At 46.2% G+C, this 144,179-nt stretch overlaps 2 protein-coding genes and 2 pseudogenes across 6 annotated transcripts; 3 read left to right on the forward strand and 1 right to left on the reverse strand.

Moving 5' to 3' along the window:
* The first annotated feature begins 43,006 nt into the window (after window positions 1-43,006).
* LOC310824038 (guanylate cyclase soluble subunit alpha-2-like) lies at window positions 43,007-61,381 on the forward strand (annotated as a pseudogene). Its single transcript has 4 exons — window positions 43,007-43,378; window positions 58,166-58,616; window positions 60,989-60,999; window positions 61,261-61,381. The product of its transcript is annotated as a guanylate cyclase soluble subunit alpha-2-like (transcript).
* Window positions 61,382-67,980: 6,599 nt separating this feature from the next.
* On the forward strand, window positions 67,981-95,520 carry LOC310824039 (cullin-5-like; the record flags this gene model as incomplete). The annotated part of the gene is given in 22 exon segments (XM_083696932.1): window positions 67,981-68,028; window positions 70,614-70,673; window positions 71,167-71,364; window positions 73,384-73,463; window positions 73,691-73,790; window positions 74,683-74,859; window positions 75,084-75,225; window positions 75,570-75,715; window positions 77,215-77,295; window positions 77,405-77,498; window positions 77,622-77,752; window positions 77,856-77,963; window positions 78,171-78,235; window positions 78,307-78,439; window positions 88,925-89,056; window positions 89,136-89,155; window positions 89,157-89,257; window positions 90,948-91,123; window positions 93,263-93,424; window positions 93,617-93,735; window positions 94,957-95,080; window positions 95,326-95,520. Coding segments are annotated over 22 exon segments (2,592 nt in total).
* LOC310823658 (phosphatidylinositol 3,4,5-trisphosphate 3-phosphatase and dual-specificity protein phosphatase PTEN-like) lies at window positions 83,385-84,306 on the reverse strand (annotated as a pseudogene). Its single transcript has one exon. The product of its transcript is annotated as a phosphatidylinositol 3,4,5-trisphosphate 3-phosphatase and dual-specificity protein phosphatase PTEN-like (transcript).
* A 4,214-nt stretch (window positions 95,521-99,734) lies between the features above and the next one.
* On the forward strand, window positions 99,735-108,822 carry LOC310824307 (DCN1-like protein 5). 3 transcript variants are annotated; one of them, XM_083697190.1, is made up of 9 exons: window positions 99,735-99,823; window positions 101,237-101,345; window positions 105,863-105,954; window positions 106,897-106,967; window positions 107,158-107,249; window positions 107,466-107,574; window positions 107,905-108,009; window positions 108,277-108,379; window positions 108,464-108,822. In XM_083697190.1, the coding sequence occupies exons 2-9, from the start codon at window positions 101,275-101,277 to the stop codon at window positions 108,517-108,519; spliced, it is 699 nt and encodes a 232-aa protein (XP_083553316.1). In that variant the 5' UTR covers window positions 99,735-99,823; window positions 101,237-101,274; the 3' UTR covers window positions 108,520-108,822. The 3 variants fall into 3 exon arrangements, with proteins under 3 accessions (XP_083553316.1, XP_083553315.1, XP_083553317.1); XM_083697189.1 differs by lacking the exon at window positions 99,735-99,823 and adding an exon at window positions 100,669-100,888; XM_083697191.1 differs by lacking the exons at window positions 99,735-99,823; window positions 101,237-101,345 and adding an exon at window positions 101,469-101,486.
* The last annotated feature ends 35,357 nt before the right edge of the window (window positions 108,823-144,179 follow it).

The following is a 144,179-nucleotide window of genomic DNA, read 5'->3' on the forward strand; positions in this document are numbered from 1 at the left end:
GCCCAATGGTAATTGCTGAGCTCACCAGTGTTTTCTTTCTTTTTAATGATATTCTAAACTGTTGATTTTGGTAAGCCTAAGGTTTTGGCTATGTTTCTGATAGCACCTAGAATCAAGACTAGACATAGCTCTCTTATGCCTGCACAAATGAAGCACCTGTCAAGCCAATTGTCCCAATACTTTTGGTGCCATGAAATAGGGGGACTATCTATAAAAAGTGTTGGCGTGTCTAAATGGTGAAACCAATATGTACACAAATACCCTGAAATAAAAGCTGACCATCGATACTAAAACCCCATAGTAGTCTTCGTAGAAGATAAAAGTTAGCCTTTTACCCAATAAAGAGTTGAAAACCCTGAGTGAAGTTTCAATTGTTTGGTTCCAAGATGCATCAGCTGACTACACACAGAATGAGAGTTGTAGCACTCCTAAATACTCCCATGAAAACACAATCCCACGCCAAGAGGTTCGAAGGAAAGATACAATGTCGTGAACAGAAACAAAGTATATTTGTCGATGAATGCAAAGTCACATGCCAGTGTCCACCAGTAAAGCTGTAGTCCCCAATGTTATCCGCAGAGTGTTCCGCAGAGCCTTGAGAAACTTGAGCTGCAATAACACATCATATTTGAAACTAGGCTTCTGGCCTTTCAGTGTTACACAGTTCACATACCGTTTCTATGCAATATATCAATATATCTATGCCATATTTCATATTTGTTTAAATTCCATTATGCTGTTGGTAACAGCATTCCAACTGGAGCTTGGGACCACCATGCCCTTCCCTTTGGTGGGGATGTCCTGGAAATTCTACTAACTACAGTATTATCTAAAGATACTGTGAGTTGCTAAGCTCACAAGAATTAACCACTAAGGGTACATGATGTGATGAAAGTTTCCCCAGTTTATTAAGAGCTCTTAGAGAAGCAAGATGTACAGCAATACAATTCTCAGTTCTGGGGTACTTCCCCATACAGCAACACTTATACTATAGAAATAGAAGGAGTTGTCACATCTTCATCTAGATAGATATAAAAACCCATTCTAATACTGGCAGGTTGACCTTTTCACACAGACAAGTTACTTCTCTGTTCTGCAAGTTAGAAGCTACAGCACTCTTGCACTCTTAGAAATGGGAATGCTCGTAATACATTGAAACATGTGCAGAACACGTGAATAGGACAAGTACATTTAACAGAATTACATGATTATTGTAAAACGTTTTCCTCACAGGAACCTGAGAGAGTGATAGACAGAAAAAATAACAACAGATAGTAGAAAGAAAAAAAGTTAGTAACACAACAATCGCCCTGAGCGTGAACAATGGTGAAAATGTACAGAGCTCCCGCTTCTCTAGCAACCTATTTATTTAACCTTTATTTTAACAGTCACATTGAGACCAGAGTCTCTTTTTCAAGGGAGCCCTGCAATACAAATGACACAATACATACGATACAAACAAGCTACACCATGATACAATTTCATACAAAACATGAACACCTCTGTAACCAGGTCCCGAGCAACCTAAAATGCCCAAGCGGTACTAAAGAGTCTAGTTTTAGTATCGCTTGGAGTTCGTTCCACTTTTTCTGACCATACTGGCTAAAAGCTGTTTTTCCAAGGTCGGTGGGAACATGCGGGACCTCGAGAACTAACCACTGCTGTGATCAGGTGAAATAACTAGTGGTTCTATAATTGTTAGCAGTGCGGATGCGGTGGACCCAAGTGCGGAGAAATACTCAGACGAAAGGCATAAATACAAGAACGTTTCTTTTTAATTAAGAATGATCGGGGCAGGATGCACAAACAAACACTGGGAGAAAAGGGTAAAATAAAAGTGGAGAAAACCAAGCTCCAATAACACAGGTACTCACTTCACAAGTGGCATAACGTAGAACTAAGAAAATGGTAACACGGACTACGGCAATGGGGTAAATAACTGGAAATAACAGGACAGACTGGCAGACAGGGTAAACACGAACAGACGGGGAGAATCTCTGACAAGGACATGGGGAACACACAGGCTATATATAACAAACAGGGGACAGAACACACAGGTGAAACGAATCTGGGTAGATTGGGAGGCCACTGGCCCCGTACCGCCAGAGTCACCAGACAGCAACCTCAGGCGTGACAATAATTAAGGAGTGATGTGATGTAGATTGAAAGTTTGGAAGGCAATGCTGTTTTCTCTTCATAGAGAGGGATGGCCAACCTACTTTCTGCTAAAGATGGCAATTATGTGTGTTAAATTTGTCTCTCCTAATGAAGCGGAGGGCATTATAGTATACTGCGTCACAAGGTTTTAATGAGGATTTAGCGGCATGCATATATACTATATCGCCATAATGTGGCCATGAAGGTTGACTGAATGTTTTTTCTCCTGTTTTCAAATGTGAAACAGGCCTTGCTTCTATAGAAGAAACCTAATTCAATTTTCAGTTTCTTTGCAAGTACATCTGTTTGTCATCAGCTTGTCCTCGATCCAGATACCGAGATATTTATGTGATGGGACTTGTTCAATTTAGACTCCACTCAGGGTGCCAATATTTAACTCTGAGGTATCTTTGCAGGATCTGGAGAATAGCATGTATTTAGTTTTTTCCACGTTCACTAGTTTAACTAGTTTAACGTCCATCAGTGTCGTATCGCATTAAAAACAGTCTGAAGATTAGAGTAAGCCTGATTTACAGAGGAAACAGAGGAATAAAGTATAGTGTCATCAGCATAAAAATGTACATTACAATCCTTTACTGTGACACCAATATTGTTTATGTATAGGGTAAATAGAAGTGGACATAAAATGGAACCCCTGTGGCACCCCTTTCCTGATCTCAAGGTATTCAGACGTAACACCATCCGCTACCATAGACTGAGTTCTACCACTGAGATAGTCCCGGAACCAATCACAGGCACCAATCACAACACTGTTTATGCATAGTCCCTCTTTTTCAGGGTACCCAAAAGCAATGGAAAATTGTCTTGCCAGGTGTTTCTGGTAATTCAGATGTGTTCCGTCACATAATTTGTGCAGGAATAAGAGAGCTGTCAATGTCTAGTATTGATTCAAGGTCTGTCAACTGCGAGGAAAAGGTTTTATAATAATAATTTGTGTTCATTGTACTTGTTCTATTCACGTGTTCTGCACATGTTTCAATGTATGATGAGCATTCTGTACTAAGGACACTCTACTACTCATCATCTCGTCTCAGGCCATAATATCCCATCAACGTCACACATTATGTTTGCTCTTGCCAGGCAGCGTGGGAAAAATGCCCTTGTGTGCCTTCGAAAACCCCGGGTAGACTCCACACACACACATCACCACACTACTTTCACTGGAATGAAAGATTGTGTACTGCAGTTACTGTAACACATTACTATACAGTCCTGTATTGATATGCTGGACCATACTCTACATACTGTAAACATTCTGTACAATATAGCAATTACCTGCACATATCAGAATCGTTGCTCCTTAACTCTGTTTGAATTCCTTTCAAAAGGCACACGGTAGAGCTGCTTTGTCCTTATGTGGTTCTTCTGAACGATCCGGTCAATGGTGGAAATGCTGATGCTGTCAATTCCTTGGAAGACTACCTGGTCTTCATCTATTTGGGTTTGAATTTCCCTCAAACGGATGCCATTATTGGCAATCACCATATTCACCAGGGCAGTCTCCTGCTCAGCTGTGAGAAGTCTCTGCCTACCTCCAATAGATGGCCGCCTCTCAGTTCTGCAAAAATTAAATTTGACCATTACTGACCTATGCAATTTTGATTGATGTGTTACTAATTTTGAAGCTTCGTGTTTGCACATGGAGAAAGGTGTGGTCTTTGAGTTTAGGCTGTGATGACTTGAGTTAATTATATTGAGAGCATGCGTTTGCTGAATGAACATATAGTGCAATGAATGAATTATTTGGCCACTTTTGTGTAAGGTTTTGCAGAAAGAGTTTTGAATATTGAAACATGTGTGGAAACAGGTGAATAATGTTTACGGTGATGGGAAATGTGTGTGTGTTTTTGGGAATGGGAATGAATGATTAAGGGTATGGGTTTTTGTGCTACAGGAACCAGTTTTTGTGTTTAAGCAATTGAGAAAAACTGTATTCTTTTTTTTTCAATTAATTTACAGGAGAGAAACTTGCACAGGGGGGTAGTGGGGATGAAGAGGTATTTAGGAGGGACAGTTAAGATGTAGCATGAAGAGATGGGTCTTCAATCTACGGCGGAAGATAGGTAGTGACTCTGCAGTCATGACAGCAGTGGGAAGCTCGTTCCACCAGCGGGGCGCCAGGACAGTGAAAAGCCATGACTGAGTAGCGCGGCTGCTGCATCCACGTAGAGGCGGCGGTGCCAGGCGACCAGCCGAGGTGGAAGAGCGGAGTGAACGGGCAGGGGTTTGGGGCTGACCATTGCTTACAAGTATGGAGGGGCTGTTCCCTTTGCTGCCCAGTAGGCGAGCACCAGGGTCTTGAATCTGATGCAAGCTGTTACCGGGAGCCAGTGAAGGGTGCGAAGGAGGGGGGTGACATCCAGCAGCATTCTGGATGAGGCCACAATGGAGGCCAATATTGGACAGAGAGTAAGAGGGGTGAGAACTAGAGGAGGACGAGGATGAAGAGGTGAAGAAGTAAGAGGAGGAGAAGGAAGAGGTGAAGTAGAACGGGGGAGAAGGAGAGGAAGGGGAGTGATGAAATCAGAGCGACTATGGTTGACCATGTTGTCAACCATGGGATGAGCATGAGAGAGGCTGGGCAACGGGTTCAACCAAATCTGAGCCGCTATACTGTTGCAGGTATCATCTGGATATTTCAAAATGAGAACCGGTAAGTAACTGTAAATGCTGTAGTCTTACTGGTACAGTAATATGTACTGTACTTTCATAATGAGAAGGATCTATCACTAAAACCATTCAAATGTTTTTACAGAACTACAAGAAAAGCAATATCTGGTGGAAGAGGTTGACTGTTCATCCCAGAGCAGGAGACCCACATTGTAAATATGGTCATTGCAAATAACTGCATCAGACTCAGAGAACTGCAGGACCACATAATGGCAGATAACACCATATTCCAAAATGTCAACAGAGTGAGTCTCTCTGCACTGTCTTGTCTGCTGAAACGCAATAGAATTAGGATGAAGCAGCTGTACAGATTCCTTTTGAAAGAAACTTGAAAGACCGTGTAAAACAACTGAGATATGAATATGTGCAGGTCAGCTATACAATCCTATCATTGGTACTGGATCTGGAAGTGTATGGTGCTACATCATATTGACTGATCCCTGTCTTTTCGTACTGTGCTACATTGTTTTTTCTTGTCTCTTTCAGAGAGTCATGGAGCTAGAAGCAGATGCAGTGCATCATGAGCTAATATATGTGGACGAGGCAGGTTTCAACCTTGCAAAATCAAGGGGCCGCGGCAATGAAGAGGAAATATCATCGGACACCGTGGCATCATCAATGTCCCGGGACAACTTGGTGACAACATAACAATGTGTGCGGCTATTTGTCAAAACGGCGTCCTTCACCATCATGCAATCCTAGGCCCATACAACACTGCACACATTATCACATTTCTGGACACCCTCCACAACAGACTAATTCCTAATGACCAGGGGCCAGAGCAGCCCAGGTATATTATAATTTGGGACAATGTTAGTTTCCACCGGGCTGCTTTGGTCCGCAATTGGTTCACAGGTCACCCACTTTTCATCGCACTCAATCTCCCCCCATACTCTCCGTTCTTGAATCCTATTGAAGAATCCTTCTCTGTATGGCGTTGGAAGGTGTATGATCACCAGCGCCACCAACGCATAGCCCTTCTACAGGCAATGGAGGAGGCTTGTGGAGACATCGATCAGGGGTCATGCCAGGCCTGGATATGGCACTCCAGGCGACACTTTCCACACTGCCTAGCTCAAGACAACATTGCATGTGATGTGGATGAAGTCTTATGGCCAGACCCACAAAGAAGGCGAGATTTATCCGAATTTTTTTCTGTTCTTCTTTTTCTAGCACAAATGTTTGTTTTCTTCTATGTTTTCTTCAACTGCGCTTTTGTTGTTTGAGGAATGTTAGAACATTTTGAGAAAAAAAACTAAAAATGTTTTCCCTTTATTTGTATTGATAGTGTGTTATGTTCGGAATACACATCCATACTTTACATATTTGGATACCTGTGTGCATGTGTGTTTACTACATGTATGACAAAACTTTATTGCAAACTGCTATGCCCTGCACACAGAAAAAGCAAAAGCCACAAGTGTTTTTCATTTATACTATTATACTTTATACTACTAATGCGTACTTGGTGCTGCGTGTGCTTATTCAAATGAAGGTTTGTGTGTACTGTATTGACGCAAAAACACAATTTCTTAAAAGAGTTTGAAGAGTTTTGCAAGAATTATGTATAATGTTTTGCTGGTTTGGTGTAAGGTTTTGTGGTTAGATTAGATTAGATTAGATTCAACTTTATTGTCATTGTGCAGAGTACAAGTACAGAGACAACGAAATGCAGTTAGCGTCTAACCAGAAGTGCAAAATAGCAGAAAGTGCAATGAACAGTATTTACAGGTAGTGCAATATATGATCAGTAGTAGTGCAGTATAATATAGCAGTGCAGTATAGCAGTATATGAGTACAGTAGCATTATAGCAGAATAAATAGTTACAGTATGAACAGTGTAGCAGCATATGAGCTGTATGGGTAATGCAGTCTAGCAGTATATATGTATTAACAGTAGCATGAGGTAGATAGCAGAATAAATATAAATATGAATATGGAATGCCGTATAAACAGTATAAACAGGTATGTACAGTATGTGCAGTAGTATTAAAGAAAATATAAGGATATGTGCATTATGTGCAGTATGAACAGTATGGACAGGTATGTACAGAAGAGCAGTGGTATGAGTAAGAGCAGGGGAGGGGAGGGGAGTAATAGTGCAATAGTGCAATTGTCCGGGGGGGGGGGGGTTGCAGGGGTAGTAGGTTGTCAGGTCGGTGCAGTGTTCGAGTTCAGTAGGGTGACAGCCGCAGGGAAGAAGCTGCCTCTGAACCTACTGGTTCGGGTGCGGAGAGACCTGTAGCGCCTCCCGGAGGGGAGTGGGGTGAAAAGTCTATGGTTGGGGTGAGAGATGTCCTTGACGATGCTGCGTGCCTTACGCAAGCATCGTTTGCCCTGGACAGCCTCGATGGAGGGGAGTGAGGAACCGGTGATGCGTTGGGCAGTTTTCACCACCCTCTGCAGTGCTTTCCGGTCCGATGCCGAGCAGTTGCCATACCATACTGTGACACAGTAGGTAAGGATACTCTCGATGGTGCAGTGGTAGAAATTCACCAGGATCTGAGGAGACAGATGGACCTTCTTTAGTCTCCTCAGGAAGAAGAGACGCTGGTGAGCCTTCTTTATCAGGGTGGAGGTGTTGAGGGTCCAGGAGAGGTCCTCAGAGATGTGGACACCCAGAAACTTGAAGCTGGTGACTCGCTCCACCTCAGTCTCGTTGATGAGGATGGGGGTGTGTGCGCCAGCTTTAGACTTCCTGAAGTCCACAATGAGTTCTTTGGTCTTCTTGGTGTTGAGAGCCAGGTTATTGTCGTTGCACCACACTGTTAGGTGCTGTACCTCCTCCCTGTAGGCCGACTCATCGTTGTTGCTGATGAGACCGATCACCGTTGTGTCGTCTGCAAACTTAACAATGGTGTTTGAGCCATGTACAGGTGTGCAGTCGTAGGTGAAGAGGGAGTAAAGGAGGGGGCTCAGCACACAGCCTTGTGGAACGCCGGTGTTCAGGATGAGGGTTGAGGAGGTGTGGTTGTGAAGCCTAACAGACTGCAGCCTGTTGGTCAGGAAGTCTAGAATCCAGTTGCAGAGGGAGGGGTTGATGCCCAGTTGCCTGAGTTTGGAGATCAGTTTGGAGGGGATGATGGTGTTGAATGCTGAGCTGAAGTCAATAAACAGCATTCTCACATAAGAGTTAGTCTTGTCGAGGTGGGACAGGGTGGAGTGAAGTGCCGTCGAAATGGCATCCTCTGTACTCCTGTTCTGCCGGTAGGCGAATTGAAAGGGGTCCAGTGTGGGTGGTAGGCAGGTCTTGAGTTGGGCTAAGACCAGCCTCTCGAAGCACTTCATGATGATGGGCGTGAGTGCCACTGGTCGGAAGTCATTTAAGCTCGTTGCAGTGGAGTGTTTTGGCACCGGCACGATGGAGGTGGTTTTGAAGCACGCGGGGACAGCTGCTTGGGCTAGGGACAGGTTGAATATGTCAGTCCAAACCTTAGTCAGCTGCACAGCGCAGGCCCTGAGGACGCGTCCGGGAATCCCATCAGGACCAGCAGCCTTGCGTGCGTTAGTCCTGCTCAGTGCCGCACACACGTCGGTGGGAGATAGAGTGAGGGGCTGGTGATCCGCAGGGAGCACAGCCTTGATGGCCACCTCCTTGTTGTCCCTGTCAAAGCGGCCGTAGAAGTGGTTCAGCTCATCAGGGAGGGAGGCGTCAACGGAGAGGGGTGAGGTGTTAGTTGTTTTGTAGTCTGTGATGGCCTGGATGCCCTGCCACATGCGTCGGGGGTCAGAGTTGTTTCTGAAGTGATCCTCTATCCTCAGCTTGTGGTTGTGCTTGGCCTTTTTGATGCCCCTCTGCAGATTAGCCCTGGATGAGCTATAGGCCCGAGCATCCCCTGATCTGAAGGCAATGTCGCGTGCCTTCAGCAGGAGTCGGACCTCACTGTTCATCCATGGCTTCTGATTAGGGAAAGTGGTGATCCGCTTGAGTGTGGTGACACTGCTGATGTTGGAATTGATGTAGTCCAAAACAGATGAGGCATATGAATCAATGTCCGTGTGGGAGTCGTGGGTGGCCTGAGTGGCAAACACACCCCAGTCAGTGTTTCCAAAACGCTGCTGGAGCGCTGAGTCAGCTCCCTCTGGCCAGACCTTGACTGTCCTCACTGTAGGTTTCACTCGTTTGATGAGTGCTGAGTACTTGGGCAGTAGGAACAATGAGAGGTGGTCTGATTGACCTAGGTGGGGGAGGGGAACGGCTTTGTACGCCTCAGCCATGCTGGTGTATACTTGGTCCAATGTCCTGTCTCCTCTGGTGGGGCATGAGACATTTCGGTGGAATTTGGGCAGTACAGTCTTTAGGTTGGAGTGATTGAAGTCACCCGCGACAATGAAGGCTGCCTCGGGATGCAGAGTCTGTTGTTTGCTAATGGCAGCATGCAGTTCTTTCATAGCAATCTTAGCATTAGCATCCGGGGGGATATAGGCTGCCGTGATAACAGTAGACGTGAACTCTCTGGGCAGATAGAAAGGTCTACACTTAACCATGAGAAACTCCAGGTTAGCTGAGCAGTGACTCTCGGTGATGGTAGTGTCCGTGCACCACGTCTTGTTAACATAAATGCACAAACCTCCACCTCTGGTCTTACCGGAGTCGCCTGCTGTTCTGTCTGCTCGGAGAACGCAGCGCCCTGCTAGCTCGATAGCGTTGTCGGGAACCTCGCCGTTGAGCCAGGTTTCAGTGAAAACCATGATGTTACAGTCCATAATCCATTTGTGGGTGGTGATCCGCAGCCGCAGTTCATCCATCTTGTTTGCCAGGGAACGAACATTAGCAAGGAAAAGGCTAGGTAGTGAGAGTCGGTGTGGGGTTAGCTTTAGCCTAGCTCTCAGCCCACCTCGGCTCCCTCGCCTGTGTTTTCTTTTCCGAGCCGGTCTGGGGCCTCTTCCGGTCGGTGTAGAGGAGTTAGCTGGACCCGCTGTTTTGCTAATCTCGGGTATATCGGGTATATCGTCGATAAAGATGACTGGAGTGCCGGAACCGATGTCCAGAAGTTCTTGTCGGCTGTACGATATGTACGCTAAACTGTTTTTAGCGAGAATACTTAAGATAAACAAGCAAATAACTACTAGTTCGCAAACTCTGGAGAGACACTGAGCGTCGCGATGCATGCGCGCCGCCATCTTGGTTAGTGTGTAGAGTGGAAATAGTTTCAAAGATAGTTTTCTAAGCAATTAGAAAAATCTGTAATTGATTTGTTAGTAGAATTTCCACGACAGAACATAAGGACCAAAGTGGTGTCAATGGAAGTCAAGGAAACCTTTATTAGGCTGAAAAATCAGAAAAAAATATCAGAAACATAGCCAAAACCTTAGGCTTGCCAAAATCAACAGTTTGGAACGTCATTAAAAACACAAAAAAGCACTGGTGACCCTAGCAATCGCAAACGGGCTGGTAGGTCAAGGCAGACTTCTACAGTGAATGACCAAAGAATGCTCACCATAATTAAGAAAAAACACAAAACAAATGTCCCACTGATCAGGAACACTCTCCAGGAGGTAGGTGTGAATGTGTCAGAGACTACCATCTGCAGAATACGTCACCAGCCGAACTACAGACGCTTCACTGCAAGGTGCAAACAACTAGTTATCCTCAAAAAGGATGATCACTTACAGTTTGCTAAAAAGTACCTGTGGTCTTCTGTGGCTCAGTTGGTAGAGCATGGCGCTAACAACGCTTAGGTTGTGGGTTTGATTCTCACTGGGACCATATATACTGAAATGTATGCACTCACTGCAATGTAAGTTGCTTTGGATAAAAGCGTCAGCTAAATGGCATATATATATATTACCTAAAAAGCCTGCAGAGGTCTGGAGGAAGGTCTTGTGGACAGGTAAGATTAATATTATCATGTACCAGAGTGATTGCAAGTGGAAAGTTTGGATTTGCCCAAGATTTACAGCATACCACCTGGTGGAGGGGGTGGTAATGTTAGGGCATGTGTATAACTGCCACGAGAACTGGCTAACTTGATGAGAATGTCTTCTGAAGTGTACCGAAACATCTTGTCTGCTCAAGTGCAAGCAAATGTCTCCAAATTCATTGGATGGCGCTTCATCATACTCAACTCTTTCTCTCTTTCCCCCCCTCTGACTCACAGGTAGCAACACGTGTCTCTGCGTGTCTTTGGATGTCTAGGATAACAGCAGCCCAGTGTAAATCCGGGGGTCTGTTCAGCACAAGTCTGAAGAGGCAATTGTCACGGTTGTCTTTATACAGATGAAACATAATGGTATGCGCCACAACGTCTATCAGCTGATGGGCCTGTGCTTACTCAGGGAGGGGGCGAGAGAGCGAGAACAATGGGGGAGACTTTCTCATTGATCAATCGGCGTTCAACATTTCACACCTATCGGCAAGATACGTCTGTCCCCCCATTTCTGCTCTCCCTCACCACTCCCTCCGAAACCACCGCTGTTCATATGGTAAATCATACAGTGCTTCTCAGAACAATGGCTATAGAACTTTAGAGGTGTGGCAAGAGAAAATGTAATCACAGTATTTACACAAGTTGTATCAGTCTTATGAAAGTGTGATCCTTATTGTCTTGTGTCTCCAACAATCGTCACTGTCCAACTGTCTCACTTATCTTGTACTATGTCACTTATTGTCTTGTCCTATTTCATTGCACTATTGCGTATTGAATTATTTGTATTATTTGTATTTTGTATGCTGCATTGTCATGGAACCGAGCCAAAGAATTGTACTCCCTGCACTCGTGTATGAGACGTAACAATAAACTTGAAACTGTCTTGGAGAGGGCAGGCTTTCCCATGGAGGAAGAGCAGCTCAGTCTGTGGGGGGACATGCAGCGTTCGGCCTGTAGAGGGAGCTACAGGACCGTGGCCAGGGTTACGGAAGCGAGGTTTTGCGCACCTGTTGCGAATGAAGCCTCGCTAACGAAAGGGTTTAAGATGTGTGTGCCTCTGCTTTCAGGGGGGTTGCCGAGTGTTTGAAAGGCTGGAAAGCCAACGGACTGAAAAGTCCATAGCAACCCTAATAAACGGACAATTCCCTTATCCCAACACTGCGTCTGCCTCTGTGTGTCACGGACATTGTTACACAGTCTTATTAAGGTTGAGCTTGAGGTGGTGGGCTGACATCCAAGCAGAAATGTCTGCAAGACTGTTATGGAAAATTCATTTAACTGTTTTCAGGTCAGACACTTTCATATGACTGATACAACTTGTGTAAATACTGTGATTACATTTTCTCTTGCCACACCTCTAAACTATAGCCATTGTTCTGAGAAGCACTGTATGATTTACCATATGAATAGAGATGGTTTCGGAGGGAGTGGTGAGGGAGAGCGGAAATGGGGGGACAGACGTATCTTGCCGATTGATCAATGAGAAAGTCTCCCCATTGTTCTCGCTGTCTCGCCCCCTCCCTGTGTAAGCAGAGGCCCATCAGCTGATAGACGTTGTGGCACATATCATTATGTTTCATCTGTATAAAGACAACCTTGAGAATTGCCTCTTCAGACTTGTGCAGAACAGACCCCCTGGATTTACACTGGGCTGCTGTTACACTCTTGTCTCTTGTTTGCAAGCAATAAATACCAGATCCGAATATTGTGGCTACTCAGGACTTATTTCTTGATTCTTACCTCCGAAGAGCTGAAGTACAGAGTAGTAAATCTTAGACATCCGCCACAATTTGGGGGCTCGTCCGGGATTGTCTGCCCTGAGTTTGTCGTCTCTTTGCCAAGAAGGTAAAAATTAGTATACGGACAGGATATATTCCTGGAGCCGAAATCCTCCCTTTGAAAGTTCAGAACGCAAAGGTTGAGAGAAAGGCGCCTGAAAGGAGAGAGGTGGAATTCTCAGGCATGGCGATTCCAAAACAGACATTGAACTCGGAAGAGGTAAGACCACAATATTTGAACTAAAAATCCCAGCCCTCGGGTAGGACTGGGTGCTAGCAAAAACCCCAACTGGGTGCTGGGTCGCTGTTATAAAATATTCAGTGTAAAGTCCTGTTTTGGTAACAGGCCTTTAGTTATAAAATCCTATTTGGTGTAGGTGTACTGTTGACAATCCTATTTTGGTAATAGGTCTGCAGTTGTAAAATCCTATTTGGCATAGGTAAGTGTCGGGGACACTTGTGTGGAGGACACACAGTTTTTGAATCTAGATATGGAAATCATGCTGCTGGTAAGATAAAGAAGTTATGGAACGGGTCGCGTAAGGTAGATTGGAAGGTTTGGGGATGGAAATCGGAGGTGACAATTAGACGGTCACAACAAGAAACAGGCGGAGCAGCTACAGATGAAAGAGGAAGGTAAGGGGGAGTCAGGGAAGGTAAAGCAAGTTGAGTCAGGGAAGGTAAAGCAAGTTGAATTAGAGAAGGTAGAGCAAGTTGAATCAGGGAAGGAACAGCAAGTTGAATTAGGTAGGCTAGGGTCTTCTAACCAGTGTCCTATAGTTTTATTGTCTGAACAGGTTGATGTCAGCCTTGACTGCTCCTCTGCCCACCCACCGCCATACAGACCCCTGACGGCACCGCAGGCTGATAAGAAGGAGAGAAACGGAGCTATAAAACATGGAATTACTGTCAACAATCCGAGGGGCACGAAGAGGGCTATGGACGGTCAGAGGAGGCGGGAGAGGTCCCATCAACGGCATTACTCGGTGAGGTAAAACCAAACAAAATATGTCGTTTATTTTTACGGATGGAACTTGCCCGTCTCCGGGCTGAGATCGATTGCACAGAAATTGTTGGCAGAAGCTGAGCTAAGAGTTAGAGATTGTACGTTCACAGACAAAGATCATTTTCATTGTACAGCTAAGGTCTCTGAAAGTCAGGATGAGAGTTTTGAAAAAGTTTGGTTCAGAGAGAAGACTGATTTATTGTCGGGACAGTGGCTTTATTGGAGTGACCAGGGATATTGTGCTATGTCTGTAAGGAGTACAAAGGAAGTACTCAAGTTTTGTGAGATACGCAGGTCACCCCCATGTATATCTCGCTAAACCGTACGGATTACGGGGGCAGGATGTAGGGCCCCGGGTATCATCTTGCAACCAAGTAAGAGACTGGGCCTCATGTGAGGGAGGGGATGAGTACAGCAAGGGTTTACCGTAGCCGTTTTGAGTGTACGTTCGTAGGAATACGAAGTGTGCGCCTTATCCCAGAGCAAAATAACATCACTCAGTTTGTGGGAACTGTAATGACTGCAGATGACAGTCGATTACAATGAAGCAGTCCAAGCGTGCGCCCCTATTGTTCCGGATCCATATACTCATTACACATATACCCAGTAATGCTACAAATTCAGTGGAATGTCATTATTATTGCACTGTGCTGTTGGTGTAAGAGGTGGTTGTTTAAGTTCAAGAACTCTACTGTGACCTCCTCCCAGACAGCCAAGAATCTTGGGTTAGGGTTAGGGTTACGATTGTTGGACACATAAGACAATAGACATGACACAATTTACAGTATAAATAGTAAGTAAAGTAAAGTGGGTCAGTGGAATGTCATTATTATTGCACTGTGCCGTTGGTGTAAGAGGTGTTTGTTTAAAGAATCCAGAATACTGCCACCCGTCTGGTGTTCAATCTCCCCAAATTCTCCCATGTCACTCCCCTCCTTCGCACCCTTCACTGGCTCCCAGTAGCAGCTTGCATCAGATTCAAGACCCTGGTGCTCACCTACCGGGTGGCAAAGGGAACAGCCCCTCCCTACTTGCAAGCAATGGTCAGCCCCCAAACCCCTGCCCGATCACTCCGCTCTTCCACCTCGGCTGGCTGTCTGGCACCACCACCTCTACGTGGATGCAATGGTCGCGCTATTCGGTCACAGCTTTTCACTGTCCTGGTGCCCCGGTGGTGGAACGAGCTTCCCACTGCTGTCAGGGCTGCAGAGTCACTACCTATCTTCCGCCGTAGACTGAAGACCCATCTCTTCAGGCTACATCTTGACTGTCCCTCCAAAAGACCTCTTCATCCCCACTACCCCCCTGTACAGTTTCTCTACTGTTATATATATATTAAAAAAAAGAAGAAAAAAATGAGTAATTCTTCCTTCTTCTAGCATTGTGACTGCCAATGGCCCCTGGTCCTAGCATAGATTTGTTTTTCTTATGATGACTGATGTATACAGTACATCATTCACTTACGTAGACAAATGTACGTGCTAAATGTCTAAAATGTAATGTAAATGTAAATGTAGTAAGACAATGACCCAAAACATACTGCCATAGCAACTAGTGAGTTTTTCAGGGCCAAAAAAGTGTAAAGTTATTGACTGGCCAAGTCAATCTTCAGATTTAAATCCAATTTAACATGCATTTAATTTCCTGGTGATAAGATTATAGCCAAAAATACCTCAAAATAAACAACTGAAGATGGCTCCAGTACAGGCCTGGCAGAGCATCACCAGAGAAGACACCCAGCATCTGGTGGGGTCAATGGGTCGCAGACTTCAGGCAGTTATTGCATGCAAAGGATTGTTGACCAAATACTAAACATGAGTGTTTAATTTGGACATTTGATAAATCTGTCCCATCACTTTTGGGTACGCTGAAACAGGGGGACTATGGTTAAAAAGTGTTGTAATTTCTGAATGGTGAAACAAATAAAATCTGAGAATTTACTACTTTACCCTCATAGTAGTTCTTTGATTTCAAATCCAAACTGAGTGTAGAGCCAAAAGAAGAAAACATGCTTCACTGTCCCATTACTTACACAGGGCACTGTATATGTAGAAGTAAATGTAATCAACTGAAACACTAGATAACATTGCTCAGGCCAACTTATAGCAAAGTGCAGATGTGTGTTAGGCTTGATGATGAGGTGAACCCAAGTGCGGATGAATACTCAGACAAGTACAGAGACAACGGAATGCAGTTAGCGTCTAACCAGAAGTGCAAAAAAAAGCAGAAAAGTGCAATGTGAACAATATATACAGGTAGTGCAGTATAAGCAGTATATGAGCAGTATAAGTAGTGCAGTATAAGCAGTATATGAGCAGTATAAGTAGTGCAGTATAAGCAGTGTATGTATTAACAGTAACATTATAAGCAGAATAAATATAGAATGCAGTATGAACAGTATAAGCAGTATATGAGCTGTATAAGTAGTGCAGTATAAGCAGTGTATGTATTAACAGTAACATTATAAGCAGAGTAAATAAGCAGAATAAATTTGGAATGCAGTATGAACAGTATAAACAGATATGTACAGTATGTACAGATATGTGCAGTGTATTAACAGTAGCATTATAAGATGAGTAAAAAATAAGGGTATGTGCATTATGAACAGTATAGACAGATATGTACAGAAGAGCAGTAGTATATAGTATAAGAGCAGTGTGTATAAGTGAAGATACAGTATGTACAGTTTATAGGAATGCTATAGGGTAAGAGTAGTACAATTGTCCGGAGGGGGGGTGTAGGGGTTAGTTGGTAGGTTGTCACCTACCAACTAACCACCTCATGGGCATATAACCGGTCTGTATGAGCCAGAATTCTTGCTGGTTTGTAGGGGATCAAATACTTATTTCCTTCGATCAAATGCAAATGAATTTATAACTTTATATAATGTGTTTTTTCTGGACTTCTTTGTTGATATTCTGTCTCTATTTGTTAAAATAAAAGTACCATAAAAATTATAGACCGCTCATTTCTTTGTAAGGGGGCAAACTAACAAAATCAGCAGGGGATCAAATAATTATTTCCCCCACTGTATGTGAAGAGTTGGAGTTCAGTAGGGTGACAGCCGCAGGGAAGAAGCTTCCTCTGAACCTGCTGGTTAGGGTACGGAGAGACCTGTAGCGCCTCCCAGAGGGGAGTGGGGTGAACAGTCTGTGGTTGGGGTGAGAACTGTCCTTGACGATGCTGCGTGCCTTACGCAAGCATCGCTTGCCCTGGACAGCCTCAATGGAGGGGAGTGAGGAACCGGTGATGCGTTGGGCAGTTTTCACCACCCTCTGCAGTGCTTTCCGGTCAGAGGCAGAGCAGTTGCCATACCATACTGTGACACAGTTGGTGAGGATGCTCTCGATGGTGCAGCGGTAGAAGTTCACCAGGATCTGAGGAGACAGATGGACCTTCTTTAGTCTCCTCAGGAAGAAGAGACGCTGGTGAGCCTTCTTGATCAGGGTAGAGGTGTTGAGGGTCCAGGAGAGATCCTCAGAGATGTGGACACCCAGAAACTTGAAGCTGGTGACTCGCTCCACCTCAGTCCCGTTGATGAGGATGGGGGTGTGTGTGCCAGCTTTTGACTTCCTGAAGTCCACAATGAGCTCTTTGGTCTTCCTGGTGTTGAGAGCCAGGTTGTTGTCAGTGCAGTCGTTGTTGCTGATGAGACCAATCACCGTTGTGTCGTCTGCAAACTTAACAATGGTGTTTGAGTCATGTACAGGTGTGCAGTCGTAGGTGAAGAGGGAGTAAAGGAGGGGGCTCAGCACACAGCCTTGTGGAACGCCGGTGTTCAGGGTGAGGGTTGAGGAGGCGTGATAGATGTGTGGTCTTCCCAAAATGTTGTGACGAGGGTGTAATTTGAAATCTGCACTGACCTGGTGGTGCACAAAGTAATGTCTTACAAGAGGTTATAAATTGGAATCCTGAGTGAGGACACGTCAAAAAATGAGTCCTGTGAATTAAAATGTAATCCTGATTGTAAAATGCGAAATTGCTATTGCACTTTCACTTGTGAGGGAGACGTGTCCAATACTCTCCCGCCACCCCAGTGAGGGAGATGTGTCCAACACTTTTCTACCACCACATTGACAGAGACATATTCCAACACTCTCCCACCACCCCAGGACAATACCCCGAAAGTCCTGACCGTGGGGGACACGCAGGGAACCACCTGCCTGCAGAGAACACGTCTGAGTGCCGGAACTCAGTCTAGGTAATGTGCGCCAAACCACCTGCCTGTGGAGAACGCGTCGGAACTGCCGCACCTGCAGAAAAACCGTTGGTCTAAAACCTAGAGATACTTTTCATTTAGCAACCTCAAAGCTCACGACTGGTAAACAAACAGAATGGGTTTGTTTGCGTTAAGGGGCACAGGAGAAATGGTAAGAACTAGCTTACTTTTTTTATAGACCGGCTTCCTCCACGACCAATTTCCTGCCTCCACAAGTTTGCTCCTCAAGTGTGAATCCTGTCTTGATAACGGCAAATGATAAAACTAAGATTATCTTTTTTTGATTTTATCCAAGAACATAAAAATGTGCCTTTTACCAAATAAAGAGTCCAAAACCCTGAATTGTTTAATCCCAAAATGCATCAGCTGACTACACACCGAACCATAATGTACTCCCATGAAACGCAGCAGCCTACCTTTTACGATGTTTGGGAGTGTGCAAGTATACATTGTGACGGCCGCCGGGGTGTGCGGGCGCGTCACGGACCCAAACACAGTGTAATCAGAGAGGTCCACACCAGAATTACAGTCAACAATATTTATTCGATTAGCGGGGAGAGGGAAATGATAGAGAGAGGGTGGGGGTGAGAAGGCGTCGTGTCGTTCAAGGGCCTCGCAGGAGATCCGTCCTTCGGGAAGATAGCAGGGGGTTCGGTACACGGTGGGTGGTCCTCTTACGTTCCGGGGCAGCAGCGGGGTAGTCAGACAGGCGAAGGTTGGCAACGTAGCGGGCTCTCGGAGTCGGGCTTCAAAGGGGGCTCTCCTATGGTCAGGGATCAAACACAGGACAACGGTCTCTCTCTCTCTCTCTCTCTCTCTCTCTCTCTCTCTCTCTCTCTCTCTCTCTCTCTCTCTCTCTCTCTCTCTCTCTCTCTCTCTCTCTCTCTCTCTCTCTCTCTCTCTCTCTCTCTCTCTCTCTCTCTCTCTCTCTCTCTCTCTCTCTCTCTCTCTCTCTCTCTCTCTCTCTCTCTCTCTCTCTCTCTCTCTCTCTCTCTCTCTCTCTCTCTCTCTCTCTCTCTCTCTCTCTCTCTCTCTCTCTCTCTCTCTCTCATCAACTGCTCCGTGGTTCGCCGTAGCAACTCCTCTCCACTGGGTGCTCCGTTGGCTCCTTTTGTACGGTCTCTGCTGCTCCTGCTGATGCCCTTCAGCTGTGCCTTGATGAGCAGGAACTCCATGTATGGGCATACGGTGATTATCTCCACGGGTTGCAGCTGTGGCCCCTTGGGGCGCAGGAACTCCATACATGGTCCTGCCAAAGACAACACGGGGCAAGAGAGGGACAGCAGAAACAGCAGAGACAAAGCGAGGCGAGATATATACTCCATTTACCACCGTCCCACACTCGCGCATGGGCTTAGGCACGGGGCGGGCGCCACAACATCTTGATATACATCTCACGGTGTCTCCTTACAATAGATTACAGACATTATGAAGTTACAGAGCTGGCTGACGAATGGATGAGTGGAGTGAGATGAAGTGGTCCTCAACCACTGATACAGGGTCAGATGTTGTTTCATGCCTCTGCTAGTAGTCTCCCAAATCAGACGTATACCACATTAACTACACAACACAACGACTATGGACGGCTAGATTACTCTCTTAGTGAAGGTGAGGATTGGTGGTAGGGTGATTTGATGCTTGATCTCTGATTGGGGCAACCTCAATCTGGGGCTGGACTGAGGGGCTAGGGTGGGCTTGATGACATGTCACTGGGTCACATGGTTCCTGCAGCTCCTGGATTTAATTTCCTCAGACGATGGCCCCATGATCCTTTGCAGCTGTCATTTAAACTGAAGTGATCCCATCAGCTACATCACTGTAGACAGAAACACTGCTTAGACACACACACACACACACAGACACAGACACACACAGACACACATCTCTCTATCTCTTTCATCCTCCTGGGCAATCAGCCACCCTGACCCTGCAAGTGACCTCATAATTCAGCCACTTGATTGCTACAGACTTCACTGAACCTCCAAATTCTTTTCTTATTACTCTTTCACTCTTTATCTGTTTGTCTGTCTGTTCGTCTGTCTGCCTCTGTTTAGGGGCAGTAATCTTTCCTGTACGTGTCATCTGGCCAGAGGCTGAATAATACCATATTGTGGTATGGGGAAAAGGGATGAAATGTGTCACGCCTGAGGTTGCTTTCTGGTGACTCTGGCGCCCCCCTCTGGCTATACGGGTCAGTGCCTCCCAATCTACCTTAAATCATACCACCTGTGTGTTCTTTCCCCTGTTTGTATAAATAGCCTGTGTGTTCCCCATGTCTTCGTCCGAGATTCTCCCCGTCTGTTGTGAGTACCCTGTCTGTCTGTCTGTCTGTCTGTCTGTCTGTCTGTCTGTCTGTCTGTCTGTCTGTCTGTCTGTCTGTCTGTCTGTCTGTCTGTCTGTCTGTCTGTCTGTCTGTCTGTCTGTCTGTCTGTCTGTCTGTCTGTCTGTCTGTCTGTCTGTCTGTCTGTCCCTCCCTCCCCAGTGATTCCAGTTTGAATTATTATTCCACTTGTTAAGTGAGTACTTTATTTACGGAGCTTGTTTTCTCCACCTTTGTTTTACCGTTTGGTCCCCGTGTTTGTTTGTTCCTGACTCCCTACTTTTGATATATTAAAACCCCCGCTTTAAGAACACTTTACGCTGTTGTCTGAGTATCTCTCCGCACTTGGGTCCACCACACTACCACCCACCTGAACAGAAATGTAATATTCTGTGTAATATCAGGTAATGTTTTGAGTGGAGACTGTGTTTTCATGAGCCTTTGTGTGTGTGTGTGTGTGTGCGATTATGTTATAAAACAATTGTTGGTTCGAAGTAGAACCTATTTTGCTAAGGGTGTAGCATTGAACAGCTGCTGAAAAGTAAACAAGTAGTCAGATGTTATCTGTCTTAAGTGGTCCTGTGTCGTCAGTAATGGCTGTTATAGTGGCACAGAATGAAGGTGGTTATGGCCACTTAGATGGACTGGTGGAAGAACATCTTGCTGATTGTCCTTCTCTCTCTCTCTCTCTCTCTCCCCCCCACACACACACACGGCCATATTATTTTACTCTGATAGCTCTGATTTACGGTTGCCAGTGTCACAGAGTATAGAAGGAAAGAGCAGCGCTTCTCCTAGCAACACAACACAGTTAGAATTCAAACTACAGTGAGTGAATGTATGACTCAGACCATTGTATCCTGGGGCTGCACCAGCTGTGTACGTTGCATACCTAATTGTGACTGACGGAATAACGTGTGTGTGTGTGCGTGCGCTTGTGCGTGAGGGGGGAGACTATCAGTTAATCATTTAACAATTCTAGAACATACTGTATTATCTAAAATGTTTTTATTAAGTTCAAGTTTAGTTTATTTGTCATTACATTGAATACAAGTACACAATGCAACGAAATGCCTTGGGCAGAGCAGCTCTCAACATCAACAAGAATAGAATGGAATAAAGATAATAAGCACTTATTTTTTTTATTTTTTTTACAACAAGTAATAAAAACAATAATATAGATTAATTTAGCAGCAATTGAGGGCAGGGGCCTAAGAGGGGGAGGGTCAATTCAACAGTCTAATGGCCTGGGGTAAAAGCTATTTTGAAACTTGTTGGTCCGGGACTGGATGCTCCGATACAGTCTGCCAGATGGAAGAGAGAACGGGGCGTGACTGGCTGTTGGTGACTGTTGTCCTTGATGATCTTCCCAGCCTTCCTCTTACATCTCTTGGAGTAGATCGCTTGGATAGCTGGGAGCTCACGGCCCGTGATGAACTGGGCCGTTCACTCTCTTCAGGGCTTTACGGCCGTGGCCGATGCAGCTGCCATACCAGGTGGTGATGCAACCGGACAGGATGCTCTCAATGGTGCATCTGTAAAAGTTTGTGAGGATCTGGTGTTACATGCCGAATTTCCTCAGGTGCCTGAGAAAAAACAGACGCTGACATGCTGACTTGATCACTGTGTGGGTTTAAAGTGACCGTGTAAGGTCCCTAGTGATGTGGACACCAAGTAACTTGAAGCTATTAACCCTCTCCACTTTCTACCTGAAGTCCACGATCAGCTCCTTGGTTTTGCTGATATTAAGAGAGAGATTATTTTCCCAGCACCTGCCAGGACATTTATCTCATCCCTATAGGCTGACACGTCGTTGCTGGAGATCAGGCCAACCACGGTGGTGTCATCAGCAAACTTGATGATTTGGAATTGGAGCTGTGCGTGGCCACGCAGTCGTGGGTGAACAGGGAGTACAACAGGGGACTGAGCACACAGCCCTGGGGAGACCCCGTGTTGAGAGTCAGAGGAGGTGGTGGAGGTGGAGAGTGGAGGAGGTGGTGCACCCAACCCTCACCACCTGGGGTCTGCCTGTCAGGAAGTCCAGGATTCTCACATAGGTATCCTGTCCAGGTGGGATAAGGCAATGTGTAGGGTGAGGGCAATAGCGTTGTCAGTGGATCTGTTGGCATGGTATGCAAATGGGAGAGGATCTCGTTTGGCAGGTAGAGAGGAATTTATGTGGGACTTCACCAACCTCAACCACAAGTATCGTGCAACTGGGCCATAGTCAGGCAGGTTACCTTGGACTTCTTGGGGGCTGGAATGATAGTGGTCACCTTGAAGCAGGTGGGGATTACAGACTGGGACAAGGAGAGATTGAATTTATCTGTGAATACACCCGCCAGTTGGACAGCGCATGCTCTGAGGACGCGGCCCGGGATGCCGCAGCTACCTTACGGATATTGACACGCTTAAAAGCTTCACGCACGTCAGCCTCGGTAATCGACAGCACACAGTCCTCGCAAGTAACAGAAGCCTTAGTGGAGCATACCATTACTACCCTCAAACCGAGCGTAGAAGGAATTGAGCTCGTCGGGGAGCGAAGCATCAGTATCCAAACTGCCAGGTCTCCTTTTATAGTCTGTAAGTGTTTGTAATCCACGCCACATACCTCTCATGTCAGAGCCTTGGTATTTGGCGATTGTATTTTGTCTCTGTAATTCCTCTTGGCATCTGATGGCTTTTCGAAGGTCGGATCTGGAATTCTTAGTCATTCGAATCCCCGGAGTTGAATGTTATGGTCCGCACTCTTAGTAAAGCACGGATGTCACCGTTAATCCATGGTTTTTGGTTGGGAAATGTAACAGTGGGAATAACGTCATCAATACATTTCTTGATGAAGCCAGTGACAGAGTCGGTGAAAGCATTGACATTGTTATCAGCGGAGGCTCTGAACATGTCCCAATCGGCGCAGTCAAAACACCCCTGGAGCGTAGAGTCTGTTTGCTCACTCCAGCGTTGGATGACTCGCGTCACTGGTGACACTTGCTTCAGCCTCTGTCTATAGGTTGGCAGGAGCAGTATAGAGGCGTGGTCAGATTTTCCAAAAGCAGGGCGGATTTGCGCTCTGTAGCTATTCCGCCGTGTTGTGTAGAAATGGACAACAATGTTATTCACACATGGGACAGGAGATGTGTTGATGGTACCTCGGTAGGAGTCGAGTCAGTTTAGCCTGATTAAAGTCACCAGCAACAATAAAAGCAGCATTAGGATGCACCGTTTCCTGCCTATTAACTATCCTGTACAGTTTTTGCAGTGCAATTGTAATGTTGGCTTGGGGAGGGATATATAATTGTGGGGGGACATGCAGCGTTCGGCCTATAGAGGGAGCTACAGGACCGTGGTCAGGGTTACGGAAGCGAGGCTTCCGTTGCGCACCGGTTGCGAATGAAGCCTCGTTAACGAAATGGTTTAAGATGTGTGTGCCTCTGCTTTTGGAGGGGAGCTGGAAAGCTGCGACTGGAAAGTCGACAAGGAACAGTGCTAATAAACGGGGTTTACCCTTACCACAACTACTGAGTCCGCCTCTGTGTCGAAGGACCTTATTACAATTGGCGCCCAACGTGGGGCACAGAGTGAAGGCGGATAGAAAAGAGAAAATGGAGACATTAAGCGCGGCCATCGCCAGGATGACCGTCATCCTGGAGCAGCAGTCCACGGTGGGAGAGATGGCGACGGCGAGGGCTGAGGACCGTGCCCTCCTCTGGGAGCTCGTCGGGGCCATCAAAGCGGGACCGGCGCCCGGGTCAGCACAAGGTCCCCCCCAAGGTCCACCTCCAGAAGATAGGGGACCTGGACGACCCGGAGGCGTTCCTGGCGGTGTTCGAGGGGACGGCGAGGATCTCGGGGTGGCCGGACGGCGAGTGGGCGTACCATCTGCTGCCCCTCCTGTCAGGTGAGGCGCAGCTCGCTGCCCACAGCCTGCCAGCGGCTGACCAGCGGGATTATCCCTCCCTAGCCCGGGCGATTCGAGACCGCCTGAGCCTCACCCTGGAGGAACACCGTTGCCGGTTCCGGGCCCTGACGATGGAGGAGGGGAGCCGGCCCTTTGCCTACGCCCAGCGGCTGCGGGACAGCGCGTGGCGGTGGCTGGACCCAGGGAACAGCTCGTCGGAGGAGGTCGGGGACCGGGTGGTGATGGAGCAGTTCCTCACGGGGCTCCCGACCCAGACCGCCGCCTGGGTCCAGTACCACCGGCCCCAGGATCTCGCGGCCGCCGTTACCTTGGCGGAGGACCATCTTTCCCTCCCGCTGCGGGAGCCCCGGCGACCAACCCCTGGAAGGAGCCGTGGCGCCGGACGAGGAGAGGCCGGCGCCCGCCCCGAGGACGAGATGGCAGGGGCAGGCACGTCGAGAACCAGCCCTGGCCCCACAGGAAGCACCCCGAGTGGCAGGGGGGGTGTGTTGGCGCTGCGGGCGGCCAGGCCACGTCCAGGCGGATTGCCCAGTGATGGAGGTGGGGCAGGTCGTCTGCATCGGCAACATCCCGGGCCCTCCCCCCGGACCAGGAGAGGTGTATTGTGTTCCGGTAAGGATACAACACGATACGCACCAGGCGTTCTTGGATTTGGGCTGCATGCAGTCCATGATCCAGGAGCGCCTGGTTCGACCGGGGGCATTGTTAAAGGCATTGAGGGTGTTGGTGAAGTGTGTGCATGGGGACATTCACGAATATTCTGTGGTCGCTATCGAAATTCATGATGAGGGAAAAAAGCATTGTGTACAGGCGGCGGTTAGCCCGCACCTCACGCATCCCCTTGTTCTGGGTGTAGATTGGGAGGGGTTTCCTCAAGCGGTAAAGAGGGCTTCCGGGGTGCGTGCACGACAGAGAGGGAGGTGTGAGGCGTGTAATGTGCTCTGTGCTGAGGCGGCGCCTCGCGACACTGCAGAGGAGCCGGAGCCGGTGGGGGGGTCTCAACCCGAGATTTCCCCGCCGAACTACCCGCTGCTAGGTGACTTCCCCCTCGAGCAGTCTCGTGACGAGACCCTACGATCGACCTATGACCAAGTGATAGCGATTGATGGTACTTTGGTACGGCCAGACACAGTGCGCGCCCACCCCTATTTTGCGATCATCAGCGATAGGTTATACCGAGTGAGTCGTGACTCGCATAGTCAGGAGGAAGTAACCCAGTTGTTGGTTCCCCGTAGCCGCCGGGAAATGGTCTTCCAGGCGGCTCATTTTAACCCCATGGCGGGCCATTTAGGTTATGATAGGACACTAAACCGTATAATGGCTCGATTTTATTGGCCGGAAATTCGGGCAAAGGTGCGTAGGTGGTGCGCTTCCTGTCGCGAATGTCAGTTGGTAAATCCCCCAGCCATTCCCCGGGCCCCGTTGCAGCCCTTACCATTGGTCGAGAACCCATTCGACCGCATTGCCATGGATATTATCGGGCCATTTGATCGGTGTACACAGGGATATCGATTTGTGTTGTTCTTGATAGATTACGCAACCCGATACCCCGAGGCAATACCGCTGCGCAATATTTCTGCCAGGAGTATAGCGCAGGCATTGTTTCAAGTGATCTCCCGGGTGGGAATCCCGAAAGAGATTCTCACCGACCAGGGCACCAATTTTATGTCACGCACCCTCAAGGAACTGTACGGGTTGTTGAACATCAAGGCGATTCGAACCAGTGTTTACCACCCGGTCACGGATGGCCTTTGTGAGCGGTTCAATCGGACCATGAAATCAATGATCCGGAAGTTTGTGAACGAGGATAGTCAGAATTGGCATAAATGGCTAGATCCCCTGCTGTTTGCGGTACGGGAAGTTCCCCAAGCTTCCACCGAGTTTTCCCCGTTTGAATTACTCTACGGGCGTAAGCCCCGGGGTGTCCTAGACCATAGGTGTCAAACTCATTCCATGGAGGGCCGAGTGTCTACAGGTTTTTGGTTTTTCCTTTCAATTTAGACCTCGTCAACCAGGTGAGGGGAGTTCCATACTAATTAGTGACCTTAATTCATCAATCAAGTAGATGGGAAGAGCAAAAACCTGTAGACACTCGGCCCTCCATGGAATGAGTTTGACACCTATGTCCTAGACCTTCTTAAAGAAAATTGGGAGGAAGGGTCTAGCGACAGTAAAAATGAGATTCAGTACGTCCTGGACTTGCTCACAAAGCTCCACGCCCAAGGGATTATCGCACGCGAGCATTTGCAGCAAGCCCAGGAGAGTCAAAAGCGCCTATACGACAGGGGAACTAACCTGCGAAAATTTTCACCGGGAGACAAGGTGCTCGTACTGTTACCCACCTCCAGCACGAAATGACTCGCAAAGTGGCAAGAGCCGTTTGTGGTCACATGTCGCATGGGGGACGTGGATTATGAGGTAGTACGCTCGGACCGGGGGGATAGCTTACAGGTGTATCACATAAATCTCCTTAAAAAATGGAACGACGTGGTCACTGTTACAATAATTCCAGAGAGAGATGAGTTCGGACCGGAAGTCCCAAAATCAAAAATTAGCACTCCGGTCGGTATTGATAACCACCTCTCTGCTAGCCAGGCCACGGACATTGCAGATTTGCAAGCTAGGTTCGCTGACGTGTTCTCTCCCCTGCCCGGTCGGACTACGCTTATCGACCACCATATAGAAACGCAGCCGGGTTTAACGGTCGCACGCGTCCCTATAGGTTGCCGGTACAGAAACGAGACATTGTGTGCAAGGAATTGGAAGCCATGCTGGAGCTGGGTGTGGTCGAGGAGTCCCGCAGTGACTGGTGTAGCCCCATCGTGCTTGTCAACAAGCCGGATGTGTCTATACGGTTCTGTGTGGATTATAGAAGGGTTAATGCCGTCTCCAAATTCGATGCCTACCCGATGCCCCGGGTTGACGAGCTCTTGGACCGGCTTGGCACGGCCAGGTTTTTTACGACATTGGATTGCACGAAGGGATACTGGCAGATTCCCCTCTCGCCGGTATCCCGGGATGGCGCCCCCAGTGGCAGACGTCTTTGTTTCGTCCTCCCGAAACCAACGTTGTTTATTTATTATATTCTTAGTTTGCACCCTAAATGCAAAGTTCTTGCACGCATTAGTGAGTTACAACAGAGTAGCACTTCTGGACATCGGCAAAGCTCAACATGAGCTCATTTATAACTTAAAGGATTTCGACTTCTTACCGCTAACTATAGACGGGAAGGCCCAACAGCACCGGACGTGGGTGAGCAGCGCAGCCGACGGAGAGAGCGGTCAAGGCGGATACGTGGCAAGAGAGGTGGGCTACATGCCAGGCTAAAGGCTAGGGCAACACGACCACCGCTACCTAGCCTGCTGCTAGCTAACGTCCGCTCTCTCGAAAACAAGATGGATGAGCTAAGAACAAGGATTACAACCCAACGTGAGATGAGAGAATGTTGTGCTCTTATTTTCACGGAAACCTGGCTCTCGGACATCATTCCAGACTCTACCATCCAGCTTGAAACACATTCTGTCTTCCGCGGGGACCGCACATTAGCCTCGGGGAAAACGAGAGGCGGTGGCGTCTGTGTCTATGTGAACAATAGATGGTGCTCGGATGTACAGGTTGTTGAAAGACACTGCTCGGCTAATATTGAACTTTTGATGGTGAAGTGCAGACCCTTTTATCTACCAAGGGAGTTCAGTGCAGTGTTTATTTTAGCTGTTTACATCCCGCCACAAGCGGACTCCACAACTGCACTGGGGCTGCTGCATGACATCATCAACAAGCACGAGACTGCACACCCAGACGCTGTGTTCACCGTAGTCGGAGATTTCAACCACCGCAACCTTAAGAGTGTACTCCCGAAATACCATCAATACGTGAACTTTCCGACGAGGGAGAAAAATACTCTTGACCACGTCTACAGCAACGTGAGAGGAGCCTACAAAGCTGTGCCCCGGCCACACTTCGGACAGTCCGACCACATCTCAACGTTCCTCTATCCAGCGTACAGACAACTCCTCAAGCAAGCCCCCCCAGTGAGTAAAAATGTTAAAGTGTGGACTGAGGAAACTGAACTGGTGTTGCAGGACTGCTTTGACAGAACAAACTGGGATGTGTTTAAAACTGCTGCTCTGAGGGATGACTCTACTGTGGATTTAGAGGAATATGCTTCCAGTGTAACTGGTTACATCAGTACATGTGTTGAAAATATTGTGCCCACAAAACGCTGCAGGACATATCCCAACCAAAAGCCCTGGATTAACTGCGAAGTTCGGTCCATGCTATGCGCTCGCTCCACTGCATTTGCTTCAGGCAACGCTGAGGACTACAAGAAGGCCAGATATGACCTGCGTAGATCCATTAAAGAGGCCAAGAGGCAATACAGACTGAAGCTGGAGGGATTCTATTCCACCGCAGATTCCCGACGCATGTGGCAAGGCCTGCAACACATCACAGGCTACCGGCAGAGGAGCAGGGGGGCCACAACCAGCCAACTCACACTGCCAGATGAGCTGAACGAGTTCTATGCACGCTTCGATACCCTCAACACCAACCAACAGAGAGGGATTTCGACCACAGAGCACACACAGGACTCATCACTCACTGTGACATCAGCAGAGGTGTGTACGGCTCTGAGGAGAATAAACCCACGGAAGGCAGCTGGCCCAGACAACATCTCCGGGCGTGCCCTCAGGGTCTGCTCATCAGAGCTGGCTGAGGTGCTGGCTGATATTTATAACATGTCACTAGCACAAGCTTTGGTGCCCACCTGCTTCAAGACAACCACCATCGTGCCCCTACCAAAGAAAAACACCGTGACCTGCCTGAATGACTATCGACCCGTCGCACTCACCCCAATAGTGATGAAGTGCTTTGAGAGGATAGTCATGACGCACATCAAGAGGACCATCCCAAACACCTTGGACCCTCTACAGTTTGCGTACCGTCAGAACCGGTCCACCGACGATGCAGTCAACGCCGTCATCCACACCACCCTCACACACTTAGAGGGAAAGGACACATATGTAAGACTACTCTTTATTGACTACAGTTCAGCATTTAACACGGTTATCCCACACAAACTCTGTGCAAAACTCCTCACTCTTGGACTGACACCTGCTCTCTGTAACTGGGTGCTGGACTTCCTATCAGACAGACCCCAGTCAGTCAGAGTAGGCAACCGCACATCAGGCACAAGAACCACAAGCACAGGGACCCCCCAGGGCTGCGTGCTGAGCCCCCTGCTGTACACCCTCTTCACATATGACTGCGTGGCCTCCCAGGATAACACCAGCATCATCAAGTTTGCGGATGATACGACAGTCATTGGACTGATCACCGGGGGGGCTGAGGCGGCATACAGAAGAGAGGTGGCGGATCTGGTGGCCTGGTGTCAGGACAATAATCTCTCCCTGAACGCAGACAAGACCAAGGAGATGATTATTGATCCACGAAAGAAGAGTGTGCAGCACACACCACTGCATATAGATGAGACAGAGGTGGATAGGGTGAAAACCTTCAAATTCCTCGGAACCTACATCAGCGAGGATCTTACCTGGTCTCACAATGCACAACAGAACATTAAGAAATCCCAGCAGCGACTGTACTTCTTAAGAAGGCTGAAGAAATTTGGCATGCCATCCAAAGTTCTCAGCAACTTCTATAGATGTACAGTTGAGAGCACCCTTACCAGTTCCATCACAGTCTGGTATGGAAACTGTACAGCCCAGGACAGGAAGGCACTCCAGCGTGTGATAAAAACTGCACAGTATATCTCAGGAGCAGCCTTCCCCTCACTTCAGGACATTTACAACACCAGGGTCACCAGGAGAACACACAACATCATCAGGGACTGTACACACCCCCAGCACAGACTCTTCACTCTCCTACCATCAGGCAGGCGCTACAGGAGTCTGAAATCTAGGACCACCAGACTGACAAACAGTTTCTATCCACAGGCCATCAGGCTTGTGAACAAGCTACCTCACAAAGCCCTCCCCCTTCCACCCCCCCACATCACTTGCATTACTTGACTTGACTGATCAACTGTGAACTCGACAGACATTCTGACTGCTGCTGTGACTTCACTACTGTTTGCACTACTACTGTTTGCACTAAATACCTCATGCAATTTGCAACAATGCATAAGCGCACTTTATAACTTTATAACTGTGATCCACCAGGTGCAATATAGAATTTGTATATGTATAAATGGAACTAGTTTTTTTTTCTTCTTTAGTTTAGTCTGTTGTGTTAGGGGGGACTAGCAAAGTAAGATTTTCATTGTGTGGTGTAACTGTCTGTTTACTGTGCATATGACTAATAAATATCTTGAATCTTGAATCTTGGGAGAAGACTGCATTCTCCACTCCGCTCGGGTTGTATCAGTTCACGGTGCTCCCTTTCAGGTTGTTCGGAGCCCCAGACACTTTTCAGCGTCTCATGGACCGCAGTCTGCGGCCGCACTCTGCCTATGCTGCTGCCTATCTGGATGACATTGTCATCAGTTACATCAGTTTACAGTGACACCTGGGCGCAGCATAGGCAGCGTGTGGCTGCTGTTCTGCGGTCCCTGAGGCAGGCGGGGCTGACGGCCAACCCGAAAAAGTGCGTGGTCGGGCGGAGGGAGATCCGGTATCTGGGGTACCACTTGGGTCGAGGGGAGGTGCGGCCGCAGGTTGAAAAGACTGCGGCCATCGCCGCCTCTCCGCGGCCCAAGACTAAGAAGGAGGTGAGGGCGTTCCTGGGGCTGGCTGGCTATTACCGGCAGTTCGTGCCGGGCTTCTCAGAGTTGGCCAGTCCCTTGACGGACCTCACCCGGAAGGGTGCCCCGGATCCGGTCCAATGGTCGGGCCAGTGCCAGGGGTCGTTCGAGGCCCTTAAGGGCGCTCTTTGTGGAGAAACGGTCCTGTATGCGCCTGATGTTAACCTCCCTTTCTCCCTACAGACGGACGCGTCGGATAGAGGCCTGGTAGCAGTGCTGACCCAGCGGGTGGAGGGGGCTGACCGGCCGGTGCTGTATCTGAGCCGCAAACTGTCGGAGAGGGAGGGCCAGTACAGCACGGTGGAGAAGGAGTGCCTCGCCATCAAGTTGGCGGTCGGCGCCCTCCGCTACTACCTGCTGGGTCGCGCTTTCACCCTCTATTCCGACCATGCTCCCCTCCAGTGGTTCCACCGCATGAAGGATGTGAACGCATCCTTTCAGTCGTGCACAGACCGGGGGCGCAGATGGTCATGGCAGACTCTCCCGTGCAGGGGGGGGGGGGGAGTAGGCTGTCGGCCGTCGTGTCCCCGGCCTGTGTCGGGCGGTGGGGGTATGTGGGGGGACATGCAGCGTTCGGCCTGTCGAGGGAGCTATAGGACCGTGGTCAGGGTTACGGAAGCGAGGCTTCCGTTGCGCACCGGTTGCGAATGAAGCCTCGTTAACGAAATGGTTTAAGATGTGTGTGCCTCTGCTTTTGGAGGAGAGCTGGAAAGCTGCGACTGGAAAGTCGACAAGGAACAGTGCTAATAAACGGGGTTTACCCTTACCACAACTACTGAGTCCGCCTCTGTGTCGAAGGACCTTGTTACAATAATATATATAATATACTGTATAATTTTAATTCACTGCCTAGAGAAGTGGGTTGGTCTCTCTGATAGTGTTTTAAACTGGTTTCAAACCTACATTACTGGGAGAGAATTTTATGTTAGTCTAGGGGATCATGTGTCTGTAAAACATGACTTACCTTTCGGTGTAGCCCCTGTATATGCTTCCATGAGGTAACATCATTAGTCAACATAATGTTAATTTCCACAGCTACGCAGATGATACCCAATTATACATTTCTGTTGAGCCAACAAACCCAGACAGCCTTTGCTCCCTGACCGCCTGTTTGACCTCCATAAATCAGTGGATGAGTGACAACTTTTTAAAGCTGAATGAGGATAAAACAGAGATACTTTTACTTGGACCAAAATCAAAGAGAGACACCCTTTTTAGTAAGCTCGGGAGCCTGGCTCACCAGACCAAATCGCAAGTTAAAAGTCTAGGTGTCATTTTAGATTCGGATTTAAGTTTTAAACCCCATATTAGTAAAGTGACCCAGACAGCTTTCTTCCACCTGAGAAACGTTGCCAAAGTACAGCCATTTTTAACACAACAGGATGCTGAGAAACTAATTAATGGGGTAGAGGGTCCCTGCACCAGTTGTTATTGATCATAAAGCATACCTTGCCTCCCTTCCTCTTACCAGAGTCCAAAATCCGATCCTCTCGGTAAATCTGTCACGGTACAGTCTGGCCACCAGAGGGGAGCAGAGATTGCCCCCAGAGACTATTGGTGTTCCTGATCTTGACCCTAATTACCTCTCCTTAAGAGAGGGCGTTTTCTGTTGTTTGGTTGTCTTTGCTTGGGAAACCACCTACCATGTGCTCTAGCCTGCTGAGCTCTTCTCTAGTTTGTTTTGTCATTTTCTCAAGTGTTACCTTTGTTAACCTAGACCTTCTCTAGCGATCCCTTGTATGTTACTGTGAATACTCTGAAGTAAAGTGGCCTATTTAGGCTTAAGCAAGCATTGTCTTGTTGCCTCATCTCTGCGCCTGAGTCCTACAATACACAATCTTACAAAATCGAGTAGCCATCTATAGTAATGGCGGAGTTGGAAACAGCAGGAGTAAGCCAAGTCTTGATGAAGATGAGGGCGCTGCATGTCTTAATATCCTGTTGGAAAGTAATCCTTCCTCTGAGCTCATCCAGTTTGTTGTCCAGAGACTGGAAATTGGCAAGAAGTATACATGAGAGGGGGGTACGGTTCACGCAACGTCTTAGTCTGACCAGTCTGTAATTGTGTTGGGAATGTTTTCTTGGCACACTTTGTGCCTGTTAATACCAATCAATCATCGCTTGAATGCCACAGCCTATTTGAGTATTGTTGCTGACCATGTGCATCCCTTCATGGCCACAATTTACCCATCTTCTAATGGCTACTTCCAGCATGATAATGCACCATGTCACAAAGCAAAAGTTGTCTCAAACTGGTTTCATGAACATGAGTTCAGTGTTCTTCAGTGGCCTTTCCAGTCACCGGATCTGAATTCAATAGAACACCTTTGGGATGTGGTAGAACGGGAGATTCACAGCTTGAAAGTGCACCTGAAAAATCTGCAGGAATTGAGTGATGCAATCATGTCATCATGGACCAGAATCTCAAAGGAATGTTTCCAACATCTTGTGAAATCAATGCCACGAAGAATTGAGGCTGTTGAGAGCAAAGGGAGGCCCTACCCAGTATTAGTATAGTGTTCCTAATTAAGTGTTCGGTGAGTGTACAGTATATGATGTATCCAGTGTTTTGCTTTTTTCTGAGAAGGCCCCTTTTGTTTCTTTGTATACACATGATAACCAGGTATGGTACAAAACAAACATCTGCAGTTGGCTACTCTTTTGACATAGTTAGACAATTGTTGGCTAAAGCAGAGTTTGGTTTGGTGTCATATGAAAGAACAAGTAGTGTGAAAGTACTCAATTTTGGGCAGAAAGAGACAAAGCATGTGTGCACTGACAGGTGCAATGAATGTCTAGTGTCGACGAACACAATTGTGATTCCTATGCCATTACCTCTCTCCTTACCACTGAAGACTTTGATGCAATTAACAAGGGAGGGTGGTTGAGTGATACAATGATTGACACATACCTTAACCTTTTGAAGTCCTACTTAAAAGACATCTGTATTGATATCCCCTGTTTCTTTTGTAAGCCAAGAGTTACAGTGCCTCTGGTGTGACCACATCAGTGTTCTACGAAGAGCTGTGCCAAGAGCTGCTTTTAACTGGTGGAACTTTGAGAACGTGATAATACCTGTCAATGTGAAGTCCCACTGGGGAAGTATGAATTCTATCATCGGTGTCCAAATTTCCAGAAACAGACAGTTGTGGAGCAGTTGTGGTATCTATGCTTGTTTGTTCTCTAAAGCAGTCGTATTTGGAGAACATTAACAAATGAACAAATTTGTTCACAATAGAATGCGAAAGAGTCTTTTGTATGAGTTGTCAGAAGGAAAATTATTTAATTAATAGAATTTAAAGAAGTCTAAGCTGTCATGAATTAAGGCTTATGGTTTCAAATGAATTGTATACTGTTATGAATTGAGAGAATGAGTATTCACAGTAAAGACCTGAACGTTTGAAAATTAACTTATTTATTAACATGAATTGTATGATTGAGACACTCTCCTTAGCATACAGATTCCTTTAGTATAGTGTAGTCTAGTGTATGAAAGAATCGGCCAAATTAACATAGTGTTGAAGGCCTGTGATACCCTAAACTTAGTTCAATGAATGTCATAAACACATGTATGCAGTGGAGGTGGTGGTGGTAAACAAACTGTGGTGGTTGATGATCTTCACCAACTGCAATTATTTTTATAATGATTTTATAATCATTTCTATTATGATGTATAATGTGTTGTTTATTCTAAATAAAATCAATTCCCTATTAAGTCATCTGTTTTGTCATCTCTTATCTGGACTTGCTAGAACAGTATCTATTGATTATATAAGGGAAATTATTTCAGGACTTTGTATAGCACCTCACAAAGAAATAGATGCTGTATGGTTGGAAATAGCAGGAAATAGCCAGCAACATTTGCAATGACATCACTCTAGATTCTGGAAGTGTTGAGGAGTAGAGTGGTACCAGAGATGTATTGAAATCTCTGTTCAGGCCATTATATGTGTCCTACACAGTCTAGATTGGGTACTCTGAGGCATATGGCCGCAGTAACTAGCCAGCATCATTGCATGACATCGCTCGAGGTTTAAACTCACCTGATATGCATTCTGGAAGTGTTGAGAAGTAAAGTGGTACCAGAAATGTATTGAAATCTTTGAAAAATAGCTCTGAAATCCTCATTTACATAAATTTACATTGATCGGAAGTAGATGGGCGGAGTTCCACTATTGGAGCTCAGAGAACACAGATGCTACTTGACTCTCTGTGAATTAACTCTTCATTCTTTCATCATCCGTTCTTCATCCCTCCTTCATTCCATCATCCCACTGTTGGATGTAGGCTACCTATCTCTTCCCCAGGAGGTGGGAAACGGTAGCTCTATGTGCGGGCGCGAGAGGGAGACGGGAGAAGCAGTGCGCAGCAGGGGAACGGTTCCATCTGACTCTGGGATTCTAAATAGGCCGACATAAATATATGATGCATTAACATTAACTATGACAAAAACAGTATGACTCACCTGGTGACTCCTAGTAGTTCGCTAGGTGCTCAGTTTGGGGAATAGTCTACATTTCCCTCGAAATGCTCGCTCGTTGGTGCCCTCGGACACCCGTTATTCTCTCTCGACCGGCGCGCGCTGTGCACCTTCCCCCAGTTCTATCCCACGCGAGCCGAATCTGATGATTCAGAACCAGGAGCATCATGTCCTCCTCGCGCAAGATCTCGTCGGAGTCATTCAGCTCGATGGGCTCGGACTGCTTCGAAAGCCCCGGGGGAGACGCCTGCCTCTTCTCGCGCGTTTTCTGGAACGGCAGGAGCCCTGTGGAGAAGCTTGCGTGCCCGTTCGAAGACCAAACGGGACCCAAACGGGCGACCAGACCAAAGCGCGTGAATCTGGACTCGCTCGGGGAGAGCCTGAGGAGGTTAACTGCACCAACGGTAGGGTTTAACGTTAGAGACCGGGGATCTGGGTTTGGTGATGCTTTTTCTCTCTATAACCTTCCTCTGTATGCCCCAGGATCACCTGAGTGGTTGCATAAGAGGCTGTTCGAATACCAATTGTGTGTGTGTGTGTGTGTGTGTGTGTGTGTGTGTGTGTGTCTGTCTCTGTGTGTCTGTCTCTGTCTCTGTGTGTGTCTCTGTGTCTCTGTGTGTGTCTGTGTCTGTGTCTGTGTATGCCTGTAAGGGAGAGAGAGGTAAAGGATCTCATCTCTGTGGCACTTCATGAAGTAATTAAAAGCATAAACAGAGAGAAACGACTGGAGAGCTCTGTTTACAGGGCAGGAGTATGCCTAGACGTTTGTCTACCATGGTACCTGGACTGGAGGTATATCTACAGTAAATAGTCTGAAGTGGTCTCCTCTCCTCTTTGTTTGTCTGCACAGATTTTGTAGAACGGACAGGTGAAAACAAAGTGCTTTGACCTTTCCTCTGTTTTCAGATCAGTGCAGTGGAGGGAGAGGAGATGAAGAGAAGAACCACCTTAGATTATTGAGTTGAATCCTAGGTGTGATGACAATACATTGATAACAATGGCAGAAAGCAATCACCTTGTTTGGGACAGTCTGGGTGTTGTGTGTGCATCACTGTGTGTGTGTATGTTGTGTATGTATCACTGTGTGTGTATGGTGTGTGTGCATGACTATGTGTGTATGTGCATCATTGTGTATGTTGTGTATGTACAGGGCATACAATTAACTTGTGTGTAATTGATTCCTATGCAAATCAGAGACCCTATAAAACAAATATATTCATTACGAAATCACATGAACTATTATCCTTGCACTCAGATGGACTCAATTCAACTCATTGACATTATGGGGTATTTTGTGTTGATCAGTGACAAAAAATCCCACTTTGTTTACAATGTGAAAAGCATGAAAAGTAACTGAGATTTGCTAAGCGACTGCCCTTAAACAATTAGTTCAGAGGTAAAATCATAGTAAGGTTTGAGGTTACAACAGCACACAGCCAATCTTCAACGTTTACACACCTCCTCTCTCGGACTGCAGAGCAGCAAGGAAGATGCATACTGCACTCAGGTAACATTACACGCTGCTGTCTCCCAACAATTTAGCTAGAAACCTAAACTGTTCATTGTCGTGATGATAGACTGTCTCCCTGGTTACTTTTATTATGCCCAATGCCATGTTTTCCACGTTTACCCAGAATGGCCAATTCCGTCTTACGGCTTTAAGGGTTCCTACGGTGATGGTTTGAGCTTTGTGGTTGTGTGTGTGAAAGAGAGAGAGAGAGGTATGGTCTGATCTGTGTCACTGAGCTTCTCCAAGAGTGAAGAAATGGCACAGAAAAGAGGATAGGGATATTTGTTTGCGTGTGCGTGTGTGTTAATGTCTGAGAGTTTGTTTACCGAGAGCCAACTGATGCTCTGTGTGTTGACTCGCTGACTGTGTGTGTGTGTGTGTGTGTGTGTGTGTGTGTGTGTGTGTGTGTGTGTGTGTGTGTGTGTGTTGACACAGTAAATGTGTTCTGTGAATGAGTGGCCAAGGCAAGGACATATAGAAACAGGACATTCCTATGAGAAAACTAAACACACACACACACACACACACACACACACACACAGGTAAAGCTGCATGGTCTGTTTGTCACAAGTGTGTGCGTACACATTTTTTTACATTTTGTATCTTTGTGTTATCTTTCAGACACTGTTCAGCAGGCTTTACAGAAAACCTTAGAGTTCTATAGACAAAAAGAGATCAGGTAAGGATTCTGCTACTATGGTTTAGTGGAGTTGTGTGGAGAGGGCTCAGATGGGGACACCAGGTGTGCGCGTGCGTGTGTGTGTGCATGTGCATGAGTATGCCTTTGTCCTTGTGTACGAACACAGGCATAATTATGCTCTCTCTTAAATGGTAAAACTACTCCACAATGTTTGTTTATGCTGTGTTACCGTATTGTCTGGTGAAAGTAACTGTGTATATGTAACCTTGAGTTGAGTATTACTGACTGTGTATCTTTGTGTTGAAGGGGGAGACATCAATTCTGCCCCCCTTCTTGAGATCCCTTCCCCCGATCTCACTTTGATGTTTAGTGGCTCTTGGAATGTTTGAGTCATTTGACTGTAAACTTATAAGATGATGTCTGATTGGTTCTTCCTCACAAACAGCTCTTGATTTGAATACGTATGGTTGGGAGATGGGTATAAAACAGAATGTTGAGGAACATATCTTTCTTTGTTTTCTGGTCTGTGGTCCCAGCTGTTGTCTGTTCATACTGTACACAGGCCACGTGGTCTGTTCCCTCTATCTCTCTCTCATTCTCTCTCTCTCTCTTTCTCTTTCCCTCTCCCTCTCTCTCTCTCCCTCTATCTGTCATATCTGTGATATGATTAAAGCCTCATTTGACTTATTCTCACTTGACCATTCTTGCTCTAATCAACCCAAACTCAACAATTCTCTGTACATAGTGTTCATTAAATTACTTGGAGTCAGATTATTAATATTAAGTTATGCTTTGCTATCAACAAAAAACATAGACACATTTCCTTGCCAATCCTTCATATTGTAACTGCCAACCTTTAAGTCTCTACACTGTCACTGACTGTGTATCAATGCCCCATTGGTTCTGAACAGACAGAGCAATGAGGCATTCTCTAGCCCTGACATGTATTATCTCTGCCTCTGGTTAATCCTCTGTGTGCGTGCGTGCGTGCGTTTGTTTTACAGAGAAGATGGCAGAGACGAGAAATGTGTGTTGGAAAAATGTCCCTTTATGGATAACTCCGGCTCAGCAGAGGAGGACATCTCAGGAATCCTTCAACATATGTCTACTCTACTGGGTCAGTATCACTCTCCCTTTGTGTGTATGTGTGTGTGTATGTACAGTATGTGCCCTCCCCAGTCCTGTTGCCTCACTTTGCCCTTATATGATGTGATTCTATATGATTGTTCTAACATATCCATACAATATAACAGCGAGCTGAGCTAGAGATAGGCAATGACCCTGGTTTAACTGGAAAACATTGCAGGAGGGTGTGTGTGTGTGTGTGTGTATGTGTATGTGTGTGTGTGTGTGTGTGTGTGTGTGTGTGTGTGTGTGTGTGTGTGTGTGTGTGTGGCTGGGTGGCTGGTGGGGCTGGTGGGGCTGGTGGTAGAGCTCTGGCCCAGGGTGGAGACGAGCTGACCTGACTGTCACGCCTGAGGTTGCTGTCTGGTGACTCTGGTGCCCTCCTCTGGCGATACGGGGCCAGTGGCCTCCCAATCTACCCTGAATTGTTTCACCTGTGTGTTCTGTCCCCTGTTCGTTATATCTAGCCTGTGTGTTCTCCCTGTCTGTCTGTAAGTACCTTGTCTGCCCGTCTGTTCCGCTATTTCCAGTTGTTATCCCGTTGTTCTAGTTATTCCACTTATTAAGTGTGTACTTTGGTTTATGGAGCTGGTTTTTTCCACCCTTGTTTTACCCTTTTGTCCCAGTGTTTGTTTGTATGCCGTTCCCCAGTTTTATGATTAAAACCCCCTTTGAAATATACTTTACGCTGTCGTCTGAGTATCTCTCCGCACTTGGGTCCACCGCACTATCACTAGTGATGGGCAAATGAAGCTTTTGTGAAGCACTGAACCACTTGAGCCAATTGTTTCGAAAATGGGTTCATTACTCGAAGCTTCAGTTACAGTGACCTCTCCTGGCAAAGTGCAAGGCTGCAGTCAAATTAGGCAGGCTAGTTGGTGGACAGGAGGCTTTTAATTACACGCACGCACGCACGAACACACACACACACACCTCAATGAGCAGTGTTGGAGAAACTACTTTACTTTTGTAGAAAAGATCTTTTGTTCTGAAGCATCTTTGCTTTGATCACCCTTGGATTTAAAGTATTGTAACAACCCTGTGAAAGGCCCGTTAGCAATTCCGCCAAGGGAGTTACCGCTCTTGGTGTTGTGGCTAGCGCGGCCGGTTTGTAAGCGAAAGATTGCGAGTTCGATACCCGCTTAAGGCAAGCTGCTCTACCCTGCCGTTCGCTACAGTATCTTTGCTTTGATGAAATTCTTTGATGCACACACACACTAAGACTGAATATCATGTTCTATTTACAAATAAAGATTGATGAATGTGTGTATTGTGTTATTGAGGAGAGAGTGCTGGGGAAAATATGGCATAGGTTGGGTGTGTTTGTGTAACTATGGCAGGGTGTGATTATGTGGGATGGGGAACACTCAAAGATTACAAGAAGAACACTCAGAGAATACAAACGCAATACCAACAACTCAACAGCAACAACGCACCTACTACGACAATCCACAAATTGTGCATTGTTTAGAGCGGTTATAAAGTGTTGAGGCACTCAAATTCAAAACTGTCGCAACCTATCACCTGTCAGAATCGAGACGAGGCAGTGCCAGTGAATCACCTGATTGGACCGCGAACCAGTCAGGTGATTCATTCAGGCAACGAAGCAGTTGCTGCTTCGGACGTCATATGTCACGTGATTTTTTTCGCACCAAAGCAAGCTTTGAAGCAGTGCTTCGATGGAATTGTTGTTCAGTGTTTGAAGCACGTATCGAAGCTTCAGTGTCAAACTGCCATCACTAACTATCACCCGTTAACACCTGACCATGTTGTCATAGTAACCTTGGATGTGAGGGATGGTGCTCAGCCTCTGCTTACTGATTACTAATGATGCCTGCTTACTCTGTGCTTACTGTCTATGAATGTACTTATAAGAGTTTGATTAATAATGTCTTATTAGTGTACAATATTCCCACAGAGAGAGAGTGCTTGTGTGTGTTCTGTCTCCCGGCAAGAGTTCGAATAAAGAAAAAAACGAACTCGAAGCCCCTTACAGGGCTCCGGTACCAACCCTCTAGTAACAGGTCTGGACCTCAGGTCCGGTGTAGGTCGGTGTCGGTTAGATTCACTCCGCTGTTAACAGTCTAAGAATCCCATAGTTCCCCCATTGGCTTCCTTCACCCACTTCAGTTGCACTGAAAACTCACCCCTATAAAACCGTACACAGAAGTGGGCAATCTCTATGGTTGAACGACTGCTCTAACCTTAAATGAGTGCAAGTTGGTGTGGTTGCGGATAAAAGATGTATCGGTATGTATAATATACCCAAAGGAGGTAATAATAATAAATGGGCTAGATATAACCATTCAGATCCTATGATAACATATGCACAGTAACCTATAACCTTTCACATTACCAGGAGGAAATATATGACTTATAATGAGTTGTACAATTAAAAGTAAAATAATAAACCATTAAATTTCGTGAAACTGTTGCTTTAAATGCAGGATATGATCTTTAATAATGGTTCAAAGCATTACAGCATAGCTAAGATATCATAAAATTGGGTTACAGACAGTGTTCTAAAATGTTAATCTGATATAATATAAAAACATGGTAAAATCATAAAAGTAATAAAAGCCATACCTCTGTCCCTACTCTGCCTGTTTTACTGCTTATCAGTGAAATTTAGAGAGGCCCCAGTTCCACTCCGTCGAGCGGACCCGATTCCTCTTTCCGCCGTAGCTGTGGTAGAGAGCTTGAGTTTCCTCTACCCAGCCAAGGGACTCTGATTCCCCGCGGAGGGTCTCAGCTTTGCCCCTGACGAGTAGGACCTGGAAAATCTACTAAAATTATCTTCTTTGATTGATTGAAGATCCTGAAATCTTGAAGATCCTGAAATCATGAAGATCCTGAAAACCTGTGTCCAAGTATCTTCCGTGAAACTGTCGAAAACCTATAATAATATGTCTAATTGTGATCCAGGAACTTGTGAAAACCTATAATAATAGACCCCAGTCTTACTCACTACCACAGCCTCAACAGCTAAGGACGATGCCTAGTGCTGAGGGAGGAACAGCAGAGTGTGGTCTAGTAACTTGCTAAATCCTACAGAAATGTTGTCCAAGTACTGTCAAGAAACTTGTCCTCAATAGCTGTTCAGCGGTTGCAATTCGTGAGTCAGAATTTGATCAGAGTATGATCTCTGGGCTTGGTCTCCAACACACTCTCTCCTGCTCCGATGCTTCAGGTATTACGCTCCGCAGCAGGGTGCGCGCCCAGCGAAATGCTCTGGGGAGCTCGTTTTATACCCTTGCCAAAAGTACCTCTCTACCTTGTGTATGTGTGTCTATGTCTGAACATTGTGTGTCTAAGTTTCCATTGTGTGTGTCTATGTTCTGCAGAGCAGGCCTGCAAAGTATTTTTTTCAGAGAATATAAAAATAAAAAAGAGGAAATGGGTATTGCAATAACACCAGATTTCGCAACACTAAGACTAGGAAATTTTCTCTGTCCCTCAATAAGTATGGCTTTCAGGCCCTATCACACCAACACATTCTCCAACTGTATAACAATATAATAATCAGGCATTTTAAAGGATCCAAAACCAGTAAATCAATCTATTCTTCATACTATTAGTTTTACACATCTTCAACATGTTCACACTTGATTTTGGACACCATGGTACTTTCCTGTTGGGGACTTTCCACCACCTGACCTGCCTCTCCCGGCAGGCCTTACACAATATCCCCTTTCTTGCAGTGATTAATCTTTGTACCCATGACTACAACTTTCAGTAATATAGTACCTTACTTCAGTGATCATCTCTAAGTAAGATTACACAATCAAACATGGGTATTCTCATATTCTTAGCACTTTCTTTGATAGCGGGCCGTCATCACGATGAGGCCTAAGCAGATATGGTGACACGGGGTCAAGCACTCTCACTCTAGTTACGTCTATGCAGTTAGGCTGTCGCATATGTTTGAATCAACTTATCATCTATAGGCCATTATGCAATTACACATTTTTGAATCAACTTATCATTTACTGATCCTGGAAGGTGGAGCTGATGAACGGCTCCGTCCCCTCTTCCAGCACCAGGTTTGACATCTCCAGCTGTAGCCGGTACAACTCGTAGAGTAGATCCGTGAAGTCAGCCTCGCCAGACATTTCTGGTGAAGGACTCCGCGGTATGGTCTCCGATAAGATCCCTGTCTCTAGAGTGAGGATTGGCATTTGGTCATCCTCTGGTATCATAATTACTATTTTAGGATCATCCTCAGTCGTATCCTCTAGTTCCAACAGGGCCTGTGAAGTTGGCGGGGGCGGTGGTGTAACCTCCTTCTTTTCTTGCGCCCCCTGGCCTCTTGTGGGTTTCCCGGGAGCTTTGCGCTTCGCCTCAGGACCCCTCTCAGCCTTCGGGCCCAACCTGTTGTAACCTGGGTAACTCTGGGAGTGGTGCTCAGGCCGGGGGAAGGCCATACTAGACTCGCCCTCGGCGACAGTTCGCACTATGTGTGTGTGTGTGTGTGTGTGTCTGCCCATCTCCCTCCCCCTGCCCCTCGCCCCTATCTCCATTACTAAACTCCTCTCCTCCAGTCTGTCTGTCCTTCCTCATCCGAGAAACCTCCCCCTCTCTTTCCTCTATCTCTGTTCCTCCATCTGGGCGCAACTCCCTCTCCCTCTCTCTCTCCCCCATTGACCTGCGTATTGGTCTGGCTACGTTGTACCGGGCGTTCCCTTTCCACCTGGTCCTGGGGCCCCACATGGAGCTCCTCCAGCTGGGGGAAGGTCTGAGGAGGCAGGCACGCATTGAGCTTCATCAGACCCTGTCCTTCAGGGACTGCTTTGAGATCGTGTCCCCCAGGATGGAGCCCTCCTACCATGGCATACTGCTCCGGCTGACCTCCCCCTTCACCATTTGCACGCGGCCAGACTCCACACAGCCCGGCACCAAGGAGAAGGTGTTTATTGATTTGTTTTCGTTCCAGGATTTAGAAGGCTGCAATACATGTAGGGATGAGAATGTAGCTAAGAACTGCTATAACCTGTGCTTGTGTTTACTGTGTGTCTGTGTGTAAAAGGGAAACATGCAGTTTGGGTGAGCATGAAGCAGCCAAAGTGCAACTTTAGACCATCACTCTCATCTCAACTCAGATTCTGTTCTCTGACATACGGTAGTCTTTGAGAGATGTGATGCTCTGAACTCATCTCTCTCAGAAAAACAGACTATACCACAGAGAAAAGTGCCTGGGTGTGGGTGGGCAAGTCCGAAAAAAAGGCTAAAATTAGCCTCTTGTATAACAGCATCTGAACTGATCTGCTGTCAGCTCTGTCAGGAACCTAAAGCACCTCTCCTCCTCTCTGCTTTCTTCTCTTCTCCTCACCCTCTTCTCTTCCTCTTATTTTAGCATTCATTTTTGCAAGTATTTTCTTCTATACGTATCCTGCTTGTTGTTGTGTTCCTCTGGGCTATCTTATTTAAGGATTATCTCTCTCTTCTTTTGTTCTTTACTCCCATTCTTCTTTTCATGTTAGATCTCAATTCCTTTTTTAACGTGTCCTCTTCCCTTTTCCTCCTTTTTTCCTGGTTGGGTTTGTTTTGTTGTTAGGGGCTTAGATATGTGTTATTTTTCTGTTCTTCTGTTGTCTGTTCTCTTCCTGATACTATGGGTATACTATGAAGCGAGCTAAGGGACCAAATTTAGCTCCAACTCGGGATAACCCAAATATATTTATCAAATATTATCATGTGCTAAAACATTGTCAAAATGATCGCTGATACATGTAGGCTGACAGAGTAAAATTTACTTGCATGAACAATTTATTCAATAATAAAATTGTTATTAAGGCATGGATTCAAGCAAGCTAAATTAGCTGACATTCGATGAGCGTGTTTGATAGCATCCGTTTTGAGCAGCCACTGATCAGCCACTTGAGAGTCACACAGTTTTTAGAGCAAGGCGCTGTGCAGCCCAGCAGTCACTTCTCACTTCATTGTGGGAGGCACTTTTAATGGCCAATCATGTATGTTTTCTTGACACATTACATGTGTACCTAAACTAGGAAAAGCCCTATATGCCACAGTGTGTAGACTGTGGTAGGATATCAATCATTAGGGTATTTGAGATGCACAGTATGTTCAGTTGATGGTTGTGTTATGTGGTGATTTTTAAAGAGAATTCATAGGACAATTCTATTGAGGATTTCAATAGCAGCCATGTCGTCATTGCCATGTTTTCAAGCCGTGCAGTCAGAATTGCACTTCATTGTCCAACTTGAGACTGCACAGATAACACTGCCCCTGACTGTTCTCGCCTAGCCCCGCCTGAATTCTAGTTGGGTTCAATATTTGAAGTCAAAACGTGGCACAGACTCACTGCTTTCTACATTGACATCAGTGTTCGATTCTCTGAATGTAACCTATTGACTGAGGTTCAGCACTACTGAAGTCTGGCTTGAATTGGCAGCAGGTATTGAATCAGGATCCATGTTCGTGACATAGAGGAAGCCTGAACCTGAACTTGATGATAACTCAAGCCAGCTAACTTTGGATGATCCTGAATATGTAAAGCTTGATTCGTAGTATAGCCTTCTGGTAGTTGTCTTCTTTTGTGGCTAGCTGACAAATTCTTGGGGCTAGCTGACCAATGTAGCGGTAAACAACATGGAAAATGTGGGCATCCGGAGAGACAGTTTAGCTACGCGACTACCCTCAAAAGTTTATTATAGGGAAATAAGGTATGCATCTTTCTTCCTGCTCAGATCAGTTGTGGCTTTTCTCTGTCTTGGCGCCCCAGTGGTGGAATGAGCCCAGTGGTGGAACCACCAGTCAGGACGACAGAGTAACTCCCTACTGTATCTTCCACCGTGGACTAAAGACCCATCTCTTCAGGGTACACCTGGGCTCCTTCTCGTCAGACCTCTCCACCCCTACAACACAGTATATTACCTGAACTTTTGCATAAAAAAAAATATATATATATAGTGCCCTCCATAAGTATTGGTGTAACATTATCCGTTGTACACAGAGGCAGACGCAGTGCTTGCGATAGGGAATATCCCGTTTATTTATTTTGATAGTTCGAGTGGTCGACTTTTCAGTCGTCGTTGTCTTCGTCTCTTAGCTTTTCAGCCGTTTGTCCTGGTCTCCGTCGTTCCCAGCCCACTTACTGAAAGCAGAGGCACACACATCTTAAACATTTCGTTAACGAGGCTTCATTCGCACCAGGTGCGCAACAAAGCCTCGCTTCCATAACCCTGGCCTCGGTCCTGTAGCTCCCTCTACAGGCCGAACGCTGCATGTCCCCCCACATACCCCCACCGCCCGACACAAGCCGGGGACACGACGGCCGACAACTGTTATGGAAAATACATTCATAGAACTATTTTCAGGTTATACACTTTCATATGACTGATACAACTTGTGTAACTACTGTGATGACATTTTCTCTTGCCACTCCTCATAAGTTCTATAGCCATTGTTCTGAGAAGCACTGTATGATTTACCATATGAACAGCGGTGATCTCTGAGGGAGTGGTAGGAGAGAGCAATAGTGGGGGGACAGGCGCATCCTGTCGATAGGTGTGAAATGTTGAACGGCGATTAATCAATAAGAAAGTCTCCCCATTGTTCATTCTCTCCCGCCCTTTCTCACGTAAGCACAGGCCCATCAGCCGATAGCCTTGGCGGCGCCTGTATTATGTTTAAACTGTATAAAAGACGAACCTGATCATTGTCTCTTTAGACTTGTGCTGAACGGACCCCCGGTTCTACGCTGGGCTGCTGTTACGCTCTTGTCTCTTGTTTGCAAGCAATAAATACCGGACTCAGATATTGTGGCTACTCAGGACTTGTTTCTTGATTCTTACCTCCGAAGAGCTAAAGTACAGAGTGGTAAATCCTAGACTTCCACCACAATTTGGGGGCTCGATCCGGGATCGCCTGCCCTGATTTCGTCGTCTCTCTGCCAAGAAGGTCAACTCGTATACGGTCAGGATATATTCCTGGAGCCGAAATCCTCCCTTTGAAAGTTCAGAACGCAAAGGTTGAGAGAAAAGGCGCCTGAAAGGAGAGAGACGGCGTTTTCAGGCACGGCGAGTCCATAAAGACATTGAACTCGGAAGAGGGAAGACCACAATATTTGTAAAAAAAAAAAAAGAGAGAGAGGTGCTAGCAAAAACCCCAGCTAGGTGCTGGGTCGCTGATATTCAGTGTAAATCCTATTTTGGTAATAGGTCTGCAGTTGTAAATCCTATTTGGTGTGGGTGTATTGTTGAAAATCCTATTTTGGTAATAGGTCTGCAGTTGTAAAATACTGTTGAAAATCCTATTTTGGTAATAGGTCTGCAGTTTGTTGTTTATGTGTGTTTCTGTTTTTGTTTTGTTGTTTGTGTATGTTTCTGTTTTTGTTTTTAATCTAGATAAACTTGTTGCTAAGAGCCGACGGGCTGATTGACACTTCGAGAAGTGGTGTCGGGGGCACTCAACGTGTGGAAGGCACACATATATGAATATATATATATTTTCTATTATAATTTTTTGGTATACCTAATAGTTAGAATTTGTATGAAACGCGTAAAGACCGGTGTGGAGACACATGAATAAAAGGTAAGGAACTCACCTATTGTCGTTGACGACACTTAACCTTTTTGAAATACCTGAAAAAGTTGCTACACTAATTGATAATGGGGGAAGCGGCCAGTAAAGCAAACCCGCTGCCTTCGAGCACGGAGGGATGCGCTAAGATAATGATTGAAAAATATGGTCGATGGACATGTGAACAATTGCCAATGTGGGAGATTTTCGGTTTTCCATTGAATGGGAGTTTTAGCCAGAGACAGATTAGCATACTGGGAGATAGGCTTGGAAATCATGCTGCTGGTAAGGTAAAGCAAGTTGAATTCGAGAAGGTAAAGCCAGTTGAATCAGGAAAGGAACCACAAGTTGAGTCAGATAGGCCAGGGCTTTCTAACCAGTGTCCTATAGTATTCTTGTCCGAACAGGTTGATGCGGATCTCGACTGCTCCTCTGTCCGTCCTCCACCCTACAGACCCCTGACAGCACCACGGGCAGATATGGCTTGCCCGAACCCAGCGCCGACCTCGCCGATATCTTCGAGAACGAGACAACACAGCCACGACCCCGGCAGCCAGGGCATGTTCCCCATGGTGGAGGTGACTAATCCGCAAGCTGGGATGGACGGTCAGCCAAATACCGCCCGCCGATCTGAGAGAGGTGGCGGGAGCACTCCCGAACCCCGACAAGGAAGGGGGAGAGAGGCTTGTCACAGCCCTCGAACTGCTAATTAGCCAATACAAACCCAACTCCGCCGAAATCGAGATGGTAATGATGAAAGCCCTTATGCTCAGGTGGACATTAGTAAAGGGGACCTGGCCCCAGCATTCTGTCGCATGGAGTAACGAAGAGGGGACCTACTACCGAACGGCCGTGCGCGCATTGTATGATCGGATCAGAGAGACTTTCCCTTTGCGAATGAACTGGGAGAAAATCAAAGACTGCCATCAGAAAGCGGGCGAGAAAGTAAGCGAATTCCGACTGCGCTTTGAGAAAGTGTTTGGGGACCATAGTGGCCAGGCCAGACCCAATGGGGCGGATGACACTCCCTGGGAACAACAGTGCAAACATAACTTTATAGCGGGACTTTTGCCAGATATTCAGGATTACGTGAAGAACAATTGCATCATCTATGACACCGGGAGGATGAGAGAGGTCTGGCCGTACATTAAACACGCCGAGAGGGTGGTAGAAAACCAGAAAGCCGAGAAAGGGAAAACTAAAGAGAAAAGGGAAACGAGGTTGCAGTTGGCCCAACTTAACCACTACGACCAAGCCAGAGGAGTACGTGATCGGGAGCGAGGAAAGTTCGGAGGCAGGCGCAACAAGAACGATCATTACAGGTACAAGAAACGGCATGGGTGTTTCCGCTGCCAAGCGGAAGACCACTGGATAAAAGACTGTCCCGAGTCAGCGGAAGGAGAGAAACGGAGCTATGAACAAGGGATTACTGTCAACAATCCGAGGGGAACGGAGCGAGAGGGCGGTTGACGGTCAGAGGAGGCGGGAGAGGTCCCATCGACAGCATAACCCGGTGAGATAAAACCAATACGCAAGCACACACGTACACCACAACTAGACATACAGGCTATTAGGAAAGAAAGTACATATGAGGTACTACCTAGAATAACATTGAAGGTGGCTGGCAGATCGGTTACATTTGTTAATAGATTCAGGAGCAGGGTACTCTGTCTTAAGAACAGAAGATTGGCAACCCCCACCGAAACTCAGTGGAAGGGTAATCACCATAGTCGGAGCAGAGGGAAGAGGGGTAAAAGAGAGATTCACAGTGTATGATAAAGATAATTTTCATTGTATAGCTAAGGTCTCGGAAATTCAGGATGAGTGTTGGAAACGTTTGGTTCAGAGAGAAGCCATAGATGATATTTACACTAGCTTTTTAGGCATTATTGGAAAGAGGCATTATTGTTCCATGTCCTGACAGCCGTTTGTCCCCGTAAAAGAGGCCAGACAGGAAGGCCAACCACAAACCTGGCGCTTTGTTCGGGATCTTAAAAAGGTTAATGAAGCAGTCCAAGCGCGCGCCCCTATTGTTACGGATCCATATACTAATTACACATATACGAAGTAATGCTACATATTTCTCAGTGGTCGACCTAGCTAATGCGTTCTCCAGTATTCCTGTACATAAGGATTCCAGTTCTGGTTCGCATTTCGCTTTAAGGATAAGTGATATGATATGATATGATATATATATATATAGATAGGTATAGATAGATAGATAGGTAGGTTGATTGATTGATTGATTTATAGATAGATACATGGTCTAGAGCCCCTAGGGGCTACGTGAAAACCCAGCAGTATTTGGGCAGCTATAAGAGATAAATTTAGTATCTATTCAGTAAGAATTTGGTGTTGAAAGGGGGTAGGCACCCTTAACATATTTGACAGAACAGAGCCACAAGGCAAGCTTGCAGAGAATACTATTTGTAAAGGTTGTTGTTGTTGTTGTTTGTTTTTGGGCCATAAGCTCACCAGGGAGGGCAAAAGCCAGAGTACAAACAGAATAGACACATTTACTAAAATACCTAAGATAATTACTCAGAAACACCTGTTATATATTTTTTAGTTTTTGTTTTGGGTTGGCCTAAAATGATAACCCATGTTTACCAAATGTCTATTTTATTTTCATGAAGTGTTGTCACATGGAGAAGATCATGTGTCAAAAGGGGGGATGACGGATATTGTAAATAAGCATTATTCACAGAATTTGGCATAGTGTAGAAAGAGGGCAAATGGTTCCCCAATCAAGCCATCCTCCCCCTGATGGCCCATTTGATCATGTTATGATGAACTTTGTTGTTTTGTTGAGTTAAACCCCTGCGAGGGAAAGAAATATTGTTTAGTTTTTGTGGGCATGTTTTCTGTGAAGAAGTTGGACTGAACTGGGCTAAAGCTTTTCCATTGATTCTCACAGCTAGGCGAGGGAGGCCTAGGGCAAAGAACGGCCTGTCTCCTCATGGGATCCTGACTGGTAGACCAATGCTACGTGAATTACTCTATGCTAACATGCTGTGCTAACTTGACCAGAGTTTTAAGAGGCATCCACAGAACCATGAGGGAGGCACTCCTCACACCACTAGGGGGACCTCTCCACGACATCCAGCAAGGGGAGTGGGTGCTGATCAAGAACTGCAGGAGAAAACACTGGAGCAGTCCATGGTGGTTGGGTCCTTTTCCAGGTACATCTCGTCATGCAGTCTGCAGAGAGAGGCACGTGGGTACATGCCACACACGGCAAGAAGGCACCACCACTGGAGAGACCAGTGGGGACGTCAGCAGGCAGACCAGGAGCGACCCAGTGAGACCAGCCATCAGCGGGCAGACCAGGAGCGACCCAGCGAGACTAGACGTCAGCGGGCAGACCAGGAGCGACCCAGCGAGACTAGACATCAGCGGCCAGGACCAGGCATGACCAGAACACGACAGGACCAGGCATGACCAGCCAGGAGGAGAGAAGCAGCAAGGCCCAAGACAAGGACAACACTGAGCCACCGCAGGGCTCCAACAAGAATCACGTGCTAGTAACCTCTGATTCCAACATAATTGAAACACCATGAAGCCGCCGAGATGATTGCGGCCTACGGAGTGGCTGTATATGAGCTACATAATGTGACATACTGTTCTCTAATAAGACAAGAGGCAAATTTTATCTGGGAAAGAGTGATTGTTCATGATAACGCAGGAAACTAAACCCAATTCGACCTCACCGTAGCTAAACCACTGCCAGAGCAAGTGTACTTAGTCTGCGGTCCAAAAGCTTACAGTTGTGTACCTAAAAATGCAGGTGGAACTTGCTATTTAGCCTATGTGACGCCCTTAATCAGGTGTGCACTTATCGCTTTCTTGATGAAAAATAGTTATATAGTGATGTCGGTGGTTGGCAAGGCATGTATAAGGAGGGCGGCCACCCATATAATGACAACTAACATGGTGCTCGAACGAATGGAGACAGGGGATGACTTTTCTAACCTGGATCCCTTTCCCGGGTTTAACTTATTTGATGAGGAGGATATGAGAACCTCTGTCCAGTGAAATATGATATTTAGGCTGAAGTGTTGTTAACATTCAAGGAATTAAATGTTAAAAGGAGGGATTGTTATGGAAAATACATTCATAGAACTATTTTCAGGTTATACACTTTCATATGACTGATACAACTTTGTGTAACTACTGTGATGACATTTTCTCTTGCCACTCCTCATAAGTTCTATAGCCATTGTTCTGAGAAGCACTGTATGATTTACCATATGAACAGCGGTGATCTCTGAGGGAGTGGTAGGAGAGAGCAATAGTGGGGGGACAGGCGCATCCTGTCGATAGGTGTGAAATGTTGAACGGCGATTAATCAATAAGAAAGTCTCCCCATTGTTCATTCTCTCCCGCCCTTTCTCACGTAAGCACAGGCCCATCAGCCGATAGCCTTGGCGGCGCCTGTATTATGTTTAAACTGTATAAAAGACGAACCTGATCATTGTCTCTTTAGACTTGTGCTGAACGGACCCCCGGTTCTACGCTGGGCTGCTGTTACGCTCTTGTCTCTTGTTTGCAAGCAATAAATACCGGACTCAGATATTGTGGCTACTCAGGACTTGTTTCTTGATTCTTACCTCCGAAGAGCTAAAGTACAGAGTGGTAAATCCTAGACTTCCACCACACAACCTACTCCCCCCCCCCCTGCACGGGAGAGGAAGTCTGCCACGACCATCTGCGCCCCCGGTCTGTGCACGACCGAGATACCACCGGGTGATCCTCGCGTTCACATCCTTCATGCGGTGGAGCCACTGGAGGGGAGCATGGTCAGAAAAGAGGGTGAAAGCGCGACCCAGCAGGTAGGAGCGAAGGGCGCCGACCGCCCACTTGATAGCAAGGCACTCCTTCTACACCGTGCTGTACCGGCCCTCCCTCTCCGATAGTTTGCGGCTCAGGTACAGCACCGGCCGGTCAGCGCCCTCCACCCGCTGGGTCAGCACTGCTCCCAGGCCTCTATCCGACGCGTCCGTCTGTAGGGAGAAAGGGAGGTTAAAATCAGGCGCATACAGGACCGTTTCTCCACAAAGAGCGCCCTTAAGGGCCTCGAACGACGCCTGGCACTGGCCCGACCATTGGACCGGACCTGGGGCACCCTTCCGGGTGAGGTTCGTCAAGGGACTGGCCAGCTCGGAGAAACCCGGCACGAACTACTGGTAATAGCCAGCCAGCCCCAGGAACGCCCTCACCTCCTTCTTTGTCCTGGGCCGCGGAGAGGCGGTGATGGCCGCAGTCTTTTCAACCTGCGGCCGCACCTCCCCTCGACCCAAGTGGTACCCCAGATACCGGATCTCCCTCCGCCCGATCACACACTTTTTCGGGTTGGCCGTCAGCCCCGCCTGCCTCAGGGACCGCAGAACAGCAGCCACACTCTGCACATGCTGCGCCCAGGTGTCACTGTGAATGACAATGTCATCCAGGTAGGCAGCAGCATAGGCAGAATGCGGCCGCAGAATGCGGTCCATGAGGCGCTGAAAAGGGAGCACCGTGAACTGGTATAGCCCGAGCGGAGTGGAGAATGCAGTCTTCTCCCGGGATACCGGCGAGAGGGGAATCTGTCAGTATCCCTTCGTACAATCCAATGTCGTAAAAAATGTGGCCGTGCCAAGCCGGTCGAAGAGCTCGTCAACCCGGGGCATCGGGTAGGCATCGAATTTGGAGACCGCATTAACCCTTCTATAATCCACACAGAACCGTATAGACCCATCCGGCTTGTTGACAAGCACGATGGGGCTACACCAGTCACTGTGGGACTCCTCGACCACACCCAGCTCCAGCATGGCCTCCAATTCCTTGCACACAATGTCTCGTTTGTGTACAGGCCACAAACGGTGACCACAAACGGCCCTTGCCACTTCGCGAGTAATTTCGTGCTGGAGGTGGGTAACAGTACGAGGACCTTGTCTCCCGGTGTAAATTCTCGCAGGTTAGTTCCCCTGTTGTATAGGCGCTTTTGACGCTCCTGGGCTTGCTGCAAATGCTCGCGTGAGATAACCCCTGGGGCGTGGAGCTTTCTGCGCAAGTCCAGGACGTATTGAATCTCACTTTTACTGTCGCTAGACCCTTCCTCCCAATTTTTTTTAAGAAGGTCTAGAACACCCCGGGGCTTACGCCCGTAGAGTAATTCAAACGGGGAAAACCCGGTGGAAGCTTGGGGGACTTCCCGTACCGCAAACAGCAGGGGATCTAGCCATTTATGCCAATTCCGACTATCCTCGTGTACAAACGTCCGGATCATTGATTTCAAGGTCCGAATAAACCGCTCACAAAGGCCATCCGTGGCCGGGTCGTACACACTTGTTCGAATCGCCTTGATGTTCAACAACCCGTATAGTTCCCTGAGAGTGCGTGACATAAAATTGGTGCCCTGGTCGGTGAGAATCTCTTCCGGGATTCCCACCCGGGAGATCACTTGAAACAATGCCTGCGCTACACTCATGGCAGAAATATTGCGCAGCAGTATTGCCTCGGGGTATCGGGTTGCGTAATCTATCAAGATCAACACAAATCGATACCCCTGTGTACACCGATCACATGGCCCGATAATGTCCATGGCAATGCGGTCGAACGGGTTCTCGACCAATGGTAAGGGCCGCAACGGGGCCCTGGGAATGGCTGGGGGATTTACCAATTGACATTCGCGACAGGAAGCGCACCACCTACGCACCTCTGCCCAAATTCCCGGACAATAAAATTGAGCCATTATACGGTTTAGTGTCTTATCATAACCTAAATGGCCCGCCATGGGGTTGAAATGAGCCGCCTGGAAGACCATTTCCCGGCGGCTACGGGGAACCAACAACTGGGTTACTTCCTCCTGGCTATGTGAGTCACGACTTACTCTGTATAACTTGTCGCTGATAATCGCAAAATAGGGGTGGGCGCGCACTGTGTCTGGCCATACCAAAGTACCATCAATTGCTATCACTTGGTCATAGGCCGATCGTAGGGTCTCGTCACGAGACTGCTTTGAGGGGGAAGTCACCTAGCAGCGGATAGTTCGGCGGGGAAATCTCGGGTTGAGACCCCCCCCGCCGGCTCCGGCTCCTCGGCAGTGTCACGAGGCGCCGCCTCAGCCCAGAGCACATTACACGCCTCACACCTCCCTCTCTGTCATGCACGCACCCCGGTAGCCCTCTTTACTGCTTGAGGAAACCCCTCCCAATGTACACCCAGAATCAGGGGATGCGTGAGGCGCGGGCTAACCGCCGCCTGTACACTATGTTTTTTTCCCTCATAATGAATTTCGATAGTGACCACAGGGTATTTGTGGATGTCCCCATGCACGCACTTCACCAACACCCTCGATGCCTTTAACAATGCCCCCGGTCGAACTAGGCGCTCCTGGATCATGGACTGCATGCAGCCCGAATCCAAGAACGCCTGGTGTGTATCATGTTGTATCCTTACCGGAACACGATACACCGCTCCTGGTCCGGGGGGAGGGCCCGGTATGTCGCCAATGCGGAGGACCTGCCCCACCTCCATCACTGGGCACTCCGCTTGTACATGGCCCGGCTGTCCGCATCGCCAACACACCCCCCCTGTCGCTCGGGGTGCTTCCTGTGGGACCAGGGCTGGCTCTCGATATGCCCGCCCCTGCCATCTCGTCCTCGGAGCGGGCGCCGGCCTCTCTCCTTCCGGTCCCATGGCTCCTTCCGGGCGCCGGATGGAGTTGGTCGTCGGGGCTCCCGCGGTGGGAGGGAGAGATGGTCCTCTGCCAAGCTCACGGCGGCCGCGAGATCCTGGGGCCGGTGGTACTGGACCCGGGATCCCTGTGAGGAACTGTTCCAACACCACCCAGTCCCCGACCTCCTCCGCCGAGCTGTTCCTCGGGTCCAGCCACCGCCACGCGCTGTCCCGCAGCCGCTGGGCGTAGGCGAAGGGCCGGCTCCCCTCCTCCATCGTCAGGGCCCGGAACCGGCGACGGTGTTCCTCCGGCGTGAGGCCCAGGCGGTCTCGAATTGCCCGGGCTAGGGAGGGGTAATCCCTTTGGGCGGCCACTGGCAGGCTGTGGGCAGCGAGCTGCGCCTCCCCTGACAGGAGGGGCAGCAGATGGTATGCCCACTCGCCGTCCGGCCACCCCGAGATCCTCGCCGTTCCCTCGAACACCGCCAGGAACGCCTCCGGGTCGTCCAGGTCCCCCATTTTCTGGAGGTGGACCTTGGGGGGACCTTGTGCCGACCCGGGCGCCGGCCCCGCTTTGATGGCCCCGACGAGCTCCCGGAGGAGGGTACGGTCCTGAGCCCTCGTCTTCGCCATCTCCCCCACCACGGTCTGGTTCTCTTGCTGCAGGTGGGCCTGCTGCTCCAGGATCATCGTCATCCTGGCGATGGCCGCACTTAACGTCTCCATCTTCTGTGACCCACGTTGGGTGCCAATGTAACGTTATCCGTTGTACACAGAGGCAGACGCAGTGCAGTGCTTGCGATAGGGAATATCCCGTTTATTTATTTTGACAGTTCGAGTGGTCGACTTTTCAGTCGTCGTTGTCTTTGTCTCTTAGCTTTTCAGCCGTTTGTCCTGGTCTCCGTCGTTCCCAGCCCACCTACTGAAAGCAGAGGCACACACATCTTAACCATTTCGTTAACGAGGCTTCATTTGCACCAGGTGCGCAACAAAGCCTCGCTTCCGTAACCCTGGCCACGGTCCTGTAGCTCCCTCTACAGGCCGAACGCTGCATGTCCCCCCACAATTGGAAAGAGGAAGCATTATGCCTTCTTTTAGCTCTATACTCCAACAGTTTGGATTTGAAATCAAACAGTTACTGTGTGGTTGTAGTAGAAAGTAGAACGTTTTTTTAGTTTTTTTTAAACATAGTCCCCCGATTTCAGGGCTCCAAAAATATTGGAAAAAATAAATACTCATGTCCAAATAAAGTACTCATGTTTAGTATTTTGTCGCAATGGTTTGCATCACTGCCTGAAGTCTGCGACTCATTGACCCCATCAGATGCTGGGTATATTCTCTGGTGATACTCTTCAGTTGTTGTTTGTTTTGAGGTCTTTTTGCCTAAAATCTTCTAAGAAGAAGACAGGTACTTTATTGATCCCCGAGGGGAAACAACACACATGCACTGCAACTTGATTTAAAATCCAAACTTTTGGAGAGTAGAGCTGAAAAAATGCTTCACTGTCCCATTACTTACGCAGGACACTGCGAGCAGCCATGTCCAGGGTCTAAGCTATGGCACAATACTGCACCACATATTTTGCAGGACACCAACAGCACCTTTGTTCTTTATGAAGAGACAGACGCATGTACCAAATTTCTGAATTCTCGGTCATACGGGTAGTGATGTTACATTTGAAACCAAAGCTCCGGAGCTTGCGTCGAACTCACTGTGCAGTTTATTCGAGACATTGTGCCTTGTATCGCTTTATTAGAAACACGTCATCAATGACGTCCAAAGCTTTGTTTCGTCACACTACCACCTGATTGGTTTGGTATTGGTTTTGTTTGAGAATAAGAGGGAGGCGAAACCCAACTCATTTCGAGGGTTGTTGTATAGGAGACAGACAGTTCTTGATATTATTCTATCCAGTGAAGGCATACGCAATGTTGTTCCACACAAATGTTTTCCCTATTTATTTTTTTCAAACATAAATAATAGTTATCCCCTAACAAACCAACTATTACAGCGCTGTCTTCACACTATGGTGTGTGGGACATCGTCATCTATAATAATTTGGCTGCTCTGAATTAGTGTACACTGTGTTGAAGCCCAGAGTAATTGACCTATTTTCGACACAATTGGTTGGAAAGCTTCAATGCATTCGAAAGCTTTGTTTCCCCATCACGAAATACGGGGTGAGGGTTGTTGCCTTTCCAAATGTGCATGTTCAATTGCATGGTAATGCGCCACCTTGTGGCCAGATGGCATGACAATGCATAACACGGTGTGCATAATAGGCAACGCCAACAATAACAATAGGGTTCTGTGCAGCTTTGCTGCTTAGTACAAGAATCTCCAGGCCCTCATTACTAACCAAAGCCTCCAGAGTGACGCCTGGGGACAACTGTAAAAAAAAAAAAAACACCACAATTTCATAAATGTAATTGATTTTATTTGTACATCGAATAAGGTACAATAAGAAACTGAAAGTATATGCATCTGGGCACAATACTTTTTTTTTTCTTGAATAAAACAAGTATTTCAACCCATAGTCAAATGTGAAGCGCCAATGCTTGAAATGTGAAGCGCCATTCAGGCTTGAACCCATAATAATAAGAACTCTACCAATTACCAAGTGCTGGAACCCCTAATAAAGTAACCTCAGGAACAATGTTCTAGGTGTGTTCCGGTGTTCCCAGTTTTCCTGTCTCCATGGAGATTCCCAGTGTGTCAGGCTTGTTGCCCCTCCCACTCTGCCAGACAGAACCTCAGAAAACATCTGCTCACATCCTCCCACAGCACATTTCTGCTACTGTGTGTGTGTGTGTGTCATAGAATTAGAACAACATCACAAAACACAGTATATGGTGTGTGTAAGAGTTTGTGTGCTCTGTCTCTCTATACAGTATATAGATTGTTTGTGCTCTGTATATTGATGTCTTGTCTTGGTGCTTAGACTCTTGGTAGGTTGTAGGTTTGTTGTGTTTGTGTGAGTGTGTGTGTGTGTGTGTTAGCCCTCTGTAGGTTGTATGCATTTTGCAGACCTAGGAGAGGTTTTTATAAATAATCGAGGCTTCACTGGGCTGCAGTGTGTTCGCTGGTGGAATAATCTATCTGACACCACAGAGAGAGAGGGAGAGGAATGGAGAAAGAGGCAGAGAGAGTGAGAGAGAGAGAGGGTGAGAAGTACAGCTCAGCTATCCACAGAGCTTTTAATACTTACAGTATCTGGTGTGTGTGTGAATGTGCATTTGTGCGTGCAGCCGTGAGTGTGTGCGTGAAGACAGAGGAGAGAGGACAGGTGAGAGTACAGAACATTTAACCAAATGTGCTGTAGAATTCCAGCATAGCAAGTAAAGGCTAATAAAAGTTGAAATCCCTCGCTCCTACTCTCTCAGGTAAGGTTGGGGGTCAAATTGAGGTTCAAATTATCCACATCTCAGAATTATCCACATCACTGATGTTCTCCTCTCTGTCACCCTTCCTCTCTCTCACCCTTACCCTCAGGTGATGGAAGTAAAGGGTCAGATGATCCATGTTCCGGAGTCATCTTCTCTCATGTTCTTGGGTTCACCCCGTGTTGACAAACTGGAGGAACTGATGGGCAGAGGCACATCAGACATCCCCATCCATGATGCCACACGTGATGTTATCCTGGTTAATTATATGTTAAATCCTCTTCCAGGCCACCCTAGAGCGGACCCATCAGGCCTTGGAAGAGGAGAAAAGGAGAACGGTGGACCTCCTGTACTCCATCTTTCCTGGTGATGTGGCTCAGAAGTTGTGGCAGGGTCATTATGTTCCTGCCAGGAAGTTTAATGATGTCACCATGCTGTTCTCTGACATTGTAGGCTTCACAGCCGTGTGTGCTCAGTGTACGCCCATTCAGGTCATCTCCATGCTCAATGAACTATACACACGCTTCGACTACCAGTGTGGAATACTGGATGTTTATAAGGTACACACACATACACACACACACTCTCATACTTGTGATGTGTGGATGAGGTTGCTTTTATTTTTTAATGCGATCCATGGGGATGGTAAGTGTGTGTGTGTGTGTGTGTGTGTGTGTGTGTGTGTGTGTGTGTGTGTGTGTGTATCCTGTGGAAAAACACACATATTATTATTAATGGCTAATTGGCCATTATTGGCCATTATTGGCCATAACACTAATTGGCCATAACAGTGCTTAAGAAGTGTGTCAATATTGCCCATCTCAATGTGGCCCGGCTTAGAGCCGGGGCTACTGCATTAATTCACAACTATCCCTCCCTCTGTCCCTCCATCCATCTATCCCTCTATCACTTCATCACCCCATCAGCTCCTGTCCACCACCAGGGCTTGAGTCAGCAGAGAATAGGCATGGGCAGCAATTTTCTCTCTCTCTCTCCTTCCCTCCCTCCACCTTCTCTCCCTCCTTCTACCCTTATTACTGTTTTTCTGCCCCCCTGTCTATATCTGCCTTTTTCTCTGCCTTTTCTCCATCCCACTTTTATACTTTTTTTCCTCCAATGCTACCTCACACTTCTCCATCTCTCTGTGCCTCTCCCTCTCACTATCTCTCCCTCCTCCATATCTTTCTCCCACCTCCATCTTTGCCCCTCTATCCCTCCTTTCTACAGTACATCTCTCTCAGTACGTCTCTCTACAGAGACATAGATGGAGAGGGGGAGAGGAAGGAGTTAGAGAGATAGAAGAGTAACATGTTGCCATTGTCATGGTTACTGTGCATTGCCTTGGACTGGTGGAAAATGGGAGTAGTGTTGCTGGTTGTCAGCTACAGTTTGTCTCTCTGTGTGTTTGTGCTCCATCACTCATCAACTCTGTGTCTACTGTTAGGAGAATTTAGGGTTAGTATTTTTTTTGTCTTTTTCCGTTGGATGAAAAATGGAATGAGATTGGAATGCGAAGCCAGCTGCCAGTTTCCACCAGTGTACCCCAATGTTATCTCGTGGGAGAGTGTTCCACAGAGCCTTGAGAAAACTTCAGCTGCAATAGCACATCATACTTGAAACTAGGCCTATAGCTGCTCAATACATGTTACACAGTTCACTCACAGTTTTTATGCAATCTATCAGTCCACCCTTTCAAACCATATTTCATATTTGTGTAAATTCCATTATGCAGCTGGTAATGCCATTCCAACTGGAGCTTGGGACCACCATGCCCTTCCCTTCGGTGGGGACCTCAGAGAGAGCGATAGACAGAAAACAGATAGTAAAAGAAAAATCTTACTAGTTAGTAACTCAACGTTAGCCCTGAGCGTGAACACTGGTGGAAATGTACAGAGCTCCCGCCTCTCAAGTAACCTAAATCTTTGCCACCAGGATGGTTTTCTGCTGGGATCCACAAAAATAAAGGCTCTATACACCTCCTCATGCTTTTACCCAGACTTCCCCTTTCGGCCTTAAGTTTGTACAAGAGGCTCTCCAACTCCGTACCACTCCCCTCCAGTTCTGCCTCCCTGAGGGCGACTCACACTCGTGCAGTGGCTTTTATTAACTGCACCTCATCCGAGGGCAAGTCTGCACTATACACACGCTTAAGCATAAATGCTTTTATCAAATGCTTTTATCAAAAGCCAGTAGGACCAACAAAGCCCCCCCAGCTACCGCTAGCACAGCCCAAGCAGCATATTTCAACAGTCTCATAGCCTGCCCGGTTGTCGAATTCCAAGCAGTAACTACAGCTGTAGACACAGTGTCTATCATTCCTTTGTTCAAAACAGGAAGGTCAAGTACCATGCCGCTCAGGTAAGCCTGCTCTCTGTCCCACCCCCCGGTTTGCCCTCTGATCACTAGCTTGTCCAACAGCTACGGTGGGTGTTGGGGTCCAGAAAAAGGGTTAGGGTTAGAGACGTTCTCCTTTTTCTGAAAGTCAAACCTTTCTCGGACACAGCCAGAAGGCATAACTAACTCTCAAATCTCAGAGCAGAACACACAGCTTTATTGACTTTGTCCTTGGTGCAGACCATCTGTTGTTTTGGGTGATAGGCAATTAATTTACAACAGGGTGTCGGGTATGTACAACAGGGTATGTTTAGACGAAACAAGACCATGTTCGGAGGCCATTTCGGGACTGACTCATGACCCAGAGAAATGTTTATAGGAGACCCAAGGCACAATCAGAGGGGTTAAAAATAATTCTTAACAGGGTGCTTGTGGGTAAATGGTTCCTGTGCGAGTGTCTGGTACACAGCACTCATCCCATGGCCAATCAACACTCAACCCACCCTTGAAAACCCTTTCGATGTTATACTCCTTTGGGCCAAGGGGTTGTTACTCAGCGACCTGTTGACAATTCCCCTTTACCTTTACTTGGTCCCAGTCCTCTGGGAGGTAAGTCAATTGGCTGCCCTCAGAAGGGGTGGAGAGAGAAAGGGGGGTTGGGAGAGTGTTGAGTTGGAATATTTTCCCTTTTATCACATGTTTACCCACCGCAGCCTGCAAGCCTGGGCTGCCACAAGCACTGAGAACTTCCCCCCCTGGGGATTTATTCTCTCTGATACATGGGTCAACAGCGACTATCTCAAGAGTCACATCCTCCCCTGTGAATCCTTGATTCTTGGTCGCATATACCCCCTTTGTTACTCCCCTCAGCAACTACCCTTACCCGACCCACCTGGTCAAAACCAGCTTCTGCTCTCACAGCTGCTGCCACTATTTCATTCCATGTGCTCACGATGTCCACTACACCCACTATAACCCCTCTGATGTGTGAGAGGAGGCCGGCCATGAGCTGGGCCCTGGCCACCATACAGTTTACATCGTCTATTTGCAAATACGTGTTCATTGCATCAAGGCGCTCCACATATATTCTCTCACAGCTTCCTCTTTTTTATTTATTTTTTTATTTTTTATTTTATTGGGATCTGGTTTACACAGCATGCTCTTAATCTCTGTGTCATTGCAGCCCACTGTGCCATTTCTGTATAACCTGGGTCTTGTATGTTTGAGAATTTGGCCGCAGGATGACATATCTATCGTATGGGTGTAGGTTAGTTGCCATACTAACTCTATACACATATTCCAAATACTCTAATGAGGCCGTCACTGGATCTGGTCTCTCCTTACATACAGTGGGGGAAATAATTATTTGATCCCCTGCTGATTTTGTTAGTTTGCCCGATTACAAAGAAATGAGTGGTCTATAATTTTTATGGTACTTTTATTTTAACAAATAGAGACAGAATATCAACAAAGAAGTCCAGAAAAAACACATTATATAAAGTTATAAATTCATTTGCATTCGATCGAAGGAAATAAGTATTTGATCCCCAAGCAAAACATGACTTAGTACTTGGTGGAGAAACCCTTGCTGGCAAGCACAGAAGTCAGATGTTTCTTATAGTTGGTCACCAGGTTTGCACACATCTCAGGAGGGATTTTGGTCCACTCCTCTTTACAGATCCTCTCCAAATCCTGAAGGTTTCAAGGCTTTTGCTTGGCAACTCGAAGCTTCAGCTCCCTCCACAAATTTTCGATAGGATTAAGGTCTGGAGACTAGCTAGGCCACTCCATGACCTTAGTGTGCTTCTTCTTGAGCCACTCCTTTGTTGCCTTGGCTGTATGTTTTGGGTCATTGTCATGCTGGAAGACCCATCCACGACCCATCCTCAGTGCTCTGGCTGAGGGAAGGAGGTTCTCGTCCAAGATCTTATGGTACATGGCCCCGTCCATTGGCCAATGCAGTGAAGTCGTCCTGTACCCTTAGCAGAGAAACAACCTCAAAGCATAATGTTTCCACCTCCGTGTTTGACGGTGGGGATGGTGTTCTTGGGATTGTAGCATTCAGCATTTCTCTCCCTCCAAACACGAAGAGTCGAATTTATGCCAAAGAGTTCAATTTTGGTCTTATCTGACCACATCACCTTCTCCCAAGCCTTCTCTGAATCATTTAGGTGTTCATTGGCAAACTTCAGATGGGCCTGTACATGTGCCTTCTTGAGCAGGGGGACCTTGCGGGCACTGCAGGATTTCAATCCGTTACGGTGTAGTGTGTTACCAATGGTTTTCTTGGTGACTGTGGTCCCAGCTGCCTTGAGATCATTACCAAGCTCCTCCCGTGTAGTTCTGGGCTGATCCCTCACCCTTCTCATGATCATCCTTACCCCACGAGGCAAGATCTTGCATGGAGCTCCAGGCCGATTGATGGTTATTTTGTATTTCTTCCATTTTCTAATAATTGCACCAACAGTTGTCTCCTTCTCACCAAGCTTCTTGCTGATGGTCTTGTAGCCCATTCCAGCCTTGTGCAGGTCTACAACTCTTACCCTGATGTCCTTTGAATGTTCTTTAGTCTTGCCCATGGTGGTGGAGAGGTTGGAATGGAAGAGATTGATTCTATTGACAGGTGTCTTTTATACCCATAACAAGCAGAGATTAGGAGTACTTTTCCTAAAGTGACAGGACTAATCTGTGTGCCTCATGGGCATATAACCGGTCTGTATGAGCCAGAATTCTTGCTGGTTTGTAGGGGATCAAATACTTATTTCCTTCGATCAAATGCAAATTAATTTATAACTTTATATAATGTGTTTTTTCTGGACTTCTTTGTTGATATTCTGTCTCTATTTGTTAAACTAAAAGTACCATAAAAATTATAGACCGCTCATTTCTTTGTAATCGGGCAAACTAACAAAATCAGCAGGGGATCAAATAATTATTTCCCCCACTGTATGTCTTTCATGTCCCCAGGACTGAATGGTTGATACATTTGGAGCATATATGGGTGGAATTGTGCGGGGGCGTCAGCTACTATCGGTGCTCCTGCCCTAGGTGGAGTCTGGCCAGGCCCGTAACTCAACATTTGGGTTGTATACCATACAGGGCGTGCTGCTCGTATGGGTTGGTCATACCCACTAAATGGGTCGGGTCAAATTGGTGGTTCGTCTAGCAATAGTTAGGTTTTTCCTATTCCCACGCCTCTGCATGGCCTCAAAGTAGTCCTCTGCCACTAGTGGGATATAAGATGTTAACTGAACCGCGGGCCCTGCTGGTCCAACCACTGCTATCAGAAACACTGAAGTTTTCAAATGCACCCCTGCAAAAGTTGTTCCCATTAGGAATGACAGTGCTGCCTATTCAAAGCAAGAAAGAGAGAAAGAGAGGGATGGAGATATGATGGTGTGTGTGTGTGTGTGTGTGTGCGTGCGTGCGTGCGTGCGTGCGTGTGCGTGTGTATGTGATTGACACAGAATGTAGATGACACAGAACAGCATGACAGCATCCTGAGAGAAAGTGTTCAGAGATGGATGAAGAGAAAGAGTGAGTAAATGACATGATGTCACTCAATTTGTCATTTTAAGAAGATTCAACTCAAGAATACTGCGTGTGTGTGTGTGTGTGTGTGTGTGTGTGCGCGCGCGAGTGTGAGAGAGAGAGTAGTTTACATCTGTGCTATAGTTCATTACTGCATATGCACATGCAAACAGACTGTAGGAGCCAATTCCTTTGTTTACATTTTTATTGGCCATTTATTGTATTGTGCATGTGTTTGTTAATTGCTGTTTAGTGTGTGTGCTCCCTCTACAGGTCAAGTTGTCCTTAAAGGAAAGGTCCTGGGGCCTTGTAGTGTAGTTTTTGGCTGGGAGAGCACATAGTCTTTAGACCTTGTCCTGTTTGTCTTGAAACATTGCTTTATTATTTTACTTATTTACGACAATACTCTTTATTTTTTTAATTACATTTTGTTATGGAATGGAAACAGGATCGTTAATAAATGAAGATCTTTTATTTCAAATCGCGTCTGGACATTCCACTTTTGTCAAGACAAACACAAGCGTCTAATATACCCAGCCAGCCCAAGGGTGATTTACGCAATTGAGCAAAAGGATGTCGTAGTCACTACATTAGTCTAAAGACTTGCTTTGGATTTTGTAATTATTGGACGTTCCGACGAGGAGAAGTGGATTTTTTGGAAACAGCGTGGCACCAGAGCGCGACAATGGACGCGGCGCGTCCCGAAGCAACGCAATTGAGCGGTAAGCGAAGTGTCAAGGACTCTGAATGTTAAAATATTCGCTGAAACTTAAAGGTTGTGAAGGAATTCGTTAAAGGTTGATTAAAACTCAAATCAGGACGACTATTGGAGTGGCATTAATTGTTTGGAGTGCCGCTGTATAACGAATTAAATAATACGGAGCGTACGAACTTCCTATCGGGACTGTAATTAATTAATTGGAATGGATGCATGTTCTAAAGTGTGATAAACTCATTGATTACGTAAAAGCAAATTAATCTGTGCAAAATGGCTAACAGAGCAACGGATAATGCAACTCTTGTGGAAGATTTGAACCTTCCGCCAGATTCGAATGAAGATGAAAGCGCAGCAAACGAGGAAAATGTTTATAAAATGCGCGTATCCAGCAAGGCCCAAGCCCGGACAGCTAACGCGCAGAAAGAACATAATTAAGGAATTGATAAAGGATAATATTAATGAAGAAGAAGTAAAAGAGAACATGTTCAAATATCATGCTATGTTGGGAGAATTCCATAAACAGGACTTTTCCTGATGATGAAGTTGCAGTGATAGTGTTTCCTCAGTCTCCAACAGGTCCAACTCAACTGTTTCATCTACCGCCTCCGCCCGCATCCGTGCAGAAGCAGAGAAGGCTGCTTTAGAGGCAAAATTAACTGCACTTAAGGAAAAACATGCGTTGGAAGAGGAAGAACTCAATAAACAAAAGGAGCAACTAAGGAAACGAAAGGAAACCTTGGAACTGAAATCCGAGTAAGAAGCTACTGCAGCTACTACTGAGTTCAAAGTCGCCAATGCATACAGTTAGGTCCGGAAATATTTGGACAGTGACACAATTTTCATACTTTTGGCTCTGTATGCCACCACAATGGATTTGAAATGAAACAATCAAGATGCAATTGAAGTGCAGACTTTCAGCTTTAATTCAAAGGGTTGAACAAAAATATTGTATGAAATGTAGGAATTGCAACCATTTTTATACACAGTCCCCTATTTTCAGGGGCTCAAATGTAATTGGACAAATTAACAATCATAAATAAAATGTTCATTTTTAATACTTTGTTGAGAATCCTTTGCAGGCAATGACTGCCTTAAGTCTGGAACCCATGGACATCACCAAATGCTGGGTTTCCTCCTTTGTGATACTTTGCCAGGCCTTTACTGCAGCTGTCTTCAGTTGTTGTTTGTTTGTGGGTCTTTCTGCCTTTAGTTTTGTCTTCAACAAGTGAAATGCATGCTCGATCAGGTGATTGACTCAGCCATTGCAGAATATTCCACTTCTTTGCCTTAAACTCCTGGGTTGCTTTCGCAGTATGTTTTGGGTCATTGTCCATCTGTACTGTAAAGTGCCGTCCAATCAACTTTGCTGAATTTGGCTGAATCTAAGCAGACAGTATATCCCTAAACATTTCAGAATTCATCCGGCTGCTTCTGTCTTCTGTCACATCATCAATAAACACGTGCCCATGCCATCATACTGCCTCCACCGTGTTTTATAGATGATGTGGTATGCTTCAGACCATGAGCAGTTCCAAGCCTTCTCCATACTTTTTTCTTCCCATCATGCTGGTACAGGTTGATCTTAGTTTAATCTGTCCAAAGAATGCTGTTCCAGAACTGGACTGGCTTTTTTTACATGTTTTTTGGCTAAATCTAATCTGGCCTTTCTATTCTTGAGGCTTATGAATGGTTTGCACCTTGTGGATAAAGAATATTTGCTCTCGTGAGGTCTTCTCTTTATGGTAGACTTGGATAATGATATGCCTACCTCCTGGAGTGTGTTCTTCACTTGGCTAGATGTTGTGAAGGGGTTTTTCCTCACCATGTGAAGGATCCTGCGATCATCCACCACTGTTGTCTTCCGTGGACATTCAGGCCTTTTTGTGTTGCCGAGCTCACCAGTGTGTTTTTTCTCTCAGAATGTATCAAACTGTTGATTTGGCCACTCCTAATGTTGCCGCTATCTCTCTGATGGATTTTTTTGGTTTTTACAGCGTAAGGATGGCCTGTTTCACTTGCATCGAGAGCTCCTTTGACCGCATGTTGTGTATTCACAGCAACAGCTTCCAAATCCAAATGCCACACTTGGAATCAACTCAGACCGTTTACCTGCTTAATTGATAAAGAAATAACAAAGGAATAACCCACACCTGTCCATGAAACTGCTTTTGAGTCAATTGTCCAATTACTTTTGGTCCCTTGAAAAGGAGGGGGCTACATATTAAAGAGCTGTAATTCCTAAACCCTTCCTCCAATTTGAATGTGATGTGAGTTGGATGGATACCCTTAAATTAAAGCTGAGAGTCTGTACTTTAAGCCCATATTCATTATATAACTGTAACTTGAATATGTTTTGGTAAACAGCTAAAATAACAAAAATTGTGTCAGAGTCCAAATATATATGGACCTAACTGTATATAGAAAAGGCCCTGTCCTGGTCCCCCATCAAACCCGAGGACTCTAAAGTGTTAGAGGCCTTTGCTTTATATCTCAGAGGGTGCTGTAATGCCATGGAAGAAATTGCATATATGGAGGAGCTTGACTTAGCCTCCAATCTAAAATCTCTGGTCACCAAGTTGCCAAATAAACTCAGGGAGAGGTGGAGATCAGAAGTCTATAGGCTACAGGAAAGGCGGAACAGCAAGGCAAGATTCAGTGAATCTGTATTTGGCAACATTCAAGATCAAACTGTCAATTATCGCAACACTGTCAAAGAAGCCCATAGCCATCAAGTCACAGAGGCCAAAATTCACCGGCAGCAGCTTTGCCACCAGTGTAGCGAACATTAATGCCAGTTTAAAGTCACCCCACCCTCAAGATAGCAACTCACAAGCCATCTCATCTCAACTCACAAATGAGCCATTCTGTCTGTTTTGTTCAAGTGGGCACATAATGGACATGTGTCCACAACTCAAAAGGAAAATGCACAGAGACAAGATCAGCTTCCTAAAGGAAAAGGGAATCTGTTTTGGGTGTCTCATACCAGGGCACATGAGCAGAGACTGTAATAGGCGCCTCTCATGCCAAGTGTGCAATCAAACTCACCCAACTGTGCTTCACATAGGTAAAAGAGAAAAGGAACAACCTTAGGACCAGCAGATGAGTCTGAAACATCAAAGACCGGTGTGACAGTTTCTCTGAAAGTATGTGGGCATATTGGGGCCGGCAAAGAGGAGTGTGTATTGTCTATTGTGCCTGTTAAAGTGAAATCCAGCAAAGGAAATAGAATAGTGCAAACATATGCATTCCTCGACCCTGGCAGCTCAGCTACATTTTGTACAGACCGACTTATGCACCAGTTGAATATCAGAGGAAAAGAAACAAACATCCTTCTCCACACCATGGGTCAAGAAAAGACAGTCAGCAGTCGTATAGTCTCAGGTCTGGAGGTGAGCGAGCTACATGGCAACACATTCATAGCCCTCCCAGTGGCTTACACCCAGAAGACCATGCCTGTCACAAAACAAAACATCCCAAACCCGAATGATCTAAGTGGCCATACCTCAAAAATGTCAAACTCTACAACATAGATGCTGACATTGGCTTGTTGATTGGCACTGATGCGCCGATGGTAATGGAACCCTGGCAGATCATCTACAGCCAAGAAGAGGGTTCATATGCAGTAAAGACCTTGCTTGGCTGGGTGGTTAATGGTCCAAAGAAAAAGGCAACAGTAATCACTCAATCTTTGGCAACAGGATTTCATTGGTCAACCTTCATGAGCTACTGGTCTCACAGTACAACATCGATTTCAATGAAAAATCATATGAAGACACAAAGGGAATGTCTATAGAAGACAAACAGTTCATGAAGATTGGTGAAGACTCAACCAAGATTGTGGATGGACACTACAGTCTCAGGTTACCGCTCAGGAGAGATGATGTTTCACTGCCTGATAATTGTCATGTTGCTGAGCAGTGTCTTTCCAACCTAAAAAAAAAAGGTTAAAAAGGAATGAGGCATTTCATGATGAATTCAATGAATTCCTCACTGATGTCAATGACAAAGGCTACACTGAGACAGTGTCACAGGGGCAGCTGAGGCGTAAAAATGGAAGAGTCGGGTATATACCTCACCATGGGGTGTACCACCCCAAGAAAGGAAAACTCAGAGTTGTTTTTGACTGTGGAGCATATTTCAATGGCACCTCACTCAACTCCGAACTACTTCAAGGTCCTGACTTAACCAATCGTCTCATAGGGGTATTCACCAGATTCCGCCAGGAGCCAATCGGAATGATGGCTGACCTTCAAGCAATGTTTCACCAAGTGAAGGTTTCTGAAGAGGATGTTGATTTCCTGAGATTCCTGTGGTGGCCTGGGGGTGATGTAAGTCTTACTCCTGTAGAGTATCGTATGACGGTGCACCTTTTTGGGGCTGTGTCATCACCCAGCTGCGCTAACTATGTGCTCAGAAGAACAGCTGAAGATAACAGAAAACACTTTAGACCTGAAGTGATTGACACAATCTTGAATAACTTCTATGTTGATGACTGCTTAAGGTCTTTATCTACAGAGGATGATGCCATTCTGCTCATCACAGAACTCACAGCTGCTTGCCAGAGAGGAGGTTTCCACCTCTCCAAATGGATAACTAACAGCCGTCTTGTGCTTGCCTCCATTCCCGAAGTAGAGAGAGCTAAGGAGGTGAAAGAGCTCAATGTGGACAGAAATAGACTCCCAACCGAAAGAGCACTTGGGGTGCAATGATGTGTGGAAAATGACAACTTTACATTTAATGTCACCATCAAGCCACAGCCACACACTTGGAGAGGGATACTGTCTATGGTAAGCTCTATCTACGACCCCTTAGGGCAGGCATGTCCAAAGTCCGGCCAAATTTCCACTGGCCCGCAGTCTCTGTCATAAAATCTATTATATGCGGCCCGCCAGCACTGTTGACCAGAGTATAAAATACGTGCGTACAAAAAAGCTATTTTATATTTCACCAGAAGATGGCAGCATATCTATGGCGCACACTGGCCGCTTGACCCTTGAGTGACCCTTTCCTGCCAATTTCCAAAATGACGAGTGTAACTAAGAAAAGGAAAGTTGACTGTGAGGGCCGCCGCTTCCAGGACAAGTGGAAATTGGAGTATTTTTTCACTGAAATACGAAACAACTGTGTCTGCCTAATTTGTCAAGAGACTGTGTCTGTTTTCAAGGAATTCAATGTCAAGAGACACTACCAGACGAAACATGCTAGCTTATATGACAAGCTAACTGCGAAACGCAGCGAAAAATTGAAGCAACTGGAAGCTGTTTTAACGTCACAGCAGCGCTTTTTCACAAGAGCCCGCGAGTCAAATGAAAATACTACAAAGGCGAGCTACGAGGTGGCAACGCTGATTGCCAAGCACTGCAAACCTTTTACCGAGGGTGAATTTATCAAAGACTGCGTGATGAAAATGGTGGAGAAAATCTGTCCTGAGAAGAAGCAAGAGTTTGCCAATGTTTGCCTGGCTCGTAACACGGTGGCAAGGAGAATTGAAGACATTTCATCTGATATTAAGAGACAGCTTGGGGCCAGAGGAGTGGAGTTTGACTTTTTTTCGTTAGCTTGCGACGAAAGCACGGACGCATCGGACACCGCTCAGTTACTGATTTTTTTGAGAGGAGTGGACAATGAAATGAACGTGACTGAAGAGCTACTTGACCTCCAGAGCCTTAAGGGCCAAACAAGAGGAACAGATTTATTTGTTTCTGTTTGTTCCGCCGTTGATGACATGGAACTACCATGGAATAAAGTCACTGGAATTATTATGGATGGCGCACCTGCCATGGCTGGCGACCGAAGTGGATTATAAACCCTAGTCTGTAACAAAGTCAGCGAAGAAGGAGGTAAAGCTATAAAACTCCATTGTATTATTCACCAACAAGTTCTCTGCGCCAAACATCTAAAATATGACCATGTTATGAAACCAGTGATAAAGGCTATTAATTATATTCGCTCCAAAGCCCTGTGCCACCGCCAGTTTCAACAGTTTCTGCTCGACATCCAGGCTGAATACGGAGATGTTGTGTATCACAACGACGTAAGATGGCTCAGTCGGGGGTCTGCACTGCAGCGCTTCTACTCTCTTAGGGGGGAAATCGAACAATTCTTGGCAAATAGGGAACAACCGATGCCAGAACTATCCGATCCTGTTTGGCTGGCTGATTTGGGGTTTTTAGTTGATACAACACGGCATCTGAACACGCTGAACACTAGCCTTCAGGGGCAAAATGCAGTGGTAAGCGAACTGTATTCATACATCAAAGCCTTTAGAACCAAGCTGCAACTCTTCCAAAGGCACCTGTCACAAACGCAGCCCAATACCACACATTTCCCAGCGCTGCAGGAAATAATGTCCAGTTTTCCACAGAACAATATCAGTGCGCAAACGAAGGAGGTATGCAGCAGACGTCTCATCTCTGGCTGAGGAGTTTCAACAACGCTTTCGGGATTTCGCAGCTATTGAAAAGGAGATCACGCTTTTTTCCTCTCCTTTCTCTGTGCAACCTGATGATGCTCCGGACCACCTGCAGCTGGAGCTCATTGAGCTGCAGTGTGACCCAGAGTGGCGCAGCCGGCACCAACAGCTCTCTCTTGTCAACTTTTACCGCCAGCTTGATAAAGGCAGGTTCCAAGAGATTCGGACATTTGCTAAAAAAATGCTGAGTTTGTTTGGCTCGACATATCTGTGCGAGAAGACATTCTCGGTTATGAACTTTAACAAGAACCGCGTGAGGACAAGACTAAGTGACTCTCACCTGCGTGACATCTTGCGCATCAAAACCACTGTCTTTGAGCCAGACCTGGCCTATTTAATGCAGTCGAGATCTCAGTGTCACCCATCACATTAGTGCAGGCAAGGCAAGTTATTTGTTTTTGTCGTCTGAGATGAATACATTCCAAAATCTCAGTGAATTATTTTTTTGTGATGACCAAAGCCACAGTTTTGAATATCCACTGAGTCTTATGGCCCTCAATGTTTTGCACTTCTGAATAAGATAACTGTTATGTCATATGTTTTGAATTTAAAAGTTTACAGTGAACATTTAATAGTGAATAATGTTTCAAATTAACCTAAGTTGTTCTATGTTTAAGCTTCTTGAAAGTAATTTTTTTTTACTCAGACTGCTTTTCTTCATTTTATGTAGCCTTTAAATTTGAAAGGCAGACTGCTTTTGGTAAAACTTGTTAATTTGTGTGCCATGTGAAGAAATGAAAAGTATGCCATTTCCAATAAAAATGTCATAAAATAGTTTATTTGCATTTATTGTTAATGGTTCAAAGAATTTCAGGCTGAAGGTCGGCCCTCGCACATTTTCACCTCACCAAATCTGGCCCTCTTTGCAAAAAGTTTGGACACCCCTGGTCTAGGAGCAACAACAGCTCAGCCGCAAAGCGGTAGGCCACACAAGCTCACAGGACAGGACCGCCGTGTGCTGAAGTGTGTAAAAATCGCCTGTCCTCGGTTGCAACACTCATTACAGAGGTCCAAACTGCTTCTGGAAGCAACGTCAGCACAAGAACTATTCGTTGGGAGCTTCATGAAATGGGTTTCCATGGCCGAGCAGCCGCACACAAGCCTAACATCACCATGTGCAATGCCAAGCGTCGGTTGGAGTGGTGTAAAGCACACCGCCATTGGACTCTGGAGCAGTGGAAATGCGTTCTCTGGAGCGATGAATCACGCTTCACTTTTTGGCAGTCTGACAGACGAATCTGGGTTTGGCGGATGCCAGGAGAACGCTACCTGCCCGAATGCGTAGTGCCAAGTTTGGTGGAGGAGGAATAATTGTCTGGGGCTGTTTTTCATGGTTTGGGCTAAGCCCCTTAGTTCCAGTGGAGGGAAATCTTAATGCTACAGCATACAATGACATTCTAGAGAATTGTATGCTTCCAACTTTGTGGAAGTTTGGGGAAGGCCCTTTCCTGTTTCAGCGTGACAATGCCCTGTGCACAAAGCGAGGTCCATAATGACATGGTTTGCCAAGTTTAGTGTGGAAGAACTTGACTGGCCTGCACAGAGCCCTGACCTCAACCCCATCGAATACCTTTGGGATGAATTGGAACACAGCCTGCGAGCCAGGCCTTGAATGGGAGCGAATCCCCACAGCCATGTTCCAAATAACAATAAATTATAATTATTTTTATTGAATGTTTTACTTTTAGTATGTCTTGTCTTATCTGTTGTGCCTGGGCACTTTATCTGTCTCACCGTGGGAGAGTGAGAAACGTCCTCTCGATTCCTTTGTATGTCTTGACGTGAAGAATTGACATTAAAGCCACTTTGACTTTGACTTTGAAAATCTAGTGGAAAGCCTTCCCAGAAGAGTGGAGGCTGTTATAGCTGCAAAGGGGGGACCAACTCCATATTAATGGCCATGGTTTCGGAATGAGATGTTCAACAAGCACATATGGGTGTGATGTTCGGGTGTCCACATACTTTTGGTCATGTAGTGTACATTTATTTCGCAGGTTATTTGCACCCCCTGTCACAGTTCAACACTGCAACCCATATCCTTTTATTCTGCTAATGGCTCCAAGATGTTTTGATTTTCATAATGAAGGAAATGTGTGATAGGCCTAATCATCACAACCTTGATCAAAACTATCATAAGATCTGAGACACCACTGACAGCAATGCAAAATGGCTAGGCCAACATGCAGGCCTACTTCTCACACTCTTATCTCTCCCCCACCTCCCTCTTCCTATAGAATAAAACTCAGTTTGAGGATGAGTGGGACCTGATGAGTGGGACCTGATGCGGCTCATCGTTCTCAAGCTGCTGAGACAGGAGTCAGTCAACAAGCAGCAATGGTTCGACCTATTCTCGTAAGTCCAACTCCTCCCATTCTCTTTTTTTCTTGCTCTCTCTTACACACTGTCTTTTTCTCTCTCTCAAAAATACACACCTGCCTCTTCTCCTAAGAGCACAGAAGTCAAAGTTTGACTTTTGGACCTATGCACAGTCTAATCACATTCATGCATCAAATACTAATATAGCACACTCTCCTCCATGAATACACACACACTGTCTCTCTTACTATTGTCACGTGTAGAGATGTCAATGCAGTATGTTTATGGGACGATAAGGGCTCAGCTAAGATCCACCAGGCCCTCAAAGAGGACATCCTAGACTTCATCAAACAAGCTCAGGCTGTAAGTGTGTGGTGTGTGTGTGCGCGCGCCTGCGTAAGAGAATGCTGTTAGAGACAAAAACAGATCAGTTCAGCAGTTATGATAATGGTGGCATGTTTTTTTTTTTTCTTTTTTTTTTCTTTTTTACAAAGTTCCTTTTTAGCCCAGTTTTCATAAGAAAACAATGGCAAAAAGATGCTGATAAGGCCAAAATCAATATTGACCTGAATATATGCCGATACTGATATTTATGTAAAAGGACGATAATATCGGTGCTCCGAGATAATCTCACTGAACACTTTATTAGGAACACTATACTAATACTGGGTAGGGCTTCCCTTTGCTCTCAAAAACAGCCTCAATTCTTTGTGGCATTGATTCCACAATATGTTGGAAACATTCCTTTGAGATTCTGGTCCATGATGACATGATTGCATCACTCAATTCCTGCAGATTTTTCAGGTGCACTTTCAAGCTGTGATTCTCCCGTTCTACCACATCCCAAAGGTGTTCTATTGGATTCAGATCCGGCGACTGGGAAGGCCACTGAAGAACACTGAACTCATTGTCATGTTCATGACACCAGTTTGAGACGACTGTTGCTTTGTGACATGGTGCATTATCATGCTGGATGTAGCCATTAGAAGATGGGTAAATTGTGGCCATGAAAGGATGCACATGGTCAGCAACAATACTCAAATAGGTTGTGGCATTCAAGCAATGATTGATTGGTATTAACTGGCCCAAAGTGTGCCAAGAAAACATTCCCCACACCATTACACCACCTCCACCATGAGACTGTGTACAGGTGTTCTGAATAAAGTGCTCTGTGAGTGTATCTGTAGTGCTCTAGCCCTAACCTCTTACCCATGACCCCTCTGTGTGACCTCTGAACTGTGTATTACCATGGCAGCGGGTGCTTAATCACCAGGACGATGCAGCTCTGTTAAAGGCCTACATCGTAGAGTGGAGGAAGTTCTTCACCCAGTGTGACATCTTACCCAAGCCCTTCTGCCAGCTGGAGATCACACTCATGGGCAAACAGGGGAGCAACCAGAAGTCAAACGTGGAGGACAGCATTGTCAGAAAGGTGAGAGAGATCACACTCCAGAGAAGGAAGAGAGGTGTAGGCCTCATTCATAAAGGTGGTAAAGGTGGAAAGAAGAAGGAGGAGGAAGGGAAAGGAAATTCTGATTGATTTGAGTCATAACAAGGAAGGATAGATGAGGAGGGAGTGTGAGCAAGGCTAGAATGAGGTGAATTACACCAAGCTCATTTTGTTGATTTGGCTCTCTGTCCCCTCCCACTCTCTAGCTGATGTTGGATACGTGGAATGAGTCTATCTTCTCCAACATAAAGAGTCGTCTTCAGGACAGTGCTATGAAGCTGGTACATGCTGAGAGACTGGAAGAGGCCTTCGACTCACAGCTAGTCATAGGAGTGCGAGAGTCCTACGGTGAGACACATTATTTACATTTTTGACATTTATCCAAAGCCACTTACAAGTACATTTGTCAAAAGTAAATGAATCATCTATATGTCAGTCATCATAAGAAAAATCTATGCTAGGACCAGGGGCCATTGGCAGTCACAATGCTAGAAGAAGGAAGGATTTTTTATTTTTTTTATTTTATTTTATGTAAAGGAGCTGTACAGAGGGGTAGTGGGGGGTTAAGAGGTATTTAGGAGGGACAGTCAAGATGTAGCCTGAGGAGATGGGTCTTCAGTCTACAGCGGAAGATGGGTAGTGAGACACACGCACACACAGACGATAAATTCTCTCTCTGTCTGTCTCTGTAGTAAACCTGTGTTCTAACCCAGAGGATAAGCTGCAGATCTACAGGGACAACTTTGAGAAGGCCTATCTTGACTCAACTAAGAGGTTCTACAGAACCCAGGCCCCGTCATACCTGCAACAGAATGGAGTCCAGAACTACATGAAATATGTGAGGGAGAGAATCTTTGTTTTATCTATATTGTGTGTATGGCTGGGACAATGTCTTTCTCTGAGTGTGTGTGTGGTGTTTGGCTCATGCATGTGTCTGAGAATTATGAAAGAGTATTTTCATAGACTGTTGGTGTACAGTCATGGCCAAAAATATTGGCACCCCTGCACTTCTTTCAGATAATGCACCACTTCTCCCAGAAAATTGTTGCAATTACAAATGCTTTGGTATTCACGTTTATTTATTTTGTTTGCATTAGCACAACACAAAAAAAGCAGAGAAAAAAAGCCAAATCTGATGTCATTCCACATAGAATTCCAAAAATGGACTGGACAAAATTATTGACACCCTCAACTTAATATTTGGTAGCACACCCTTTGGAAAAAATAACTGAAATCAATCGCTTCCTGTAACCATGAATGAGTTTCTTACACCTCTCTACTGGAATTTTGGACCACTCTTCTTTTGTCAACTGCTCCAGGTCTCTCAGTTTTGAAGGGTGCCTTCTCCCAACTGCAATTTTGAGATCTCTTCACAGGATTTCTATGGGATTTAGATCTGGACTCATTGCTGGCCACTTCAGAACTCTCCACCGCTTTGTCTTAAACCATTTCTGACACTGGGCCCTACATTGTGCTCCAAAATGTTTTGGTCGTCTTCAGATTTCATGATGCCATGCACACAGTCAAGGCATCCGGTGCCAGAAGCAGCAAAGCAACCCCAAATCTGTGAACCTCCACCATGTTTGACTGTAGGGACCGTGTTCTTTTCTTTTAAGGCTTCATTTCATTTTCTGTAAACGGTACAATGATGTGCATTACCAAAAAGCTCTATTTTGGTCTCATCTGTCCACAGGATGTTCTCCCTTGGTCCTACCATAGTGTCCCATTTCATTCAGATGGCGACGGATAGTGCGAGCTGACACTGTTGTACCCTGTGTCTGCAGGTCAGCTTGAATTTGTTTGGAAGTTGATCGAGGTTCTTTATCCACCATTCGAACAATCCTTCGTTGCAATCTTCCATACATTTTTCTCTTCCGCCCACGTCCAGGGAGGTTAGCTACAGTGCCATGGGCTGTGAACTTCTTGATGACGTTGCGCACAGTGGACACAGGAACATGAAGATCTCTGGAGATGGATTTGTAGATTGTGCATGCTTTTCCACAATTTTGGTTCTCAAATCCTCTGACAATTCTTTGCTCTTCTTTCTTTTCTCCATGCTCAGTGTGGTACACACAACACAAAGGTTGAGTCAACTTTTCTCCATTTAAACTGATTGCAAGTGTGATTTCTATATTGCCAGCACCTGTTACTTGCCACAGGTGAGTTTAAATACAAATTAAATGAGCATCACATGCTTGAAATCCAATTATTCATTTTGAAAAAGTGCCAATAATTTTGTCCAGTCCATAGTTCTATGTGGAATGATATTAGATTTGGCGTTATCTGAAAGAATTGCAGGGGTGCCAATATTTTTGGCCGTGACTGTGTGTCTTGCAGGCAGACGCAAAACTGAGAGAAGAGGAAAAGAGAGCAGTTCGATACTTGGAGACACGTCGTGAATGTAACTCTGTTCAAGCAGTAAGTAGGATAACAGTCAAACTCTAGGCGCATGCCATTTATGCACGTTCACCAGTCCTTTGCTCTACTGATAGTTCTCAGATTGTGGAATGTTTTCTCTCTCTCCCAGTTTATGGAATGTTGTGTGAACACTTTGGTGACATCATTCAAAGAGACCATTCTGGCGGAATGTCCGGGGATGATCAAACGTAATGAAACAGACAGTGAGTACAGCAAAAATACCTCTGTCCCAACCTTCGCCATGAAATGGAGTAAGGAAGGATGCATTCAAAACTATTTGGGCCCACAGTATGTGGTGTGTAAAGCCTATCCCCTTCCCCCTGTAGAGCTGCATATGATGTTCTCTCTGATGGATAAAGTTCCTAGCGGGATTGAGCCCATGCTAAAAGACCTAGAGGATCATATCATCAATGCTGGACTAGCAGACATGGTGGCTGCAGCTGAGACCATCACTTCTGTATGTACTGTACACACACACACTACTTTTGTGATTTTAAGCTCATTGAAGTTTGTTTTAAGCGTGTTTTCATAGTTATTGTATGTACTACCTGTGTGTGCAGGACTCAGAGAAGTACGTGGAACAGCTGTTGACTCTGTTTAACCGCTTCAGTAAACTGGTGAATGAGGCCTTTCATGACGACCCTCACTTCCTCACCGCCAGGGACAAGGTCAGTGTATCTCTCACACAACAGACCAACAAATTGGATTCAGTCAAACATATTTATATATCACTGTACCGCTTTTGTGTCTGATCATCAGAATGCATTCTCCATTTTAATGTTGTTAGGATTGGACCTTAGTCTCCAATGGTTGATCGTTTCTTTTTTTCTTTTCTTTTTTTTTCTTTTTTACTGATTCAATGCGTTCCTCCCCAGGCTTACAAAGCTGTTGTCAACGATGCTACCATATTTAAGCTGGAGCTGCCGCAGAAACAGAAGGGGTGAGAGAAGTGTGTCTGTGTGTTAATGTGTGTGTCAATGTGTGTGTTAATGTGTGTGTATATCTCCTCAGGGTTGGTCTAAAGACGCAGCCGGAGTCTAAGTCTCCTGCGTTGCTGGCTAACTACTGTGACATGCTGCTGAGAAAAACTCCTCTTAGCAAGAAACTCACATCAGAGGAGAGAGAACTCAAACTCAAAGAAGTGGTGAGGAGGGTTAGGAAAGACCAAAACTCATGGTCAGTGTGATCGTTCATGTATCAGGGTTTTGATTTGTTCTGTCTGCTTCTCTTCGATTTTCACCAGACAGGGTCCTGAGAGAATATAGTATTCACCTTCTGTCAAAAGGTGATGACGTCACGTGAATTTAATCATCAAAAATAATACTTGAAAATTATAAGTCCCGCCCCTTTGGGGCGGATGTGGTGGGTGTTGATGCTTGCACAATGAGACGTTGGTGAGAGGCCAAGGTGTTCTGCTGTTTGTGAAATTAGATTTAGGAACATGACAGTTTTATGGGGTGGGTGTTGATGCTTGCACAAGGAGACGTTGGTGAGAGGCCAAGGTGTTCTGCTGTTTGTGAAATTAGATTTAGGAACTTGACAGTTTTTTGAGGATGTGGTCACCCCCATAGGATATAGAACCGTTAGAATGGTTGGATTAGGGGCCTTTTCTCTTTCTAGGAATCCAGGGGCCCTGAACTGGCTGAAGACCAACCAAGGGCCAGCTAAAGTTTGTCACTGATAAGTGCTGTGTGATGTGTTGTGATGACTTCATGCCGCATACATACATCTATGTCAAAATTGCATATGAGGCTTAAAATAAAAGCTCAATACTGAGGGTTAAAATGTGCAATTAAAAAAGAAAAAAAATGCTACTCTAGTGGTAGTAATGTGTTCAATAATGAAGAATAAAAATAAGTGTTCAATAATGAAGAATAAAATGGGGAATTAAAAAATGGTTAAATTTTTAAAAATGTTTAGTTTCAAACATCAGGAGGTGCATTCCCCTATGTGGACATATACACTTTCGAAAAAGAATCTGAGAATCTTCTGAGAATCTATTCATCAGAATTCGAAAGATTGAAGGGTCACATCCTGGAATTCATCCGCTACATGCATTCTGTGCACGACAATCATTTTTACGGAATAAAAAATGTTAAAGGATTCCTTGGCTGTGCATACCTCTGTGTTCACTGTCACACGGGGTATAGCCGAGAAGGTGGACACTTCTGCGAAAAAGCTTGCAACGTCTGTCTTTCAGACTGTAAACAACAAGCTGCATTTCAAAAAGTCCGTTGTAATGATTGCAATCGTAACTGTTCAAATAGTGTATGTTAATAGGATGCATAAAGTGTGCAGATGGCGCCCAAAAGCTGAAAAGATGGCGAGCAATTGTCAAATAAATAAAAAATGCCTTAAATGTGGATTTACATACCGTATAAACCTCACAGACTCTAAACCCCATGTCTGTACAATTCAAGTTTGTAACATCTGTAAACAACCCCTTCAGACCGCTAAACCGCCACCTTCATCATCTGTTCAGACTTCTGAAGAAGTGTCTGAGTGCGTAGATATTCATCAATGTTACATGCAACCTAAACCTCGTGTAGCAGAGGAGGAGATTAATCAGAAGCTGGTATTTTATGATTTTGAATCAAGCCAGACAACAGGAACACATATCCCTGTCTATGTGGCTACACAATCCTTGCAAGGGGATAGATGGGGTGCACAGGGCCCTGATTGTGCTCTAGAGTTTTTAACGTATTACCGTCAAAAAGAATTCAAAGGCACAGTGTTCTTAGCACATTATAGCAAAGGTTATGACAGTTATCTAATTTTAGATGCTTATGTAAAACAGGGGATAACACCGTTCGTCATAGCCCAAGCGAGTAAAATCATACTCATTATAGATAGACAATTCCGGCTCAAATTCAGTGACACATATTCCGTCATCCCCATCCCCTTAAGACAGTTTCCAAAAGGACAGTTTCTAAACGGAAGCAAAAAAGGGATATTTCCCTCATAAAATGACCGATTATTCAAACATGTTAAATAACTACAAAGGTCGGTACCCTGCTGCTGAAATGTACGGGTGTGATGAGATGTCTGTAGAGCAGAGAAACAGTTTATTTAAGTGGTATAACACAGTAAAAGATCAGGAATTTGACTTTTTAACCGAGTTAAAGGCTTATTGTCAGAATGATGTGGAGATTTTAGCCGAAGGTGCCACCAATTTCCGCAATGAATTTATAAAGACAACTCGATGCGACCCTTTTGAGAGCGTGACAATTGCGTCAGCTGCTTTAGCTGTTTTTCAAACTTGTGTTTTTCTTAATCAAAAACACAATCGCATTACCCGATGCTAACAACTACAGACGACAATTCAAGGCATATTCCCATGCTTCGATACAGTGGCTTGAGTATCTAGCGTCTTCACGCGGCATTGACATTGAACATGCATTAACACCGCAAGGTGAACGTTGTTTTGGTCCTCTTCATGTCGATGGATTTGCCGTGATAAAGGGTGTGAAAACAGCATTAGAATTCTATGGCTGTTATTTTCATGGTTGGCCGACTTGTTATAACCCTCATGACATATCACCGCTTACAGGATCAGAGTTTGGGGTGATGTACTCTGACACCATGAAAAGGCTAACTCGGTTAGAAACAGAGTTTAAGCTGAAAACAGAGGTTATATGGGAACATACATGGAATTCGATGAAACAACAGCAACCTTCTGTTAAATTGTTCCTAGAGAGATACCAGGAGCCGAGCCCTTTAAATCCCCGGGCCGCGCTATTCGGAGGAAGAACAGAGGCCATATGCTTAAGGCATATTGTTGAACAGGGTCAGACCATTCAATATGTCGATTTTACCAGCTTATATCCGTACTGTAATGCAGAGTTTGAATATCCAATTGGCCACCCGGTTATAATCAGAAAAGATTTTAAACCGGTTGAAAATTACTATGGCTTCATACATGCTAAAGTTCACCCGCCGAGTGACCCTCATAAAATTGAGTACAACGCAGCCAAGCGTCAGATCGCAAAACTTTTACTTAATTCCCTCTGGGGAAAAATGGCTCAAAGATCTAATCAACTTACAACCAGCATAGTGAAAGAACCCAGAGAGTTTTTTCAGTACCTCTTTAGCAGTAAGTATGATATAAGCCAGTTCCATTTCATAAATAATGATGTTGCAATCATTCAATGGCGTCATAATTCCAGGGGTGTCTTACCACCCGGTGAATCAAATATTTTTTTAGCTGCGTTTACGACAGCATATGCGAGAGGTGAATTATACAAACAGTTACATTTATTGCAAGAGCGAGTCCTATACTATGACACCGACTCAATCGTTTACCTCTCTACCCCTGAGGATCTTTATACCCCTCCGACAGGCAATTATTTAGTTGATTTGACATCGGAATTAGCGGCTGATGATTATATTTGTGCGTGGACAGCAGCGGGGCCAAAATCCTACGGCTTTCTCACCCTGCAAGGAAAGGTGTGTTTGAAAGTCAAAGGTTTTATCCAGAATTATGAAAATTGTAAAAAACTTAACTTTAATAATTTGACTGATCTGGTAGAAGACTATATTATAGATCCTAACACGCGACGCGAGATCCTTGCCCGTTACAATAGAATTAAACGTGATATCAAAGCTTTTTCGCTCACTAATAAACAACAACTGCTCAACTTTTCAGTTGTTTTTGATAAGAGACGCCTTCTCCCCTCAGGTAGAACACTGCCGTTTGGTTACTGAGTTGTTATTACCTGTTATCACCTGTTATTACCTAGGTTCACAATAGACTGTGTTCACAATATTACCGGGTGTTTTCTATAGTTCTGTAGGAACATTATTTGAAAAAATGTATTCTACAATGTATCCTAATGGTGTTTTATTGTATTTGAAAAATGTATTCTACGATGTATCTGTAGTTAATAAACTTAGATGAAGAAAGGAAGCTGCAGAGGTCCGGATGAGTCAGTTTAATCGTCTTTAATTAATCATAACTTCATCGTTACAATCCACGGCCAGATGTGGGGGTTCCTATACAGTCAATGATGTCCCCTCTTCCTAGTCTAGCCGTTCAGTCTTATATACAGAACAGCATGCTTTATCTTCCAGATTTGGGCATTGAGCATGGAATCCCTAGGCGCGTTACTCTAAACATTTTCAACCTATACTATGGTGATGTTCATAGCCTTAACCAAATAAGGCTATACCCGAACAGGGGCCCGGAGCAGGGGTTTTAGGGGTGCCCAGAGAATCTGAAAGGGGGGGGGTGTCAGCTGGTAGTGTCTAAGCCGGAAGAAGATCCAACAGTTTGGGTAAAAGTTAATGGTCATTCATTAGAAATGATGGTTGATTTTGGAGCATCATTTACCTGTATCTAGCCACAAGACACTATACACTCCAATAAAGTTGAGACGCAAGGTCAACTTATCACGAGACACAAGCTTGAGGAGCACATGCCATCAAGGCTGTATAGTCCTACTTGCATATTAGACTATACTTTTGAGCTATTGACCAATACAACTATTTTCGATTGCTACATTCCTAGCGCTAATAGATTATACACCTATCATGGCCTCCATCACCCAGTCGTCTGACCCTGAGATCCCAGACAACCACAAAGAGAGCTGGATAATTCTGTATCTATTCGTCTGGAGGATTTTGTGTCAAATCGCGGGATCTGTGGGGGATGCTCAAAAATTGTTCCGTTCCCACCTGATGTGGTATCTGAAGTTTTCAGGTGATGGGAATTCTCAAGTCTTGGTTCTGCCATCCTGGTAGGTTGGTGATGGGCTGTTTCCTTACCCCATCTCAGTCGTGCTCCTGAGCGGATTCAGATAAAAGTGAATCAAAATATGTTTAGCTAAGTTTCGCAAAGTATTCTCTTTCTATGTCTCAAGATGAGCAACATATAGCCTACTTAAAAAAGTTAGATTTAACTTTGAAACATTCACTATTGCTAAACTTAAAGTCAAAGTTCTGAATGGCAACACTTGTTACTTCTCAAATGATTCGTCAGAGCTATTGTAGCTAACTATCTATTTCAGTGCTGCTAGAAATCGTCGTCTTTTCCAAGTTGGAGCTTCGTCGTCACAACAGTGTCCAGTGTGCTATGGATTGTCCTAAATAAACTACACGTTCCTGGCAATATTGCAATCAAGTCTTCTGAGAGGCCTTGTGTCCTTTTTCATCATCTTGTTCTGCTTGTGGAAGAACTCCGCTTTGATGTCTCCACAGACAGGCAGTGGCTGGGGGAGCTCAAAGTACATACGCTTGTCCTCTCGCCTTGTGTGCACTGGGTTGGACGTGTGGATCTTTGACTTTTAGTTGATAAACCACAAACTGCGGATCCCAATGCCAATTCCCTGTCTTGAAGCCCTGAGGAATCGGGTCACTCCTGTTTTTAATGGTACTGTCCCTGCAGGTGCCTCCACTAAACATGGGGAGCGTCTCAAACACCATTTTGTGAAAGAGCAGAGCGATGGGCTTGTACTCTAGCTGGTTCTTCAGAAGGTAGCTGTAGTAGTACACATAGCGTCGCTGGCTTGGGATTGTGACTCCCTTCTTGTCTCTTGTCCGCACTTCCCCGTAGAAGTCGAGTGCTTCCTGTGCCTCCAGGAACTTCCCTCGGTGGAGGAGATAGGCGCAGATCATGACGCCGGTGCGGCCCTTCCCTGCCTTGCAGTGGATGGCTGCCACATGATGGTCATCCTCGCTTAGCCACTGGTCCAGGTCTTCACAGAATGGCTTGATTAGCTCCAGCTGAGGCGGGTTGTGGTCTTCAAAGGGGTACTGTGCAACTCTGCAGTTAAACTTCGCGGTGTCGTAATGTCGCTTGGCGCAAAGATTATATATCTTGTAATGATTTTTGTGTTTTGAGTCCAGAAACCGTACTATATCGTCTATATTGTTTCTGTAGACACCCTCAAGTCTTTCTGCAGGAAAGCCCATAGCAATTATATTCGGATAAATATAGGTCATGTCCAAGTCAAACTCATCTTCCTGGTATCTCCTTTTGTTTTGGCTGACAATTTCCTTTATTATTGCAGCCATATCTGTGACAGGAGTCCTTAAGGTATTGAGTTTAAGAGAGAGTATTGTTGCCTTTGTACGAAACGCTGCCAATATGTTTCTCCCTCGCAATCCCGTTGGTGTCACCACTAGCTAATGCTAGTTAGCCGGAGAGCTGTCGTTGACAGCTAGCTAGTACAGTAGCTAGCTAGAATGGCTGCTCCTGCTGCTGGGTCATAAAGGAGGGCCTTACTCCGTTCCACCACAGGCCCGGCTTCACAGATCCCGCGATTTGACACAAAATCCTCCAGACGAATAGATACAGAATTATCCAGCTCTCTTTGTGGTTGTCTGGGATCTCAGGGTCAGACGACTGGGTGATGGAGGCCATGATAGGTGTATAATCTATTAGCGCTAGGAATGTAGCAATCGAAAATAGTTGTATTGGTCAATAGCTCAAAAGTATAGTCTAATATGCAAGTAGGACTCTACAGCCTTGATGGCATGTGCTCCTCAAGCTTGTGTCTCGTGATAAGTTGACCTTGCGTCTCAACTTTATTGGAGTGTATAGTGTCTTGTGGCTAGATACAGGTAAATGATGCTCCAAAATCAACCATCATTTCTAATGAATGACCATTAACTTTTACCCAAACTGTTGGATCTTCTTCCGGCTTAGACACTACCAGCTGACACCCCCCCCCTTTCAGATTCTCTGGGCACCCCTAAAACCCCTGCTCCGGGCCCCTGTTCGGGTATAGCCTTATTTGGTTAAGGCTATGAACATCACCATAGTATAGGTTGAAAATGTTTAGAGTAACGCGCCTAGGGATTCCATGCTCAATGCCCAAATCTGGAAGATAAAGCATGCTGTTCTGTATATAAGACTGAACGGCTAGACTAGGAAGAGGGGACATCATTGACTGTATAGGAACCCCCACATCTGGCCGTGGATTGTAACGATGAAGTTATGATTAATTAAAGACGATTAAACTGACTCATCCGGACCTCTGCAGCTTCCTTTCTTCATCTAAGTTTATTAACTACAGATACATCGTAGAATACATTTTTCAAATACAATAAAACACCATTAGGATACATTGTAGAATACATTTTTTCAAATAATGTTCCTACAGAACTATAGAAAACACCCGGTAATATTGTGAACACAGTCTATTGTGAACCTAGGTAATAACAGGTGATAACAGGTAATAACAACTCAGTAACCAAACGGCAGTGTTCTACCTGAGGGGAGAAGGCGTCTCTTATCAAAAACAACTGAAAAGTTGAGCAGTTGTTGTTTATTAGTGAGCGAAAAAGCTTTGATATCACGTTTAATTCTATTGTAACGGGCAAGGATCTCGCGTCGCGTGTTAGGATCTATAATATAGTCTTCTACCAGATCAGTCAAATTATTAAAGTTAAGTTTTTTACAATTTTCATAATTCTGGATAAAACCTTTGACTTTCAAACACACCTTTCCTTGCAGGGTGAGAAAGCCGTAGGATTTTGGCCCCGCTGCTGTCCACGCACAAATATAATCATCAGCCGCTAATTCCGATGTCAAATCAACTAAATAATTGCCTGTCGGAGGGGTATAAAGATCCTCAGGGGTAGAGAGGTAAACGATTGAGTCGGTGTCATAGTATAGGACTCGCTCTTGCAATAAATGTAACTGTTTGTATAATTCACCTCTCGCATATGCTGTCGTAAACGCAGCTAAAAAAATATTTGATTCACCGGGTGGTAAGACACCCCTGGAATTATGACGCCATTGAATGATTGCAACATCATTATTTATGAAATGGAACTGGCTTATATCATACTTACTGCTAAAGAGGTACTGAAAAAACTCTCTGGGTTCTTTCACTATGCTGGTTGTAAGTTGATTAGATCTTTGAGCCATTTTTCCCCAGAGGGAATTAAGTAAAAGTTTTGCGATCTGACGCTTGGCTGCGTTGTACTCAATTTTATGAGGGTCACTCGGCGGGTGAACTTTAGCATGTATGAAGCCATAGTAATTTTCAACCGGTTTAAAATCTTTTCTGATTATAACCGGGTGGCCAATTGGATATTCAAACTCTGCATTACAGTACGGATATAAGCTGGTAAAATCGACATATTGAATGGTCTGACCCTGTTCAACAATATGCCTTAAGCATATGGCCTCTGTTCTTCCTCCGAATAGCGCGGCCCGGGGATTTAAAGGGCTCGGCTCCTGGTATCTCTCTAGGAACAATTTAACAGAAGGTTGCTGTTGTTTCATCGAATTCCATGTATGTTCCCATATAACCTCTGTTTTCAGCTTAAACTCTGTTTCTAACCGAGTTAGCCTTTTCATGGTGTCAGAGTACATCACCCCAAACTCTGATCCTGTAAGCGGTGATATGTCATGAGGGTTATAACAAGTCGGCCAACCATGAAAATAACAGCCATAGAATTCTAATGCTGTTTTCACACCCTTTATCACGGCAAATCCATCGACATGAAGAGGACCAAAACAACGTTCACCTTGCGGTGTTAATGCATGTTCAATGTCAATGCCGCGTGAAGACGCTAGATACTCAAGCCACTGTATCGAAGCATGGGAATATGCCTTGAATTGTCGTCTGTAGTTGTTAGCATCGGGTAATGCGATTGTGTTTTTGATTAAGAAAAACACAAGTTTGAAAAACAGCTAAAGCAGCTGACGCAATTGTCACGCTCTCAAAAGGGTCGCATCGAGTTGTCTTTATAAATTCATTGCGGAAATTGGTGGCACCTTCGGCTAAAATCTCCACATCATTCTGACAATAAGCCTTTAACTCGGTTAAAAAGTCAAATTCCTGATCTTTTACTGTGTTATACCGACCTTTGTAGTTATTTAACATGTTTGAATAATCGGTCATTTTATGAGGGAAATATCCCTTTTTTGCTTCCGTTTAGAAACTGTCCTTTTGGAAACTGTCTTAAGGGGATGGGGATGACGGAATATGTGTCACTGAATTTGAGCCGGAATTGTCTATCTATAATGAGTATGATTTTACTCGCTTGGGCTATGACGAACGGTGTTATCCCCTGTTTTACATAAGCATCTAAAATTAGATAACTGTCATAACCTTTGCTATAATGTGCTAAGAACACTGTGCCTTTGAATTCTTTTTGACGGTAATACGTTAAAAACTCTAGAGCACAATCAGGGCCCTGTGCACCCCATCTATCCCCTTGCAAGGATTGTGTAGCCACATAGACAGGGATATGTGTTCCTGTTGTCTGGCTTGATTCAAAATCATAAAATACCAGCTTCTGATTAATCTCCTCCTCTGCTACACGAGGTTTAGGTTGCATGTAACATTGATGAATATCTACGCACTCAGACACTTCTTCAGAAGTCTGAACAGATGATGAAGGTGGCGGTTTAGCGGTCTGAAGGGGTTGTTTACAGATGTTACAAACTTGAATTGTACAGACATGGGGTTTAGAGTCTGTGAGGTTTATACGGTATGTAAATCCACATTTAAGGCATTTTTTATTTATTTGACAATTGCTCGCCATCTTTTCAGCTTTTGGGCGCCATCTGCACACTTTATGCATCCTATTAACATACACTATTTGAACAGTTACGATTGCAATCATTACAACGGACTTTTTGAAATGCAGCTTGTTGTTTACAGTCTGAAAGACAGACGTTGCAAGCTTTTTCGCAGAAGTGTCCACCTTCTCGGCTATACCCCGTGTGACAGTGAACACAGAGGTATGCACAGCCAAGGAATCCTTTAACATTTTTTATTCCGTAAAAATGATTGTCGTGCACAGAATGCATGTAGCGGATGAATTCCAGGATGTGACCCTTCAATCTTTCGAATTCTGATGAATAGATTCTCAGAAGATTCTCAGATTCTTTTTCGAAAGTGTATATGTCCACATAGGGGAATGCACCTCCTGATGTTTGAAACTAAACATTTTTAAAAATTTAACCATTTTTTAATTCCCCATTTTATTCTTCATTATTGAACACATTACTACCACTAGAGTAGCAACCTAACCATTTTTTTTTTTTTTTCTTTTTTAATTGCACATTTTAACCCTCAGTATTGAGCTTTTATTTTAAGCCTCATATGCAATTTTGACATAGATGTATGTATGCGGCATGAAGTCATCACAACACATCACACAGCACTTATCAGTGACAAACTTTAGCTGGCCCTTGGTTGGTCTTCAGCCAGTTCAGGGCCCCTGGATTCCTAGAAAGAGAAAAGGCCCCTAATCCAACCATTCTAACGGTTCTATATCCTATGGGGGTGACCACATCCTCAAAAAACTGTCAAGTTCCTAAATCTAATTTCACAAACAGCAGAACACCTTGGCCTCTCACCAACGTCTCCTTGTGCAAGCATCAACACCCACCCCATAAAACTGTCATGTTCCTAAATCTAATTTCACAAACAGCAGAACACCTTGGCCTCTCACCAACGTCTCATTGTGCAAGCATCAACACCCACCACATCCGCCCCAAAGGGGCGGGACTTATAATTTTCAAGTATTATTTTTGATGATTAAATTCATGTGACGTCATCACCTTTTGACAGAAGGTGAATACTATATTCCCCCCCCCCCCCCTCCTTCTCCTCTTCTCCGCCTCTCTCTCCCTCCTCATTCCTCTCCCCCCCTGTCTCTCTCTTCGCTTCTTGTGTTGAAGTATGTGCAGAATAAAGATGTGTTCATGCGTTACCACAAAGCTCACCTCACCCGACGTCTGATACTGGATATTTCAGCAGACAGTGAGATTGAGGAGAACATGGTGGAATGGCTCAGGGTGACAGACGCTCACACAAATGCTCGCAAGCACATACCTCTACCATTAGAGATTTAGGAGAACATCTCTCCCTTTGTAGGAGGTGGGTATGCCTGCTGACTGTCAATAAGCTGGCCAGGATGTTCCAGGACATAAAGGTGTCAGAGGATCTCAACCAGGTCTTCAAGGATATGCACAAGCACAACAGGCTAGCATTGCCAGGTAAGACACACACTGTTGTGCATACAGATGGAGACAATGCAGCCAACTGATATACTGTATAAACTCAGCCACGCTATGAACTGTTTCAGATAAAACCAGCTCTTACGTTGAACCATCTGACAAGACAACAAGTTGTCTCAATCAGAAAGAGACTAACATCCAGGTCACATGCTGCATGTGTTCAAAATAATGGCAGTGTGATTAAAAAAGTGAGTAAAGCTCAAAATCCTTAAAAAGGAATATTAGGCTGTTCAAAAAAATAGCAGTGTCTGCATTTTTCTTTACAAACTCAAACATTTACTGTATAAACTGAAAAATGCTTGAAGATTTAGCTTTCCTGTGAATCACTGAACTAATATTTAGTTGTATAACCTCTGTTTCTGAGAACTGCTGCACATCTGTGTTGCATGGAGTCGACCAACTTCTGGCACCTGTGAACAGGTATTCCAGCCCAGGACGATTGGACTACATTCCACAATTCCTCTGCATTTCTTGGTTTTGCCTCAGAAACAGCATTTTTTATGTCACCTCACAAGTTTTCTATTGGATTAAGGTCCGGGGATTGGGCTGGCCACTCCATAATGTTAATCTTGTTGGTCTGGAACCAAGATGCTGCTCGCTTACTGGTGTGTTTGGGGTCGTTGTCTTGTTGAAACACCCATTTCAAGGGCATTTCCTCTTCGGCATAAGGCAACATGACCTCTTCAAGTATTTTGATGTATCCAAACTGATCCATGATCCCTGGTATGCGATAAATAGGCCCGACACCATAGTATGAGAAACATCCCCATATCATGATGCTTGCGCCACCATGCTTCACTGTCTTCACAGTGTACTGTGGCTTGAATTCAGTGTTTGGGGGTCGTCTGACAAACTGTCTGCGGCCCCTAGACCCAAAAAGAACAATCTTGCTTTCATCAGTCCACAAAATGTTGCGCCATTTCTCTTTAGGCCAGTCAATGTGTTCTTTGGCAAATTGTAACCTCTTCAGCACATGTCGTTTTTTCAACAATGGGACTTTGCGGGGGCTTCTTGCCCATAGCTTGGCTTCACATAGGCGTCTTCTAATTGTTACAGTACTCACAGGTAACTTTAGACCATTGGCTGAGTCTTTGCCATTTTGGCTATTCTTCGATCCATTCGCATGGTAGTTTTCCGTTTTCTTCCACGTCTTTCTGGTTTTGGTTGCCATTTTAAAGCATTTGAGATCATTTTAGCTGAGCAGCCTATCATTTTCTGCACTTCTTTATATGATTCCCCTCTCCAATCAACTTTTTCATCAAAGTACGCTGTTCTTCTAAACAATGTCTGGAACGACCCATTTTACTCAGATTTTCAGAGAGAAATGCACTATAAACAGCATGTACAACATTTGCTGCCTTCGTCCTTAAATAAGGGCCACTTGTGTGACACCTGTTTTTTCACAGAATGAATGACCTCACTAAGTGAACTCCACACTGCTATTATTTTGAACACGTCCTTTTCAATTAATGCATGCATGTCATGACTGTTGGGTCTGTTGGTTTTCTATTACTCTACTACACCTACTAGTAAATTATTTGCCATGTAGAAATATAATTTCTACCAAAAACAGTGATTGATCTGGTTAGTGATGTTGGACTGCTATTATTTTGAACACAACTGTAATTAGTACACAAGAACATAAAAAAAAAGTCTGCATTGTCTTCAGCAGACAGTGTGAATGTAAAGATCCTGAATGCGGGAGCATGGTCTCGCAGCAGTGAGAAGGTGTTTGTGTCGCTACCCACTGAACTGGAGGACCTCATACCAGAGGTAGAGGACTTCTACAAAAGAAACCACAGTGGACGCAAACTACACTGGCACCACCTCATGTCCAATGGCATTGTGAGTAGAGAGTACACACAGTCTCATTATATACAGTGCCTATATAGTAAATTTAAAGACAAATACTAGCCATGGTAATCCCACACCTAGGGAAAAAGGTCACAAGGACACCAGATGGTCCTGGAACATCTCAGAGGGGTGAGATCAGATAAGTGGGGGTTGACTAGAGGGTATGGATGCTTTGAAGTAAAATGGTACACAGCTGTATAAACAGGATCGAGTGATCTAGGGACAGGATGGATGGGTGATAAACACAGTTGTAAACAGCCAGGACAAAAGGGCTTTAGAAAATAGCCTAGGTCAATTGATCTCTCAAGTAGACTGACCGGCGCCAAGTCAAAGGGGGAGTAGCCCCGGGATGACGAAATGTAGTTCTTGAATATTATTGGTGTATGTAAACAGGAAGGAGACGTTTGTTGAATGAAGGGTGTTGACCTATGTGAAGTCTATAAAAAGACAGGTAACGGAAGTGAAAAGTGTGTTCAACTTTGCAAACCTGACCTGGCTTCGTTCTCTGTGAATAAAGTCTCTGAATGAATCAACAGCTCTGGTTAATGGTATTTTATTTCAAAATACCATTATTTAAATTCTACTACACCTATAGAAAGTTACACCCCCTTTTCAAAATGTTCACCTTTTTTGCCCCAGAGCCTAAAATCAAGAATATATAAAATTAGGATTTTTTTGCCACCTTATTTTACACAGCCTACTCTGGACACTTTCAAAGTTAAAGAAAAAATATTGTCATTGTAAACAAGGTCTAAATGGATAAATTGACAGTTTTGCTCTGTTGTGGCTTGAGTAAAAAAACAAAAAAAACGTATGTAAAACAATGAGCATGCTTTTCGTTATAAGGGTGTGATGAATGGGTGCGCGGGATTATTCAGATTGCAATTGATCATGCAAATAACTGTTGATATACAGTGCCCTCCATAAGTATTGGAAATATGAAGCATCTTGTTTTCTTTTTAATATGCCATTTCGCTGACGCTTTTATCCAAAGCGACTTACATTGAAGTGAGTGCATACATTTTTCAGTATATATGGTCCCAGCAGGAATCCAACCCACAACCTAAGCGTTGTTATCGCCATGCTCTACCAACTGAGCCACAGAGGACCTTTTAGCTCTATACTCCAGCAGTTTAAAATCAAACAATTATTATGAGGTTAAAGAAGAGCTTCTCAGCTTCAATTTAATATTTTGTTTTTTCAGATTGGTTTCACCATTTAGAAATGACAACCCTTTTTATACATAGTACCCCTATTTCAGGGAACCAGTAGTATTGGAAAATTAACTTGACAGGTATTTCTGGTTAGTCAGGTGTGTTCCGTCACATCATTTGTGCAGGCTTAAGAGAGCTGTCAATGTCTAATATTGATTCTAGCCTTTACATTTTCCTTTGGAGTCTGCTATTGGTGTCTGTCAACATGACAACTAAAGAGTTGTCACTGCAAGTCAAGGAAGCCATTATTGGGCTGACAGTAGCTTCCTGGAAGTAGACATTTGCTGAGTTTGTAGTGACGGCTTAATCAACACTGTGTAATTGATTCCTATTCAAGTCAGAGACCCTATAAAGACAAAGATATTCATTCCAAAATCACTTTTATCCTTGCACTCATGGACTCTACAACTTACTGAGTAACAAAGTTTGCATTTGAGCTCTCTTCTGAATTTTTTTTATAAGTTATAGAATTTCTTTTTCTCTTTCACTTTGAAAGTGTCCAGTAGGCTGTGTTGATCAGTGTGGAAAAATCCTAATTTAATGTAATTCGATTATAGGCTCTGGGGCAACAAAAGGTGGACATTTTTAAAGGGGGTGTAGACTTTCTATAGGCACTGTATGCATCGAAACAAACACATGCACAGATGCAATATACAATGTGCTTTACAGGAACAATTAATAAAAACAGAGAGAGAAAAGAAAAAGACGGACAAAAACACGAGGATACAAAAGTATTACATCCATTGAAGTTTTAACAGTAAAAGCAGAGAACAAGTTGAGGACTAATATAAATAATAAGTTCAAATGTAATAAAAAGGGATGACCTTAATGACTAAAAGCCTATATATATTTAATTATATTCATGAACCCCCTCTACCGTCTCCTTTCATTCCTCCTCCCCTCTCCTCCTCCTCAGATCACCTTTAAAAACGAGGTAGGCCAGTATGATCTAGAGGTCACCACTTTCCAGCTGGCTGTGCTATTCGCCTGGAATCAGAGACCCCGGGAGCGAATCAGCTTTGAGAACCTCAAACTGGCCACTGAGCTCCCTGATGCCGAGCTACGGCGCACACTCTGGGTGAGAAACACACAACTTTTTTTTCCCAACAAATTTGATACTGCATTAGAGGAGTTTATAATTGTATGCTTCATGCTTTCCCTTCGAGGACTAGCCCAATGGTGTGCTCAAAGAGATCCTAATAATAACGTCTCTCCCCTTTCCCCCTGCTGTTTCTTACTCCTGTCTCTTTCTCACCACCCCCCTGTCCAGTCTCTGGTAGCCTTCCCTAAGCTGAAGAGGCAGGTGTTGTCCTACAAGCCTTCAGTCAGCTCTCCCAAAGACTTCACTGACAGTACCCTGTTCTGTGTCAACCAGGAGTTCTCTCTCATGTAGGCTAGTCTTCAACCCTCCCTCATCACACTACACAGCCAGCAAGATAAAAATCTTGTCATTCGCCACCATAACCATCACTCGTTAATTCATTTTCAATGATTGGCAATTCTACAAATACAACACGATAGATTGTTAACCAAAAAAAAACATTCATACAAAATTAATTATAGTGATAGCCATTTGAAAAAACTGTAAAATTGGTCATGGTGAAGAATTGAAAACAAAACACTGAAGAATAGAGGACGGGTTAAGAATAAGACACACATTTATTCCCAAGTACAACTTCAAAAGGTTACAGATATGATGCAGCGGAGTCTACACAAGTGGTCACATGACCAACCAACATAAGTTAACATTACGTTATATCTGACTCCAAAAGATATTTAATGGTTAATAATGATTGATAATGCAGTGCTCATCCCTGTGTGACAGACAATCGATCATATCCGATCCTAGATTCCATTATGAATACCCAGAATGCTATTTTACAATGCCCTCAAGTTAAGATGAATCATGAGGAGTTTATGCTCAAGCCAATACCTGAAGCCGATGACTCGAACGAAGCATGTGAACATTAGACATTAATGGGTTTACCTGGTCACGATTATGTTGTGCTGTTTTAATAGAACCTTTATCTAGCGCACAACATCACATTAATGTACATAGGAAGAATGAGAATAGAGTATCAACAAATTAACCAATTTAACAGTTTCAAAGTAACATAACTGTAGCAAACAAATGGAAGTTTAACCATACGTTTAAGGCTATGTCTGTCAAGGACAACACAGGAGAATGGTGCCCATCACAGGCCTAACCCAAAACTCAAAGGACATCTTGCTGTCCTTGTCCTTAAATATCATCCCAGCAATAGGACAAGACGTGAGAGCCAGTTGGCCTCTACTATATACATTACAATAGCAAAGGAATTGACAACAGGCAAGGCGCGATTTCTTCAGGATGTCCACCAGGCATGCTCATTCAACTGTAAATAAGTGTTCTGGGCTGGAGAGAGGGGGGCATTGATCACCATGCACACTTGGAAGATCAGACGATCATTGTCTTTGTCTCAGCCACATTTAAAACAAATAGCTGGCACCACCAAATCCATCTACAATAGCTTTGCTTACATTATTTAATACTTCAGACCAGAGTTAAATATTGACGAGCAAATTGTAGTTTAATGGGATGCTGAGTATGTTGGTCTCTCTGTTTCAAAGTAAAAATTCCAAGGTCCAGAAAAGGGGAAAGATTAATCTGATTGGTCGACTGCAGCTGACCACAGAGCGAATGAGAGAGGAGGAGAACGAGGGCATCGTTCAGCTTAGAATATTAAGAACTCAGGTATGTGGAGAGAACTTTCAAGCTATGGGTCTATGGCTCCTGTGATGTTTAGAATAAGAGAGATTCACATGGTTGAACACACAATCTTACATTTTTTCGACTTAAAAAAGGGTCACAACCTTCTCAACAGCTCACCTCACAACTTCTATTGCACTGAACCCATCTACCTCCCTTTTTTTCCTCTCTCCTCCTCTTCCCTTTCACCCATGCCTGCTTCTCCATCTTCCTTTTCCTTCCTCTTTCAGGAGGCCATCATCCAGATCATGAAGATGAGGAAGCATATTAATAATGCCCAGCTGCAGACACAGCTGGTGGAGATCCTCAAGAACATGTTCCTGCCACAGAAGAAGATGATCAAGGAGCAGATCGAGTGGCTCATCGAGCACAAATACATAAAACGAGATGAGACTGATATTAACACCTTTATATACATGGCATAGCACTGAAGCTCTCCTTTACCTGCCCTCTACACATGAAACACAGATGAGGAAGGAGGAGTGGTTCTCTCAGGATGAGAAGGAAGGAAGATGAAGACATAGTTGTTTCGGAGGGGGCTGTCCAGTTGGTTGGAGTGGCATGTGGCATATTTGGGCAGGCAGACAGGGAGTTGTGTCTGTGATGTCCCCCAGTGCTGGAGGAAAGAACAGCTTGTGAGACTCAGTCTCAGCTCAGAATAGTGACATTAAAACTATCCTTGCCTTGCCTTACCTTTGTTACAGTGAAACAGGAGAGGAACCAGGGGAGGACTAACGGACTAGTGAATATCAATTTGGTGGCGTGTACATGGAGAGACTAGGGAATCCAGGTGTGTGTGGTGGGCGGCTGGCCTGTGTGTTTATTGCTCTGTGGAAATATTGTATTGATCTGAGGACTCATCATGTGTTGTGTTCGTTTCCCTCATCCTTCTCTTCTCCCCTCATACTCAGGCCCCAACCTTCAGTTCCATCCAACTGTCTCACACCTTGGATAAGAATCATGGGGGATGAACCACCACAGCAACCATTTTGTGCCAGTGACTATGAGGAATGTATGCGTCATTGTGTTTGGCAGCAGTTTCCCCAGGCCTCATCACAGTTATAAACTGTATACTATATAGTGTGGAGTTGACTGATTGTAGCTTATCTGTAAAGCTCAGCATTATGGCCAGGACAATGGGTCACATTAACTAAGCATTTGCCACAGGTGCAACATTTACATTGTTTCTTTGTTTGTTGTTTTACAGAGGAATCAAATTGAATGTAGATCGAAGCTTATGAAAATGAATGTCTGTTTCATGTTTTAGCTTTGTTTTTGGCGTTTAATCCTGCTGGTGAACACTTTGCAACTTTGGCAAATATTTGGTATATCTGGCCCAAAATCTTTGTGTTGCCGTCTGCCTTGTCAGCCACCAGTGATGCAGTAATAATAAATTAGTAGGAAAGGACAGCAGGGCCCAGTATTTAAAAACGTTTAATCTAGATCAGAAATCGTAATCTCTTTTTTGTGATCCAGGATCAGATGGCTAATTAATTCTGATCCAGATTAAATACTAGGCCCAAAGGATAGGAGGCAGGAAGTGTTTTGCACTGAGATCCCTGTAGCCATGTGGCTTGCTTTATTCTTCCTTTGAGATGCTGGTCCAGGATGACATGATTGCATCACGCAATTCCTGCAGATGTTTCAGGTGCACTTTCAAGCTGTGAACCTCCCATTCTACCACATCTCAAAGGTGTTCTATTGGATTCAGATCCGGTGACTGTAGAACACTGAACTCATTGTCATGTTCATGAAACCAGTTTAAGACGACTTTTGCTTTGTGACATGGTGCATTGTCATGCTGGGCTTTTGGAAGTATTTGGGCATTTACATTTTTTGGTCATTTCAAGGATCTACTCAATAAAGACACTCTCACTCTCCCCCTCTATCCACTGTTAATTCTGCCAGGTCAAGGTAAAGTCTTCTGACAGGTGTTGGCAATAAGAGGGTCTTCTTCCGTCTGCACAGACTAGGTAAACATCTGAACAGGCTCTTTGAATGATACCGATCACTTTTTTTAGATTCTTGACAACAGTTTATGCAGTTATGTACACTCACTGGCCACTTTATTAGGTACACCTGTTCAACTGCTCGGTAACACAAATATCTAATCAGCCAATCACATGGCAGCAACTCAATACATTTAGGCATGTAGACATGGTCAAGACGACCTGCTGAAGTTCAAACCAAGCATCAGAAACAGAAAGGTGACTTTGAACGTGGCATGGTTGTTGGTGCCAGACGGGCTGGTCTGAGTATTTCAGAAACTGCTGATCTACTGGGATTTTCACACACAATCATCTCAGAGAATTTGAGGTTTACAGAGAATGGCCCGAAAAAGAGAAAATATCCAGTGAGCGGCAGTTCTCTGGGCGAAAATGTCTTGTTGATGCTAGAGGTCAGAGGAGAATGGCCAGACTGGTTTGAGATGATAGAAAGGCAACAGTAACTCAAATAACCACTCGTTATAACCAAGGTATGCAGAAGACCATCTCTGAACGCACAACACGTCGAACCTTGAAGCAGTGAAGCAGATGGGCTACAAAAGGGGGTCCAACCCAGTACTAGCAAGGTGTACCTAATAAAGTGGTGAGTGTATATTGTCTAGTGTCCACTGAATGAAATTGTGTTCAGCTTCAATGATAGACAGACAGTTTATTTTTTATTTTTTTTATTTCCATTGTTATATTCATGGTTACTTTCTCTCACTTTAAGGAATATACAAAGGTGGTGGAATAACCAAAGATGGTTCCTGATGTGTGATTTTGATAAACATGAGACGTGTGGCAGAAACATTCCCATTTTTAATCCATCTCCACCTTGTTTGTAACTGATGTGTATGTTTAGGCTTGAGTGAGGAGAAGTTGAAAAACTAGTTTTTATCTTTCATAACATTTCGTAATTTAATGTGTGCCACCACATTAAATAAAAATAGAATGTTCTATGTTGATGAATGCAAATGTTCTGGCAGTCCAGTTCAACTACATTGATGTGCTGCATTACTACTTTTCGTCAGAACTTGTTTTAAGTGGTATAATGTATTCCTTTTTCGCCGTTTTCGCGGCTTCAAAATAAAAGCTTGAAAAAGACTTAAAACATGAATGGAAAGTGATGGGTTCACAATATTTTATCGAATTATCCAACAGAAAGTATATGTCATTTTGAAAAAGTAGTGTCCCAAACATGATTTTACTACCACTGTACTCAACAACCCTAGGTACACATCATGTATAGTGAAAATCATGTTTAGCCTTGGAAAATAGTTTGTGCACAGTCCATTATGTGTTCCCTATGCCAGTGTTTTTCAACCTTTTTTGAGCCACGGCACATTTTTTACATTGGAAGAATCTTGCGGCACACCACCAACCAAAAATGTTACAAAATGACACTCTGTAGCCTGATACAGTATATATAATTACAATATTATATACATTTCCTCTCCTGTTGTTTTTTCTGGCAGTGCCTTGCAAAATAGGAAGTTTTCTCTAATGGCATCTCCATCCACAAAACACACATTGGCCAAGAGCTGAGAATGTCCACTAATATCCGTAGACTCATCATGTTGCAACGCAAATTTCCTACTGATGCGTATCTTTCCCAAAACATGACTTTCGATGTCTGTACACATGTCATCAATACGCCTGGCAATTGTGTTATCTGAGAGCGGGACTTTAGCTCTGTCTTTAACCGCGTCAGGGCCGAGCATCTCCTTGACAAAGGCAGGTAGTATTAATGTCTCTGCCACAGAGTGGGACTTTTTGGATTTAGCTACGAGTTCAGCAACTAGGTAACTAGCTTTGAGGGCTTTCTCATTTACCTTTGTGGTTTTTCTCATAAAAGTTGCCTGTTTCTCTGTGTTTTCACGCCATCGGCTTGTTTTGAAGCGACGGGTATTTCGTTTGGAGATGGCGTTTAAGCTGCTTGGCACCATGGCGCTGTTGGAAGATAGCTTTCGCTGTATTGCCTCGAGCTCACCGTCTTTGCTTTCTTTTTACCACCACTCATACTAGGGCCTGGTACTTCACCTGGGTCAGAATCTTGTCCAGGGCCCAGTTCGGAGTTTACATTTTTTCCTTTTTAAAAACTTCTCCATCACTGTCACCACGACCTGTCGCATGCGTCACTAATTCTCTTGTCTCTAAGAAGGAACGAGGCAATTAGCCTGCTGCCACCCGGACGAATATTACATTACTCTGCCAGTCACTATATTACAGCACAGACACTCGACAATGGCATTTTATTTGCAGATAATAATTAATAAATGTTAATTTAAAAAAAAGTGAAATTTCTCACGGCACACCCAACGATCTCTCACGGCACACTAGTGTGCCGCGGCACAGCGGTTGGGAAACGCTGCCCTATGCAATCTCGAGGAGGCACTTTTAACTTTTGGGACAAAATAAAGTGGCAATAATTGTTCATATGACACCCCTCATGATTGAAACTCACCTGATGTCTATACTAGAAGTGTTGTCGAGTACAGTGGTAGTCAAAATGATGTTTAGCCATGGAAAATATTTTGTGTACATTCCATTTTGTGTCCTCTATGCAGTGCAGCAAGGGTCTTTTGGATATTAAAAGAATTACGAACCCTGACATTTACATTGACCGGAAGTAGGTGGGCGGAGTTCCACTATTGGAGGTCAGGGAACACAGATCTCTCCGTACGTTCCGTCCCTCTGTTGGACCGGTATCTACTCACAGAAAAGCCATCCGTCAGGACACAAGGTTTGTACATCTACCGGTGGATGGTATGTTGTAAACCTGATCGAGTTATTAGCGAATAATGGCAAAGACGTTTCGGATTTGTTGCCAAAATTAGCGAGCTATCTGGCATAGTAAAGCTCGTTCTTCTGCTACTACTAGCGATGTAGAATGCTACACAATAGCTGAATAACCAGCAAAACACTAACTAGTTACCTTCTGAATATCAGATAACCGCATTATTAAATTAGGAAATCAGATCCTTATGGTACGATTATTAGTAGGCTAATGTTAGCTAATTAGCCAACAACAACGAGAAGTAAAGCATTTAAAGTGCTTGAACGTAAGTTTAAAGTGACGTTAATATAACGTTGGCTAACTAATGATTCAGTTAGCTACTTCGAGATTAGCTAGCGACTCGTGTTATTCCCCAGACCCCATTCGTACATTAATTCATTGTCAATTACCAAAATCGATTATCTGTTATGTGGATCAATCAATCAGTCTATGCTAATGTGACTGTCATATTTTGATATAGGCTAGCTCGATGTAGCTAGATAGCGAGGCAGCCTTGACTTGCAACATCTCAGTATCATAAGAAATCCTGCGATATCAATTCAAAAACAGTAACATGAATTATGTATAAATCTGGTTTGATCGACAAATTATGCGAGTTTTGACATCGCTAGTTTAGTTGCAATTTCATATTAGCGAGTCGCGTATGATTTATAGCGAATGTCCCCATGGTAAACTGCTAATTTATTTTCATTTTTATAAAAGGTGACGCAAGTTAACGTTAGCTAGAGCCAACTAGCTACTCTACATTTTCTAGAGATGTTGCAAAAGCTCATCTAAGTTAGCTAGATAGGTTTCAAGCTTTATATGTTTGTTCAAAGAGACATGTTGCAGAAATGTATCAATTTAAATGTTTCACTAGCCTCATCAAAACGCACAAACACATCCAAATACGCTTGTGGAATTTTATTTATAAGCAGAATTTAATGCACGAAACACCACTCTCCCGCTCTCTATTGTCGGATAAGAGAGTACGCAGCGGACTGGCTGACCTAAAGACTGTATCACAGACTTGTAAGTGAGCCAACTGATTCTTGAAATATAATATTTAATCCAGAGATACTGCAAGCAGACGTTCAAGATAGACTGTACTGTAGCTTCAAATCAGGAGCCATGTACGTGAATATGACTGTTTGCAGCATGTAGTCACAAACATCTTCTTTGATGGTATATTGACATGGTAGTTTTCTTGCAGTGAAATATTTTCTCTCCTGTGATATTCTGATCACAGAATCTGATAGGTTTGAATGGACAAGGAGACCAGAAATAAATAGGTACAGCTTCTCCTCTACATTTTGTGTGTCTGTCTGTGCTCGCGCAATACTCATTGTGCGTTCCCGTTTTCATGTTTATCCTCCTCAGACCCAGCCCAGCAAGTGAATCTCTTTGGAAACTCAGTGATGCCTGTAAAGAAGAAAAGAAAGTCCTCTGGTTCAGATGACCCTGGACTCAGGAAGTGTAAATTCACCAGGTAGAGAGGTGGAGAGAGAGATTTAAAATAAATAAATAATAATAATAATCCCTTCCCATCTTCTCTCAGGCCTTTGTATCTGAAACAGTTTTATTGACTGTCCTGCCTACAACCACCAGGTTTTTAAATACAGTGCCCTGTGTAAGTAATGAAGCATATTTACTTTGTTTGGCTCTACACTCAAGAAGTTTGGATTTGAAATCAAACAATTACTATGAGGTTAAGTAAAGACTCCCAGCTTTTATTTGATAGTATTTGTGTACACCCTATTTTAGGGTAGCCAAAAGTGATGGGACAATTGGCTTGACAGGTCTTTCTGGTTTGTCAGGTGTGTTCCGTCACATCATTTGTGCAGTTATAAGAGAGCTGTCAATGTCTAGTATTGATTTTAGGCTTTGCGTTTGCCTTTTGAAGTCTGCTATTGGTGTCTTTCAACATGAGGACCAAAGAGAGGTCAATGAAAGTCAGGGAAACCATTATGAGGCTGAAATATCAGGAAAAAAATGTTTAGAAACAAAGCCAAAACCTTAAACCTACCAAAATAAACAGTTTGGAACATCAAAGGACAGCAAAGAAAGCACTGGTGAGCTCAAATCACAAATGGCCTGGGAGGCCAAGGAAGACTACAATGGATGACAGAAGAATGCTCACCATGATAAAGAAAAACCCCAAAACAACTTTCCCACAGATCAGGAACACTCTCCAGGAAGTAGGCGTAAATGTGTCAAAGACTACCATCCACAGAAGACTTATGGCTTGGGCATGTATGGCTTCTACTGGACCTGGCTGACTTGTCTTCATTGATGATGTAACTGCTGACAGCAGCAGCAGGATGAATTCTGAAGTGTACAGAAACGTCTTGTCAGCCCGAGTACAAGCAAATGCCTACAAACTCATTAGACGACGCTTCATCATACAGCGGGACAATGACCCAAAACATACTGCCATAGCAATTGGGGTGTTTTTCAGGGCCAAACAATGGAAAGTTATTGACTAGCCAAGTCAATCTCCAGATTTAAATCCTATTGAACATGCATGTCATTTGCTGAAGAGGAGAGTTAAGGCAAAACCTCCTAAAAACAAACAACAACTGAAAATGGCTGCAGTACAGGCCTGGCAGGGCATCACCAGAGAAGATGCCCACCATCTGCTGGGGTCAATGGGCTGCATACTTAAGGCAGTTATTGCATGCAAAGGATTGTCGACCAAGTACTAAATGTGAGTGCTTAATTTGGACATTTGATATACACTCACCAAACACTTTATTAGGAACACCTGTACGCCGTCTCATGGTGGAGGTGGTGTAATGGTGTGGGGAATGTTTTCTTGGCACACTTTGTGCCTGTTAATACCAATCAATCATCGCTTGAATGCCACAGCCTATTTGAGTATTGTTGCTGACCATGTGCATCCCTTCATGGCCACAATTTACCCATCTTCTAATGCAGGGGTCTAAAACTCCATTTACCTGGGGGCCGCTGGAGGTAGAGTCTGGGTGAGGCTGGGCCGCATCAAGTGTTCCACAAAAAAAGGGTTTCAAGTATTCAAAAAAAAAGTACAACTGATTCAATCTTTATTAATAACAATTCAGAACATAGGCTTCTCTTACCTACTCCTTGCTGCCAGAGACCTGGCAGCGCTTCCTCTTACATAACTGAGCCACATTTGGCTTGAGGGAGGAAGCAATTGAGACCCTTAATATGGCTTGAAGATGCTCATCAGTAAGTTTGGACCTGTACTTTCACTTGTTAAAGTTCATGGTGGAGAAGAGCTTTTCACACAGATATGTGCTCCCAAAAAGGCACATGGTCCGCTTGAACATCCTGGAAAGCTCAGGGAAGGTGGGGGGCAATTCTCTCAAAAATTGTCCAAGCTTGTCTGCTTTTCCACTCACCTCCCTGAACTTGGCGTTCAGAATTGCACTGCAGGTCAATTAGCTCCATTTGAAGCACAGGAGGGGCATCTTGCACATCGAAGGAGAAGGGGTCAGCAAAAATTTGAAAAGTGGCTCTGTGTGTCTTGAAGTCTGCAAACCTGTGATCAAATTCCTCCTGTAGCTTTACAATGGCATCAGCATACTTCTCACCACTGAATGGTGTGCCCACATCCATGAGTGCCTTGCATGCTGGGAAATGGTAGAGGTTTGTCTGAGAGAGCTGGGCTTTCCATAACACAAGTTTTGTGGAGAATGCTCTGACGTTGTCATAGGCAGCACTGACAAGCTGCCCCTGGCCTTGTAAATTCTTGTTCAGTACATTCAGCTCCTGTGTGATGTCAACAAGAAAAGCTAAGTCCATGAGCCATTTGGGATCACTTAGCACAGGAACAGCCATCCCATCCTTCTCCATGAAGGCTTTCACTTCTGCTCTCAACTCAAAAAACCTCTTCAAGACGTTTCCCCTGCTGAGCCAACGTACCTCGGTGAAGTAGAGCACATCCTCATATGCTGACTCTATTTCCTCCAAAAAGGCGCGGAACTGCCGGTGCTTTAAGCCCCTGGATCTGATATGGTTGATGCATTTCACAACGACAGACATCACATTGTCAAACCTCAGGCATTTGCTGCAAAGGGCCTGCTGATGGATAATGCAGTGCAGAGCAATGGCCTCCTCCACACCCTCCTCTTCCAGTTTTCTTTGAACAAGTGCCACCAGTCCATTTCTCCTCCCTGTCATCGGTTGTTATTCCAGCAAACCTCTTCCATGGTAAACCGGCATCCACAATGGCATCACACAGCTGGCGGAATATCTCCTGAGCGGTGGTCTGGCCATGCATTGGAGTCGCTGTGAGCAACTCCATCACTTCAAAATTGTCGTCAACACCACGGACATGCATTGCGAGCTGCGCAGTGTCAGTGATGTCTGTGCTCTCATCAAGAGCGACTGAGTATGCACGGAAATGTTTGGCTTTCTCACGCAGTTGATCGTATATGTTACCTGACAGGTCAACAATGCGCTCTGCCACTGTGTTGGCTGAAAGGCTGATGTTGCTAAACTGACCCTTCTTTTCCTGACAGACTATACTTGCAGCCTGTAACATGCACTTTTTGATGAAGTCTTTGAATGGCTTTCCCGCCTTTAGCAATCATCTCACTCACCACGTAGCTAGCTTCGACTGCCGCATCACTCTCTTTGCTTGCTTTCTTGAAAAAATCTTGTCGCCTCAGTAGACATGTTTTCAAATTGGCGACCCGGTCCTCTCTCTCATCTCCCTGGTATTTTGCATACTCCTCAGCATGTCTAGTTGAGTAATGACTGTGCTCAACAAAAAAATATTCCGTCTCCCATTTTTCCTGAAATTGTCTGTGCTCATCGCCAACCTTTCTCTTCACGGCAGGTTTTGAGAAAGAAATGACTGGGGCTGGGTGACAAAAACACATTTAATAATAATAGTAGTATAATATTTACATGTTTTTATCCCAATACCTGAGTATTTGGGATCTTATTTAGTATGCTCTTTCTATATATTCTGAGAGGGATTTGAAAACTTTATCGTTGTTCATAGCTTTTTTGAGCACTTCGTTTTTCTTATCATTATTAAATTTATCAATCGTGTTCTCTCTCAGGTGTTTATACCTTTCACATTCATAAATAAAGTGATCTAGATTTTCTTATTTTTTGTCTGTACCTTGTCTGTACCTTGCACTGGGTGACAGGATATATTTTCCTTCCACTTGGTGTCACTCCAGAATCACGTTTCAACCAAGTGACTAACGTTGCTAATTCGCCTTGGCTAACTTGTCAAAAACAGCTGTCACGAGCCTGAGCTATGGTAGCCCATAAGTGATAAAAAAAAATATAAAACGACCAGGGCAACGAACTGGCAAAAAGGTGAATGTGAGAAAAACGCGCGGGCCGCACTAACACTAAACTTTGATGTCAAGTAGGGGGCCACCAAATATCGTCCCGCGGGCCGCGAGTTTGAGACCCCTGTTCTAATGGCTACTTCCAGCATGATAATGCACCATGTCACAAAGCAAAAGTTGTCTCAAACTGGTTTCATGAACATGACTATGAGTTCAGTGTTCTTCAGTGGCCTTCCCAGTCACCGGATCTGAATCCAATAGAACACCTTTGGGATGTGGTAGAATGGGAGATTTACAGCTTGAAAGTGCACCTGAAAAATCTGCAGGAATTGCGTGATGCAATCATGTCATCATGGACCAGCATCTCAAAGGAATGTTTCCAACATCTTGTGGAATCAATGCCACGAAGAATTGAGGCTGTTTTGAGATTAAAGGGAGGCCCTACCCAGTATTTAGTATAGTGTTCCAAATAAAGTGTTTGGTGAGTGTATCTGTCCCATCATGTTTGGGTAGACTGAAATAGGGGTACTATGCATAAAAAGTGTTGACATTTCTGAATGGTGAAACCAATATGATCACATGCCATCAAATAAAACCTGGGAATCTGTACTTAACCTCATTAATTGTTTGATTTCAAACGCAAACCTTTGGAGTGTAGAGCCAAAAGAAGAAAAAATGCTTCACTCACGCAGGGCACCCTCCTGTGTTTCAGTTTTTGCAGGCCCCAGACTCCTGGCAGACTGATAAGTCCGGAGGACCAGTTCTCCAGTAAGAAGTGCCTTGCCTGGTTCTACGAGTATGCAGGTGCACACTTCTCTCTCATATATATTTGTTCACAAAGCAGTTAATGCTCCCAAGTGTGCTTATTGACAAACTCTTTGGTTTTCAGGATCAGGGATCATGCACTGTCAGAATTACACCAGATTTAGCTGCATAGCTAATTTCCATCTGAAGTCCCTGATTGAAGTTGATGACATTTTTGTTGAGACTGACTCTGGGTTGCTGTCATTCTATGAGGTTCTCTTCCCGATATGACCTTCGGTGACATCGTTCTGGCTAGCGGCACGACTAGACTAGAGAATAGGATCCGGGTCTATTTTTCAAAATTGCCTGCGACTGTGCTAGGCAATGAATAACTGTGGAGGGCGAAGAAAGGTACGCCTGAATGGCATACTTCTTACTGTTTCAGTAGAAAGGTGGCGGAATGCTAGCTGGCTAAGGTTTACCACGAGTTGTGGCATGTCAATTAGCCAATAAGTCAGGACACAACATAAATGCAGTGATTGGGAATGAACACATGTCGCCTAAGGGCCCGTTAAACTAAGCCTTTTTGAACCTGCTAATGTGCACCAAACTTGCTGCACGCTACGAGTAGTGGAGTAGAAACACCCACGAGTGATCTACCCATGCCAACCTCAACGGAGTTGTGTGTGTACGCTGCGTGAGAGTGAGCGTCAGCCAGCCAGCGGTCAGCCTTGGAAGTATTCTGCCTATGATCCCCCCAACTGAGTTCACAAGTGTCACCTCTACCGTAAGGGTAGCTGAACTTTTGTATTTGTTTGTGGACATAACATGGCTCGTTACTTGGCTACCAGTGAGTTTCTGCTCATGCTGCTGATTGAATAGGGTCCTCCATACCTTGGTGGTTATATGGGTAGCAGTTAGTCTGAGATTGTGTGACATCCTCCATCTTCAAAATGTGTGTGCGTGCGCAGATAACAGACAACCGTACTGTGTGTATTACAGGTTCAGATGAGGTGGTGGGTCCAGAGGGGATGGAGAAGTTCTGTGAGGACATTGGTGTGGAACCAGAGAATGTGAGTGTTCCTTTCCTCTCATTCATCCATTTGTCTTTCTACTTTATCCATTTATATATCCAAAGGGTTCGATATTGATCAACCTATGTATTATTTTTTCCCTTGCTCTGTCCATCCTATGTCTCCTGTGTTGATGACGGTAATGATGATCTTTGGTTGTGTTTCTTTGTCCATTCTCTCTCTCCCCCAGATTATCATGTTAGTCTTAGCCTGGAAACTAGAAGCACCAAATATGGGATTTTTCACAAAGGAGGAGTGGCTTAAGGGAATGACTTTATTGCAGTGAGTAGACGTCACCTCCCAAACATCCATACTTACTTATGTTTCAATCACTAACTTATCTTTAGGTGTGATTGCACACAGGTATTACAAAGGAAAACAGATTTACACCGGTGTGTGTCCATAACACAGACTGTATCCCTTCACAGAGCGATTCCATGGGACTTGGGGAACTGATTTACCCATGTGTATGTTTCTAACACCTACACCCCTCTGTAGGTGTGACTGCAATAAGAGGTTACAGAGTGAACTGGACTACCTGCGCTCTCAGCTCAGTGACACGGCCATCTTTAAAAACATCTACAGATATGCCTTCGACTTTGCCCGGGTGAGTACTACAATACTTCTTCTGATCAAGCAATTTATCCACTGAGCCACTCTATCAATGGTTGTTTGTTTGTTTTACTTGCATGGGCCTGTGATATGATAGCTGCATGTCTCGTCATAACTATGTGGCTATGATCCAGGCAGATGCAGATGTTAAGTTCATCAATTAATTATGTCTGTCATTTGGGGGGGGGCGGGGTGTAAGACTTGGCTTGAGGAGCACAGTCTGTCCACCAGATGCTTTTTTTATCAGACCCGAATGCTCTCTCTCTCTCTCTCTGCCATCCCCGTTTCTGTCTCCATCGACCTTTCTCTCCCTCTCTTTCTGTAGGACAAGGACCAGAGGAGTTTGGACATGGACACAGCTAAATCCATGTTGGCGTTGCTGCTTGGGAGAACATGGCCACTCTTCCCTGTGTTCAACCAGTTTCTGGAGGTATGGCTCACTACTCCTTTAGAAATTGATGATAATACATGTTCTCTTAAGCATCTTTTCATAAGACTCAAACATTGTGCAGTGTGTAAAATGTTAAATACACCATAACAAAACACAGGATAAGACATTATTTTATAATCACAGATTATCTTTCAGATCTGTGAACACCAGAAAGGTAGATGCTACAGGAGGGAGCTATGAACTGAAATAGAACTGGGTCCTCATGTTTCTCTTACATTTTACGTCTCCCCCTCTCTCCTCCCTCAGCAATCCAAGTACAAAGTAATGAATAAGGACCAGTGGTATAACGTGTTGGAGTTCAGCAGGACAGTGAACGCAGACCTCAGCAACTATGATGAAGACGGAGCCTGTGAGTGTACACACACACTCACACACACACTCATCACCACCACCCCCATTGCTCATCATGTTTTCCCTCCCCCTTTCTCTCCAGGGCCAGTGTTGCTTGATGAGTTTGTGGAGTGGCAGAAAGCTCGGCTGCCGTTATAGCACAAGAAAAATCCACGCTGAATAGGAGAAAGGACCGCCTCTGTGCATCCTCGGCAAACAGCTCTCTCTCTAGACTTTTACAGTGTTTTCTTCAAAAGAAGAAAAGAAAACAAAAAAACTAAGCTGAAAGGGGAACTATTTTTCATATGTATTGCATCTGTGGCCACGGTTCATTGCCAGAACTGTAAGATCGACTGGGGAATACTTCTGTTTCCTTGAATATTTTTTTCCCTTTCATTTTTGAGTCTTGCCTTGTTTATAATATGTTTTCAGAACAAGAATAAATAACAGAATTGTACCAAATCTGCTTCTAGCTCCATGATTGGTACAGCCACGCTGGTGCGCCTTATCAAACAAAAATGTTTTGCGAACAATTAATTTTTTATTTACAAAAACAATCATGTTGTCCCATATAATCAATGAAGTCTTAATTTTAAGTGTGTTAGCTATGGGAATATGGATGAGTGTAAGTTGTGATTTGATCATGTCCTGATTCTTTGTAATGGATTTCTATAATGTGCTATTCATTCACATGGCAACAAGACATAGATTTGGCAAAATGTTGGCGTTGAGCCGAGTGAGGGAAAGTGAATGCTGTTTAGGCTTGGAGGCTGGATCTGTCTCAGAGGGGGTGAGGTTTGGAAGGTGACCATAGCGATGCCCCTCCTCATTGTACTGGTACAGATGGATCGCATGGCTGTGACGCCCTGTTCGGGGGGTGGAGAGCAAGTGTCTTCTCCATCTCCTTCGCTGTCTCTTTTCCCCTCTTCCTCCTCTCACCCTTTCCTTCTCTCCCCATCTGTCCCTAAAGCCTCCTGTTCTGATTCACTTACCACAGTGTCCTCCAGAACCATTTCATTTCGATCCCTCCCCCTTTATCTCTCCCTCACTGTCTCTCCTACTTTCCTGCCCCCCTTTCTCTCCTGCTGTCTGTCCTCCCCTCCTTTTCTACTCATAGTCACATCCCTCTAGGTAAGCTGTGGTCTCTGGCTGTTCCTCTCGTCCATTCTCATACTGGGGGTGCAGGATTGCCATGGTGACCTCATTGCAGTGGTCTGGGGCTGTAGTTTGGTGGCGGTGCTGTCTTACATTTATGGCATTTAGCAGACGCCTTTATCTAAAGCAACTTACAACAATACATTTGTTTAAGTAAGTGAATCACCAACAGTCATCATAAGACAAAGTAATCAATGCTCACACCAGGGGCCATTGGCAGTCGTAATGCCAGTAGGCTATTTTTATTTTTTTATTTTTTTTATTAGCAGGAGAGAACTTGTACAGGGGGGTAGCAGGGGAGAAGAGGTCTCGGGGTTAGGGTTAGTATAGGGTGGGTAGTGAGGGTGAAGCGGTCTTTAGGAGGGACTGTTAAGATGTAGCTTGAAGAGATGGGTTTTCAATTTACGGCGGAAGATCGGAAGTGACTCTGCAGTCCTGACAGGAGTGGGAAGCTCATTCCACCAGCAGGGCGCCAGGACAGTAAAAAGCCATGACCGAGTAGCGCGGCCACTGCATCCACGTAGAGGCGGCGGTGCCAGGCGGGCAGCCGAGGTGGACGAGCGGAGTGATCTTGCAGGGGTTTGGGGGCTAACCATTGCTTGCAAGTAGGGAGGGGCTGTTCCCTTTGCCGCCCGGTAGGCAAGCACCAGGGTCTTGAATTTGATGCGAGCTGCTACTGGGAGCCAGTGGAGGGTGCGGAGGAGGGGCGTGACATGGGAGAATTTGGGGAGATTGAACACCAGACGAGCGGCAGTGTTCTGGATGAGCTGCAGAGGCCTGATGGAGGAGGCGGGGAGTCCGGCTAAGAGTGCATTGCAGTAGTCAAGGCGAGAGATTACAAGTGCTTGGACCAAAAGTTGTGCTGCTTCACTGGTGAGGAATGGACGTATCCTTCTGATGTTGTAGAGGAAGAATCTACAGGAGTGTGCTGTTGCTGTGATGTTCGCCACACAGGATAAGTGGTTGTCAAGGATCACCCCAAGGTTCTTGGCTGTATGGGAGGTCACAGTAGAGTTTTTTCGTGATCGTTGATTTGCAATGCTGTACCTGATCACCTATTGTGGAAAAACATTATTTTAAGAGCAGTCATCTAGTGGTTTTATCTGAGCATTGTACCTGCTGACCTGTAGATTAATTTAGCCAACAGGTCTCACAAAGGTTGAAGGAAGGTTTATAAACCCACCTGCCCAGGGGAGCCCTGCTGGATCTGGAGCAAGAAGGACTGGATCATGCAGTCATTTTGATCAATCCCTGTCTGAGCCAGTTGGAGTTTAACTACATGACTGTTTTCACTGCCGTCTCTCCTAACCATGTAGGGTTGGACTCCCCATAATGTGTAAACCTATTTACAGTTGAATGAGCCTGGCGGACATCCTGAAGAAATTGCACCCTTGCTATTTGTCAATTCCTTTGCGATTGTAATGTATCTAACACCTTGTCCTTTGTTGGGAATGATACTTTAGGTGAGGGACACCAAGATCTCCTTTGAGTTCTCGGGTTAGGCCTATGCGCACCGGTCTCCCGTGTTGTTGTTGTTGACACACATAGCGTTATACTTTTATGGTTAAACTTCCATTTGCTTATTTTGTTTCCTTGAAACTATTAAATTGGTTAATTTGTTGATACTCTATTCTCATTCTTAAAGGTTCTGTTAAAACAGCACGACATAACCTGGTCACGATTGTCACAGATTTCACCTAACTTATAAGCATGGTCATAGCATATTGGGTATTCTGAATGGAATCTCGTCATCGTCCTGGCACCCCGCTGGTGGAATGAGCTTCCCACTGCTGTCATGACTGCAGAGTAGTGATGGGCAAATGAAGCTTTTGTGAAGCACTGAACCACTTGTGCCAATTGTTTCGAAAATGGGTTCATTACTCGAAGCTTCAGTTACAGTGACCTCTCCTGGCGAAGTGCAAGGCTGCAGTCAAATTAGGCAGGCTAGTTGGTGGACAGGAGGCTTTTAATTGCACGCACGCACGAACACACACACCTCAATGAGCAGTGTTGGAGAAACTACTTTACTTTTGTAGAAAAGATCTTTTGTTCTGAAGCATCTTTGCTTTGATCAACCTTGGATTTAAAGTATTGTAACGACCCTGTGAAAGGCCCGTTAGCAATTCCGCCAAGGGAGTTACCGCTCTTGGTGTTGTGGCTAGCGCGGCCGGTTTGTAAGCGAAAGATTGCGAGTTCGATACCCGCTTAAGGCAAGCTGCTCTACCACGCCGTTCGCTACAGCATCTTTGCTTTGATGAAATTCTTTGATGCACACACACACTAAGACTGAATATCATGTTCTATTTACAAATAAAGATTGATGAATGTGTGTATTGTGTTATTGAGGAGAGAGTGCTGGGGAAAATATGGCATAGGTTGGGTGTGTTTGTGTAACTATGGCAGGGGGTGATTATGTGGGATGGGGAACACTCAAAGATTACAAGAAGAACACTCAGAGAATACAAACGCAATACCAACAACTCAACAGCAACAACGCACCTACTACGACAATCCACAAATTGTGCATTGTTTAGAGCGGTTATAAAGTGTTGAGGCACTCAAATTCAAAACTGTCGCAACCTTTCACCTGTCAGAATCGAGACGAGGCAGTGCCAGTGAATCACCTGATTGGACCGCGAACCAGTCAGGTGATTCATTCAGGCAACGAAGCAGTTGCTGCTTCGGACGTCATATGTCACGTGATTTTTTTCGCACCAAAGCAAGCTTCGAAGCAGTGCTTCGATAAAATTGTTGGTCAGTGTTTGAAGCACGTATCGAAGCTTCAGTGTCAAACTGCCATCACTACTGCAGAGTCACTACCAGTCTTTCGCCGTAGATTGAAGACCCATCTCTGCCTGTGGCCCCTGACTGCCTATGGCCCCTGGTCTGAGCATTGATTACTTTATCTTATGATGACTGATGGATAGATGATTCACTTACTTAAACAAATGTATTTGTTGTAAGTCGCTTTGGATAAAGGCGTCTGCTAAATGCCGTAAATGTAAAAAATCAAGGATCCGATATGATCGATTGTGTTACGTGAGGAAGTTATTGGTTCCACACGAACGGCACAGGGAGCGGAGGAAAACGATATTGCCCGAAGGCGTCTTTAATTATAATAATAATAATAGGGAAAAGGGGAATGGGGACGAGTGGAGAATCTGAAGAGAGTAGTCCAGGGTCGGCAGGAGAGTGGGTAGTCAGACAGGCAGGTGGTCGGGCAGGCAGACGGGTAGTCGGACAGGCAGTGGGGTCCAGTAACAGGCTAGGTCTGTGGGAGGGTCGACGAGGGGAAACCAAGGAGGTCGGGACTGCAGGAGGAAAACACAGAAGACAAGGGGTGAGGCAACGACGAGGAGACGGAAAAAACACTGGAGGGCTGAAGCGTAGCGATGAGAATACTCTAGGGGTTACCGTATGGTCACAGTACGTTCTGGCACTGGACTGAAGCTCAGGCAGGGTTTAAGTAGGCCGTTGATTGGGGATCGGGTCCAGGTGCGCTGTCGACTGGGAAGACGCTCCAGTGATGACCGCCACGGCCTCGAGGTGGTGCCAGAGGGTTGGTTAGGAGGGGGAACCGTAACAGATTGTCTGTCACAGGGATGAGCAATGCATTGTCAATCATTATTAACCATGAAATATCTTTTGGAGTCAGATATAACGTAATGTTAACTGTTCGTTGGTCATGTGACCACTTGTGTTGAGTTCGATTCATCATGTCCATAACTGTTAGAAGTAATCATTGGGAATAAATGTATGTCTTATGTTTGACCCGTCCTCTATTCTTCAGTATTTTATTTCAAAGTCTTCAGACTCACCCATGTCCAATCTTCTCAAAGCATGTGTATTTTGTCTTGGGGTCTCCCACACTCACTATACTCTCTGTGTGGGGGAGAGAAAGGAGAGAGAGAGAGAATTAATCAAAAAGAAAGAGAGCAAGTGAGAGAGAGGATCAGAAAAACAGACATGAGATAAAGGGATAGATAGAGGAGAGATGGGGAGTAGGACCATGGCATTAATTTCACTCTGAAAGTAAAGGCAGACCAAAGTCAGGGCAACAGTAGGACCACAGTTAGAGTATGGTCAGACAGATAACACAGAATGCATTGTTGGACCATAGTTAGACCACAGTGCAACCACAGTCGAACACATTCAGTCTGAGACCAGGTCAGCTGCATGCTGGTCAGAGAGAAAGACGAGAATCAGAGAGAGAGCGAGAGAGCGAAAGATAGACAGATAGACAAGTGGAAGGAGAGTAGTGACGAGGACAGAGAGAAGAGACAGAACTCCTGTTGTTCCGAGTCCACAGGAGAAGAACACACTGTAGGAAAGAGAAAGAGAGAAAGGAGGGAGAGACAGAAAGACGGCAGGAGATCTAGCCATTTATGCCAATTCCGACTATCCTCGTGTACAAACTTCCGGATCATTGATTTCAAGGTCCGATTGAACCGCTCACAAAGGCCATCCGTGGCCGGGTGGTACACACTGGTTCGAATCGCCTTGATGTTCAACAACCCGTATAGTTCCCTGAGAGTGCGTGACATAAAATTGGTGCCCTGGTCGGTGAGAATCTCTTTTGGGATTCCCACCCGGGAGATCACTTGAAACAATGCCTACGCTACACTCCTGGCAGAAATATTGCGCAGCGGTATTGCCTCGGGGTATCGGGTTGCGTAATCTGTCAAGACCAACACAAATCGATACCCCTGTGTACACCGATCAAATGGCCCGATAATGTCCATGGCAATGCGGTCGAACGGGTTCTCGACCAATGGTAAGGGCGCAACGGGGCCCTCGGAATGGCTGGGGGATTTACCAATTGACAATCGCGACAGGAAGTGCACCACCTACGCACCTCTGCCCGAATTCCCGGCCAATAAAATCGAGCCATTATACGGTTTAGTGTTTTATCGTAACCTAAATGGCCCGCCATGGGGTTGAAATGAGCCGCCTGGAAGACCATTTCCCGGCGGCTACGGGGAACCAACAACTGGGTTACTTCCTCCTGACTATGTGAGTCACGACTTACTCTATATAACCTGTCGCTGATAATCGCAAAATAGGGGTGGGCGCGCACTGTGTCTGGCCGTACCAAAGTACCATCAATTGCTATCACTTGTCATAGGCCGATCATAGGGTCCCGTCACGAGACTGCTCGAGGGGGAAGTCACCTAGCAGCGGATAGTTCGGCGGGGAAATCTCGGGTTGAGACCCCCCTGCCGGCTCCGGCTCCTCGGCAGTGTCGCGAGGCGCCGCCTCAGCACAGAGCACGCCTCACACCTCCCTCTCTGTCGTGCACGCACCCCGGTAGCCCGCTTTACCGCTTGAGGAAACCCCTCCCAATCTACACCCAGAATCAGGGGATGCGTGAGGCGCGGGCTAACTGCCGCCTGTACACTATGTTTTTTTCCCTCATAATGAATTTCGATAGCGACCACAGGGTATTCGTGGATGTCCCCATGCACACACTTCATCAACACCCTCGATGCCTTTAACAATGCCCCCGGTCGAACCAGGTGCTCCTGGATCATGGACTGCATGCAGCCCGAATCCAAGAACGCCTGGTGCGTATCATGTTGTATCCTTACCGGAACACGATACGCTGCTCCTGGTCCGGGGGGAGGGCCCGGTATGCCGTTCCCTCGAACACCGCCAGTAACGCCTCCGGGTCGTCCAGGTCCCCCATTTTCTGGAGGTGGACCTTGAGGGGACCTTGTGCCGACCCGGGCGCCGGCCCCGACGAGCTCCCGGAGGAGGGTACGGTCCTCAGCCCTCGCCTTCGCCATCTCCCCCACCGCGGCCTGGTTCGCCTGCTGCTCCAGGATCATCGTCATCCTGGCGATGGCCGCACTTAACGTCTCCATCTTCTGTGCTCCACGTTGGGCGCCAATGTAACGTTATCCGTTGTACACAGAGGCAGACGCAGTGCTTGCGATAGGGAATATCCCGTTTTTTTTTTTGGACAGTTCGAGTGGTCGACTTTTCAGTCGTTGTTGTCTTCGTCTCTTAGCTTTTCAGCCGTTTGTCCTGGTCTCCGTCGTTCCCAGCCCACCTACTGAAAGCAGAGGCACACACATCTTAACCATTTCGTTAACGAGGCTTCATTCGCACCAGGTGCGCAACAAAGCCTCGCTTCCGTAACCCTGGCCACGGTCCTGTAGCTCCCTCTACAGGCCGAACGCTGCATGTCCCCCCACAGAGTAGTTTTCAGTAGCCCACTACATTCCTACATGGCAAAAAAAGTAGTTAACTACTGAAAAAACTACTAACATTTGAATTTAGTTTAACTACCACCAAGCTACAGTGGAGACAGGGAACAGGTGCGCTGTTGACTGGGAGGTGGACGCTCCAGCGATGATCGCCAGGGCCTCAAGGTGGTGCCAGAGGGCCGGTCAGGGAGAGGGACCGTAACAGTGCGACCATCCCCCCCCCCCCCTTATGGGAGACACCGGACAACCGCCCTGGAGCGTCGGGATGGGCCGATAGAATTCGTCCAACAAGGAAGGGTCGGCGAAGTAGAGAACTATAGGCCCATAGTCCTCCCAGTCGACCAGGTACTGGAACCCGCGGCCCCTACGGCGGACCGCCAGGATCTCCCTCACGGTCCACACGGGGTCGCCATCATCCAGTATCTGAGGTGGTGGAGGTGCTTGAACTGGGGGAGACAGGGGGCTGGAAACTGCCGGTTTAAGCTGGGACACGTGAAACACTGGGTGGGAGGGTAAGACGTACCGCGGTGGGGTTGATGATCTGGTCGACCATGAAAGGGCCCACGTAGCATGGGGCGAGCTTCCGGGAGGTGGAGGGGAGGTTGAGGTCCTTGGCCCGTAGCCAAACCCGTTGACCAGGACGGTAGGTGGGGGCGGGTCTGCGTCAGTTGGCGGTGCGTCTGGACCGCTCGGTGGCTCTCTCCAAACTGGACCAAGCGGTCCTCCAGACCCGCCGACATCGATGGAGGTGGGCCCTGGTGGACAGGACCGCAACCTCTACTTCCTGGCTGGAGAACATGGGGGGTTGGTAACCCAGGGAACACTCGAAGGGGGACATCCCGGTGGCATTGCTAGTCATTGAATTGTGTGCGTACTCCACCCAGGGCAGATGTCGGCTCCAGGTGGAAGGATGACGGGAGGAGACACAACTGAGAGCCGTTTCCAAGCACTGATTGGCTCGCTCCACCTGGCCATTGATCTGGGGGTGGTACCCGGAGGAGAGGCTGACCGTGGCCCCAATGCCCTTGCAGAAGGCCTGCCACACCCGGGAAGTGAATTGGGGACCACAGACACGATGTCCTGGGGAATGCCATGGAGACGGACAACGTGGAGCACCAGGAGGTCGGTGGTCTCAGCAGAGGAGGGGAGTTTGGAAAGGGTGATGAAGTGGATGGACTTCGAAAACCGGTCAACGATGGTGAGGACCACGGTGTTACCCTGGGAGGCAGGAAGACCGGTTACGAAGTCCAGGGCTATGTGAGACCAAGGGCGACTGGGGATAGGAAGGGGTTGTAGTAGTCCAGCCGGGGGTTGATGGGACGCCTTACTCCCGGGTGTCTCCCGGGTGTCCGTCTCCATGGCGGGCCACCAGAATCGCCTCCAGATAAATGATAACATCCAGTACTTGCTACCACGCCCCCACTCCAGGACTCGGGATCGGGCTGACGGGAGAACGAAGACACATCCGGGGGGTCCGCCTCCTGGGCTGGGGTGAGTACGCTGGGCCACCCGGACCACGGAGTCGATGGCCCAGGTGACGACGCCAACCACTCGGGAGGGGGGAAGGATGGTGCTGGGGGTTGACGGAGCCACCTCCTCCAGGGCCAGGCGGGAGAGTGTGTCGGCCTTGGTGTTAGTGGAGCCTGGCTTGTAGGTGATGGCAAACTCAAAGCGCGTGAAGAAGAGGGCCCAGCGTGCCTGGCAGGAGTTGAGCCTCTTGGCTGACCGGATGTAGGTCAAGTTCTTATGGTCAGACCAGACAAAAAAAAACTGCTGGGCCCCCTCGAGCCAGTGTCTCCACTCCACCAAGGCCGCATACACTGCCAGCAGCTCCTGGTTGCCCACGTCATAATTCCTTTCTGCCGGTGTCAGCTGCTGGGAGAAGTACGCACAGGGGTGGAGTCTCTGGTCCTCCGCGGACATCTGGGACAGGACGGCTGACGGGTAGAGTCGGGGTGGATGAGCACTGGGGCCGCCGTGAACAGACTCTTCAGGGTCGAGAAGACGGCCTCTGCCTCCATGGTCCAGAAGTACGGGCGGAGCGTGGAAGTGAGGGCGCTCAGTGGGGTGGCCACCTGGCTGAAACCCCGGATGAACCGCCGGTAGAATCCCGCGAAGCCCAGAAAGCGTCTTAGCTGTTGGCGGTTCAGGAGTTGGGGCCACTCCACCACCGCCCGGATCTTCTTTTCATCCACCCATATGTGACCCTTCTCCACGACGTGGCCCAAGTATTCCACGGAGGCGGCGTGGAACTGGCACTTCTCGGCCTTCATGAAGAGTCTGTTCTCCAAGAGCCATTGGAGGACCAGACGGACGTGCTGCTGGTGCTCTTCCTTTGTCCTGGAGAACACCAGGATGTCGTCCAGGTAGACCACCACAAAGGTGTTTAATAGGTCACGCAGCACGTCGTTCACTAAGGCCTGGAAGACGGCCGAGGCATTAGTGAGCACGAAAGGCATCACTAAATACTCAAAGTGCCCCAAGTGAGTGTTAAAGGTCGTCTTCCAGTCGTCCGCCTCCTTTATGCGCACCAGATGGTACGCACTCCGGAGGTCTAGCTTAGTGAAGACGGCCGTGTGACGAAGGGGCTAGAAGGTCGAGCTAAGGAGAGGGAGGGGATACTTGTTTCTCACAGTGATTGCGTTGAGGCATCGGTAATCGATACACGGACGGAGGTCTCCTCCCTTCTTCTTTACGGAGAAAAACCCAGCTGCCACCGGGGAGGAGGAGGGCCAGATGATGCCCGAGGCCAGGGACTCGGAGATGTACTCCCGCATGAACTGCTTCTCCGGGAGTGAGAGGTTGTATAGTTGACCGGACGGGAGGGCGGCACCAGGGACGAGGTCAATAGAACAATCGTAGGGGCGGTGAGGAGGAAGGGATAGGGCACGTTAGCAAGACCTCGGCTAGGTGGTGGTAGAAGGAAGGCACACCAGATAGGTCCGGGGGCGGGGCGACCGGTTTGGGAGGTCCGGGTGGAGAGGGGGCGGAGCGGAGGCAGTTGGCATGACACCCCACGCTCCATCCCAGGATCCTCCCAGAGGTCCAGCAGACGTGGGGGTTGTGCCTCACAAGCCAAGGTCTTCCCAACACCACCAGCCGTGGACGCGGGGATGACCAGGAGCCGGTGATGGTTGTGGGGGTGAGCCAGGGTTGAGGGGTGCCCGGGTGGGCAAGGGTGGTATGGCTTACCAGGACCCCTCCCTCTGGTAAGCCATGTCTTTTGCCGCGGGGGGGTCGAGGACGAGTCGGGCAGGCCCGGATGTAATGACCAGTCTGCCCGCAGTAGAGGCAATGCTGGTCCCAGAAACGCTGCTCGCGCTCCGCTGCGGACAGACGGGACCTGCCAACCTGCCTCGGCTCCTCCTCAACCCTGGGAACTGGGGTGGGAATGGGGGGCATCGTGGAAATTGGGGCTCTGGGAGGTCCGGGAAGGGAACTGGGGGGAGAGTGGCCGAGGGTGGTCGTCCACCCTGGAGACGGAGTCCTGTCCTGACTGCGTTCATACCGCCTCTCATGCAGGCAGTCGTCCATCTCCAGGGCGAGGGTGACCAGCTACTGATAGGACGAGGGGCGGTTTTTGAGAAGCCAATCCTTGATGTTATCACTGAGCAGCGCCTTATTCCCCCAGCCGCTCTCAGCAGCGAGGGTGCGGAACTCCACGGTGTAGTCCGCCACAGAGCGAGTCCCCTGGCAGATAACGTGGAGGTGGGCAGCTGCGTCGGAGCTCTCCTGGGGATGATCGAATATAAACCGGAACTCCGCCTTGAAGCCCTCGTAGTCGAGCGTCAAGGCGGAGTTACTGCCCAGAGTAGTGACGGCCCACTTCAGCGCACGCCCGGTCAGTAGAGCGACGATGAAAGCCACCTTGTCCCCTCTGGATCGGAATCTGCTGGGCTGGTACAGGAAGGCGAGCTCGCATTGGGCCAGGAAGCCGTGGCAGAGATCGAACTCACCTCCGAAGGGACAAGGCGGCGCGAGGTGAGGCTCCCGGAAGCTGGGGGGAATCTGGGTACTGGGTCCGGGGGTCGAGGCTCGCCTCTTGAGATGGCGGTGCTGGTGCTGAGGCTTGGGGTAGGTTCGAGGCGTTGAGCTCGAGTTTACGGAGCCGTTTGTCGATGAGCCGGAAGGCGCCGTGTAGTTGGTCCGTGACCCGGTTCAGGAAGGTGCCGTGATGGTGAACGATGAAGAGCAGGGGAGGGTCGATGACACCGGCCCCTGCCCCCTCCAGACCCGGGTCCCTAGAGCCATCTGGTTCCGACATTTGGTGGCCAGAACGTTCTGTTACACAGAAGGTCTGAGGAACCAAACGACGGCACACAGAGAGGGTAGATGAAGCCCGAAGGCGTATTTAATAATAAACGGGGAAAAGGGGTAGGGAAGGATAATCCAATAGAGAGTAGTCACGGGTCGGTCCAGGGTTCGGCAGACAGGCGGGTAGTCAGACGAGCAGGGGTCGGGCAGGCAGGGTTCTTGTAGGGAGGTGATTGATGATGGTTCGCAGGTGTGCTGAGTGGAGACAGGGAACAGGTGCGCTGTCGACTGGGAGGTGGACGCTCCAGCGATGATCGCCGGGGCCTCAAGGTGGTGCCAGAGGGCCAGTCAGGGAGAGGGGGACTGTAACACTATTGGGTGACTTAGTATAATGACGGATAATTAATAATCAATATAATTATACTCTTAGCAAAAATATTATTTTTTAGCTTAAAATCTGTACAAGCTCTACAAATTGAACGTTTCAGGAACTGTGTGAGACATCACAGCACAATTGAAAAAGATATGGCACAAGGAAAGGGTGGAATACCAAGAGAGGGTGGAATATCGAGAGAGGTGGGATGGGCTGAGAGCAGCTGAGGGGAGGAATTAAAAAGAAATCTCAAGAACTGTATCAATTAAAATGAAACATATGTTAGGAACTAGGCGGACCCAAATGCAGACACAGGGATTGAAAATAAGGAGAGTTTATTTGCTTCAGGAGCAGGGTAAAAGTTTGTGATAGTAAGAGGCAGGCTCTGGGTGGAGAGTGGCAGGTAGGCAAGCAGGCAGTGAGATCCTGGAGACACGGAAAAAACAGTTAGAACAGTACCCCGTAGTAGGGGTTGGAATACTCTTAATAATAATGAAAACCAGAGGGGCCGAGAACGAAAGCTACCACTGAAGTTGAATCAACGATCTAGTGAGGAGTGAGTGGATAACTGGGGTAGATAAACTGTAGAATGTTGATGAGCTGATGGAACACAGCTGAGCCAGGGAGTAGTCAGTTGATGCCCAGCAGCTGAGCAGGTGAGCCAGGAGCCGGAGAGTGCCAAGGACTGCAGCCACGCCCATACCACACACACAGAGGGGAAACGGGAGGCACGGTTGGGACCGTGACAACATATTTTAGCATGTACACCAAAAATAATACCAAATATACCATTTTGGACTGAAATTACCATAATAAAAAACATTTCATAATGTGCAAAATAAATAAATAAATAAATAAAAGTACCTAGTAGATAAAATGTATCTGTAAAAACTGTAAAAACAAATAAAACAAACAAAGTACTTAGGTCCTCCGATGAGGGGGGATGGGGGGGTGATGGCTGGGCTACTAAAAAAATACAAATAATAATGAGCCCGTCCTCCGATTTCAACCTCTACCAGCCTCCCCTGCTGAAGATATAATGGGTATTGACTACAAACAAATAGATTATTTTAAAGACTGACTCCACTACTTCCATCATTCACTGAGTGGAGGGTTGCAGTGATTGTTAAGAAGCTCTTTGGGTTGAAGGTGTGATGTGTGTGTATGTTGTGTGAGTATGGATGTATGAAAAGGCCCATACAGTATACTTACGTAGTTTCTCCAGAATCTTCTCATCAGACATCTTCTTTTTGCGTTTGTCAGCAGGGGGGGCTGGCGGTGGGGTTGAGGCCGGGGGTGGCACCCTCTGCAGGCAAGGGTGAGATGGGAGATGTCGTTGCGTCTTTGGTAGGGGGAGGAGGGAGCGGCTCTATCACAGAACGAGTGTATATCTGAGGGGTGCAGGAGAGAGAGACAGACACCTATAGCTATGGTAGCTTATCAATATAGGAGGCAGTGTTTTTGTTTCTATGATGGCGAGACTATGAATTAATCTGTGTGATCATTGAAATGTTTGCATCCTAATAACCTCAATGCTTAACTATGTGTGTGTGTGTGTGTGTGTGTGTGTGTGTTGAGCAGCTTTGTGCTGTGAGCTAGAGTCAGATGCACTGAGCTGCTAAATCACTGTGGCAACAGCGGCGCCATAGCAGCAGCCGCTCCATAGTCTGTCTGAGATGCCACTTCAGCAGTTCGGCTGGTGACATATTCTGCGGATGGTAGTCTCTGACACATTCACGCCTACCTCCTGGAGAGTGTTCCTGATCTGTGGGACAGTTGTTGTTTTTTCTTAATTATGGTGAGCATTCTTCAGTCATCCACTGTAGAAGTCTTCCTTGGCCTACCAGCCTGTTTGCGATTGCTGAGCTGTGCTTTCTTTCTTTTTTAATGTTGTTACAAACCATCGATTTTGATGAGTCTAAGGTTTTGGCTATGTTTCTGATAGATTTTTCTGACATTTCAGCCTCATAATGGCTTGCTTGACTGTCAACATGAGGACCAAAGAGACGTGAATGAAAGACAACAATAGCAGACTCCAATGGCAAATGCAAAGCCTGGAATCAATACTAGACATTGACAGCTCTCTTATGCCTGCACAAATTATGTGACGGAACACACCTGACTAACCAGAAACACCTGTCAAGCCAATTGTCCAATATTTTTGGTGCCCTGAAATAGGGGGACTATGTAAAAAAAAAAAGCTGAGAATCTCTTCTTCAACCTCATAGTAATTGTTTGATTTTAAATCCAAACTGTTGGGAGTATAGAACTAAAAGAAGACAAAATGCTTCCTCTTTCCAATACTTATGGAGGGCACTGTACTGTAAGTGAAAAAGAAAGAAAAGGAAGGGGACAAAACAACAGAAAAGCCCTCATGAACATTCTACCCAAATAGAGGACCAATCACAGTGCCCTCTGCTCAGCCAATCAGGGCTCTAGAGCTGACGACAGGGAAAAAATATGGTAAACAAGATTTCTATTGGGAATTTACAGTGCCCTCCATAAGTATTGGAAAGAGGAAGCATTTTGTCACCAGCCGAACTACATAGTCCCCCTGCCATAGCAACTAGGGAGGTTCCAAAAAGAGGAAAGTTGTTGACTGGCTCGGAAAAAAACCCTCAAAACAAACAACTGAAGATGGCTGCAGCACAGGCCTGGCACAGGCCTGGGTCAATGGGTCGCAGGCTTTAGGCAGTTATTGCAAGTAGTATTGTCGACCAAATACTTAACATGAGTACTTTATTTGGACATTACATGATTTTTCATACTTTTGGAGCCCTAAAATAGGGGGGAGTATGTTTAAAAAAAAAAAATCTAAATGGTGAACCCAACCTGAAAAACCATTGAAGGATGGAATTAAAGCTGAGAATCTCTACTCTGACCCCATAGTAATTGTTTGATTTCAATTCCAAAGTGTATAGAGTTAAAAGAAGACACAATGCTTCCTCTTTCCAATACTTATGGGCACTGTATGTGTGTGTGTGTACATTAACAAGTGTGTGTGTATGAAGAAATGTGAGAATGTATGCGAGTGAGCTTGTGTGTGTGTGTTTTCGTCACTCTCCTGTTGTTAGTTATACCCGTCCTGACCTCCACCTTAACATGACAACGGAGAGAACAGAGAGGCTCTTTGACTGTTGTGTCCAAATGAAGACCCCTTTGACCATCAAACAAAACCACAGCGAGTGTGTGTGTGGGGGGACATGCAGCGTTCGGCCTGTAGAGGGAGCTACAGGACCGTGGCCGGGGTTGTGTCGGCGAGACTTTTGTTGCACACCTGCTGCGAATTAAGTCTCGCCGGCGAATGTTTAAGATGTGTGTGCTTCTGCCATTTCAGAAGGCGAGGTGGGCTGGGAACGACAGGAGTGGCTTCCGAGACAGACGACTGAAAAGTCGCAGGAACTTTGAGACGGGCTGAAAAGCCGCTAGAACTTTGAGACGGGCTGAAAAGCCGCTAGAACTTTGAGACGGGCTGAAAAGCCGATAACGTGAATGTTTGTGATAATAAACGGGACAAAATCCCTCACTACGATACTGCGTCTGCCTCTGTGTACAACGGACTTCGTTACATTGGCGCCCAACCTGGGACACAGAGGGAAGGCAGAATGGAGGCGTTAGCAGCGGCAATGTCGAGGATAGCGCTTGTCCTCGAGCAGCAGACGGCCCTGCAGCAGACCCAGCAGACGACGCTGGAGGAACTAACGGCGGCGAGGATCACCGACAGTGCCCTCCTTCAGGACTTCACCAGGGTCGGCGGGCCGGCGCCGGGGACCGGAGCGGCACCAGGTCCCCCCAAGGTCCAGTACCACCGCCCCCAGGACCTCCAGACCGCCGTCGGACAGGCCGAGGACCATCTCTCCCTCCCACCGCGGGGGCCACAACGACCAACCCCGGCCCCGCGGCAAGGGGGGGGGGGCCAACGCCCAGCCGGGGGAGCAGAAGGAGAGAGGCCGGCGCCCGCCCCGAGGACGAGATGGCAGGGGCGCACCCATCCGGAACCGACCCAGGCCCCACAGGGAGCACCTCGAGCGACAGGGGGGGTGTGTTGGCGGTGCGGACGGCCGGGCCACGTGCAGGCCGAGTGTCGGGCGATGGACGTGGGACGGGTCGTCCGCATCGGCGACATACCGGGCCCTCCCCCCGGACCAGGAGCGGCGTATCGTATTCCGGTAAGGATACAACATGATACGCACCAGGCATTCCTGGATTCGGGCTGCATGCAGTCCATGATCCAGGAGCGCCTGGTTCGGCCGGGGGCATTGTTGAAGGCATCGAGGGTGCGGGTGAGGTGTGTGCATGGGGACATTCACGAATATCCGGTGGTCGCTATCGAAATTCATTTTGAGGGGAAAAACCATAGAGTACAGGCGGCGGTTAGCCCACGCCTCACGCATCCCCTGATTCTAGGTGTGGATTGGGAGGGGTTTCCTCAAGCGGTAAAGAGGGCTACCGGGATGCGTGCACGACAGCTAGGGAGGTGTGTGGCGTGTAATGTGCTCTGTGCCGAGGCGGCGCCTCGCGACACTGCCGGGGAGCCGGAGCCGGCGGGGGCGCCTCACCCCGAGACTTCCTCGCCGAACTATCCGCTGCTAGGCGACTTCCCCCTCGAGCAGTCTCGTGACGAGACCCTCAGATCAGCCTTTGACCAAGTGATAGCAATTGATGGTACTTTGATACGGCCAGACACAGTGCGCGCCCACCCCTATTTTGCGATTATCAGCGACAGGTTATATAGAGTAAGTCGTGACTCACATAGTCAGGAGGAAGTAACCCAGTTGCTGGTTCCCCGCAGCCGCCGCGAAATGGTCTTACCATGGCGGGCCATCTAGGGTATGACAAAACACTGCACCGTATAATGGCTCGATTTTATTGGCCGGGGATTCGGGCAGAGGTGCGTAGGTGGTGCGCTTCCTGTCGGGAATGTCAGTTAGTAAATCCCCCGGCCATTCCCCGGGCCCCCTTGCGGCCCTTACCATTGGTCGAGAACCCGTTCGACCGCATTGCGATGGATATTATCGGGCCATTTGAACGGAGCACACAGGGTTATCGATTTGTGTTGGTCTTGATAGATTACGCCACCCGATACCCCGAGGCAATACCTCTGCGCAATATCTTTTATGTCACGCACCCTCAAGGAACTGTATGGCTTGTTGAACATCAAGGCGATTCGAACCAGTGTTTACCACCCGGCCACTGACGGCCTTTGTGAGCGGTTCAATCGGACCTTGAAGTCAATGATCCGGAAGTTTGTCCACGAGGATAGTCGGAATTGGCATAAATGGCTAGATCCCCTGTTGTTTGCGGTGCGGGAAGTTCCCCAAGCTTCCACCGGGTTTTCCCCGTTTGAATTACTCTACGGGCGTAAGCGCCGGGGTGTCCTAGACCTGTTTAAAGAAAATTGGGAGGAAGGGTCTAGCGACAGTAAGAGTGAGATCCAGTACGTCCTCGACTTGCGCACAAAGCTCCACGTGAGCATTTGCTGCAAGCCCAGGAGCGTCAGAAACGCCTGTATGACAGGGGGTCTACCCTACGAGAGTTTACACCGGGAGACAAGGTGCTCGTACTGTTACCCACCTCCAGCACGAAATTACTCGCGAAGTGGCAAGGACCGTTTGTGGTCACACGTCGCATGGGGGACGTGGATTATGAGGACAATAAACGGGACAAAATCCCTCACTACGATGCGTCTGCCTCTGTGTACAACGGACTTCGTTACAGTGTGCTTGTGAGAGACTGACTGGATAAGCTACACACACAGCCATCAATCACCAGTAGACTGGCCAATCCTTTGCGCTCATAGCGTGGTAGCTGGGGGTTACAATGTTGATGGATGAGCATTGGCAGCTCTGATTGCTAGAGGAAGACAGTCACCTGAGTTCACAACATTATGGAATTCAGTGACACACACACACACACACACAAGCCTGGAGGTTAAAGAGGTTGGCTAGTAATAGCAAGGTTGCTGGTTTGAATCCCAAGACTTGACAAGGAAAACTGGCAGGGTGTGACCTCAACAGGGCTGCTGGCAACAACTCAAAAGCCAACACCATCATTGTTCCCTTGAGCAAGGCACTGAGAGCCAAATACAGCTTCTGTGGCTGCTCCCAGCCTGAAATTGATGTACATTGCCCTCCATAAGTATTGGAAAGAGCATTTTGTCTTCTTTTAGCCCTTTAATCCAACAGTTTCCAACAATTACTATGGGGTCAAAGTAGAGATTCTCAGCTTTAATGAAATTGTTTTCTTTTTTCAGAGTGGTTTTACCATTTAGAAATTACAACCCTTTTTATACATAGGAAACCAGTAGCATTGGAAAAGGTCCCACAGATTCGGAACACTCTCCAGGAGGTAGGCGTGAATGTGTCAGAGACTATCATCTGCAGGAGACTTCACCAGCCGAACTACAGTAGGTCAGAGTTTAAAAGGTTCATGCTTGTGCGACGATATCGCCAGGGTACCGCGGCAGTAAGCTAGCTTTCTCCAAACATTTAATTTCTCAGCAATACAACCATCATTGAGCAAATCTAATGGATGGGCTTGTTGCGTCTTCACTTGCCCAATTTGTGAGCTGATATTAATTATATATTTGATAACTACATAGCAACATACACTCACCGGCCACTTTATTAGGTATACCTGTTCAACTGCTCGGTAGCGCAAATATCTAATCAGCCAATAACATGGCAGCAACTCAATGCATTTAAGCATGTAGACATGGTCAAGACAACCTGCTGAAGTTCAAACCGAACATCAGAATGGGGAAGAAAGGTGATTTAAGTGACTTTGAACGTGGCATGGTTGTTGGTGCCAGACGGCTGGTATTTCAGAAACTGCTGATCTACTGGGATTTTCACGCACAACCATCTCTAGGGTTTACAGAGAATGGTCCGAAAAAGAAAAAATATCCAGTGAGTGGCAGTTCTCTGGGCAAAAATGCCTTGTTGATGCCAGAGGAGAATGGCCAGACTGGTTCGAGATGATAGAAAGGCAATGTCGAACCTTGAAGCAGATGGGCTACAAAAGGGGTACTAGCAAGGTGTACCTAATAAAGTGGCCGGTGAGTGTACGCAGGCTAACATGAGACAGATCACAGAACCTCAGACAAACATCTCTGCTGCAATAAGTGAGACGATTAGGATGATGAGGGTTCAGTCATTTATACAGACAGAACAAACTCTCTTTTCAAATGGTGATGTGAATTACAGTATAGTGGGGGAAGGTGTGCACATTTTTTAGCCACTGTGGGTTGATGTCACAGTCATCTTCTGCTGTCCTATATAGGTTGTTATCATTAAGCATCACAATAGGCTCTGCAAATGTTTGATTTGTCAGCTGGGGGGCAGAAAACACTGTGGTTATTTTGTGTTTTTTTTGTGGTTTATATAAAATAAAACCACAATTATTTGATGTAATATGGTCTTGGGCAGTCAGAGCAGATTTCCCACATAGGCTATGGGTCGATAAAGTGGCATTGGCCTCTCTACACATACATTCAACATGAAAAATGGCATGCCCCTAATTATGACTGTTACGTTCCACGTAGGTTTGTCTGTTCTGTTTTCCCTCTTCCTTTATAGGGCGACATCACCACATTTGCTGCACCTGCTGCTAGTCACCTGCCATCCCAGTCCGGCCCCAATCAACTCCCTTCATTTCCGTTCAATACCATAGTCCCCACCAGACTGGCTGAAAAGATGATTGGTTTAGGACTGAACATTCCCCTGTGTGCCTGGATCCTGGACTTCCTGACGGCCAGGCCACAGGTGGTCAGGGTGGGTAGACACACCTCCAGCATACTCATCCTGAGCACAGGGTCCCCCCAGGGCTGCGTCCTTAGCCCCCTCCTCTACTCCCTGTACACCCACGACTGTGTGGCTAAGTCCAGCGACAACTTCATCATCAAGTTTGCGGACGACACAGTTGTGGTGGGGCTGATCTCAGAAAACAATGAGGAAGCCTATCTGGACGAGGTGGCGGACCTGTCACTCTGGTGTCAGGAGAATAGCCTCATCCTGAATGTCTCCAAGACAAAGGAGCTGATTGTGGACTTCAGGAGAGCACAACATCCAAGGACTTACACACCGCTGGACATCGGTGGGACTGCTGTGGACAGGGTGAGCAGTTTTAAATACCTGGGAGTCCACATCACAGAAGACCTGACCTGGACTACCCACATCAGTACACTGGTGGGAAAGGCAAGGCAGCGCCTGTTCCATCTCAGGCAACTGAGGAAATTCAAAGTCTCCCGGAGGATCCTTCAGTCCTTCTACTCTGGAGCTGTGGAGAGCATCCTGGCTGGCAACATCACCGTCTGGTACGGTAACAGCACGGCCCAGGACAGGCGAGCTCTGCAAAGGGTGGATGCCTGGCAGAAAAGACCATGGGAGCTCCAACCCCCCCTCTCCATGTCCTGTACACCAGGAGGTGTAGGACCAGAGCCTACAGGATAATGAAGGACCCTCACCACCCGAAAAACAGACTGTTCCAGCTGCTGCAGTCAGGCAAACGCCTTCGCTGTCATGCAGCAAGAACAGAGAGACTAAGACTGAGTTTCTTCCCCCATGCCATCAGGATCATCAACGATGACCCCACCAGTGCCCCCCTCAAGTCACTCACACACTCATTGACATCATAACACATATGCACACACAATCATCCATTGCAGACTCATCCTCCACTGTAATTATCTGTACTGTCAACCTGTCATTGCCATTGTATATTGCCATTCCATTGCGTACATTGCTTCACCGCTGTTTATACTGCTCATACTTTTTAGTACTTCTATTTTATTTTATTTTATTCTATTTTAAAACTTATTGTTGCACTACTCTGTGGCACTGTCACTTTTGCATTTCACTGTATACTTGTATTAGATTAGATTAAACTTTATTGTCATTGTGCAGAGTACAAGTACAGAGACAACGAAATGCAGTTTTATATGTACGTGACAAATAAACAATCTTCAATCTTCAATCTTCAATCATTTTAGTATTTAAGCTGTGTTTCTTGCCAGTCGCTGTCTTCATGAGCTCATACCATTTTTGATGTTTTGATGTTATTAGCCCCATTGACACTTGTTTCCCCCTACCTTGATTGTGTGTGTGTGTGTGTGTAGTAGTTGTGTGTATGGTCCAGGCCCTGGGGCCGGTAAGACATACTCTCACACGTAGGTGGAACTATTGTCTAGATACACTAGGAAAGGGGTGGTTGCCAACCATGTACATTTTGATGCCTTGGATAGAGTAGTTTAGTTAGGTATTCAGCAGTATTTTGAGTTGTGGATTTTTAGTTAGGGACAGTTAGTAGCCTCTCCTAACTCTCCTAGACTTTTGTGTTACTTTCTTTTCTTTGGCAACATCCGTGTCCCCTTGGCCTGTGGGCTGCTAGTGTTGTGTGTGTTCGTTGTATTGTGTGTACACTGCCCGTACACCCCCCCCCTTATTATTTACAATATACCACTATTTGAATTCACTCCATCCTTGTCTGGTCTCCTTTATTTCACACCAACGCGCTCAAGATTCCTGCTTTCAGTTGGTTAAATCTGTTACGCACTTCCCTTTTACCCTAGACACAACTGAGTCGTGACAATGACACATTGGATCATTCAATATTTTTTGGGACATGCTACATCAACATTGTGGCCAATTTAGCTGCACGTTAAGCAAACAAAGTGCTTTCAGCATATAGCTTCTGTACTTGCTGGCTAGTTCCACATAGGCTATGGCCTACACAGTAAATCCATGCACACTTTATCGTAAAAGCTGACTACAGACTATCTACAATGACATGACCATACAGTAGGTAGGAGCTTAGAAAGTCCCCACTGGTGTGACGATGTTGCGGGAGTCCCCCGCAAGTTTTCTTTTTTTAACCACCAGGAGGCATCATTGTGCATGATGGATATGTTTACATTGCAAGAGTACTGTACTGTAGCTTGCTGTATGAGTTGTTTCAAACGTGCTGCGTTTTGTACAGTATCATTGCCTCGGTAGGCTAAAAAGTTTGCTCTAGCTTGTATACAGTAGCTTAACTTTAAGGTGGTGCTTAGCTTGGCAGTAGCTTAACTTGGATATCCGACGAATTTATTCAGCCCAAGACACCGGCAGTCGCCACTTGTATCAATAAAAAAAAATTACTGACAGGTTTGTGTGTTGATAATTTTTTTATTTATGGTCTTATTCACATGTTTTCAAATGCTGACAAATATTATTTTTCTGATTTGTGCATACATTGTACACACATCTGATGTGTGTAAAATACTTTTTTGAAGGCTGTACTCATAATAAGATAGCCTTTCGCAATCGCTTGCTTGATCGTTTCAGGTTTACAATCAAAGCAGAATAGTTGAGGTATAGTTACAATGGGAGGGGGAGGGAGTGGGGATTCACTTACACAGTCACGATCAAGCAAGAGAGCAGGAGAGAGAGAACGGGAGGGAGATACAGCAGAGCGTGTCCAAAACCATTGTATGCCGGTGCGCTCCTCCCAAATAGGCAATGGCATTATGATAAATAATGTGTAAAACAAGATTACATTACATTATTTAATTTTTTCCATGTTTTAATGAAAATCTATATTTAGCCGACTGGTAGCTGTTCTCTATGACAACTGTAGCAATTTGTGCTTTGTGAGCGCACTGAGGGGTGGCGAAATCGGGACAAATAGCCAAAATGCAAGGTGGTGCGCGGTGACATACAGTAGGTGTCTGCTACTGTAGATTGCAGCTCATAACAAATATATGTAACACTTATCAGAGCTGTTTATAGGTCCTGTGTCAAACCTGAGATCCGATCATTTCATGCTTTTCACTCACACTATCCACTACATTATTCTTCCGTCAAAAGTAATCAGATTTGCTTGTTTAACAATATTTTCCTGTCCTTGATACTGTATATTAGCTTCAAAACATGGTGTTACAGTAAAACTGCCCTGTTTGGCTCTGACAAAGGTATATCTTCTCATGTGAGGTCATCCTCCGTGTAGCGATTACAATTCACAATTTATCACATTACGTGTGAGCTCATTAGTGATCAAAATAACTGACCAAAATGAAAATACTTCAATGGTGGTTATTGTTTGTGAGCGCTGTGAAATGCGCGATGACAAATGTAAACAAACATGGATGTTTGCAAGTGCAAGACGCATATCCCATCCTTCACAGCTCTTGTCACCACCTTGTGGTGGCTTTCAGCAGCACTTCACACCGTGAAACGTCTGCAGCGACGGGACTTCGATGTACCCCGCTGAAGTGTCGGCCTATACCTATTAAACCCCTACCTACTGTATCTAATCAATGACAAAATTAGGCTAAATCAGCCTGGAGGTTTATGCAGTCTATCTGTCGGAAAATGCATACAGTTCGCATACGTTCGCAACAAGCCAATCTATGCTAGTTGAGAGAGCCATCCGCTCGGACAGCTCGCATGTCATGTTGGTAGGTAGGTTACGATAGATGGATAGTTACAGATACTGATAAACTCTTACTGTTAGCTGGTTTAGGGAGCTAGCGTGGCGCATCTCTCTGCTGTTTGACTTGTCAATAGTAGATTTGTCTTCTCTGCGCGAGAGAATGTGTGATGACGGTATGAGAGTAGGTTGGTCCCATTGCTTGGTCCTCGTTAAGATAACCTGATATTTAAACCATTTCCACTCTTCATCTCTGTTATTCATGAGCTGCAAAAATAAACTTCTGCAATAATAAACCAATCTCTGATAAGGCAAACCATCATCAACCATTCCCTCTCTCATTTTTATTTTAGTGATTAGAAAGATGAATCATCTTGACTTTCCAAATCAAACTCTTTCCAAGATGGGCTGTTTGTTATTTTATTGTCCCTCTCTCCATACTCTCTCCCAGGTATCATCTGTGATAATAACATTAATTGAAAATTCCCATTTCTCTTTTACATCTAGGGTGTTACCTGTGGATGCTTCCTTAGTACTTGTAAATATGTGATACTATGTTCCTTCTGAAAGATCCTAAAGATCCTAAATAATTGTGATGTAAAAGGGGTGATCACAACGCCGAGATATCTAAATCCCTGTTTGGACCTTTTCATTTAGTTGTGTTGGCCATTTCCCCCATAACATCATTGCTTCAGACTTCAGAGTCATTGATCTTTGTAACAAAGTCCGTTTATACACAGAGGCAGACGCAGTATCACGATAAGGGAATTGGTCCCGTTTATTCATAAAATAATCCGTCACAACTGTTTGGGCTTTCCAGCCTCGTCAAAAGTCTCTCTCTCCCGTGTCAGCTCTCAGCTCGCCTCGCCTCGCCTACTGAAATGGCAGAAGCACACACATCTTAAACATTCGCCGACGAGACTTCATTTGCAGCAGGTGTGCAACAAAGTCTCGCCGACACAACCCCGGCCACGGTCCTGTAGCTCCCTCTACAGGCCGAACGCTGCATGTCCCCCCACAATCTTATACCCTGAAACTTCTCCATAGTCATTCTTATCAGTTCTGCAAGGGGCTCAATGCTTATTTTGCAAAAAGAGGAGGACTGAGGCAGTCTTCTTGTCTGACCCCTCTCCTTATGCTGAAAAATTCAGAGCAGCACCCAATGACTCACCCTTGACTTTGGGTCTTTATATAAGACTCTTACCCAGTGAATAAATGTAGGGTGGAAGCCCATGACAAACAAGGTTTGGTGGAGGAATGTTAAAAGCTTTCTGTGCATCAAGACTGAGTAACATGGATGGCTATAGCCTTTTTTGGCACAAGACATTATGTTAAGTACTCTCCTGATATTATTGGCTCCTTGTCTACCAGGTATGAAACCTGTCTGATCCGGTTTTATCAGTCTGGAAATCATCTTCTGAACTCTCCTTGCCAAAATGGCACTCAGGTAATTTCTGGTCATTACACAACAAACTTATAGACCAATATCCCTCGCATTGAGCAGGGTCTTTGCCTTCTTTATGAATAATTGAAATGATAGCTTCCGACCAGGTTTTTGGAGGGTTACGCTCAGAGTGCATAGTTGTAGACCTTGGCTAGCACTGGTGAGAGTTCTTCTTCAAAGCATTTGTAAAACTTTCCAGGGAATCCATTTTTTCCACTTCCACTATTTCAATATCTGTGATAGGTGGCATCATTGCAGAAGCCTCTTCCTCAGATAGGGAGGGTAAATTCAGTCTTGAAAAAAAGGTCTGTATCTTCATTTCTTTAGCATCGGAATCAGGTGAGTCATACAAGTCTTTGTAATATGATGCATCTGCATCTGCTATCCCCTTTGGGTGAGACTCCATCTTTTTAGATCCCGGGTGAATTACTCGCCTGAGCCTTACAGAGCTGGAAAGCAAGGAGACGATTGGCTCTGTTGCCCATTTCATAATATCTTTGCTTTGAGAAGGGTAGAGATCCTTCTGCCTTATGGGTTAGAAGCTCATCTAGGGCTCGCCTAGCATTCTCAAGCTCTTTCAGAATATCTCTGTCTCCGTTTCTTTTGTGTTCTTTCCAAGTCTTTTACTTTGCTTTCCAGCTCCATTTCCAGCTCCATTTTCTTTAAGCGATCTTTTTTCAGCCTCGATGACATTTTAATTATTTTCCCTCTCATCACTGACTTTGCCCCTTCCCAAAGAACTGAATGCGACACTTCCCTATTATCATTAATATCCAAATAATCTTTCAGATCTTGTTTAAGACCCTGTACCAGCTTGAGATCAGTCAGCAATGATACATTCAATCTCCAGTATATGAAATATTTCTAATTTCCCAGGTTAATAGTCAGTATAACAAGTGCATGGTCACTTAATGTTATCGGCTCAATATGACAATTGACAGACTTTATACATGTGTTGCATTGACACACAGTATATAAAAATAAAGTGCCTTTAGTGCCCTGATATTTCAATGTGAGATTGCAAGGATGTAATAAAGTCACATGTTTTATGGTCGCATGAACAACGAGTGTGACCTGCTCCTGATGTAGAGAGGCGGAGAGTTGTGATGAGCTCTCTCTGTGATGAACACTATCAGTGCAACTGCAACTGACCAAAAACTAACATGCTGATTGAGTCGCTGTTCCCCTATAGGGAAATGCGGCTAGGTAGACCTATCTAGCTCCTTCTTTGTTCCAAACAAAAACCCTTTGTGTTCTCTTGTCCATAGAATACAATTATAAACTAGCCTCGATGGCTCCAATGACAATCTATTAATATTTATAGTCTAGTAGATCTTAATGTTATTTTTTTCTATCCACAGTAGGCTACTTACATCTTCATTAGCATCTTCAGCTATCCCCTTGATTGAAGGCTCTCAAGTCCGCATCTGACAACGTTGCTGTGCCTTTTCTCCCGGGTTCTCTCGTTGCATGCACTGACCAATGATCTTGTAACAGCTCCCTCTCCAACTTTTCTCTGCCGTCCACTTTGATGTGAATTCCTATCCCCTGGAGAGTAGGTGCTGCATCCATAAGTGTGGCGAAGGACTTGACTCCCTTGACTACCGTGCGCACGGGGAATGGTGACTGGGTTTTGATGTTCCTCTCTTTAAGCTGCTTTACTACCCCCTGCACCTCCTCCTTCTGTACATCAGGGGAGTAATCCTGGTCAAAGTACACTTTGTCCCCTTGATGCATGACTCTTCGTTGTTTCCAGGCCTGTTGCAAAGCAGTTTCTTTCACTCGGTAATCCAGGAATCTCACGATGATAGATCTTGGCGGGGCTGATGTATCCAATGGTTTCGCCCCTAGTGATCTGCGCTCTCTCCAAACGTAGACTCACCGAACACCTTATTTGGAACACCTGTACACCTTCTCATGGTGGAGGTGGTGTAATGGTGTGGGGAATGTTTTCTTGGCACACTTTGGGCCCGTTAATACCAATCAATCATCGTTTGAATGCCACAGCCTATTTGAGTATTGTTGCTGACCATGTGCATCCCTTCATGGCCACAATTTACCCATCTTCTAATGGCTACTTCCAGCATGATAATGCACCATGTCACAAAGCAAAAGTCGTCTCAAACTGGTTTCATGAACATGACAATGAGTTCAGTGTTCTTCAGTGGCCTTCCCAGTCACCGGATCTGAATCCAATAGAACACCTTTGGGATGTAGTAGAACGGGAGATTCACAGCTTGAAAGTGCACCTGAAAAATCTGCAGGAATTTCGTGATGCAATCATGTCATCAAGGACCAGAATCTCAAAGGAATGTTTCCAACATCTTGTGGAATCAATGCCACGAAGAATTTAGGCTGTTTTGAGAGCAAAGGGAGGCCCTACTCAGTATTAGTATAGTGTTCCTAATAAAGTTCTCAGTGAGTGTATGTCCAAATCACCGGGTATCTGAAGTGAAGTGTGTATGAGATCAGTCACATAGCCCACTGTGTCATTCTTCTTGTGCCATTCTGCAACACCATAGATTCTCAGATTATTGCACCTGGCTCTGTTTCCGAGGTCAGAACATTTGGCGGAGAGTTTGGTGTCTCAGGTAGCGAATGGCCTTCTCTTGGCGCATTCCTCTGTCCTCCACATTGCGCACTCTTGTCTCTACAGCCGTTGCCCTCTCATCCAGTTTCTCTGTTCGCTTATTGATGTCTTTCAATGTTGCTTCTAGTTTCAGTAGGGTCGTTTTCGTGTCATTGGATTGTCTTTGTATTCTTTTCTGAACTTCCGTAGCTCTGAGAGGTTATCGGTTCTTTGTCTTCAGTTTTCTTTTCTCTCAAGTTTCTTCACCTTTGTTTGTCGCACTCAGTTCACTTTTTGTTATTGTTTATCTCTGAAAGTTTCTGTTTAGCTAGTTTGAGCAAGGGTTTTCACAGAGCAAGATTTTAAGCTGCTACTGCTACCATGACATCACAGGAAGTCCAGGATGGATCTTTTCAAACATCCTTCACAGCTTGTCACCACCTTGTGGTGGCTTTCAGTAACACTTCACATGTCTTCACAACTTGTGTCTGCATTGAGGTAGACCACCATTGCGATAGCAGTATGGACCTTTTAAACACTGGCCTACTGTACACTGCAAGGTGTAAACCAATAGTTGGCAAGAGAAACCAGAGGGCCAGATTACAGTTTGCTAAACAGTACCTAAAAGAGCCTGCAGAGTTCTGGAACAAGGTCTTGTGGACAGATGAGACAAAGATTAACATGTACTAGAGTGATGGCACGTGTAATGTGTGGAGAAAAAAAAGGAACTGCCCAAAACCCCCGGCATACCACAAATATGGTGGAGGGGGTGTTATGGTTTGGGTGGGTATGGCTGCCACTGGAACTGGCTCACTTGTCTTCATTGATGATGTAACTGCTGACGGCAGCAGCAGAATGACTTCTGAAGTGTATAAAAACATCTCGTCTGCTGAAGTACTAGCAAATACTTCCAATCTCATTGGATGGCGCTTCATCATACAGCAAGACGATGACGTCAAACATACTGCCATAGCAACTAGGGAGTTTTTCAGGGCCAAAAAGTGGAAAGTTCTAGAGTGGCCAAGTCAATCTCCAGATTTAAATCCAATTGAACATGCATTTGCTGAAGAGCGAATTTAAGGCAAAAAGACTTCAAAACAAACAACTGAAAATCGCAGACTTCAGGCAGTTATTGCATGCAAAGGATTGTCAACAAAATGCTAAACATGAGTGCTTTATTTGGACATAATATTGTGGTGACTAGACACCTACGGGTTGAGCGTAGACGAATTCACTACATTACTTAGCGTGGTGACGTATGGACAAATTATGTACGATAATAGGAAGTGTGAATGAGTTGTGTAGGGGAATGTAGAGTGCGAAATAAACACGGAGATTGTTGCAACTTTGAACTGGTGATCCTCGAGATTCTTCAGATCCCGCAAACCACTACAATTGGTGACCCTGACGTGAGTTTTTTGGACGTTTTTCAAAGCTTTTTTGAACATGGCGAATGCAGTTGCTCTCAAGTTGCCTGAGTTTTGGGAGCACAATGTTAGCGCTTGGTTTGTGCAGGCTGAAGCTCAGTTTGCCATCAGGGATATAACTTCAGAGGACACGAAATATTACTATGTGGTAGCGTCTCTGAAGGGTTCAACTGCTGCGCGGGTGATAAACCTGATAGAAAACCCACCAGCCAGGGACAAATATACCACTCTTAAAGGACACCTGAAGGGAGTTTTTGGATTGACAGAACCAGAACGAGCTCGGCAGCTCCTGTCTCTCCCTGGGCTTGGAGACTCAAAGCCCTCAGAGTTAATGGACCATATGCTGGCTCTGCTTGGCAATCACCAACCATGTTTCCTTTTTAGGGAGCTATTTCTGCAGCAACTCCCAGACCAGATTCGATTGCATTTAACCAGTTCTGTGAAGGTAGACTTTCGTGAGTTGGCCAAGGAGGCTGATGTTATTTTTTCAGCTGGGAGGAAGACTTTTTCGGTCACGCCCTTTACCAACACCAGCACTACTGGTGTGGAAGGCATGCATCAACCGCACACACACACCGTCTCCGCCAGCGCTGTGGCTCGCCGTGGGAAGTCAAGTCTCTGTTTCTATCATGGCAAGTTTGGTGACAGAGCAAAGAAGTGCCTCCCACCATGTAGCTGGTCGGGAAACGCATTGGCCGCCACCCATTAGCAGCACTGAGTGTCGGCCCATCCAGCGGTTTGCTGTTCATTACTGACTCTAATTCCGGCCGTAGATTTCTTTGTGACACTGGAGCTCAGGTCAGCATTCTGCCTGCATCAGCCTTGGATATTCGAACAGCCAAAGTGGGACCCAACCTTGAAGCAGCGAATGGCACCCCCATCCCCACGTTTGGCACACGGCCCTTAACACTGTGCTTTGCTGGACAACGTTTCTCTTGGGACTTTGTGTTGGCGAAGGTGTCCACCCCTCTCCTGGGTGCTGATTTCCTCTGCGCTAATGGGTTGCTGGTGGATGTGGGTAACCGTCAGCTGGTCAACGCTGAGACCTTCTGCTCACTGGCTTGTGAGCACAGCACCGCTACATCAACAAGGCTGGCCGCTGCCCTTTCACCGGCTGATGATATCGCCTGACTCCTGCTGGAATTTTCAGACATCACAACGCCGACGTTTTCAGCGAGCTCCATAAGACACAACGTGACTCACTTCATACCAACCAGCGGTCCACCGGTACATGCTCGAGCCCGCCGGCTGGACCCACACAAGTTGGCGATCGCCAAGGAGGAGTTCAGCTCCATGGAGAGACTTGGCATCATTCGTCGGTCTGACAGTCCCTGGGCCTCGCCTTTGTACCTGGTGCCCAAGGCCAATGGAGGATGGCGCCCGTGTGGTGATTACCGGCGGCTCAATGATGCCACTACACCGGACCGGTATCCTGTTCCCTACATTCAGGATTTTTCAGCCCACCTGGCGGGAGCAGTTATTTTTTCAAAGGTGGATCTCATTCAGGGGTATCACCAGGTGCCAGTCCATCCTGGCGACATCCCCAAAACGGCAGTCATCACGCCGTTTGGCCTTTTTGAGTATTTACGAATGCCTTTCGGTTTGAAGAACGCCGCCCAAACTTTTCAGCGGTTGATGGACTCAGTGCTGCGTGATTTGCCTTTTCTTTTTGTTTACATGGATGATATCCTGGTGGCCAGTACATCCGAGGCAGACCACCTGTCACACCTCCGCCTCCTCTTTACTCATTTGCGGCAGCACGGCTTGATTGTCAATCCAGCGAAATGCCAGTTTGGGGTGCCCTCCATTGATTTTCTCGGCCATCACATCACTTCTACCGGGGCAACCCCACTGCCCTTAAAGGTGGAGGCGGTGCGGCAGTTCCCACGCCCCACAACGGTGAAGGCCCTACAGGAGTTCCTGGGGATGGTACATTTTTATCATCGCTTCATTCCACGAGCAGCCCACCTCATGCGCCCCCTGTATGGGGTCCTTAAGGACAAACCTCCCAAGCACATTGTTGACTGGCCTAGTGAAATGTCGGGATCATTCTCTGCCATCAAGGACGCGCTGGCGAACGCAACCATGCTAGCACATCCTGTGCCGGATGCCCCCATTGCTGTGACATCTGATGCCTCGGACCGCGCAGTTGGTGCGGTATTGGAGCAGCGAGTTGACGGGGTTTGGCAGCCACTTGCTTTTTTTAGCCGGCAACTCCGTGCTAGTGAGCAAAAGTACAGCACGTTTGACCGTGAGCTACTCGCCCTCTACCTGGCAGTCAGACATTTCCGTTTCCTCCTAGAGGCTCGACCATTCACTGCTTTCGTGGACCACAAGCCTTTAACTTTCGTCATGGCTAAGGTGTCGGAACCATGGTCGGCCAGGCAACAGCGTCATCTGTCCTACGTTTCTGAGTTCACCACAGACATACAACATATAGCAGGGAATCAGAACACCGTGGCCGACTGCCTTTCTCGCACCTTCACCAGCGCTGTCCACCTCGGCGTCGATTATGCCCGCATGGCTGTGGACCAAGCCGCTGACCCTGACATTCAGGCCTGGAGGACGGCGACTACAGGGCTTCGGTTGGTGGATGTCCCTTTTGATGATAAGGGTACGACGCTGCTTTGTGATGTTTCTACTGGCCAGTCCAGTCCTCTGGTACCCAAGATGTGGAGACGGACGGTTTTTGAGGTCGTACATGGCCTGTCACACCCGGGCCGAAAGCCATCGCAGCGTCTGGTGACAGGGAAATTTGTCTGGCCTGGCATGAAGAAGGACATTCGCGGCTGGGTCAACACATGCATTGCATGCCAGTGCACAAAAATCCATCGGCATGTGAAGGCGCCATTGGAGAAGCCAATGGCCTGTGTGAGCGCTTTCATCGTTCCATGAAGGCAGCGCTGAAAGTGGACCTCCAGGGCAATAGCTGGATCGACAGGCTACCCTGGGTGATGCTGGGACTTCGTACTGCACCTAAGGAGGACCTCCTCTCTTCTTCGGCGGAGCTCGTCTATGGCCAGGCCCTTAGAGTGCCGGGTGATTTTTTTCCTTCGGTTACCGTTCCCTGGTCGGCACCAGAGCAACTGCGTGATCTCTGGGACAGGGCAAGTGCCTTTAAGCCGACTCCCACTTCAAATCACAGCCTGCCACGCGTCCATGTCCCTCATGATCTCCAGTCAGCGAGATATGTGTTCATCCGCCACGATGCACATAGGAGCCCTCTACAGCCGCCTTACGATGGCCCCTACAGGGTCGTGGAGACAGGCGACAAGACCTTTGTCATTGACATAGGGGGGAATAGGGAGCATATCTCGGTGGACCGCCTGAAGCCAGCTCATCTGGATGGGGAACGCGAAGTGGAGGTGGCTCGTCCACCACGCCGTGGCCGCCCTCCTGCTGGTACGGGCACGAAGAGAAATCCTAGTGATTCCGGGCCAGGCTCTCCATCCCAGGTTCGGGAGTCCAGTAGCCGCTTTGGACGGGTCATCCGAGCCCCGGCGCGTTATGGGAAGTCAGTGTTTGTGAATTCTGGGGGGGACCTGTGTGGTGACTAGACACCTACGGGTTGAGCGTAGACGAATTCACTACATTACCCAGGTGCCTTAGCGTGGTGACGTATGGACAAATTATGTACGATAATAGGAAGTGTGAATGAGTTGTGTAGGGGAATGTAGAGTGCGAAATAAACACGGAGATTGTTGCAACTTTGAACTGGTGATCCTCGAGATTCTTCAGATCCCGCAAACCACTACAATATGATTTTTTCCAATACTCTTGGAGCCCTGAAATAGGGGGAATAGGTTTAAAAAATGTTGTAGTTTCTAGATGGTGAAACCAATCTAAAAAAAAAAAAACATTGAATTTAAACTGAGGTATTTATTGACCCCATAGTAATTGTTTCCCAATCACCCGCCTATAAGAATCCTGCCCAGCCTTCACTCCGGCGCCAGAACGTACTGTGTATATGGTAACCTTCCCAGTAACCCGCTTTACGCTTCCAGGCTTTCCATATCCTCCTGTGTTTCTAGTGTTTGTTTTGTGTTTCACCACGTTCTCCTGTGCCCTTCTAGAACCCTCGTCTTCCTCGGATTCCCCTCGTCTACCTTCCACGGACCTAGCCCATTCCTGTTTGATTACCCGTCTGCCTGCTCGACCTCTGCCTGTCCGACTTCCCGCCTGCCTGCCTGACCCCTGCCTGTCTGATTACCCGTCTGCCTGCCCGACCCCTGCCTGTCTGACTACCCGCCAACCTGCCGAACCCTGGACCGACCCTGGACTACTCTCCCTAGGATTATTTCTCTCCCCTACCCCTCTCCCCATTACTTTCTATTAAATACGCCTTCAGGCTTAAACCTACCCTCTCTGTGTGCCGTCAATTTGGTTCTTCAGACGTTCACAGGGAACATAAAGGAAGACAAAATGCTTCCTCTTTAGAGAGGGCACTATATGTATGTGAAATATGTCTTGGGTTGGGTCTTGACACAGCAAAATGATAGTATCCGTTGTTAAATGGACAATAAAGACTGTGTGTGAGAGAATCTCCTCATCCTCCTGGGTGCTGAGAGGTGAAATCTACAACCCGCACCCAACATAGTCCCAGGCTGCATCTCAATTGTCTTGAGTGGCTTCCTCTCCTTTATGGAATTTACATTTTAGATTTACATTTTAGACATTTAGCAGACGCCTTTATCCAAAGCGATTTACAACAAGTACGTTTGTCTAGTAAGTGAATCATCTATACAACAGTCATCATAAGAAAAACAAATCTATGCTAGGACCAGCAACCATTGGCAGTCACAATGCTAGAAGAAGGAAGAATTGCATTTACATGAATGAATCTACACTGATTGACACAGGATTGGGAAGAGCAATGTTATGGATGCCAGAATTGGTTTTCCCTTGTCCAAATCGTTTAGATCAGTGGAGACTAGATCTCTCTCCCCCAGTGTTGAACGTGCTAGTTCCAAACAGTGATGATGCTGGTCTTCCACCCAGGGTACTGTTGTGGTGGAATTCCAAGTTAAAATACTTTGAAATAAAATGCCAAAGACTAGAGCTGATGGTTTATTCAGAGACTTTTATTCACAAGTAACAAAAGCCGAACTGGTTCGCGAAGTAGTTCTCGTTGTTCTCCCAATCCACCATCTTTATACAGTTCAAATGTAGGTTCCATCCCCCATATGCAAATCATTTACACTTCCTAACTGTCGCTACCAATATCATTCACCCGGTTCCTATACCTCGTCACGCCTGGTTTCCCCTCCCATTCCTAAAGATAGTTCTCGGGCTACTACAACATTGGTGGTGAGCTCATGTATTATCACTGTGATTCTAGTGCTTGGTACCGATGAACCTCCCTTCACCTACCAACCGCACTGTTTATTAATGTGTGGGGGGACATGCAGTGTTCGGCCTGTAGAGGGTGCTACAGGACCGTGGCCAGGGTACGGGAGCGAGGTTTTGTCGCACACCTGTTGCGAATGAAGCCTCGTTACCGGAGGGCGTAAGATGTGTGTGCCTCTGCTTTTCAGTAGGAGAGTGGCGGAGAAGACGAGAGGAAATGAGACACGCGGGCTGGAAAGTCGCGGGACGCTTGATACACGGAGACTGGAAAGTCACCAAGGAGAAAACAACGAAGTAGTACTGTGCAATAAACGGGATTGATTCCCAGACCATTACCTCTGTGTCCGGACCTTGTTACATTGGCGCCCAACGTGGGGTAGAGATATGGAGACATTGACTACGGCCATTTCGAGGATGACGATGATCCTGGAACAGCAGGCCCTCCTGCAGCAGAACCAGCAGGCCGCGGTGGGAGAACTGACGGCGGCGAGGGCTGAGGACCGTGCCCTCACAAGGTCCCCCCAAGGTCCACCTCCAGAAAATGGGGGACCTGGACAACCCGGAGGCGTTCCTGGCGGTGTTTGAGGGGACGGCGAGGATCTCGGGGTGGCCGGACGGTGAGTGGGCATACCATCTGCTGCCCCTCCTGTCAGGTGAGGCGCAGCTCGCTGCCCACAGCCTACCAGCGGCCGCCCAACGGGACTACCCGTCCCTGGCCCGGGCAATTCGAGACCGCCTGGGCCTCACACCGGAGGAACACCGTCGCCGGATCCGGGCCCTGACGATGGAGGAGGGGAGCCGGCCCTTTGCCTCCACCCAGCGGCTGCGGGACAGCGCGTGGCGGTGGCTGGACCCGAGGAACAGCTCGGCGGAGGAGGTCGGGGACCGGGTGGTCTTAGAACAATTCATCACGGGGCTCCCGGCCCGAACCGCCACCTGGGTCCAGCACCACCGGCCCCAGGATCTCGCGGCCGCCGTGGGCTTGGCAGAGGACCATCTCTCCCTCCCACCGCGGGAGCCATGACGCCCGGGAGGAGCCGAGGGACCGGAAGGAGAGAGGCCGGCGCCCGCTCCGAGAACAAGATGGCAGGGGCACGCACATCGAGAGCCAGCCCTGGCCCCGCAGGAAGCACCCCGAGCGACAGGGGGGGTGTGTTGGCGATGCGGACGGCCGGGCCATGTTCAGGCAGAGTGCCCAGTGATGGAGGTGGGGCAGGTCGTCCGCATCGGCGACATACCGGGCCCTCCCCCCGGACCAGGAGCGGCGTATCGTGTTCCGGTAAGGATACAGCATGATACGCACCAGGCGTTCTTGGATTCGGGCTGCATGCAGTCCATTATCCAGGAGCGCCTGGTTCGACCGGGGGCATTGTTAAAGGCATCGAGGGTGCTGGTGAAGTGTGTGCATGGGGACATCCACGAATATCCTGTGGTCGCTATCGAAATTCATTATGAGGGAAAAAAACATAGTGTACAGGCGGCGGTTAGCCCGCGCCTCACGCATCCCCTGATTCTGGGTGTAGATTGGGAGGGGTTTCCTCAAGCGGTAAAGCGGGCTACCGGGGTGCGTGCATGACAGAGAGGGAGGTGTGAGGCGTGCTGAGGCGGCGCGCTGAGGCGGCGCCTCACGACACTG

This window comes from Argentina silus (assembly GCF_951799395.1).
Source record: "Argentina silus genome assembly, chromosome: Y".
NCBI classification, from domain to species: Eukaryota; Metazoa; Chordata; class Actinopteri; order Argentiniformes; family Argentinidae; genus Argentina; species Argentina silus.

Coding starts and splice junctions, on each gene's coding strand:
- LOC310824307 (XM_083697189.1), top strand. CDS start 100,711: ATGTATCAATTTAAATGTTTCACTAGCCTCATCAAAACGCACAAACAC. Junction 105,955..106,896: donor CTGGTTCTACGAGTATGCAG/GTGCACACTTCT, acceptor TGTGTATTACAG/GTTCAGATGAGGTGGTGGGT. Junction 107,250..107,465: donor AAGGGAATGACTTTATTGCA/GTGAGTAGACGT, acceptor ACCCCTCTGTAG/GTGTGACTGCAATAAGAGGT.